We start from the raw sequence: 144,179 nt of genomic DNA, 5'->3' as shown, positions 1-144,179 counted from the left end.
GTGATGTAGGTCAGGTCATATTCATTGAACTTGATGGCATGACATAATTTAGCATTAGTCATTATTTGACAGACAACTCTTTCCCACTGTGCACATAAGGTGAACCATTTCTATAGGAAAATAGACTCCAATTTTGCAAGGCAATCAAGATCTATGAGATTTCTTGGTGTTGTTTCTACATAGCTACACTTGAAGGAGGTTATAAGGCATCTTATCATTAGGTCCAATTTTGAGGCCAGATGGGTCCTGGAAGATTTGGATTAATTTTGAATCACATTCTAGCAAGATAAAAACAGGAGAAGAAGGGCACCTTATTAGTTATATAGTTTTCTCTAATTTTTGTCCCTAATGAGCATTAAATGACAATGGTAAGTCTTTCTTCCCTTTCTTTTTAATAGCCTCATTCCCAAAGAATTCAAGTAAAGCCTTAATAATGACATAGCATTTCTCAAGAAATTTCATTATGACCTCTAGATACCCACCTTTTAAGTTTTGAATATATTTTAACTTTGGACATAACTTTTTCAATATTTTCACTTTTCTAGATTTTACATCTTTTATTGTTTTGTTTATTGGTTTCTCTTATTTGTTCTCTTTCTCCTCTCCACATTTCACTTTCATTGTGTTTGTCCATGCCATTAAAAGAAGCTTGAGATATCATTTCCATTTGATTGTTATGGGTTTTATAAATATTACTTTATTTATGTATTCATCTGCCCTATTAGAAGAGGCAAGTTATACCACCTTGATTGAAAGAAATAAGAATATTAACAAGATAATTAAAATATAAAGGTTATTATGATTAGAAATCATTTTTATTGTTGTAGACCCTTCTCTTTGTTTTCTTTCTTACTATTTATTTGTTGTTTTTATGTATTTACATACTCCATTAGAAGAGACATGCTCGAGGACCTGCTATGCCTATTGGATTGAAAGAAATAAGAAATTTGTGAAGGTAATTAGATTTTTAACTACTAGGAATCAATAACTCTTTTTCATTGTCACAAGGCTTTGGAAAAAGCATGAAATCTCTATATAGGTGTACGTATCTTGATGGGGGTAAAGGTCAATCTCATCACCCAAAAGCAATATCGATTGATAGAAATGGTTGAAAATGAAGAAAACCCTTATGGGCATTATTTTTTTACTTCAACCATCTTTTTACTTTGTACTATAGTAGCATTATCATTTTCTACTTCAAAATCTTTCAAGATTAATTCTCGAGGAGTTCACCATGGATAACTTATCGAATATGTAGGTGTAGAGAAGGGAAGTTTTTTTTAAAGTACATAAGTGTAGCATTAGGAGTAAGACCCTATTAATTCCCCCCTCCAACTATAAGTAAGGGGGGGGGGGGGGGGGGGGGGAATATGATGTAAGGGAAAGATAATTGATTTGTTGCACTTTCTAAATACTATCTTTGTGGTGTTCAAGGTATTGCACTATTGTGAGATACTACTTTCAGAGTGATTCAACAATATATAACCTTTAAGTGTAGTGCAATTCTTGTGTTAGAAATGTTCTAGTCTTTTTAAGCTTAATTAAAGGGAGAAATTGAATAGAATAAAAACTCTTTTATCTAAAAAATATGGTATGAAATATTTTTTCTGGAGTGAGTGTCTTAGAAAACTAGTATGCATTTAAAGAGGCTTCTTACTTTGCTGACATAGTCTTGCATGCTCTCCTACTCTTGCACTCAATATTCATTATACGAACTATGAGATTATAATTATAACTAGCTTCTATGAAGAGATTGATAAAGATGTCTTTGAGCAAGATGAATGAGGATTTCTTAGTGGCATCCAATCCCATGAAGTAGGTTGTCCATTCTCTCCAAGGCACAATCCAAAGGCTTATGCCTATTTTGTGTGGTCTGTGTGAGGTTATTTATCTCCCAAACTTAGACTATTCAAAAGAAGTTACAAGTATCACCCCCATATCAATACTTATCTAGGTATTTGTCCACCACTAATGAGATTTTAGCTTGGACTTCACTTCCAAGCATATTTCCCATTCTTCTCAATAGTGTTTGAGCGATATGCATGCTTACTTGCAACATATAAATGTAGTCAAATAGATGTGTTTGCATTAGATTTGATACAAAATATTGTGAGGATCCTAGAGCTCCAACATTCAACAATATTATTCAAAATCTATCCATTTCAACTTCTACAAGGTACAAGAAGACATCTGCTTTCAAAGCTTAGACCAAAAAGCTCATGATGGAGAACCATACAACACAAAGGAGAGGAATCTAGGTTCATCAAAAGTGCCCCTTGTGTGCAATGTGGTCAGGATGTTTATATCATGGGCCTTTTCAAATAGAAAAATCAATGTTTCTTACTTTTTTCAATAATCCAAATGGTAACACTTTGTTGCCCTCCAGTTTGAATCTATATGTGTGCTGGGTTGAAAATTTATTAAAGTACTTTTGGTCATCCTTTTTCTAGTTTCAATAGATGCATACCAAGAGAAGACAAGATCCCTTGATGTTGGAGACATTGAGATATACACATTAGGGAAAATATTATGGCTAATGAAGGAAGTTCAAAGATTATAAAGAAGGAGGCAATAGAAATCCCTATAAAGCCTTCAGATCTTGACATTGGGGAGGACATTTGTATGGGTGAAGAAGTCAATGTAGGAGATGAGTCTCCAGTAGAGATGTTGTTCTCCTTTCTTTAAAATGTTTGGCATACTAAACTCTTTGAGAATTCTACAATAATGTTCAATTCTCCATTAAACATAAAAGAGGTCAAAGTGTCCAACACATGTTTCTTTGAAGTTGAGTACAATACCTTCAAGGACTTGGTGGACTCAAATAAAATTATTGAAGATTCCAAGATCTTACTACACTGCTCATATAAGGGAAGGAAGTACAATTAGAAAAGAGTCATAAAGAAAAGGCTCCAACATCTTCTTGAAGCTTGCAAGAAAACATTGTTGTCCATTTCACAAAAAAAGCCTTCAACTATTTGAAATCTACTCTAGGTTTTGGATCTCCGTAGCTTCTCAGGAAGAGCCAATAGACATAACAAAGCTTTTCCTAACTTTTGCAACTTGTAAGAGAATAATGGATATTGAGTATATCAATATGGATACTAAGGATATCCTACCCGTTGAGAAAGAGGAGGCTATGTTAAAGAAAGTTGACATTGACAACTTGAAAATTAGTAATCTTCTTGAAGAGCATAAAAGACATACCAATATCCATTGAGTCCTTCATTGTGCCAAACATACCCTCTTCCTAGTTCTAGGAAAAGAGCTTATTTGTCTTAATGATATCCAAAATTTAAAGGGCCTTGGAGAGGACTTTTGTATTGGTGTCATTACAAAGAGTTTCTAGGATGAGAATATTGTGGAAGACATCAATGAGAAGTTCTCCAGCCTAGATACTAACACCACATACTTTGTGGAGGCCAATGAAGCTCTTAGTTACTACTTGAAAAAATCTTCAAATTAGTCAAAAGGCATTTCTCATTGAAGAGGAAACTCAAAGGAGAGTTGGTATCGAATATGGAAAAGGAGATCGAGAGGAAGGTTAATATTGAGGAAACTTAGCTAGATTCCATCGATCTATGGGTAAAAGATAGGATTGCAAAGGAACAGAATCATGAAAATGTAAGGTTTACTTTTGCTTCTCTCTTGCCATTTCTTTAATTAGTTGAATAGACCATTATTTAGTATTACTTTATGATGATGATGGTTTTTTTGCCTATTGTGGTGGCACAAGTACCACATTGGGGTGGGATTCTACCCTTGCACATTACCTACCCAAGATCAATCTAATCATTGCGAAGATTTACCATGCAAAGTATTTTGACATGTCAACACTACCATATTTATTCTTAATACTTTGTTTGTATGAGAAAGGGTGGGAGAATCCCCTAAGCCTCTACATGAGGGCTTTGTGCATAGATGTATGTGATGTGACAAACCTCAAAATGAGAGAGTGACTATGATGCATTAAAAAGGCAGATTATCTTTTTCAAGGATGTTAAAATTCATGCACAAAAGATATGTTTACCTCTTACTTGAAATTTGGGAAAGGGAGAATGCAATTTTTTTTGGAAGAAATGGCTACTCAGAATGCATATGCAGAAATGCATGCTACCACCTTTAGTTTATAGATAGAAGAAGTACATAAAAAGATTAATGCTATCCTGAAAGCTACATTATGGTCTCATGTGATGCAACTATCTTGGAAAATAAAAATTCCAAAAAATGAATTGACTCATGCATGAAGAAGCAAGTTTTAGAGGGGTGGTTTACTCCCTAGAAGAGAAATTGCAAAGATGTTGAGAGAGAGAGAGAGAGAGAGAGAGAGAGAGAGAGAGAGAGAGAGAGAGAGAGAGAGAGAGAGATAGATAGATAGATAGATAGAGAGAGAGAGAGAGAGAGAGAGAGAGAGAGAGAGAGAGAGAGAGAGAGATGTGAATGAATAAGAAAGAGACATGATTGATTGATTACATTGATATTTCTTTGATACAAATATATAGCCTTTGGCATGACTCTTCATATCTCATATAGCTGATGACTATATGCAACCCCTCCCCCCCAACACATGCCATGCTATTGAGTGCTGAAATGACCTATTTTTTTTGGTTGATTTTTGTTTTTTTTGTGGGCTAAATGGTTGATTTTACATGATAATTGATTGGTTTGGAAGCGTTTTGAAGTGTTTTTGATAGGGTGGAATGGTTTTGATAAGCTCATGATGTTTTTCAATGGAGATATGGGGTTTTATAATGTTTTGTTTATGATCAGTTGGTTGATGTCCTAATATTGTATGATTGGTTCTGATAGCTTCAATTTTTGTTTCTATTTGGTTCTGTTTTTCTTCCGTATGAAGGATGGAGTAATGATTGATGAATTTTGAGGTTTTTTGAAAGCTCATTGAATGGTTTTTTATGGTTTTAATTGGTTTTAATTAAACTGAATGCTATTTGTTGACCTTCTGTAACCCTCTATTGAGCTTCTGTAGAGCCTCTGTTCCAGTTCAATCCAGTTCTGTATGCCTTTATATGTGTTCTGTTGGATGAGGGTGTAGTATGGGAAAGCTTTCTAGTCTTCGAAAGAGATGAATATAAGTTCAAAATATCTCAAGAAAGTGGAAGAAGTAGCTATTGCTAAAGACTCAAGAGAAGACTGGAGTGAAGACAGTGATGAGCTATGAAGAGTCATTGTAGTGGCTCTGGTGACATTTCATATTAGACCTCTTGGGAGGGGTATTCATGACCAAATAAGGGTTATTCTGAGTGATTATTGAGTATTGTAGTGGGGATATGATGTACTATTGAGAGAGAGAGAGAGAGAGAGTCAAAGATAGTCAATTCTATGAAAGACAATGTATCTATCTATGAGAGATTGTGAGAGAAAGCTATGGAATCTTTGAAGATGAATCATATGTGATGTCTTTCCAATCAAAGTGGTGTACTATCTTGTGTTTTTCTGGTCTATCAAAGAATTCTATTAATAATATGAAGAGCATGATGTATTTTGTTAAAGTTAAAGTTGTGGAAGAATTGTTTCTATGAAGTTGCATGAAGATTTCTTGTTTGTGGTGTTCTTTTCTTTGTGAGATCATATCAAATATGAAAAATATGATTGTTGATGATATAAGATAGATTTTCTTGTAGTAGAATCCTTATTTTCTTGGTGTTCCTTTTGGGGCTCTATGTTTTTGGTGTGTAGTCGAGGAACACTGCCATCAACAAGCATCAGAAGGCTAAAAATGAAGGAAATGGCATTGCCAAGAGGAGAAGAATTCAATGGATTCTTACAAAGTTCCTTCTACCAAAAAAAATTTAGAGATTCTTATTGCCAAATCCATTTTCTACAAGAAGTTCATCCCACAATGGCAGAAACATATTACCATCATGAGGCAGGCTCTATGTGGTGGACTATTTTCTCTCCCTATGGAAGCAAGAGAGACATGCATCTTGCTAGCAAACTGTTTGGGAACAAATTGAAGTGTAGAAATAGAGAGAATGATCATCCATGGGAGATCTAGCATTCATTGAGAAGTCTCCAAACATCATCAAATGGAAGATAGTGAAGAAGCTTCTGGAGTCATGGTCAGTGGAGGTTCACGAAAAAAAAAACAAAAGAGTTGGAATTTGTTCATGGATGCTCAACAGCACAATACATGGAATGCATGATGCAATGAAAATCTCCCATTTGTCCAATTAGCAACCCATTGGAAGTTAGTAGACAAAGTGTTCTTCACAACATATACTATTGAAACCATTAGGAGAGCTGGCGTTACTATGATGATAATACCACAACGATCCTTAGAAGAATGAGTTTTGACACTTTCAGAACCAAAGATCTTTCCCTCTATAATAGTTTGAAAGCTAAATTTAGAGATGTAGAAAAGAAGAAAGTAGAAGAAATGTTGGCAAGAGAATCCTCCAAAGATTGAAGCCTCCTCTGATCTGTTGTGATTGAGTACATACCAACTGGGTGGAGCTAACTCCCTGATAAATGACACAATCAAGAGGCAAGCACTAGAACAACTCCAAAGGTACCTGAGAAGAGAGAAGGCAAAAATCAAAGCTGAGAATGAACTAGCATCAGAAGTCTCTTTTGACGCCTTAGCAACACGCTTTACTACAGAAGTCCCCATGGCAACTCAAGGTCCCCTTTCTAGTCAGATCCATCCTTAAGATGATATGCTAGCAAATGTAGTCTCATTACCCATCCTTAAGGGAGAGTACAATGAATACCCTGATCTTCATGTAGCAGAGTTTATGATACCATGTGTGGCTAACAATGCCAGAACCCCCAAGCATCAGTTGGCAATATTTCTTGCCACTTTCAAAGGCACATCGTTTTAGTAGTATGAGAGATAAGTAGCATGAAATTTTGGAACATGGAACGACCTAAAGTTGGTCTTCCTCACTAAATTCAAGCGTGAAGGTTTTGAAGAGCAGATGCAAGAGGAGTTCATGAATCTAAGTCAATCCTCTGGTGAATGAGTAGAAGCCTATGTCTTGTGAATGGAATCCATACTAAAGAGATAAAGCAACCATCATTTGGATGAAGGCATCCAGAAGAGAGTTTTCCTTAGAGACCTACAAGAAGAAGTTCATAAGTTTGTGTAATTGAGAAGACTAGTCAACCTACAAGATGTAGTGGAAGGTGCAAGATTGTATGATGAATTTGAAACAAGGCTATCAATGACCTTAGGAAGAAGAATCATACCTCCTCCCATGCTACAAATGGCATACCCACCAAATGGAGTCCTAGGGATAGTTCCATACCCTTACCCCCAAATGAAAATAGTTCCGTAGTACAATGCACAAAATCCACAATGGGGCCGCAGAGGACAGTGCATTGAATGATAGTTCAACCACAACAGTTGGCGACTCAACAACAGTGGAATCCTACCAACTAGAACCAAAAACCCCTAGTCTCAACATGAGCTTTGAATCAGAACTAGAACGAAGGACCCTTTGGATCAACTCAATCAGTGTATGCAGTGATCAAAGAGGGCTTCCAAAACCCTACTGCAAGTACTCCAAGAGGTGAAAATTTGAAGGACTGCATATCCAATTAAGTTGTAAGCATCAAGAAGAAGCTTATGGATGTGATTACAGAACAGCTACATGAAGGTGAATACTGTCAATATATCCACTCCTAGAGGAGGCAGAAGAGATGTGATACAGTCTAATACATGGTGTGGAAAGTGCCATCAATTAGGACATTTATTCACTCAATGTACCCAAAAATCAACCATTCCTAGAGCCTTCTATTCATACTATTTGAGGAAAAACCATACAGAGGATATTTGTTCTCTAAAGAAGATGCAAAAAAGAAGAAGGAAATATGAAGAAGCAAGATTCAACTTGCTAGAATCCAAAATGACAATGCAGGACATTGGACCAAAGCCTAGGGAATTTGGTCATAATTTCGGTCCAAGGAGGTTTCCCTCTCAGAGTTACTAAGAGGATGACAGTCTGACGCTAGCCAAAGATCAGAGGTGGAGTGTTCCATATGTGGAGAAAATGGTCATATCTCACCAAATTGTCCAAACCCTAGAAGGTCTCTGGATTACAAGCCCTTATGCAGTTGATGCAAAGGAGAAGACCACACTGCAAAAGACTGTCCAAGTCCAGCTCCTTTGAAAGCTACTCCTGATACCCAACAGAAGACCCAAGAACCTTTTTCCCAATTTGGTGGAATTGGAAGTTGCTACGATAACGCATGCAAAGAAAGAAGAACTTGGAATTATAAAGGAGAGCATTCCCTCTACCAAGACAGTGAAGTTCAGCCTTCCTACGGAGAAATAGAACAATGAAGCCTAGAACAATGTAGTACAGATCACCATAGAGCCACAGAGACAGTTGTGGAGACAAGACCAGATGTTCAGGAGATAGAGGATGCCGAAGTACCTCCCCAAGGAGAAGAAGCACAGATGTTGTTGCTCTTAGAAGAAAAAGGGAAGATAAAAGTGGGTATGGCCCCATTCCCTAGCCGATTGGAGAAGCTTGTGGATCCTATCAAAGAATATGACTTGGTCAAAGACTTAGACACTTTTAAACTGAACCTAACATTCCAACAGTTGTGCTGATGTTGTCTCGTAGCCGTCAAAAGAAATTAAAAATCATACTAATGAGAAGAAGAGACTTAAGGATTGCTTCTTCAACAGTAACCAAGTCTAGCAAAGCCCTAGAGCCTGTGAAAGAAGTGGATGTGGCTAACGCCTTCCTTGACTTCTGAAATCACCTCTGACAGTGAGATAAAGGCATGGATATATAGTTCTCCCTGTTACATGGCTATAACATAGCTAGAGACAGAGACAAAGACATATGCAGAGACAGAGATAGAGACGGACAAAGACATAGAAGAAGGAGAAGAAGACATAATAGAGAGTCTATTCTTCTCTTACAGAGTCCCCATAGAGGTAGAAACAGAATTTGAAGAAGACATAATAGAGAGTCTATTCTTCTCTTACAGAGTCCCCATAGAGGTAGAAATAGAATTTGAAGAGGACAAAGATGATAATGCAGAAGAAGACTATGAAAGTGAGCTAGAAGAGTCTATCCTCCTTGTAGAAGGCAGAGATGAGGAAGAAGTTCTAGAAGTTCCTGAAGCCTGAGAAGCAGAGGTTCCCTCGTTGTTTGACAATATGACTATGGTACCCTTTGGACTAATCAATGAGTCATGTCATAAGAAAAACCTCTATAAGAAATGGATTAAGAAGAATAAGCCTTCCTTCAATAGTGGTTCTTGTCACCCTAATCCACCCCTTTCACAAGAGGATGATGATGTTGCACCTGCCAACAACAACAATTTGGTAGTTCAAACAAAACCTCGAGGAATCCTGTTATATGTGACATTCTTGGATGCATCCTCAGAATACAAATCTTCGAGCCAAGAAGTAACTCATCCCCAAACCAAACCAAAAACTACAATGATGCCTTTTCAGCTTCCAATGGAGCAAGCTAAGCCTTCATTGAAAGAGGAAATTGGTTCCAATGGATCATCAAAAGAGGAGACTACTCCCTTGAAGGAGTTGGATCTATATTATTGAGATTTTTGAAATCACACCTACTTCAATCTCTTTGTGAGGAGTAGTGAGGGCTGAGGACTAGAATCCCATATGCATAGTAGGAGAAGTGCTACTATCCATTTTCCTATAAAGCATTGTACTTGCTCTCTTTTCTAATGAAATGTCATAGTACTTTTGTCCTTTAGTAAAGTCTCTGTGTCATTGTCAGTCAATACACAAGATTGTGTTTATGAGTCCAAGATTCCATCTTGGAACCTAGTTCACTTGTGTAATAGTCAGTCATGTCAGTGTCTTCATGAACTCACTCTTTCTCTTCCAACCTCCATAGCTTTTGCATATGCCATACTCTAGATCCTGCATCTTTGATATGGTATCAGAGCTCAATTGAGCATGGCCTTAGCTCAATCTAGCTCTTATCTCTCACGCTTTCTAAATTCTCTCGAATCTCAACTCTCCTGCCCAAGCTCTAGACTATACAGTATTATAGCATGTGTGTATCGTTTGTGTTGTACAATGAGTGTGCACTATACAGAATGATTTCTAAGGCACATGAAGTGTGCCATCTATTGTTTCACATCATTTCTTGTTTCATGCCAGCTTACCGCTCAAGCTACTACTATCAGTACGTAGCTGCTTCTACTGATGGCCTTGCATCATAGAAAGATACCTATAGGCTATAGGTTGCCAGCTGGAGAAGTGATGAGGACTCACGACGCATGAAGTCATAGGCCTAGACCTTGCAAGCCTCAAGCTGCCTGTCATGCTCACCACATCTGTGTGAAACGATGGCGAAAACTGGTGCAGAGATGGATATTTTTTCCTATAGCAGGGTACAAGGTATTGCAATCGACTACTCTCTCGGTGTCCTGTCCGTGCCGTCTTGATGTACACGCCCTATGTCAAGGGCTTCAAAGCTTTCAATGTAGGGGAGAAAGCTATAACACCCAACCAGTGGTTTGACTGCTACAGCCATTTAGTAGGCCCTCTCGACTAGAGGAAAAATCCCCCACCGTAGGAAAACCGCCAATCCCAAAGTCCAACAGCTTGTGCTAATGTCGCTCAAGCCAAGTTTGCATCAGCCGCTCCTCTAGAGACTAGCGTGCAATAAACTGGCTTGATGTCCATGTAGCAAAGTTCGAAGCTCCATTGTTGGACAGCCTGAAGCTCCATTGCCCTTTAAGTCTCAAGGTGGACATTCGAGTAATGGAAGCCCACAAAATGAATTGAAGAGTCAAGATGATAGTGCCATTGCCCACGGACCATAGTCTATGTCAGGTGCTCTTAAGTCCTCCGACCTTTGCATTAGAATAGAGATTTGTGATGACATCAAATCAAGGAGGGGAATACAACATTGAAGTTTTGGAAGACCTATTGAAGATTTTCCAAGCATCCGGTTCCACAAGTATCCCCCCTTGATACTAGTCACTTAATGCTTTTTGGGCACTTGTGCTTGTTAGCACACTCAAGATCATTTCTTCTACTACTAATATCTGAGAATTTTTGGAGCTTATTTCCTACTGTTCCTACAACTCTAACATGGGCAAGGACTCTCCAACAGTTGGCTTTAAGGGGGTCAAGTTTCACACATGGTAGGCCTACATCAGGCTTATCTTAATGAAGAAGGGTCTTTGGGGCATCACAAGTGGCAAAGAAAAGAAGCCTTGTGATGCGGACCTAGCAGTCACTTGGCAAAAGAATTGTGATAAGGCTTAGGCCATTATCAAATTGGAGCTAGATGATAGCTATATCCACCATGTGGATAACTATAACACTTCACAGGATACATGGAAGAGACTTGATACCTTGTTTGGTGCACAATCTAAGTCATCAAAGTATGGTCTCTTGATTGAATTTTTTAGGCTTGAAATGAAGTCTAGCACATTACTTGCCACAATCTAAATTATATGGAAGGACTTCTAACCTAGCTTGCAGGAATCAACATTAAAATGGAAGAAGATGTTTGCATTGGTGTTCTACTTAAAAGTTTTCCTCTTGAATATAATAATGTATCAACAACTCTAATCAATATGCCAAACCTTGAGCTTGTTGATATCCAAGCATCACTGTTAGAGGATGAAAATAAGCTAAAACTAAGGAAGAACCAAGCACCTCTAGAGATGAACAAGCAATATATGTTGGCAACGGGTACAAAGGCAAGAAGGATCAACTCTTCTATGACTTCTGCAAAAGGATGGGACACACTGAGAAGTTCTGTCACGCTAGAAAGAGGCACCAAAAGGCCTATCTAGTTGTTGTTAAAGAAGATGAAGAACATGGAGCAAAAGAAGAAAGAAGAAGAAGAAGACCACCAAGAGAAGAACAAACCTCATGAGTCCTTCTATTCGGATAGACTCTTTTAGTCATGTCAGTATCTTCATGAACACACTCTTTCTCTTCCAACCTCCATAGCTTCCGCATTTTCCATGCTCTAGATCCCACATCTTTGATATATATCCAGAAGCACTACATGGGACATTCATCTGAGAAGTGGAACGTGAAAAGTAACTAATGTTTGTGGATGCTGAAGGTGATGAATGTCACCTGAAGGTTTGTGGATGTTGAAGGTCATGAATGTCCCCTGAAGGTGGGTATCAATCTTCCAAAATGAGAACTACTGGTCATGCGAGACGAGAACTTGAAAATGTTTGCATGGTTGTACAAATATCTGAAGGGGATTGATCCCATAACATCACATCGACCTAGAGCCTGATGCCAAACCTTTGAGGCAAAGACAAAGGTGCATGAATCCAAATTACTTTGCCCTAGTGAAAGACAAATTACTGAAGCTCCTTTAAGCTGATTTAATCTATCCAATGGCCAATAGTCAATGGGTTTCACCCATTGTGGTAGTATCCAAGACGAATGGAAAGTTGCAAATATGTGTGGACTTTCAAAAGTTGAATTCTAAGACAAAGAAGGATCATTTCCCTATCCCTTTCACAGACCCATTATTAGACACAGTGGCAGGTCATGAGCTCTATTCCCTCTTGGATGGATTCAATAGATATAATAAAGTCCAGATCATAGAAGAAGATCAATCCAAAATGACCTTCATAATCGAATGGGAAACCTATGCTTACAAAGTGATATACCTAGAAAACTTTTGTGTCTATAGCTTAACCCATGAGCATTGGGGACACCTAGAGCAGTGCTTTGACAGATGTCGAGAGTATGGGATTTCCCTCAACCTTGACAAATGCGTCTTTGGATTCTGGTCAAGAGTTTTTTTGGGCCACATTGTCTCTGCACAAGGGATAGCAATAGATCATACCAAGATTGAGAAGATTGTGGCCTTAACAGCACCAACCAACCTTAAACAATTGAGGGGATTCCTTAGTCATGTGGGCTATTACAAAAGGTTCATTGCACACTTTGTGACAAAGGTAGCCCCTTTGCATAAAATCCTCAAAAAAGATGCAGAGTTTACATGGACAAATGATTGTGACGAGGCATTCAATGCCTTAAAACAATGCCTGATTGAAGCACCCATCTTGCAACCTCCTGATTGGACAAAGAAGTTCCATGTGCACATTCATGCATCAGTAAAAGGCCTAGATGTAGACTTATGCCAAAAGGGCCCCTTGAAGTTAGATCAACATATCTATTATGCAAGTCAGAAAGTAACCGGAAACTACACAGTGATGGAGTTTAAGAGCCTAGCAATAGTGTTTTCCTTGGAGAAGTTTCGACATTACCTAATGTCGATGCACTTCAAATTCTATGTGGACCATGAAGCCCTGTCCTTCTTGAATGAATAAGGCCGATGTGAAGGGAAGAATGATGAGATGGCTCCTTTTGTTTCAAGAGTTCGACTTTGAAGTGGTTACCAAACTCGGTCGCTACCATGTCTTGGATGATCATGTGCCATGAATCCCTTAGAGTGATGAAGAAGAGAAGGATGATCCAAACGTTCCTGATGCTTCCCTTTTCCTAATTGAAACTCTTATCCCATGGTACATTGTCGGAGCATTTAGGGTCGAAAGTCTACTGCAGGGGTTAAAGACAACAGGGTGAAGAGAGTAAGATAGAAGAGAGCTTGAAGTCAAGAGGTGGATGGGATTAGAGAAGAGTTTTAGGGTTTTGGGAATGGATTTAAGAATTCCAACTTCAAGAACTAAACTTTCAAACACTTGGAATGCATTACCATGGGCTTCCTTTTATCTACCCATTCATGTAAACAACTATTAATCCACTTTACATAAGCTAGAACAATATAGACAAGACTATATTCAAAGGCAATGTTTTTAGGGAAACAGGATTTGAAATGACTTCAAGTGGTATGATTTGAGATTGTAGCCCCAGGGAATCAAATACTACAGGCAATATTTAGAAGATAAAATAATTATTCTTATATGAAGGGAAATTAGCTAGATGAAGGGTACATGTAGTGCTCTATCACAAGAGCTCCTGAAAGATACAAATCTTATCAAGAGGGCTTGTATGATGCAAGAGAAATAGGAAGAATTGTGTACTATTAGTTTGGAACTGTTATGGTTGAGAATTATAGCCCTATATCAACCCAAAAATATCTTCAAGAAACACCTTTGTTAATAGCTCAAGCTCCCATAATATAAGACTACTTAGAGCACCTAGTTGCAAGTACAATGTTCCATGTCAAAGCCAATACAATAAAAGATAATCTTGTTGCCCACAAGGTGAATCTAAGGATTGCCTATACCAGTCCAAATAGTTCATATAAATCATCCAAGACAGCACTTTGGTCTTCCAATCAATTCAGCCCTCTCATAAAGTTCATGTATCAAGAAAAATAGAGCATGTAAAATGCTTGTAGAAGAAGAGAGATGGCTGGTAATCTTTCTTGCCTTTTCCTGCCTCTATAAGTGGCTACCTATTTCAGCTTAAGCATGAAGAAGGACAAGCAATTTAGCTTCTTAATCTTCTCTTCAGTATGTTAGTGCAATGTCAGCTTGCACTAGACATTCAATCCATCCAATGTCAAACGACCCAAATATGATGAGAAATGCTTCAAGAAAAAGAGATGGGAACATTTGCCCCAATAATCCCTACGGTAGTTTGCGTATCTAAGCCTCAAAAGAAGCACATGAATCATTTTAGAAGCTACACAAAGGCTCTATCCATCAAGAAAACATAATCATAGTGTATAGGAGTATGATCAAGTCCAAAATCCACCATAGGATGCTTACAATTGACAAAGAAAATGAGTGTGTGATTTATTGGCAATTAAACTCTAGTTTTGGACAGCCAAAACTAGTCTTCATGTATTCCATAAACAAGGCAACACGTATCTTTGATCAAAGTTTTTACAAGAATCTTGTGTCTAGCATGTAGGTAAATTCTCAATGCAAGATACCCCTTTGATGTGACAAAAGTAGATGAAAATACATAGGATGAGCTTTAGCCCATCAAATGATAGTTTTGGATAGCCAAGGTAATCCGCCTCTTTTCTTTGGATGCTTCCAAAGAAATCCATCCTTGAGAAAATAACCATAGGCTTTCCTTCTGATCTTCTTGAACTCTTCATCTGTCCATTCATCTCTTTTGCTTAGTGTACTAAGGTACTTGCCAATCTGCAACCAATCTCCAACATAAAGTTCTTCTATGAAAGCCACAATATCATAGACATGGCAAACATGATCAACCATAGTGGCTGAAATTTCTGCATCATCCTCTTCTGCAAGTAGAGTCTCCTCATCATCATATCTGGCTCTAGACAGCATATCTGCCATTGGATTATCCTTCCCTGCTATGTGTTTAAATTCCGGATTTAATGACTTGATGTATGCAATCCATCTCAGCATAGCTATATCCGGAGTAGAGCAACTCGTAATCATACCAATCAATGGCAAGCAATCTATCTCTACCACAACTGAAGCTCCAATAAAGTACTCCTTGTCACATTTGAGAGCCGTAACAATCCCCAGTAGCTCCCTCTTGATTTGCGGATATCTCCTCTGTCTCTCGTTTAGGACTTTCGCCCCAAACCGAATAGCATACCTGTTTCCATCTACATCATCTTGACCCATAGCCCAACCTATACCAATTGGACTAGTGTCAACTGTCAATACAATAGGCCTTCCGCAATTATAATCCGCTTTCTTGAGAGTAGGAGAATTCTGCAATAACTTCTTCAATTTCCGCATGGCTCTAGTGTGGCTCTCATCCCAATAGAATTTCTGCCCCTTTCAAAGCAGCTAATATAAACAATCTGCTATGTGTGCAAAATGAGGTATCCAAATCATATAAAACACACAAGCTCCAATGAATCTCCGTACCTCTGAAGTGGTAGAACAATACTCCGCAATCTTGCCTATAGCATTCACCTTATCAGGTGAGGGTTTCCTGCCATAATACCCACACATATGTCTAACAATGACAACCTCATTCACTCCAAAAACAGATTTTTGCCCTGAAAGTGTCAAGTTCACTTCTTCTAACCTGGCCAAAATCTTCTCACAAGCTGAAATATGATCAGCCACAAAGTATCTGCATCCCTGCTCATTTAGACTCTCATTTTTCTCTTCTTCTGCACACCCCTTAATGGGCACATCATCCAAGAAAGGCATAGTAAGCTGAGGTATGTAATCACGAAGGACCTTATGCATGGCATTCATCATATGTGCAACAGAATTAGTGGCACCTTGAGGCAAGGTACACATCCTGACAAGCCCAATAGGAGTTCTCATGGTGGTTATGTCCCTGCTTTCTAAAGCCAGCTGAAACTGATCATATCCTGAATACAAATCACCTAAAGAATAGATGGCACGTCCAGAAAATGCTTCTGCAAACTCATCCACAACTGGACCTATACCAACATTCTTGATAGTAACTTTGTTTATTGGCTGCATGTCCTGTATAAATCGGAGAGTACCATTCTTTTTTAGAACAGTAAACCACATGTTTGAGTATGGTGCAGATGAAGGCTCAAGAATTCCCATCCTGATTTTCTCATTCAATAAATCAATCAGCTTTGGCAGGTGTGCTTTAGGCACTGGAATAGGTGAGATTCCATGGAATATGAGGAATAGTAAAAATGACCATAGGAGCAACAATATTAGGATTCACACATCCAATCTCATGCTCTATGGACTGCATAGGAACAGCCCTAAACTCTAGATGCTGAAATATTTCAGCAGTAAACTCTGTTGGCTGAAAGTTTTCAGCCCTCTATGTCTTTGTAAGCTGATCATAATCAGTTGAAAACTCTGTTTGCTGAATTTCTTCAGCACTCAACACTTTTTGCTCAGCCACCTCAGCCTTTGACTCAATCTGTGACACAAAATCTGCAATTTCATGAAACATGTCCAGGGATTGCACTAATACATTACTGTGACAACTCTGCATATCAGTTTTCAGCATATCTTCCATCTCTTCCATCGTATCTGCACAAATTATACTGTCATACATCCCATCTATGTGCTCATCATCTTCTAAAATTCCTGCATTTTTCAAAATTTTCTTCTTCCGCATATGTACTGCTTGGCAGCTCTAGGCAACCTAGAAGTCTTTTGATAGCTCATCGAACTGTTTGCTGAAATCCCAACAAAACCGGGGGAGAAAACACTGATGCCAGGAGGCGAGAACTCCAATCTCCTCTGCTCTGTACGACCGTCGTCTCGCGAAACGGCGGTATCTAATGAAAACCCGAATCCCTCACAGTGGGCAAAGGCGTATCTCTGAGAGTATCCCTGTTTCTAACATGGTTCACACACAAAGTCATAAACTGAACTGCTCTCATGCCATCTTTACTGCGAATCCGTGCATAAGGAGAACCATCATCCATTACCTTTGTTTCCATGCACATCTCTGTGATAAATGGCTGTCTAAGAATTATGGGATAAGAGCATGAATCCTGCACAAAGAAATGGAAATCCTCCTCTACATCTCCAATAGAAACCCTGACACTGGGACAGGCAGCATACAAATCACCTGCAGTGTTATTGGCGGCTCTCATACGCCACCCATGCTCTACATCCATAGGCCATCTGTTACTCTCATAAACTCCACGAACTATGAGATTAATCTCTGAACCATGATCCACCAAAGCAACATAAGGCACCTGTTTCTCTCCAATTTTTACCATCGTCTCTGTAGTTGCCCTAGCCCAATGACTCTGCGAAAAGTGACTACGCGGTATCAAGATAGGCTCATCAGTTTCAGCATAATGCATAGGCTGAACCCTCTTCTCTACCTGTGGAAAAACAGAAGCATTCTCAACCATAACCTCATCCTCATCCTCATCCAACTCTCCAATCAAAACTCCCTGTATATCAGTAGTAGGCAATGCATGTCTTTTCCTCTTCAGGACCTCCTGAAACTGATCTTGAAACTCTCTTTTCGAGATGCCCAAAACCTCAGAAATAGTGAAAGTCACCTCACTGCCAAGTATCTTGTCATTAAATATTTTCTTCATGTCTGTAGATGTCTCAATATCGGACATCAATCTAAACCCTGGCTGCTTTCTCTCTCTAGGCTCTTGCCTCTTTTCTCTCTTTTGAGCATCTTCCATCTGTCGTTCTGGCCCTGGTCTCAAAGACGGTCCTGCAGTAGGTGGAGTAACAAACTCACCCCCTCTAGTCTTTTTAGCTGCACTTGGATTTTCTTCATCCCTCTTACGCTTCTCCTCAACAAGTACATCTGCTCCTTGAGACTTAGCCAAATAAGCATAAATAGAGTACCTGTCAACAGGCGAATCCAAACCTATCTCTGATTTAATGCTAGAGCCTGCACTAGTCAAAACAGTTTGCTGAATTTTTCCCTTGTTTGCAGCCTCCATAGCATAAGTCCATAATGCTGACTGATTCTCTGATCCCTTCTCAATCTGGACTCCATATGCAAAAGCATCTCCTCTAGCTGTCACATAAGAAGTACGCGCAGCCATGTCATCCACTAACTTCTTCATTCCGCCTTTCCCAAAGTTGGTAGCAAGCGGAGCTCCTGTTTCAGTCAACCAAATCTTACCATCCTGTCCCCAAAATACCAAATTCTTCCTCCTTGCATCCTGAAAAGATTCACAATCCCTACAATGCTGATGGTCCGTACTATCGTACCAAATATATATCCGATCTCTCTTAGGTGCACTAGGAGCACTCTTAGGTGCAGTAGGAGCACTAGAAGAAATAGTAGGCGCAGTCGAAGCAAACTGCTCTTTCAATTTTCCCACCAACTCTGCTTTAACTAACTCCAGTGTCAAATCCGTTATGCCTTTAATTATGTCATCAAGAGAGGTAGGCACCGATGGAGTAGATGGTTTTGGAGCAGAAGGTGTAGGCATCGGTCGTGGAGCAGGAGGAATAGGTGGAGTGGAAACAGTAGGCAGTGGCGTGGGCCAAGAAACTGGCTGAGGAGGAGAAGAAATAATAGGGATAGAAGCAGGCATAGGAGCAGATGATGGTGTCGGTGTCATAGAACCATTCTGTAGGCGGGTCTTCCATATCCTCCTCTTGGTCAAAGTTGAGACTGCATCTTGGGCATCCTGCCAATCCATTTTAAGTCCCATAGGCTTCGTGCGATCCTCAAGAAGCTCACCCAATTCTTCCTGAAGAGCAGGATCTGCAGCTTGCAAGAAAAGCTCAACTTTTTCAACATCCAATGCTCTTTGTTCAATGGCATCAAGCTGACTATACCTCTCTTCAAATTCTCGAATCAACTCTGAAGCAGCTATTAGCATGTAGACCCACTCTCTGAATGACCGCCATGTAGCCATCCCAAAGTCCTCAAGGAAATACTCTTCTTTCAGGGCCTTCTTAAAATCTTGCCAATGCGAATTTTGAATAAAAAGATCAGTCACTTTTGCCCTCAAGGCGGGTGTGACAAGACAAAGGAAGTACTTACTCATAAGTCCAGCTGGAACTCCAAAAAACCCCATCTTGATCTCATATGTCTTCAAATATGCTGAAACATTACGGCCATCAAATAGCTTCTTCTCATTCTCAACTGCTTCAATCGCCTTAGTCGCGCTGTTTGCATTCTCCTACTCCGAATATAGTTGCCTTTGCTAAGACAACTACTGTTGATGCAAACACAGTTACAGGTGATGAGGGAGTTTCATGAGAGTCCTTGGGTTGGTCATAGAGGAGTGTGGGCTACTTATGAGAAAATCAAGGAGAAATATTGGTGGAAAGGCATGTATAGAGATGTTTCTCAGTTTGTAGAAACATGCAGAGATTGTCAGATGTATTCGGTAGTGCGTCACCGAGATGAGCTTCATCCGACCTATCCGCTATGCATTCATTATAAGTGGGTAGTTGACTTGGTTACTATGCCTATGGGTCTATGGCAGATGATATATATTATTTTGGCTAGAGAGGATCTTACCAATCATGTTGAGGGCAGATCTTTGAGAATGAAGACCACTAGTGCAATGTGTAAGTTCTTATTGGAAGAAATTTTCTGCAAGTATGGATGTGTGGGTAAGATCACTGTGGATCGCAGTGAATTGGATGCAGATGAAGCTAGGGAGTTTTTCTCTCAGCTAGGAATCAAGTTGGCTCTAACCACAGCATACAATCTAGAGGGAAATGGGAAGAGTGAAAGAGGGCATTCACCGATAGTGAAAGCATTAGCCAAAGCATGCAGAGGATAGATTGGAGAATGGCTGAGACTTCTACCATTTTCTTTGTGGGTTGATCGTACGACTCACAGTGTTATCACAGGATATATTCCCGCAGAGTTGATGTATGGTCAGAAACCGGTTATGCCGACTGAGACTTGTGCTTTGACTTGGTCAGTTTTACCTTGGCAGGAGGATTTGACGAGAGAAGAGCTCTTAGCTCTTCGGATTCGGCAGTTGGAGAGAAGACCAGAGGATATTCAGCTAGCTATTGATAGGTTGAAGGTTGCTAAACTAAGAAATAAGGATAGGTTTAACAGTAGGCATCGCTTGCAGCCTAGAGCAATAGAAGAGGGAGACTGGGTATTAGTATTTGATAGCAGCCTTGAAAATCAACATACTGCACTTCAAAAGATGGTGAAAAGATGGTTTGGGCCGTACATAGTCAGACATGTCTTTGATAATGCAACATATGAGCTGACGAAATTGGATGGGACAGTGCTTAGAGTGCCTATTGCTGGAAAAAGAATCAAGATTTTCAAGAAAAGAGATGATGAAGATTATGCATTGGAAGAATTTGCAAGAGAAGAGCAACGAGAAGAAACTCCAATGGAAGAGACAGTTGATATGACAGATAATCTTGTTGATATACCGGAAATGCATAATGAAGAGATTGATCTGATTGTGGATCTTGATGATAACGATCATGGGTAGTTGGCCCATCCGGAGGATGCGTAGGATTAGAGGGGGTGGATGTCGTATTGCTGCGCATTCGAGGTGTGAAAACCACCCAAAAGTTGTGTGTGTGGGATGTGATACTTTGTACATATTTAGTTGTTGTGTTTATACTTTTGTTCTCCGTGGGTAATAAAGTGAAGAAGGGTTTGGAGTAAGAGGAACTTAACAATAATGCTCTAATTGGCATGCCTTGCCAAGTGGTCAATCAACCTAGACGAGGAGGTTTTGATCAACAGTTCACAGGAGTTTTGCATTATGCTCAATGGAGAATCAGGGTGATAAGTACGAGTATCAGTAGGAAGCCCCAATGGTGGAAATGTTGCACACGAGTTTGATAAAGGAACATGTACACACAATGTGTATACTGTGCAGGATTTTCCATCACTGAGGAAGTTGCATGTGCTTTGCAATGTTCATGGACATAATCATGTATCTAGAAGAAAGTGATTCCATAGGCCGGGATACATAGGGTAACTTGTGGTATGCCGACAATGAGGCTATCCCTATCTGGGCCGGAGTGATCTATGAAAGGATTATGGCAGAAATATTTTTGGCGGGTTGATGTAAAACAAAGCACACGAGCCCACAGGCCATAGTCTTGGGAGATTGGCAGGAGTATGTTGCGGACAGAATCCCTAATTTGTCGGTGTCAATCCTGGTGCTAGGGAAGGGAAAAGAGAAATTGTTCCCTAATTCTGGGAATGACCGTAATGTGTCTATGAACAAAAGGCAAATCAGGGGCAATCATAATGAGAGAGGAAACATAGACAGCAGTGGTAAAAAGAACACTATTTTCAGATATTGTGTTCGTAGGAATAGAGGGGGAAATCAAATTTGGGGGCTAGAGGAAGAAAAAGCGTCGTTCATTGGTTTTTGAGGGAGGAAGGAAAGGCTTTGGCTTGCAAATTCTGAAAAAAAACCTTCATTATGGAGTATGTTGGAGAGATGCTAGAGATAATTACATATAAAGCTGGCAAAGTGAGTATGCTCACAGGGGACAGAAACATTTATATTTCAAGATGTTGAATAGCACTGAGGTGATTAATGCTTGTTACAAAGGAAACCTAGGATGCTTCTCTTTGATCGTGGAATTTGTTGCATCCCGCAGTGTGAAATTGGCACTGAACGTTTGTGTAGTCGAATGATTGAACTAGCACATGACATAGATGTTTCAGTTGCTAACATGAAGTCCGTCAGTATGAAAAAGCGATAGATGTCGTTGGGACGGAACCTTGCGGTACTCAGCTAATGCTGAACGGAGGGATGAGCCAGGGAATCAGAAGTGCAGGTAAAAAGAATGGGACATATTGTCTACCAAAAGCTCGAGGACAACAGGATTGAATGTTGGGGAGAAAGAAACAGAGACGATCACATCTGATGTTTTTCCTGCTCTTGCCATAAAAAAATCGCTGAGTGTGCTGTTTCGAGGCCTTAAATGCATCGTTGAAGTCAGTGAAACACTAATAGACGCAGATTATGTGATTGAACTCTTCAATGGGATCAAGGCATTAGAGGACTGTTGATTTCTCTCTGTTCAGTCTCCTTGGATTTGATCTCAGAATATCCCGCAACAGAGAGGAGAAGCAATAGAATGAGGTATTATTGACACCCTGCATCTATACATGGAAGGGAAAGAGGGGCATATTCACTGATCTAGGTTTGAAGGAGCTGAGGCCTGAAGATCATTCTGCTGTGTATTCATCTATGGCTGAAACACTTGCAGGATTATTGATACTCCATTCTATGTGATGGAATATGTGTAAAGGAGCAGATGTATGAATAGCTGTTAATGAAATCGGTGAATTGGCCATCAGAAGCGCCATCTACACCACCATCAGGAAGAAATCGAATGTCCTGTAGCATGAACCTGTGACATATAACCTTCTGTTTTGATTTGCGTGGACAATCTTTGGAATTTTGTACAAAACATCCCATCTGGCACAAGCTTGAACTCTTCACCAATAGTAAACTCATGTGCTTTTTCACTAGCCTCAATCCATGATTTTCCAGTCTTCTTATAAGAACTAAAATTTATCTTCAGTTCATCTGTTCTCAAAGAAATATGTTGGAGTATACATTGAATCCAGTTGCAAAACTTCATCAAAGTTTTGCCTTGCAAGCTCCATATTCCTATGAAATTTACAACCGACAAGCAGAGAGCTAAGACTATCAGATTCTACATTATGTTCTGTAAACCCTGTGTCAATATAACTGGTTCAGATGACATTGAATCAGTTCAAAGCAATATCATCGTGGCAATGAAAATGCTTGTTACACAAATTTGATCTTATCACAGTTTTACTTGGTGAAGAGAAATGTATTTTGGAAGACCTGTGGTGACAGATTTTTAACCGTGTAAGAGCTGTGTATATTAATACAAATTTGCACTTGATCTGGTTGGCTATTACAAAATTTTCTATCTATGCAAGAGAGCTGCTGTTTATATGATATGAGTTTTTGTCAAGATATCTATTGGATATGCTCCCATTCAGGTGTAGCTGATTGTATGTCACATATTATCTGAAATTGAGCTTTCAAATTGAATCTGATTTAGCTAGATTGACCTTCTATCCTGAAATTATTCAAAGTCCTCTGTGGTCGTGACTTTGCTTTTGAAAACACTTCGACACCGTCGAGCTTGGCGGATGAGAATGGGTAGTTATTGCCCATTCTCGGAGGATGTGTAGGTTTGGAGGGGGTGGATGTCGTGACACTGCACGTCTACCACTGCAAACTTAAGGGTGAAATTTTCTGCCAAGATTTTGGACTCTTAAGTCAGCATCATTAGGGATTTATTTTCCATTGTGTGTATCTTGTGTGTTTGCATCTACATGACGCACCAACACATATAGATAGGCTAGGGCCAAATTCTTCAATGCATTCATATATTTTTTTTTGTGGAGCATCGCTCGATTGATTGCATAGCATGGATTTTAATTTGCAATCTACACGAGTGATTGAGCACGAAATTCTCTTCCAAAGCGTATTCTTGATAGGGCACCATTAATGAAGAAGACTCGAGGACTTGATGAAATTCAGATGATGACATTGCAAATGAAATGTCTCTTTATAACCAAATTGGATCAACATGTAGCAGCCTATGGAAGCTTAAAGTTATCCACACATATTGAGGACATTCAAGTGGAGAATCAATACATTAATCACTCTCATTCTTTGTGAAAATGGTGGAGACTTGCTATGATGTGACCACTATTTCTCTACCTATTACATATTCCATTTACAGTTACAAGAAATCGTGAAAAGAGACTAGTTTTGGCTCAAGTGACAATATGAACATTGGTAACATGAAATCTACTTGTTGCATTGTATAAAGATATATTTAGTTTTTGACAAAACCTATTGGGTTTGGTCAAAGGCCTCAATTTGGGAGAGATGGGCAGAGAATTGAAATTACAAAATATCAATGATTGCTATTATGGCTATCATAACATTTGTAAAGTTTTAAGGTACATGAAAAGCATAACGCTCAAACATTTAGGCATAATGACATAAATCTATGATGCCAATTAAAAGAATGAATTTTTTGGTGCCTTAAACAAAGAAAGTTGAACGAAAATTTTGATCAAAGTTTTTTAGTTTTTTCGTAAGGCATTGAATAGTTATAAAAGCAATGAGGTATGGAAGGGAAAAGAAGGGAAGTGACAACGACATGCAAAAGGTGAAGAAGGAGGCTGCAGTGAGGGGGACGACGACTATCAAAAGGCAAGACAATGAAGAAGAAGTAACAGATGAGGAAGAGGATGAGGACAGTGCTGCGACAGAGGTGAGGGAGGGACTTTGACGGGCAAGGAGAAGAAACGAAGATGATGCAGTAGAAGTTGAGGTCGGAGCTCTGAAGTCGAAGACAGGCGAAAAGACGAAGTTGATGAAGAAGGAGGTTGCTAACGAAGCCCCACAAAGGCTACTTAAGGTGTCGAGTCGAAAGGAAGAGAAGACGATAGCACGAGGATGGAAGCAAAAGACCGAAAAGCCTATTGTCATGCATATAAAGAATGGATAAAGCATACCACGTGCTGAGAAAAAGCATCAAACACTATAGTCAATCGTGGACGAAGGGGACGCATTATGTTGCAAAGGAGCTAGAGTCAATGACAAAGAATCTACAAGAATCGGAGGATGCTGCGGCAATAGATGAGACGAGACTTTGCACAAGGAACTTTCAATCGATCCCCATATAGGAAAAAAAGAGAATTCCCCATGGAATTCCCTAGTTGAAAATATATATAAGTGGGGAAAGTAAAAACTTGGGAAAATGGGACATTTCCTAGTGAGAATAAGTAGGGAATCACATAAGACCTTTCCTAGGAAACATTTCCTACATAGGAAAATACAAAATTTTCTATGTAGGGAATAATTCCTATATAGGAAATATTTCATGTATAGGAAAAAATTTCTAGAGGTGATTCCCTAGGTACTCTCACTAGGAAATCTCTCATTTTTCCTATTTTTTACATTCCCTACTTATATGTACTTTCAACTAGGGAATTCCGTGGGAATTCTCTTTTTTCCTTATCACTTTATCTACTTTGCCCTTCCTCTTAGACATGCTAATGTCAAACAAGAAATTGCACAGTAAATTTTTAACTAGAAAATTATATAGAGAATATCATCATTTCTAAGTAAGGATCAATAACATACATCTAATGATCAAAATAGATTAAACAAATTAAGACATCAACATCTACTTCTAGCAACCAAAAGAAAAATAAAAATACTTTTAAAGGAGCATAGAACTAAAAACTAATCAAGCAACATGTGTGTCTTGATTGTTTTATCCCTTAAATCTCCAATATGTTGCAAAGTAATAAATGTTTCAGTAATCCCTCAAATCTTCAGTATGTTGAAAAGCAATAAATTCTTAACTCAAAGTAGAAGTTATGCTAAAACTTCCACATCATCTAGACTAAGCACATTGCTATTTTTATTTAATACAACTTTGCCATTTCCTAGTAGCCAATAAAAAATCTCCTTAATCATATCATCACTCGTTGGCTTCTTTGTATCCTTAATCAAGACTCAAAAGTTAGCTTTAGTCTTTTTGAGATTCATGTATGTACTCTTTAAAGAAAAGTACATATCATGAATTGTAGGCACACCAAGATACTTCAAAAGTATGGTTTCCATGTTCTCTTTTGTCATATTAACTTGCATTGAATAACAAAAAGAGAATAAGTAACTTATTATACTATGTATAGATAATTAAATGACACGAATTATAATATGAAAAGCCATAATTTTAACTACATGACTATTATATATATATATATATATATATATATATATATATATATATATATATATATATATATATATATATATATATATATATATATATAAACTATAAAGCTACCCTTTAAGCATCATTTGAAATGTTAATCTCAAAGCTACAAATTGAACTACATGACTACAATTATATATATCTAATTAAAATATAAATTAACAATAAAGTTACCCTTTGAGTATCAGTTGAAATGTTAATCTCAATGCCTTGGTTTTGGAGATATTTAAATTCCTAATTCAAATAAAATAAAAAATTTAGATTATGCTTTTCATGTATGACATAAACAAAAATATAAACATTTACCTCTAGCACCTTTGGTTCTTTTTCGTTGATATTGGTACCTCGTTTCATGCTCCTTTGTTGCAAAAGATCCTTCATCTTCTCACTTGGCTAGTCAACACGTAAAATAAATAGTTATGTAATAAATCATATTTTTAGTTATTCACTAAACTATGACGCTATTGTTCTCTCACAGACATATATCAAATACCTTCCTCTTTCTTTGACTTTTTCGAGATGTTTCATTAATGTCATCATCCGAATTAGCCTACATTCAAAACTAAAATTAGTAATCACATTAAAAACATTTATATAGAAAAAAAAGTTACATACATTTTCATTGCTTGAACTATGGATACTTTGTTCCAGAGTTTCTTGACGTTTAGTTGAGTACATTATTTTGTCTAAACCATGTGACAATAACTTTGAAAAGTTGGCACAATTTTCCATATCAAGTGTCTTATCTTCATTTTCAACATCCTACATTTTAAGCATGTAAAGGATAAGATACTGTTAAGAACATGAATCATATGGTTAATCTTAAATTTAATACAAAGCAAAGAACCTCATCGGATGTATAACATTGAAATTCTTCAAAGCTCTTTTCTTCCTCCACGAACATATTCATCTATGGGAAATGAAAGTTAATGTATAAGTATCTGTATAAGAGACGTTCTCAAAGAAAGTTATTAGATATGAGCTTAAAAGCATTACTTGCAATGATAAATCTATTTGCTTGTATTTTTGTCCTTCAAAGGAGCTACTTTCTTCAAGAGGCTACATCAACAAAATAAGATCATGTGTATACATCAAATATCTCCAAAATATATGGAATCAAGTACAAAAATGATAAACATATAAAATTATAAGACACCTTTTCCAAACCTTGTTCATTCGAAATATCATCCATGCTAGGAATGTATACATCAAGTTGATTAGAATCAATAGTATCAACATATGGTTCACTCTGCCATCAATAGACACCCCTAAATGAGTATGGGAGAAAAAGAACCAATCCTACACTTATGATATCAAACTTATAAATCATATCATCTTGCCATTGATGATGTTATGTCATTTGATACATTTTGAAGCTTATCTATATCATCCACTCCAAGAGATGCGGATAATTCTCTCTATATGTCATAAGATTAATAGTTCAATAACTAAGAATCTAGACCTCAAATATTAGGAAAGCCAATAAAAAAAAGTAACAATCAACTTACCTTCTTTAAAAGATATTTTTTCTTCAAATACTTTCTTTCATCTTGCTTTGTACCCTTCCACCAGTCATATATGTCATTCTCTCTCCATATGTACTCACATCTAGTAAACTTCAATGGTAAAATCTCATGGTGATTCTTTGATATGATTTTCATGATATACTCTTTATCCGCATTTTTATAACGTAGATCATCTGGGTTTAAGGATTCAAACCACCTACGTACTCGATGATAATTTTCGAGCATGACAGTGTGTTGACTTTTAAAGTATTCAACCAAGAGTTTTTTTCCATAAAGTCTACCCTCTTCTCTAAATTTCAACATGGGTGGCCGATAGATATCATCATATGATGGTATGCATATCACTCCTATTGATACTCAAGTGATCAAATATCATTAGTTAGTATAACCATTTCAAAAAATGACTCATTATCAACATAAGAAAGCTAGTAATACCTGATTTTTGGCTTGAAGAAGTGTTAAGGCAAGGAATCTCAATGTCTTCCTTTCTTGCATTGTCTCTTGTGTCATCTTTAGTAACTTGTTTACCTATATATACATAGAGTTAACCAAAGATATAAGGTTATGAAAAAATTCAATAACACAAAAGAAAGTAATTAGATATTTTGTATCAATTTGGGTCACCAAATTTGTACAAGTTTTTGATCCTTAAAGTTGGTACCTGCATCTTGACTTGAAGAAACATTATTGCAAGTAACCTCCTGATCTCCCTTTCTTACATTACCTCTTTTCCCACCTTTTGTTGTTCTTTTTAATCTATATTTATATATATACACACAATTACTCAAAGTTTAAAAATATGAATAACTATGAACGTTTTAAATTAGACAAAGAGACTAATTAAAGCTAGTTAATCTCAAAATGAATCACCTAATAAAGCAAGATGTAAAATATGTACAAATTTTTATTTTCACAGTTTAGTAGAAATAAAGACATATACCTATATCGTGATTTGAAGAGACATTAAGGCCAATGACCTCCTTAGCTTTCATTGTTCCATTATCTCTTGTACCATCATTTGTGATTTTGTTACCTTTATGTACACATAATAAACCAAAGTTTAGAAACATAAGAGACATTTGTAAAACATCAAAACACGCATTTGTAAAACATCAAAACATCAAAACACGCATACCTTTTTTGCCTTGTTCTTTACACCATCTGATAGTAAATTGAGCAGGTGAAAACAACGAATTCATTGTTCATACTTTTATGGACTCACCAACTTCTCCTTTTGGTTTGAAGCATCTTACAGACTTCCCACTAGCAAGATTGAGCATGTTCAGCTTCTTATCCTAAAACCATACAAGACAAATAACTTAGCATATTAGCCAATCATGTTTCAATATAAAACTTGTGGTAACCTTCCATGGAAAGAACTTCCAACCTATCCAACAGTTACTTCTATCTTGTTGTATGGATCAATATCCATATTATAAACTATGCCACGAGAAGCCATTTCTTGATGATAATGTGTACTCTTGATGCCCATTGTTGTTGCCTCTATGTTGAAAAACACCATTGATCTACATGTAAGTGGTTTTACAATTGAGCCAAAACAAAATAGACTTGAGAATCTAAAAATTCAAAGTAAAAACCATGACTTTAGGAGGAAGCCATACTTGTCCCCACTAGCACTCAGCAAATTGAAACGACCACAAGCAAATTTTGCTGCACTGATCGAAGCTGAGTGATCATCTCATGTCTCGATGCATCAAAGTTTCTAAATTCAAAAATCAAGCGTGATCAAAGAAGTACTCTATAAGACAAACTCTTCAATAGCATAAGACAAAAAATATATCTACCTCCAAAACATGAACTTTGAAAGTGAATTAAATGACCACCATGTTGACAAAGGAATGATAGACTATGAATGTACAAGTCACAATAGCTGCATAAATCCACAATGTCCAAGACATGCAAAAGCATGACTGAAGTTACAATGATCTTCATTTAATATTGGCCACTGGCACACCTTGAGCATGAAGATTGTAGCAGAGTTTCTAAAAAGATACAACCAACCTGTGCTGCCTTTGAATAATCTATTGTCAACAGGCTTATGGATGTATGGTACGTTCCAAACTCTGGATGAGGTTGCACAGCTTAGCAATCTGGAGGCGACAATCTGGAGGCAATCAACATATACAGCAGGAGCTGCATCCTTCTTGCTCTGCAGCTTCGCACCATCTGGTTGCACATAAGAAGGTGAATGACCTTGCTTACATATCTTTTGCACAATTTTCGGTGTGAATCAATGTCCCCTCTTCTACGCTTATTAGAGACCTCCAATGCCTCCAGGCATTATTTCATTCAAGGCAATTGGTAATTCTACAAAATACATGAGAAATTCTCTTCTCTAAAATTGTCGTGATGCACTACAAGGATCACAAATGCATTAGGCGTGCACCAAAGAAGATTACAAGGATTTTAGGATATCCCCAAATGTGAGCAGTTGCTGGTTCTAGAAAAATGCATGAGAGGGGCTCTTCAAAATTTTCATAATGCACTACAAGGATCATAAAATGCAACAATAGTGCATCGAAGAAGCTTACAAGTATTTCAGGATATCCCCAAATGTGAGTTGACCACATGTGGTGCATATCCTTCTATTAGGGAGCTCCATAAAACCACCTCTTTGACTAGAAGTTGGTCAAAAATGTATTATGCTACTTCAAGTGAAGCACATTTCACATACCTATCAACTAATGCAATGCCATCAATAGTATCCTTTTCTTAGCGCCACAAGCTTTCAAGGCACAAGCAAAGGTGCAGAGATCCTCAAGTTGCATCTATTCATAATATGTCAAGGCCCATTGTCCACACGCATATTGTATATATCGTGCAATTCAAGCATTTCATGATGCCATAAGCCAAATCTCTTTTGTGTTTGCAAGTGAAATATATTTAGCACACATATTCTTAAGTTGTTTCCTATGTAAATGTTTCTTTCCTAGCAAAACCAATATGAGAATGTCAACAAGAAATTTGCTACCCCTGTGAGGATCTCTTTTCTTAGCATAAGACATTAGTATGGCCATGTACTTATATGCCCTTCTCAATTGCTGATATGCTACCACAAGCTCCAAAATAGTTGGGAAAGGCCCTACCAACATGTAGCCAACAAACCATACTTTACACAACATAAAAGTTTTCTCAAACCACTTCATAAACCATATCAAGTTTACCACCTAGTATTGAGAGAGGAAAGATATGCTCTAAATTTTCAAACACAATTCAATGCATGATTGGAGCAAACATACTCACTAAAAAAATTTGAGTAGACCACGCTTAAGCAGGAAAGTACCTGGCAATCCCAACGTGGTTACAATTTGTCTTTATTTGCAATTGTAAGCTGAATGTCTTCTCTCTTCCTTCAAGTAATTGTTGTGGCTTGCCTTCATAAATTGAGCCAAGGATCTCTTTCTTTACCTCTTTGAAGTAACCAACAAAACCACCACTTTTGATGCATGTAGACATTTGACTACAAAACTTGTCCTTCCAAGAATCAACTCAATTTTGCATTTTAAATTTGATCCACTACTAAAAAAACCATGTTGAAGAAAAGGACAATAACAATTCTTAAAACTCTCACCTAAGCATTTGTGGTTACTTCCTTTGTGTCATGATCCGAGCATTTCATATTTGATCATCTTAAGGTAGCATCCCACAAACATCTTGCAAGATGGAAACCTAAATTGACCGATAATTAGTACATGTGCTTAAACATTACTTCTAATCCAACAATTTATCAAAGGCTTAGAAGGTAGCCATAGATCCACAAGAAGATAATGGGAACCAACCAGAAGTAAAACCAAAGCTATCAAGGAAAGAGCAAGTATGTGTCTAGAGCAAGTATGTGTCTAGCCTAATTAAGAAACACATACACATTTCTACCTTCCCCATAGCCTATTTCTGGTCAAGCAAGAAACTAATTGTAAATATTTGGGCCTCTTATCTTGCTCCTCTTGCTCTCATGTGTCTTTCAAATACTAGTACCTTAAGAGCAAGAGAAATTTCTGCAAAGTGCATCAACAGAAATTTCATTGCCCCAAGCCCATGATCTTAAATACAATTGAATAAGGTAGCTACTCATAGTGGCATACATGGTACCTCGACAATATACTATCGGTATTTTAGTCTAAGTAAGAGAAGGAGCATACCTGAACCTGCAAATCAACTCCACTATGCTTGTACTCCACATACAAGTTTCAAGATAATTTCTCAATGCACCTGCATAGTCAGACATTAGATGATATGCAAAGACAATGCATCTTATGGGCATCCCCTTTTCCATACCTACCTGCTCATCACCAACTTTCTCTTGATGCACACAAAGGCAGTATACTGCATAGAGAGGATGTGATGCCCGTATTGACACAATTCTAGTCCCGATGTTCACAATGGCACTGCACTTGCGATTGAGCATGCTTGGAAGCATAGTCAGCACGTATGAGGTCGTAGTCAGATTTGCATCGATCGCAACCTCATGGAAGAAGTGGGCGTATGGATAACATTGTCCTACGTTATTGCAAATCAAGATCCCCACATCAAGGCCAACGATGGCGTCCTTCACCCTAGATCCAAAAGATCCAGCACCACAAACTGCACCTACACTTATCTGTACTTCGTCTTTAGGTGTGAGACGCTAGGGTTTCGAGGTTCTCCTACGAGTGACCAATGAGAAAAATGTTTAGGCGGCAGCGAGCTGGAAGCAGAAGCCATAGTCAATGCGATCCATGTAGCCTCATGATGATGACAGCCCAGGAGCCATAGCGAGAGAGATGACGTTGTTAATGGAGTTGCTTGTTTGTTCAAATTGTCCGATAGCTTCCTTGGCTACTAGTGAAATGCTTTAATGCTATGTATTGTTGTCCTTCTTCTTGCAGGCAATGTGGCCACCGTATCATGGAGAGGACTTGAGCCAATGTAAGTTAGTTAGTATTTGAGAAAGTTGATTCAAGATTTAGCATTGAGGATCCTCTCATTTGAGTAATTCTCCCATATTAAGCCCTTAACATGGAGATAGGTTTAACTTTTTAATGAGGTACATGAGATGTTTAGAAAATGTGCTAAGACTTTGAGACTATGGATCACATGCAAGATTTATCTTAAATGGGTAATTTGGCATGGAGTAAATACACACATGTTGCAGGCCCACATTTTGGCGCATACTGAAGAAGCGTTCTACTAAGAGCTTCTCGGCAGACCCTTATACCATTGGCCTTCTCAATGTTGCATCATGGCTTTATTATGGACTTATGGCTCCTCACCTATTACCAATAGTCATAGTTTGTGGCATATCTACCATTTTCCAAATGGTATATGTAGGCATCTATTTATTCTTTGCTTCCCACAAACAAAGGGTAAGTCCAACACTTCATCATGTTTTTATCTTTCAAAGCGCCACCATATGCATGCATAGCATTATAGAAACACACTCTCTCACATATATCAATGTATAAACATCCATACACAAAGTAATTCATAGCATGCCTTGAAATCTTCAATAAGGACAAACTTATTCAATGATCATGCAGATGTTACTAAAAAGGAAAGTTTCTCTACTGCAGGTGATAGTAGCCCAACATCTTGTTCTAAGCCTCCTACTTTTTGGTTGTACCTTGATCATTACTCTTCATTTGTGCCATGGAACTATAAGGATCAAAGTTGTGGGTTTAATTTGTTCTATGTTGGCAATTATATCCTATGCATCTCCTCTTACCATAATGGTAATGCTGATCTATTCATTAGAGTTTCTAGACTTTTCCAAATATTTTAAACATCAAGGAACATGAATATGTAAACTCTCTTTCGTTTTTTAATGTTAAGGTGAAGACTTAAAAGCTCTCAATATTTTGATATGCTTATAATTTCACAAGTGAATTTGACACAAACAAGAAGTTCTAACATGAAAGCCCTCATAGAACAATAAATATTAATTAGTCTTCTCCATATTTGATATTCTTTACACATGAATTGAGCAAGATTCTTTAGGCTATTGATGGAACCTAGAAACAACGCGGGTCAAGGTCCTAATGAAAGCAATTGATGTGCATCCAGGATTTTTGAGACCTTTACATATTTCCATGATTTATGCATATTGTGGATGCTAAGTGCTCAAACAATTATGAAATCAGTATTGTGCACATGTGCAAAACATCCTTTCAATGGTTTTCAACTACCGTTCTTATGCGGCGTTGCACGAACCTAGCACCGAGGAAACCCTCGTGCTACTAGGCCCTTATTTTATAATTATTCACCAACCTATATGGCATGCAAACAAAAACAAAAATCTTTTTATCATTACTCCGCATTTAGACACATTTTGACAACTCTACCCTCCCATCGATCAAATGTTGCATTGTTGTATAGATTTATAGGGCATTTTGCCATCATTTTATGTGTAAAAAGCGAAAAAAGACGCACTAGAACAAGAAGGTGGGGATGAACTGAGGAAAATCCTCATGCTTCAGTCCCCACAAACATTCACAAACATGGTTCTTAATTTTCATTAATTTTCCACACCCAAAATGCATTTTTTCCCTATTTTTAGTGATTTTTCTCTATTTTCCTTGTATTTTCCCTTATTTTTTGCATTATTTTATTATTGAAAATTCGAAATAGATTATGGGCTATGGCCCTTAGTTCCTTCTTGCAGCAAAAATGAAAATTTAGTTGGTATTCCTATTCATTTTTCCATTGTTATGCCCAAAAATATCATTTTCCCTTGATTTTCCATATTTTATGTGTTTTAGTGTATTATTTTGAGCCACAAGATGCATATTTTTCTAATTTTCTGATTATGATCAACAAGTACTCATGGAAAACAGCAACATAAACAATTTTTAGCCGACATGAACAACATTTTATCAATCGAAAGCCATGAAATCACAAATTTCCTTTGAAAAAATTGAATTACCGCTTATTTGCGTGTTTCGGGTTTCATGTCCATGGCTGCAAATCTGAAAATCAGTAGCACTTCATGCTCAGCACGATCACAAATCACCATTTCTAGCCCGTGGAGCAATCCGATCCATGCCGGACAAGCCTCCATCATTCTTTCTTCTTCCTTCTTCTTCCCACATGAACTCCCTCTTAGAGAAGAGAGAGGGAGGAGAGAGAAATACTGATTTTCTCTCTCCCTCTACAGGCTGCCATTGACTGCGTGGACCAGGGTGATGTGGAGCGTAGGAAGGATGTAGTGGCCTACAGTGCTTGATTTTTCTGGCTCGCTTTGTAGCCAACGACTCGATTTGTGGGGGGGGGGGGGGGGGGGGGGGGGAGGGCGGCGCTGAACAGCCGCCGCCCCCCCTCCATCACGATTTTTTAGAAGGGGGGGTGCCCCTTCACAAAGGCACCCCCTCATTTCTCAAAATTTTTTGGACGCCTCCCAATTCTTGACCGCCGTTTGGCCTTTTCCCCGCCTCTCGCGCATACGGTGTCCAAATCGCAGTCTGAAAATTTCTGTGAGCTCGTCTCGGCATCCCACACTGATTGATAGCTCCACTGACTACCACAGGCACATGGAAAATTTACTAAAAATCCGCAAGTGTTACTCGGGCGTCCTTAGAGCACTTTGACGCTTAAAATCATCCTAGGTCGAGCCGCCGCCTTTGACATTGAATATTTTTCCCTTGATATTCATATTTTTTAGCTATTTTTAAGCAATTTCTGGCACCAAAATTTTGCTCTCATTGGCGACCATGGGATAGGGCGACTCAGCCCGTCGAATCCACGAACATATCTGCACATAAACAACCAAAGAAGCATGAAACTGGTACAAAACAAATATAATAAAACTCAGCACAATGCTCCCCCTACCCCGGGACAGAACCAAGGCATGACATCCACAAGGAGTAGGCCTAGCATCATCTAATAGAAGATCCGAAGCGAGTCACTAACCAACTGCTCCAACACAGCCAAACTGAAAAACCTATCAAAGAGGTTGCCCTAAATGGTAGTCTGAACTACTTACCAGCTAAAGACAACACAACTAGGAGCTCCTACAAGGCAAGGACTCCTATAGCCTGATCAAGGAGTATTTTCTTCTAGTACATTCCTTCTTTTAGGGTGTTTATTTTATCACCATACTTGGGCATGTAAAAAGGAGGGAGTTGAGCGTAGTGACCCAAGGAGAATAGGGCATCGGTCTCAGGACCTGTCTCGACACCCAAGAACCTACCAAGCCCTCGCAAGGCGACACTTAATCCTTTTCTAATGCTCACTTTTATTTTCGCTCCAACCTTCCTTGTTTTATCAGTTTTTTTCAGCAAGAAGCCACCCCTAGGAAGACAAGGCATCGGCCCCGGGTCTGACTCGTCCCCAGGAACCTACCAGGCCTTCGCAAGGCAATGATCAACTGCTTATATATTTTCATTTCTTTTCTTTGCTTTGATAGGGGTTAGAACCCCTTTTTACACACCTTCGTATTTATATTCATCTTTTAGGATGTCCAGGGTTTCTTGGCATCATCATTATTATCTTCTGGCAAGCTTCTCTAACTGCCTCACTACTAATAAGAACTCCTAGAACGGCTGCTTAGCAGGCTAGCAGAACAGGGCCATTAGGACTTCTCAAATAGGTCTTTCGATGCCTGGCAATGTCTTTACAGGAGGCAATGACTACTCCGACCTCCCTCAAACATACTTAGCCTAAACTTGGGACTTCATGCCTTGGTTGCCGGTCCCCAACAAAAATGTATCCCCTCGACAAGTACAAAGACACATATAACAGGAAAGAAAGGTACTCGTAAAGGAGAGATATCACTTGGATTGGCCACAAGAAGCTTCCATCGCAGCAAAGGCTCCTCCACGCTCCACCAAATTCCACGAATCACAAAACCTGTCTAGCACAACACTTAAACCAAAAACCCAATTAAACGCACCCGCACTAGACAGGGAAATGGCCCTCTTGGCCTAATGAAATAAAACACTTCACTACAAAACTGAATCGGCCCTCTTGGCCTAATGAAATCAAACATGACTTTGCATAACATCCTCCTAGAAACAACTATGATAGACATCAAAGCATACCATTCCCAGGGGAACAGAGGCTCGAAGCCCTAAACTAGGTGCATTAGATTATGACCCATCCCTCCTGCGTATATCGCAAGAGGTGTTTGCATCACCTGTCGTCTAATCAGTCTGTGGGTCCAAGATAATAAAGGCAAATGAGTCTCGCCTACCCTCTACATCACCCAGATCAACCATCGTCTGCCAAAGAGGGCATGTTCAGAAAGCATACCCCACAAACGACCAGGTCCTGTCTCACCATTAATAGATATATCGGGACAAGGGCCACAATTAAAGAAGAGGTCTTCTTCATACGCAAAATTAGCCAATGAATCGGCAAACTGATTCCAATTCCGTGGAATCAGCTGAAAAGACACTCTATCAAATTCGTCTAGCAGGGCTATGGTAGTATGATGGTACATGCAAAGGATGGGGTTTTGTACCATGTACGTCCCAGTGAGTTGATTTAAAACCAACTAAGAGTCCCCTTTCACCAATAACTGGCGGATACCACCCTGCTTTGCAATATTTAAACCCATAATTAGGGCTTTGTATTCGGCCATGTTATTGGTAAAATTCACCCCGAGATAAGCAACTAACTTCTTGACAATGCGTCGTAGGGGGTCTCGGATGACAACACCTACACTTCCTTTTTTGCATGCACCCCTGGACGCCCCATCAAAGTACAAGGTGTACGTCCATAAAGGGTTTACATATCCTACTATCCTGAACTCTACTCGTAATTATGGTAATCGAAATTCAGCATATTCAACGGGTGGACTGTAGGCTCCATCCCTCCATCATCATTGAATTCAACAGGGATGCTTGTCAAAATTTGTAGGCAGTGATGGTAGAAGACCTTGATCTCCCAAATAAATGTCCTGCCTTCTTGCTCAATCACCTTATATCCTTTGCTCCACCAAATGAGCTTTCCCTGATGATACCTCTGTTCCAAATATGGGTGTTCTAAATAAGGGATCAGACGACCCATCAACCTTTATCACAATGTTCTTGCAAATATTTGATCGATCTCGCCTAGACCTGCAAGGCAGTCATAGTATTAGGGCAATCAGAAATAATAAGGTTTAATATTATTAAGATTAACTTTATTTTTAAATTCTACCCCCTCAAGGTCAGCTAACAAGACTGTGAACTTATTCTTTCCTATTCGAACGATCCTATAGGGCCCGTCCCATTTGGGCTCTAGCTTGCTTGGAAATAATTCACGTCGTGCGTCATAATACAGAACAAGCTGTCCTTTCTTGAAGGTGTATTTCTTGGCTTTAAGGTCGTGTAGCTGCTTCATTCGGCGCTTCGCCACTTCTTGGTGCAATAAGCTCTATAGCTTAAGCTCATCTAAATGTGCCAGTGTCGTCAAGCGCTCAAAAAGTGCGTCTTCATCACTCAAAGAATGATTGATGGCAAATCGAATAGTCGGCAGCTCAATCTCTAAAGGCAAGACACACTCCTCCCCATATACTAACTTGAACGGGGTATGGCCAGTGGCTCATTTGAAGGTCGTATTATAGGCCCACATTGCTACATATAAATTTTTATCCCAATCCCGTTTCTTTTCCAACACAATTTTGGACAGGATGCCCACAAGCTGCTTGTTGGTACTTTTAACTTGCCCATTGGCTTGCGGGTTATATGGGGTTGTCTTGTTATGCTTGATTTGCCAAATTTCTGTCAAACCTTTGATCACCTTATTCAAGAAATGGGTTTCACAGTCCGACACTATATCTTTCGGCGGACCAAAATGGCATATTATCTGCTCTAAAAGGAAACTAGCAGTTTCTTTAGCATCATCTTTCCTTGTCGCACGTGCTTCTGACCACTTTGTGAAGTAGTCAGTTGCTACAATGATGTACCTCTTTTGCGCAGTCGACGACGGAGTAATAGGACCCACAAAGTCTATTCCCCACTTCTCAAATGGAAGTATCGCCATAATAGGGTTGAGTGGTCGTTTCCTATTCTCTCGATTATCATGTCGTTGGCAAATATCACATCTCTTAACATACGCAAATGCATCCTGGAAGATGGCAGGCCACCAATAACGTGCTCTTAAAGCCTTTTGTGCTGTAAGCCGTCCAACAAAATGGCCGCCACAACTAGAATCATGGCACTCTTCCAAAATGAATGGCACCTCGTCAGGCATCACACATCGGCAATAGATGTCATCAACCCCTTACCGATATAATGTACTTGTGATCAAGGAAAACTTTAACGCTTGCTGCTTAATTTTCCGTTTCTCAGCTTTAGATAATTCGGATCCCTCCTCTCTCGTCGATAAATAATGTGTTATTGCAGCGTACTAGGAGGGAATATATGCCATATCCATTTTAAATAACAACTCCATGTCACTACCTTCAGCCATAGATTCTTTCGGCTCCCCAAAGTCCACAAGACATTCCACGATGCCTTGTAACCTTGGTGGCTTACTATGGATTTCATAATCAAACTCCTGCAAAGTGATTAACCGCTTCACTAGACGATCAGGCGGCTGTAGCTTATTCATCAATAATCGAAGTCCCTCTGCCTTCGTATAAAGCATGACTTTCTCATAGAGAATATAATGCCTAAATTTCTTGGTCCCAAAGACCATCGCTAGACACAACTTCTCCATGTAGGTATAATTGATTTCGGATACCCCCAAATTCCGGCTAGCAAAAGCAATCGGGTGGTACCACTTCTCTTCCCAAATTTGGGCTAAACAGTAGCTGATACTATACATGGTACCTGTTGAGAATATATAGAACACCTCACCTCTTTTAGGTGATTTTAAAACGGGAGCTCTTGCTAGCTCTTGTTTCACATCCTCGAATGCTACCTTACAAGGGTCACCCCATTCGAACAAACAGCTAAAGGACAATAACAACTTTGACCTTCTCGGGGTTTGTCGCAATTTCTACCGAATTGACCACATGACCCAGCAATAGCCCATAAGGTACTCCAAAAACACACTTTCGTGGGTTTAGAGCGATGCAGAATTGTCTACAGCGCTCAAAGTATTTTTTTAAAATGATCAACTGCCTTTCTCTCATGGTGGCGGCCCCTAAGTCATCAATAAACACCTTCAACTCTTCAGGGGATACGTCACCGAATGTCTTATCTGCGGTTCGTTGCCACGAACCAGGCGCATTGCATAAACCAAAGGCCATCACATGGTACGAAAAAGTACCAAATACAGTAATAAAAGTAGTTTTCAACTTGTCCTCTTCTGCAATTGCCATCTGGTTATATCGTGCAAAGCAATCCATAAACGAATATATTTCCCTACCCGCTAATTGATCCAAAATCTGGTCAATAAATGGCAACGGGTAGTAGTCCTTAACTGTCTGCTTATTCAGCTCCCTAAAGTCTACACATAATCGGATTTGATTATTCTTCTTTTTCCTGATCACGACTGGTGAACACCATTCCGTGTGTTGCACAGGAAAAATCAAACCTGCTTTTCGAAGCTTCTGTAACTCTTCAAACAACCCGTCCCTCAGTTCAAAAGGCATACGCCTTACTTTCTGTCGTACAGGACGACTACCCTCTTTCAACGGAATTGTATGGACAGCAAGACTAGGAGGAATGCCTCTCAACTCATCATAACTCTAGGCAAAGATATCACGGAATTCCTGGATCAGGGCCACATAGTCCTCCCTTTCTGTTGTGCTGAGCATAGAACCTAATTTGATTGGCCGCGAATCATCAGGCGTACCAAGGTCTAGCTCGATAACATCTGCATCTCTTATACGATCTTGGCCCTCTATCGGCTCGCTCAAAGTAATTTGATAGATGTCTTCCGTGGTGGATCCCTCTTTGGACTCATCACTCGATGATGTCTCACTGGCAGATAAATCTTCTAATGTCTCCAATTCTGTAGAAAATAGAGGAGCTCTCTCACTCTGCAGGGACTCAAGATAAGCATCAACCACCACATGTTGGGCACCTCTACCGAATATCAGTCGACCGGCGGGTATATCCACTTGGCAGTTTGCTTGCAAGATCCAAGGTCGTCCGAGTAATACTTGGTAACTGGGACAGCCTGCAAAACGAATCACCCTAAAGTCCAACAGGCATTCTACATTTGCAACAGTGACATGGACCTTAGTAATGTAGCCTTCCGGCTGTCTCAAACTATCATCTGCCATTCTGAGAATTGTGGAGGTATCTTTCTGGATCGCAAGACCCAACCTTTCCATCAGTTCAGAACTCATAATGTTAACAGATGATCCCGTGTCGACAATGGCATAATCTACTAATATCCCATCGACATAGGCTGCAACCCCTGGGCAATGCTTCTCAGCATGCTCGAACCAATCATCACTAACTCACGCAATACCCAAAGGTTCTACAATATACCCGGTACGTAGGATCTTTCTAAATTCCTTGCGTACTCCTCGGGAAAGCTTAATAAGCTGTAAGAGGTTCATGTCCGGCTTGACTTCACAAAGAGAGCTTGCCAGATCGAATTCATGATAGTTTGATAGAGCTCGCTTTTCACGCCAAACCATCTGCTCTTTAGGTCGCTGAACCGGCTTTATTGCCTCTTTCTTAACTTTCACCTTCTTCTTTGGTGGTTCCTTATCGGCTTTACTTTCCACGGGCTTCAAAGGTCCCCCTTCCATGGCAGGATCCAAAACTTGTGTTTCTTTGTCACCTTGTTTAGGGTTTCCGTCAACAGGCTTATCCTTGTCGGCTTCTCTACCCTTTTGACCTCTTGTAAGAACAGCTCGCAGATGAGAGGTTTTAGCGTCATTAACGCGTACAGCCTCAATCAAATTAACCCCACTACCACTGTGTAGCTCCTCCACTGTAGTCTTTGCTCGTTGAAGTATTTGTTTAGGCCCATCTTCTCGCTGGGAATCATTTCCTTGCGCACGATGATTAACAGGCCCTGGTTGCCGACTAGCTCGCTGGAGGGAACTGATCTTACTCTAGTAAGTAGCTGCTAAATGGCCGGATTTTCCACAGATGTCGCACTTAACATTTGGGCAATTTCTTGGATAGTGCTGCCCACCACACCATTTGCAACTAAACCTTGATGGTGCAACCTCATCTAGGTATCTACTTCCTATCAAATTTTGTTGTTTTTTAAGGAAGTTGACATCAGGGCTATTTGTCGATACTGCTCCGTAATCATGTCGGTATAATGCTTCATCATGTCCTTAACCTCGCCAAGAACATTGGAAGCGCTCGACTCATAGCCTTGGTCATTACCATGTCGCTCCATCAGCCTAACAATTTGATTAGGCACTAGTTGTTGAGCCACAGGCACGGTATTAGAATTGACCGCCTGGCCTCCACCATTTGGAGCCATTTGACTGCCCGTAGGCATCGACATGCTAGGGGGAGCTGGTAATAAAGGCACATTCTGTATCATGTTCCCTCTCCCATTAGGGTTAGCCATTGCTATCCCTTGGCCACTACTGCCATTGGCCATTGCCACATTGTTTCCCAATACTAAACCCATATTCGAATTGCCTCGAGAAGCATAGGCTGCTTGTAGTCGGGATTCCACCTCTTGTGCTCGTGTAATGGCAGTATCTATATCCCCCAAGGGGACACTACTCAACTACAATTGGATATTAAAGTCCAAACCATGTAGGAAATATTGCAATTGGGCAGCTGTGGGGATACGAAAAGAGGTGTCCAACTTACGGAAAACCTCTTTTATCTTCTTCGCATAAGCACGAATATCCTCGTGTGGTTCTTGGCGGGTCACATTAAGTACACGCAACCAATATTACCCACCCCTTTCAGGGGCAAACTCCCTTTGAAAAGCTCCATACAATGAATCAATATTCAATATGGTTCCGGCTTGTAAACCATGATACCATATAGCAGCTCTTCCTTTGAGAGTCATATTGAAGAATATCATTAAATGTCCTTCTTCTTGAATGCAACAGTTAAACATCAGCTTTTGAGACTCCCTAATGTGGAGTTCCGCATCTTCCTCAACTAGCCCATTAAAAATGGGTAGCGGGTAACCTAGATCCGGCAAATTCGTCGTTCCTGCTGGAATTGCAATAGGCTGCACCATGACGAGGATTGGATATGCACTAGGAATAAGGGACGGTGGGGTTACACCTCCCGCACTTGATATAGACTAACTTATGGCAGAAAGGGGAGCACTAGAGCTTCCACCTTCTCCTAACTTATTGCTTGTGGCACCAAGACCACTAGATCCACTCCCTCGTAAGGGTTCAGCACCGCTACGCTTACGGGAATATCTCCTAAAAATTTCAGCACGTCGCCTAGCTCTTTCGTCTCTCTCTTGCATTTGGATTTCTGCTAGACGATGCTTATCAATAAATAACGGATCAATCACAGTGTCTTTTGGCATAAACTACTAGTTGGTCCCTAGACAACCAGGATTCGAGGACTGCCACTTTTAAGCGGCTCTCAGCAGACGCACCACTGATGGAACCTAGAACGGCTCATGCACTAGCCGGACCTCTATCTCACGCGCTCAACAACCCCACGGCCTCGCGGCCAGGAGCGTTGATGACACATACATTGCCTTCCTAGACATCTTGCGTTTGTATTACGTCGTTTGTAGTCCACTCTTCTCTCACCCACTACTCCTCAGAGAGAGTCCCTTACACATTGCCTAATGGCATGAAGCACAGACATAGGGGGTCCTCCAACGACTGAATGCCACCACCCCTCTGCGACTCTCCTATACCTTGGGGATTAGCCCCTCGATGCGTCGCTCAACATATAAACATGTCACAAAAAATCCACTCAAGATACCATTTAATCGTATACAGGAATGTACCATTGTCCTTACTTCTCTTTTCCCTAGACCCCACGACTAGCCTATGGCTTATGGTGTCCTGTCTCTCACTCAACGTGGGTCAAGGTCTTAATGAAAGCAATTGCTGTGCATCTAGGATTTCTGAGACCTTTACATATTTCCATGATTTATGCATATTGTGGATGCTAAGTGCTCAAACAATTATGAAATCAGTATTGTGCACATGTGCAAAACATCCTTTCAATGGTTTTCAACTACCGTTCTTATGCGGCGTAGCACAAACCTAGCACCGAGGAAACCCTCGTGCTACTAGGCCCTTATTTTATAATTATTCACCGACCTATATGGCATGCAAACAAAGACATCAATCTTTTCATCCTTACTCCGCATTTAGACACATTTTGACTACTCTACCCTCCCATCGATCAAATGTTGCATTGTTGTATAGATTTATAGGGCATTTTGCCATCATTTTATGTGTAAAAAGCGAAAAAAGACGCACTAGAACAAGAAGGTGGGGATGAACTGAGGAAAATCCTCATGCTTCAGTCCCCACAAACATTCACAAACATGGTTCTTAATTTTCATTAATTTTCCGCACCCAAAATGCATTTTCCCCCTATTTTTAGTGATTTTTCTCTATTTTCCTTGTATTTTCCCTTATTTTTTGCATTATTTTATTATTGAAAATTCAAAATAGGTTATGGGCTATGGCCCTTAGTTCCTTCTTGCGGCAAAAATGAAAATTTAGTTGGTGTTCCTATTCATTTTTTCATTGTTATGCCCAAAAATATCATTTTCCCTTGATTTTCCATATTTTATGTGTTTTAGTGTATTATTTTGAGCCACAAGATCCATATTTTTCTGATTTTCTGATTATGATCAACAAGTACTCATGGAAAACAGCAACATAAACAATTTTTAGCCCACATGAACAACATTTTATCAATCGAAAGCCATGAAATCACAAATTTCCTTTGAAAATTTTGAATTATCGCTTATTTGCGTGTTTTGGGTTTCATGTCCATGGCTGCAAATCTGAGAATCAGCAGCACTTCATGCTCAACACGATCACAAATCACCATTTCCAGCCCGTGGAGCAATCCGATCCATGCCGGACAAGCCTCCACCATTCTTGCTTCTTCCTTCTTCTTCCCACATGAACTCCCTCTTAGAGGAGAGAGAGGGAGGAGAGAGAAATACTAATTTTCTCTCTCCCTCTACAGGCTGCCATTGACTGCGTGGACCAGGGTGATGTGGAGCGTAGGAAGGACGTAGTGGCCTACAGTGCTTGATTTTTCTGGCTTGCTTTGTAGCCAACTACTCGATTTGGGGGGGGGGGGGTGGGGGGGGGTGGGGGGGGGTTTCGGCAGCGCTGAACAGCCGCCGCCCCCCCTCCATCACGATTTTTTAGAAGGGGGGGTGCCCCTTCACAAAGGCACCCCCTCATTTCTCAAAATTTTTTGGGCACCTCCCAATTCTTGACCGTCGTTTGGTCTTTTCCCCGCCTCTCGCGCATACGGTGTCCAAATCGCAGTCTGAAAATTTCTGTGAGCTCGTCTCGGCATCCCCCACTAACTGATAGCTCCACTGACTGCCACAGGCACATGGAAAATTTACTAAAAATCCGCAAGTGTTGCTCGGGCGTCCTTAGAGCACTTTGACGCTTAAAATCGTCCTAGGTCAAGCCGCCGCCTTTGACATTGGATATTTTTCCCTTGCTATTCATATTTTTAAGCTATTTTTAAGTAGTTGCCGGCACCAAAATTCCGCTCTCAGCTATTAAGAATAGTAATCAATAATTTAGAAAAGGGACAATTGCAATATGAATCTAAAAAATATAAGCATCCCAAACTCACAAAACAATATATATTGACCACACTGATAGCATCTCAATATGCACAAATCATGCCATAAACATTCTCTCCATCTCTTGAAGCCCCCAGCAATTCACACGCCTATGTCTATGAATTTGCAAATCTCACCACATTCAGCCATGATGACTACAATTTCTATGCTTCGCTTTGGATTTTCATTGCTATGCACTGACATGAATTATGATTCCCTACAAAAAAAAAATAAAAAAAAATAAAAAAAAATCCAAATCATTCTATAACTATATACATGAGACTTCATTCTCCTTCCATGATTGTGAATTCATGTAGAAGGGCAAAGAAACATAGAAGCATATTTCATAAACAAGCATCTACCACAAATGAGCATATACCAAAACACTACACTTTCTACACATATCTTTTTGACTATAGTATAGATGTTTTTATGACTCTTTTTATACACATGTATATATTGTAGACTTTCCACATCTACATATGCATATATAGTCATGGCTTGCAAGAATAAATTTCTCAAGAAAAAAAACATGGAGAGAAAACCCTAAACCCTAAACAAAGAGACCAAAAAATATGGAAATCTCAAAGTATGAAAACAAAGCAAAGAAGCCATTATGTGCAAGTAGAGGGGAGGTTTCTCTTGGGCACCATGTGACGTGTGTCCCTAGAAAAACTTATATAGTACACATCCATTTTGACTTTCTTTTGCAGTGCTTAATCACTAGTCTTGAATGTCCATTAACAATGTCCTACACATATAGTTATTAGATATTAGATTCATGTGTGCATACATGAGTGTGTAAACATACAATATGTTTGCATGCATGGCCATATATCATTGTATACATAAATATACTTCTTTGTTTGCACTCATACATGAATATATGAAATGTCTTTGTGTGTGTGCATGGTTGGGGAAATTTATAAACAAATCCATTTAAATATATCTACATCTATACATTACACACAAAAAGCCACTAGTATATTCAAGACATTCCTAGTTAGACATATCTTCACTAGTCACATGTGATCGCATACACAAATATCTAACTCATCGAGTATTTACTAAGCTCTATATTCTCAATCAAATTCATGATTAGTAATATACCATAGGAGACTAAAATTGAAGGGCCTTAATTAGCATTGATCAACTTCTACAACAATGCCTTCCAATAGTAGTTGAGAAATTTTGTGTTTTGCTATCCCATTTTGAAAGTTTACTTCAAATTTGAAGGTATAACTTGATACACAAAATGCACAATATGTCTTTAAATAAGTCATTTGGATTCATTCCACTTCGAGATTTCTTGCTTCCTTATGGTACTCCATCAAACTTACAACACTTCATGTAGGCAAGGCTCGAGGCAAGGTGGTGTGATTATGACCCCTCTTCCTAATGATGACTCTATCAAACTTACAACTTCATGTAGATAGATAGTGTGATTATGACCCCTTTTTTTTCAAACTAATAGGCAGGTTTTTCTTAATAGAATAACTTTTAAAAAAAAGGATACAGGAACACTCCTTTCAATTACCTTTCTTTTCTTGACTTACCTAGGTATTGCGTGTGGTTGCCTCAAGGGGTATAAGGGTAGGGGCCTTGGTGTATGGGTAGGGTAACACAATAAGATAATTAGTAAACATGACACATAAAAGAAGATGTGTTTTCATCCTAACTATGATCACTCATTAACTTGCCTTACTTTCACTTCTAACCTCCTTTAGTTCTCTTGTCATCTCATGTTCATGTTCAATTGAAGGCATTGCTTTAACATCACCTAATAGTGTAATAAGAAGAAGATAATTGACAAGGAGATAGTTGTGTATTTTGGGGCGTTCAAACTTAAGACACTTAACATCTTATGAACCCTTATAATGGGAAAATAGATGTTTGCCATATTAGTAGGGAGAAGAGTTACATTAATTCCACCTATTAGAAATGTTAGATTATTGCACATTCGCATTTATCACATCCTTTGTTGTTGGCTAACTCACAGATGGCATCTTGGGTGTCAAATTTCACAAGCACTGCTTAAACTCGAAAGCGCATCCTTATACGAGACTCTGCACCATAGATTGGACATGCGAACACTAATTAACCAATTTTAGTTAATGTCAATCATTATGAAAAAGTGACTTTTAATGTAAAATGAATTGCAAGAAAAGAAAACCAACAATTTTCAAAGAAGAAGGTTCAATATCTTGAACTTTACAAGATTTTTAGTTATAAAAATGACAAAACATATAATTTGTTCAAAAATTTCTTGAAAACGTGGAATTAAAGGTTTTTGTTTGTGCTACCAATAACACACTTTTAAAGAGGTGGTTAATGTTGAATCAACAAGATGTGAAACACACACAAGCGAATAAAATACATCATATAATGAATGCTCACTCAATGGGTCCCTTTGTACTCTAGAAATAGTATTGGATGGGTCATATGTCTCCTTGGTGGAAGTATAGATAATATAATCATGGAATCATTAGCATTTATTTCTTATAATATATCCTATAAAATAAGAGGTATAGCACTAAAGAATAACATGAACTCTAAGCATGTACTTCCTCCTACAAATCTAACAATGAAAATCTGTAGGCTGCATTTGAACTTCGAGGAATTACTGGCAAGAGACCTCAAAGTATAGTACATTAACAAAAGCCATTTACACAACAATAAATATATAAAAAAATCATACATAACATGTTTTGATACCCTTTCATACATCGCATTTTTTCAAGGCCAATGATGCTTACATGCACAACTTCAAAGCACCCAAGTGACCCCATTCTTCCCAATTCTCCTCACCTACTGCAACCTCCAAACATAGGGGAATGGCCACCTCTATATCATCTGCAAGAGCCTTCTCTTGTCTAGTAGCCTTCTTTGATTATGGAGCCCCCTTCTACAAGTCAATCTATTGTACCTGCTTGAAACTAGCCCTTCTCACAACATCTAGCCACTAAATCTGAGCTCTTTGCTGTAATCCCTCACCAAAGCAACTGACTTTCTCCACAATCAAAGTAAAAGATCTTATTCCAGATGAAAAGAAAAACATAACAAGTGTACAATGCAAATTTGAAGTAGCCCTGTAAGACAAACACCCTTGGTTCCTAAACCTAGCCATGGAAATAATGTTCTTTTTAACAATTTTTTTGAGGGGCTAAGAAGGATATGTCTTTTCTGCAAAGGTATGTTATGCTTTTGAGGGGCTTTCTAGATCTCATAGATCAATATCATCCTCCAACTTTGCCTCTTCTATGCCATGAAGAAAGTAAGGTGACATAGTATTTTAAAAAAAGCAACATCTGGGGCTTTATACATCTCTTAGATTACATGTCTCCCCTTACTACTAAATGGCCATATATTTGCAACATTGATGATAATTCCAATGTTGTAGCAACTGAAAGCTCAAATATTTAGACAGTTGGGTGCTTCCATTGGGTTGGGATTCAACATATCTCAAAAATATTTGAGTGGCCCAATAAATAAGACATGTAAAGATTAGGAAGAGGACTAATCTCAAGCTTGGTCTTACTAGTCAAATCTTTAGACAGTTGGGTGCTCCCATTGGGTTGAGAGTCAACATTTTGTCTCAAAAATATTTGAGTGGTGGCTAATACATAAGACATGTTAAGATTAGGAAGAGGATCGGAGCTTGGTCTTACTAGTCAAATTATAGACTCGAAGATGTTTCTTACCCCCCTAATGATATTCAATGCTACTATCTTCCCCTTTCTATATGGACATGTTGGAAGAAGTTAGAGTCTCTTTTCAACTCTTACTGTTGGTGGAAGGGAGTGATTTGCAACATCATAGGATATTCTTATTACTCCTAGGAATTGTAGTGGTGTGTGTCTTGAACCCCTATGTTACAAAGTTGTGAAACTCTTATTTAGCCTACTCTAAAGATTGAATGAAAACCAAGGCTACTCAAGAGACATGTAATCTTCAATTTCCAATTCCATATAATCCAATTTGAAAGTCTGTGTCCATTCTATCCATTTCAATGCTTATATTCTTAATATTCTTAGCATTGAACTCCATTGAAATATGATATCAAGCTCCCAACTAGTTACACTCACATTTTTAAGAGCTCCACACTAGTTTAAGGCAACCTATTTGCACTAGGCAATACATGTGCACCTCATATAGGTCCATTTTGCTAGTTATACATGGTTTTAGGTACACTTTAGGTCATGATGGCTTATAAGCTACCGTCTCACACACACAGAAAATAATGCACTATAGGAATATTCTTGTCATTGGATTGGAACCTTGCAAGCATGAAAATCTAGTGACAATTGACAAAGATAGGGACAACTAACAAAACTTGCAGTGTAAAGGTAGCTTCTTGTCACCACTAGGAGTTAACCTTGCAAGTAAGAAAAGAGAGTGATAATTGACAATAGGTTCACCGCACCTAGATCAGGCCATTGGTGCATTGAGACCATAGAAATTAGGGTTTCCACCATTGGCTACCAAGCATTGCCGCACAAGGAAACAAGTGCCCAAAGAACCCTAGACTCAAACTTTGTACTAAGACTACTAGAGTGGGAAAGAGGTGACTCTTTGCCAACTTTGAAATTGAGGCAAGCACCATAAGACAAAAAGGAGTTACAAGAAAAATACAAGGACATACATAGATGGACTCATATTAAGGTTGGTCAACTCGAGACCTTGAAGGGTCTCTAGTTGCACTTGTAACCTTAAAAATCTTGTGTGTCATTTCAACTCAAGGCTAGGTCACCAAAAGTATTAACTACACATGAATTAGGTATCGATTACACCAAGTAATTAGTGCACACACACACACACACCCCTCACCAAGAGCATTTTATAGCTATAATCACTCTCCTTTAGAAAGTAAAGAAGCCTAGGACATCATCATAACACCATTGAACATGAAAGTCCCATATTGAGACATTTTGTCCCTTATTAAGAAACTAGGTGTAGCACAATAGATCCACGTTCTCATAAGTTCTAAACATTTTCTTTAAGTCCCATGTGGGATTGAGACAAGCTCTTATTTCACCTAAGGAGTCTTAGGACTTGCCTACCTAGAGGATAGAAATCACAATCAGTTTGTGGATCCTTGTGAGTTGTCTCATGTAATAAACCTACATAAGTCCTCTAATGTTCAACAAAAATTTATGTCCATGCACATCACTGCTCAATTTTCCCTCAAGAAACCTCAAACTTAGTTGAGCATGAGAATCTCAATTCTACTTCATAGGTAGGTCACCCCTAATAGCAACATAATGCTTGCCTGAGAAATATTACTTTGTAATCAATCATAGGTGAGAGTAGAGAAAATATTGCACTTGGTTCAAAGAGAGTGAGAAGTGGAAGAGAATAAAATGTTGATCCCCTTGCCGATAAGGCATAATCTCACATTAGCCCCCAAAAATGAAGTTGAGCCTCATATATATCCTACTGAATTTGGAGGATCATTTATTAATAACTCCATCTAATGTTTAGAAAAGCTACCCAAATTATTAGGTCCATCTAGTCATAGATGATTGGTCATTAGGATTGAGGTATTCTCACGTTCCTTGATGGGATTTATTTTACTTATCTAATTAGCAAAGGTACCATACTATTACAACATAAAAAAGCAGCTTCCTTTTATTATCATGTTACATAGGGTCCATTAACACAACATCTAGCACATGACAAACACTTTGGAAAACAACATTCTATTGCACAAAAGATAATATATAAAAACACCATTCCATGAAGTAGTATAAAATCCATCTCCCTACAAAGAAAACAATTTTCTAGCCTAGGATATGAGCTTCCAACCCCATAAGATTGGGTTGTATGTGATTACACTACTTATGTCAACAACACACAGCAGGGAACTTATTAACTTAGAGCCATGATAAGCTTCCCTCAGCATTAAAGGTATCCTATATAATAGGGTCACTTGGCCTTTTGCCTTCTCAAGCACTCATGTAATCAAAAACACCTATCTCCTAAAAGATCATGGGATCCCAACCCACTAGTGAGTATTTTGGCATCTTATAGGATGCTAAGGCATATTGGGATGGAAGTGCCAATGGCTTGAACTACAATGATAAACATTTTGTCAGATTGTTCCATGAAAAACAATAATTTTAGAGAATAATTTCAAAATATTTTTTATAATTAGAAAAAATGATAATTTCATAGAGTAATTTTAAAATATTCGTAATAATGTTTTTTGGGGCCATAAATATAGTCGTTGGGATATGATCTTCACAAGTATATATGAATGGTCTTGCTAAAAATTCATGTGTCTATTATTTCTAAGGGTAGAGAAGGGATATGATAGTGCTCATGAATTTTCTTGAGTTGTTCCAAGATTTTTGGGAGCTTTGAATTACTTCTAAGGCTTGACTTATAGGAATAAGGGCTAGAGCAAGTTAGAAGGGATTAGAGGGTAGCATAAATAGACTTTTCATGGATGTTACACTTGATGTTTGTTATGACCACAAGATGATACTAGCCAAATAGGTGCCTATAGGAGAAGTTTCTACACAAGATTGCACACATCATAATTTTTGAATTGCCAAATGCATAGCATGATTGAAATCCTCACGGAGAGTACATTAAGATCCTCTAGGGGTTCAGCCTCTCTTGTAGAGATTCAAACCTATGGTCTTTTACCCAACATGGAAGGTTTAAGATGTATAGGAGAGAATAGCCCAACATGCTTTCCTCCCCTCCTTGCTTTTTATAGTACTCTATTTTAATATTGGCCTTGTTGAGCATGTTCTTAGCACAAAAAGCATGCCTTTCTTTTAGCTCTCTTATTTTTTCTCAAAAGATAAATTCAAAAATTTTCCAAGCTTAATTTGTTCTTCTTTTCCTCTTGTGTTTTCCTTTTATTATGATGCACTTTCAATGTTCCATTGAGAATTTGCAAGAGTTTCTACATTGTTTCAATTATTTCACCTACCTTTGAGATTGGTGAGAATTTGATATGCTCCCATCAATGCTTTTCTATGGAATTTCTCAACTTCAAACCCTAATAAAATGAGAATATCCAATGAGGATTTCTTTGTTTTGGAGCACTAGTTCTTTGTAAAGGTAATATACTTCCACCCTTGTAAGGCTATTTAGGTGTAGCCTTCTTGTTATTCAAGTCACCTCATAGTGAACCTTAAAGTAGCTTCCCATCTATCATGTTGCAAGCTTCCACATAGAGCTAGCTACAATAGTTGGCAATCACTAGAATCCTTGGTACTTATATTTTTGTGTTAAGACATGAAGTTTATAAGTTTAGTGCTAGTTTGAAAGGTGATAATATTTCATCATACAACTAGCAATGTAGTTTGCTTTATTTTCTATAGCCACATGTTTTGGGCAATGCAATTTAGCTTTTTCTCAATATGGCTATGCGCTTTGCCTTGGTGGTTCTTTTTTTCCATGTGCACTTCCATGACCAATATGGTCATGCACTTGGTAATGTGCTTTCCTTTTTAATATGGCTATCTAATTTTCATGATGGGGTATATATGATTGTGTGGTTTTCTTGCCATGCACTTTGAATGTTTGCTCTTGTTGCTCATTTGGACAGTAGGGAATATGATGTTAGTTTGTGGAGTTTCTATTTAATCCATTGGTGCAATATGCTTTTTTCTCACTAATATAATCATGAGATTTGCAATAAGATGGATGTCATGGCCATGATATATGCTTGGTCAATGTGGCCATGTACTTTGCTCAACATTGTAAGTGTTATTGTTGCTAAATGCAATGACTCTGTTGTTGGGGCCACACAGTTTGTGTTATTCATGCGTACTAAACATCTTTCTTTTAATTTTCTTTTTTGTTATTGTGATTACCTTTCAACAACTGTGGTCTTGCTTTTGTGTCAATGTGAAAAGCTTAGCTGTGAGTAAGTATTATACAAATGTAAATGTCTAATCAATGAATATTTATTTGCTAATTATACCTAGAAAAATCATGAGTTCCAAGTTAACTTGATAGAATATCTATAATTCCCTAGTTAGAGGATAGTACTTGCTAGTTATGACTAGTAAAAAGTAAAATTTTCTAATTAGGTTGATATTATTACTAGTTATACAATAACTTGCTAGATAATGTTGCTAGATAGGGCTTCAATTTTCTAGATACTATCTAGGAAAAGGATGTTACTAGTTAGAAGAGACTAGTGATGGCAAAATTATATAGTTATAACTAGAAAATTCTACATTCTTCCTAGTTTGGTTAGTAATCTTCCTAGTTATAATGTGAACTTTCTATATAGTATGTGGTTTAGAGTTTCTTGTGACCTTTCACATGGAGTAGGACATACATTTACAACTGAAACTTTGCAAAAGTTGAAAATTTGTGATATAAGCTTTCTTTTGCCTGTAGAAAGAGTTTGTTTCTTGCAGATATTGGCAAGGCATGGGAAATCCTTTGCATTTCAGCTAGATGATATTGGATGTGTTGATCGGACCATAATTGCACTTATGGTGATCTTTATAATACCTCATGTGCCATGGAATTTAAAGACTATTGCAATACCTTGAGCATATTTGCCTAAGCTGTTGGAGCTTTTAAACGAGGAGATTAGGATGCAAATTTTGGAGCCCTCTTCAGGTCCATATACAAATCAATGTTTCACTATTCCAAAGAAAAATGGTTCTTTGAGGTTTATATAGGATTTACAACTAGTTAATTAGGTCACCATAAGGAATGTTGGATCAAGCCCGAGAGTGGATGAATTTGTAGAAGCATTTGCAAGCAAGGCAATTTACTCTATGGGAGATTTATATTCATGATATGATCAATTCCATCTTGCATGAGAAAACCAGGATATTACTACCATGAAGACACCACTTTGATTGGTTAGGATGTGTATGCTTCCATGATGAATGCTATGCATAAATTTTTGAGGGAGCATATTCCTCAATTGACCTTACCCTTTCTTGATGATGTGTCGATCAAAGGATATGATATCTATGAGAAGAATGAAGAGCTAAATAAGTAGGGTTGTAGAAGATTTGTGGCTAACCATATTGTTGATTGTGACAGGATTTTGAGTTGTCTTGAAGAAGTGCATTTGACTATGTCAGGAGGAAAGTCGGTTTTTTGAGTGGAGAAAGTAATAGTTGTTGGGCACATGTGTGGACCACATGGAAGAAATCCCTAACTAGTAAATATTGATGCCATAAGCACGATGTGGGAGACATGTTTGAATGTATCCGAGGTGATAAGATTTTTGGGTGCATGTGTCTTTTACTTTATATGGATTCCACATTTTGCTCATGTGGATGAAAGTTTATATTAGCTTTTGAGAAAAGGGAAAAAGTTTTGGTGGGGAAAACAATATACAAAGGCAATTCATAAGTTAAAGAGCTTATTGATTTTAGCCCCAATACTAAAGAGAGAAAATTATGAGAATGGACAGCCTATTATTCTCACCGTGGATACAAGCCCAATTGGCATTGGTTGGGTAGTGGGTCAAAATGATGTTGATGGGAATAGATATGCCATTTGGTTTGGAGCAAAGGTCCTCAATGAACAACAATGGTGGTATTCTCAAGTCAAAAGAGAGCTTTGGGGTGTACTGATAACCCTTAAGTGTAATAGGGAGTATTTCATGGGCACTCATGTAGTGGTAGAGACTGATTGACTACCTCTATTGGGCATGACAGTGAATTGCTCAACCCTTGATATTGCCATGATTAAGTGGATTGCATATGTAAAGTCACTTAATCCTAATTTTTAGCATATTGTAGGTAGAGAAAACCCTATGGCTGACATGCTTTAATGAGCAAGGTTTGAAGACGAAGAGGGGCTAATGGAAAATGAAGAGGATGATGTGATAGGTGTTGAAAATGACTTTATGACAACAAGGAATGAGTATGCAGCTGTTGTTACTACAGGTAAAACTGTTGTAACAGGGATTTTAGCAGTAAGAAAAGAGTTTACAGTCATGGAGTAGAGATGCGTAGTAGAGAGAAAGCATCATTAGTGTTATGCTTCAGTTAGAACACAATTTTTGGAAGAATTGTATGAGGATGATTGGTTGAAAATAGGCCAATATCTTAGCCTCATCACAAAGAAGGCTCAGTGTTTTGAAGCTCAATTCAAAAGGATTAAAAGAAAATCTTATGGGTTTTTCTTAAAAGACATATATTTATGGAAGCATGAAAAGAAAAAGAGAGGACCTCTAGTACGTGTATTGGCAGATAGGGCTTCTCAACAACAAGTGATGCAGGAGTTTCATGAAAGCTTGTGGGCTAGACATAGAGGAGTTTGGGGCACATTTTCCAAGGTCGAAGAGAAGTATTGGTGGCAAAACATGTATATAGATGTGGAGTATTATGTAGAATCATGCGGTGTTTATCAGATGTATTCCATAGTAAAGCATAGAGATGGGTTGCAGGCGACCTATCCATTGTCTATGCATTACAAATGGGTAGTTGATTTGGTTACCATGCCTACAAGTTTATGAAATATGAGATATCTTGTACTTGCATGAGAAGACTTGACAAATCAAGTGGAATGACAAGCTCTTAGTACAAGGACTACACAAGCACTTTGCAAGTTCTTATTGGAAGAAGTTTTTTGCAGGTATGGTTGCGTTGAAAAGTGGTTGCAAATAGAGGAGAATTGGATGTGGATGAGGCTCATCACTTCCTTTCACTTTTGGTTATCAAGCTAGCTTTAACTTCAGCATCCTACAATCCTGAAGAAAATGAAAAAAGCAAGAGAGGGCATCATCCTATTCTCAAAGCTTTGGCAAAGTCTTATAGAGGGAAGATCAAAGAATGGCCTAGAATGCTTCCATTTGCATTGTGGGCTCACACCACCACTCATAGTGCAGTGACATGATATATGCCAGCTGAACTAATGTATGGGCAACAACCAATCATGCCAATTGAAGAGGCTATTGCCCCATGGAGTATCTTGCCTTGGGATGAGGGCATAAGCAAAGAAGAGTTGCTGGTTTTGCAAATAAGGCTTGAAAGAATGCCTGAAGATGTCAAGACGACCATTAAAAGGTTAAAGGAAACAAGGTTAAAGAACAAGAAAAGATTTGATAAGCATCATCAACTTTGTCCAAGAGCTATCCAAGAAAATGACTGGGTGCTAGTCTATAACAAAAACCTAGACAATCAATATAGTGCTCATAGAAAGATGGTAAAGCGATGGTTTGGCCCATATGTGGTGAAGGTAGTACATGAAAATGCTACTTACACATTGCATGAATTGGATGGAACAAGTATGAAGATACCAATATCTGGGAAGAGGATCAAGCTCTTCAAAAAAACAGAAGCTTCTATATATGAGCTATAAGACTTGGAAATAGGACATGAACTTGAAGACATGGAAGAAGGAGAAACTAAGAACTTGAGGAAGAAAACATGACAAAAGAGGACTCTCCTAAAGCTATAAACCCATGAAGTGGCACATGCCAGAGGATGTGCAGGTTAGGAGGGGGTGAATATCATGAAATTATTGTCCATGATAAGAAAACATCTATTTATTTGTTTTAATGTTACTGTCAAAACCCCTACCAAAAAGTTGATATAGGACATTTTCCTTAATTGAAAAAGTCTAAGTCACAGAATTCTAGTGTATGTACCATGATGTGTTCATGATAGGAACCTCAATGACTTGCCAGATGTTGCTTCATGATCATCTTTTATCCCCTTTATATGCTTGTTATATGCCTATACTCTCCAAAGTTGTGTAAAATGACTATGTCTATTTCCTTGAAGTCACATAAGTCAGGAGCATAAGACATGATGTTTTCTTGAGAAGAAGCCTCTCTAACTTGTAAAAATCCTTTATCTTTACTAAATGATGGTTGGAACATGATCTTAACCCTTAAACTCCATGTGTAACATCATGAAATAAAACAAAGTTTTTAAGTCCTTAAACATAGGACATGATATGTAACTTCTACATGACTTATGAGGTCTAGGTCTTTGCTATGAGTAAAAAGGAGGATCATCGCAGTTCATGCCAAATTTTTTAGGCAAGAAGAGGGAAAATCAGGGTGCAACATGATGGCAAAGGATGGAGCTCATAGGCTACCACACACATGGTCATGAAGGCATGCAACCTCATGAATAAGATGAAGATCGTCACTACCTTCCACCACTTGGCAAGTAAGTGACCCTTATGCCCATGCATTGGCTGTGAATGAAACTTCATGTGGCTATCCAAATAAGGGCAGATCTATGTATTTAAGGGTAGCAACCCATTCTTGAAGGATCTCTAATGTTGCTCATGAGAAAAAAAGTCCATTTTGGCTTGTATTTTCATCTAGATGTTATGATTGATCTCATGTATCATGAGAACCATTAAAAGTAACTTCTTGGTTGCGTTTTGAGTTGTATATAGGCTGATATGGGCTGCCTAAACCTTTAAATTGGTGGGCTGAAGCTCTTCTTTTGGACTTCCCCTCCATTATTGCTACTTGAAGGATTACTCTTGGCTTTGCTGCATATACAATTGTGTCTGCTGATTTTGAAGCTACACATACATGGACATATTCTGCAAAATCTACTTTAGATCATCTGTTGAAGTACTTGACGTAGTAGTCATTGAAGGAGCTGAGGTAGAAGACGCAGCTGGAATTGTAGAAGAGGCTGAAATAGATGCTGAAGTATCTCCCATCCTGAAATTTCTGCGACGCTTTCACGTCGGGTTCAGCAAATATGTCGAAGTGTTTTCGAAAGCAAAGTCGCGACCACAAAGGACTTTGAATAATTTCAGGATAGAAGGTCAATCTAGCTAAATCAGATTCAATTTGAAAGCTCAATTTCAGATAATATGTGACATACAATCAGCTACACTTGAATGGGAGAATCTCCAATAAATATCTTGACAAAAACTCATGTCATATAAACAGCAGCTCTCTTGCATAGATAGAAAATTTTGTAATAGCCAACCAGATCAGGTCCAAATTTGTATTAATATACACAGCTCTTACACGGTTAAAAATCTGCCACCACAGGGCTTCCAAAATACATTTCTCTTCACCAAGTAAAACTGTGATAAGATCAAATTTGTTTAACAAGCATTTTCATTGCCATGATGATATTGCTTTGAACTGATTCAAAGTCATCTGAACCAGTTATATTGACACTAGGTTTACAAAACATAATGTAGAATCTGATAGTCTTAGGTCTCTGCTTGCAGGTTGTAAATTTCATAGGAATATGGAGCTTGCAAGGCAAAGCTTTGATGAAGTTTTGCAACTGGATTCAATGTATACTCCAGCATATTTCTTTGAGAACAGATCAATTGAAGATAAATTTTAGTTCTTATAAGAAGGCTGGAAAATCATGGATTGAGGCTAGTGAAAAAGTACACGAGTTTATTGTTGGTGAAGAGTTCAAGCTTGTGCCAAATGGGATGTTTTGTACAAAATTCCAAAGATTGTCCACGCAAATCAAAATAGAAGGTTATATGTCACAGGTTCATGCTACAGGACATTCGATTTCTTCCTGATGGTGGTGTAGATGGCCCTTCTGATGGGCAATTCGCCGATTTCATTAACAGCTATTCATACATCTGCTCCTTTTCACATATTCCATCACATAGAATGGAGTATCAATAATCCTGCAAGTGTTTCAGCTATAGATGAATACACAGCAGAATGATCTTCAGGCCTCAGCTCCTTCAAACCTGGATCAGTGAATATGCCCCTCTTTCACTTCCACGTATAGATGTAGGGTGTCAATAATACCTCATTCTATTGCTTCTCCTCTCTGTTGCGGGATATTCTAAGATCAAATCCAAGGAGACTGAACAGAGAGAAATCAACAGTCCTCTAATGCCTTGATCCCATTGAAGAGTTCAATCAGATAATCTGCGTCTATTAGTGTTTCACTGACTTCAACGATGCATTTAAGGCCTCGAAACAACACATTCAGCGATTTTTTTATGGCAAGAGTAGGAAAAACATCAGATGTGACCGTCTCTGTTTCTTTCTCCCCAACATTCAATCCTGTTGTCCTCGAGCTTTTGGTAGACAATATGTCCCATTCTTTTTACCTGCACTTCTGATTCCCTGGCTCATCCCTCCGTTCAGCATTAGCTCAGTACTGCAAGGTTCTGTCCCAACGACATCTATCGCTTTTTCATACTGACGGACTTCATGTTAGCAACTGAAACATCTATGTCATGTGCTAGTTCAATCATTCGACTACAAAAACGTTCAGTGCCAATTTCACATTGCGGGATGCAACAAATTCCGATCAGAGAGAAGCATCCCAGGTTTCCTTTGTAACAAGCATCAATCACCTCAGTGCTATTCAACATCTTGAAATAGAAATGTTTCTGTCCCCTCTGAGCATACTCACTTTGCCGGCTTCATATGTAATTATCTCTAGCATCTCTCCAACATACTCCATAATGAAGGTTTTTTTTCAGAATTTGCAAGCCAAAGCCTTTTCTTCCTCCCTCGAACGACGCTTTTTCTTCCTCTAGCCCCCAAATTCGATTTCCCCCTCTATTCCTACGAACACAATATCTGAAAATAGTGTTCTTTTTACCATTGCTGTCTATGTTTCCTCTCTCATTATGATTGCCCCTGATTTGCCTTTTGTTTATAGACACATTATGGTCATTCCCAGAATTAGGGAACAATTTCTCTTTTCCCTTCCCTATCACCAGGATTGACACCGACAAATTAGCGATTCTGTCCGCAACATACTCCTACCAATCTCCCAAGACTATGGCCTATGGGATCGTGTGCTTTGTTTTACATCAACCCGCCAAAAATATTTTTGCCATAATCCTTTCATAGATCACTCCGGCCCAGATAGGGATAGCCTCATTGTCGGCATACCACAAGTTACCCTATGTATCCCGGCCTATGGAATCACTTTCTTCTAGATACATGATTCTGTCCGTGAACATTGCAAAGCACATGCAACTTCCTCAGTGATGGAAAATCCTGCACAGTATACACATTGTGTGTACATCTTCCTTTATCAAACTCATGTGCAACATTTCCACCATTGGGGCTTCCCACTAATACTCATACTTATCACCCTGATTCTCCATTGAGCATAATGCGAAACTCCTGTGAACTGTTGATCAAAACCTCCTCGTCTAGGTTGACTGACCACTTGGCAAGGCATGCCAATTAGAGCATTATTGTTAAGTTTATCTTGCTCCAAACCCTTCTTCACTTTATTACCCACGCAGAAAAAAGTATAAACACAACAACTAAATATGTACAAAGTATCAAATCCCACACACACAACTTTTGGGTGGTTTTCACACCTCGAATGCGCAGCAATACGACAATGGTCAATGTAATCTCACCATCTTCTGTAAAAGCATCTTCAATGTCCACATCTTCATCTTTAGCATCTCTTGGCTCAAGTCTATCATAAATTGCATTATCCAACTCCTCAAATGCATAGGCCACATCATCTGTTCTCTTGAATAGTTTAATTATCTTCCCTGCAATCAGAATCCGCAAGGCCGTACTGTCAAGATCTGCTAAACAATATGTAGCATTGTCATGGACATGCTGCACTAAGTAGGGCCCAAACCATTGTCTGGAAACCTTGCGGATAGCACTATATTGATTGTCTAGACTGTTGTCATAGATCAACACCCAATCTCCTTCTTTAATCTCTTTAGGTCTCAATTTGTGTCTACTATCAAAGTGGTCTTTGTTGTGAGTTCTGGACTCTTTGAGCTTTTGAATTGCTTTCTCAATAGCTTCAAGTCTTCTTTCCAACTAATGAATATGAAGAGCCAAAAGATCTTCCCTAGTCATCTATTCTTGTTGCCATGGTAAAGAACTCCAAGTAAGTGTGCAAGTCTCTGTAGATGCATGACTGGTTTCTGTCTATACATTAACTCAACTCGCATATAACTTGTAGTCACACTGTGAGTAGTGCGATCAGCCCATAAGGCATAAGGCAACAACTTAGGCCACTCTCGAACTCGTCCACCGCATGCTTTGGCCAAGGCTTTCATAATTGGCGAATGGCCTCTTTCGCTCTTCCCGTTGCCTTCTGGATTATATGCCAAAGTCAAAGCAAGTTTAATGCCAAGGCGGGAGAAAAACTCTCTAGCCTCATCAACATCCAACTCACCTCTGTCTGCAGTAACTTTCCCAATACATCCATACCTGCAAAAAATATCTTCCAATAGGAACATACAAACTACTGAAGTAGACTTTGTTCACAATGCTCTTCCTTCCACTTGATTTGTGTGATCTTCTCGTGCCAAAACAATATAACGCATTTGCCATAAACCAACAAGCATAGTAATCAAATCAAGAACCCACTTGTAATGAATACATAGTGGGTAGGTAGGATGAAGCTCATCTCTATGCCTCACTGAAGAGAACAATTGAAAATCAGGGCATGTCTCAACAAACTATGAGATATCTTTATACGTTCCTTTCCACCAATAACGCTCTTTGATCTTCTCATAGGTCGCCCAAATAGCTCGATGCCCAGCCCAAAGACTTTCATGGAATTCTTTCATGATACGCACCTGTAAAGCTCTATCACAAACAACTCTCAATGACTGTCCTCCTCGCTTTCATGGATGCTTCCAAAGTAGCCCACTTCACAAGAAGAAACCACCACAAGCTTTTCTTCGAAATTTCTTGAAATCCACATCAGTCCATCCATCCTGTTTAGACATTGTGCTCAAATAACGACCAATTTGCAAATACTCTCCTGTATACAAAGACTCGTCAAAGTTTTCCAAAGCAGACACATGACAAGTATGATTAGCATGCATGGCTAAAAGATCAGCCATATCATCCTCATCATCAATGCAAGAAAAATCCATATCTTCATACCTTGCTCGTGAAAGCATATTAGCTACTGGGTTGTCTTTACCTGCTATGTTCTTGAACTCAAGATTCATGGATTTTATGTACCCAATCCACTAAAGCATGGCAATATCTAGAGTAGAATAACTCATGATCATACCTAGAAGAGGCAAACAATCAGTCTCAACCACTAGAGTAGCTCCAATGAAATACTCTCTGTCATTCTTGAGAACCGTGACAAATCCCAAGAGCTCCCTCTTAAATTGTGGATACCTTCATTGTCGCTCATTTAGGACTTTCGCCCCAAACCAAATAGCATACCTATTCCCATCTGTATAATCTTGGCCAACATCCCATCCAATGCCAATAGGACTAGTATCAACAGTAAGCACAATAGGTCTTCTATACTCATAATCTGCCTTTCGAAGAGTCAGAGCGGCTCTCAATAATTTCTTCAATTTCTGCATGGCTTTAGTATGTTTCATCTCCCAAGAAAAAAGTTTCCCTTTTCTCAAGAGATGATAAAGATCATCTGCAATATGAGCAAAGTGAGGAATCCAAATAAGATAAAACACACGAGCTCCAAGAAACCTGTGAACCTCTGAAGTAGAGGAACAAGTTTCCACAATCTTTTCTATGGCATCAACCTTTGCAGGAGAAGGCTTCTTGCCATAATATCCACACATATGACCAACAATCAAAACTTCTCTAGCACCAAAAATAGACTTCAACCCTGACAATGTCAAATTCACTTCTTCCAGTCTGCAAACAATCTTCTCAAAATCTCTAATATGTGAACTCACAAAGAATCTGCATCCATGATCATCTAAAGAGTCATCTCTACCTTCTTCTAAACAGCCCTTGATAGGTAAGTCATCAATGAAAGGCATAGTAAGCTCAGGGATAAAATCTCGTAGAACCTTGTTAATCCCATTCATCATATGAGCAACCAAATTACTAGCTCCTTGTGGAAGCATACACATTCAGACAAGGCCTAGAGGTGTCTTCATCGTAGTCAAATCTCTACTTTCAAGGGAAAACTCAAACCAATCATATCCCGAATAAAGATCACCAAGAGAATGGATAGCATGTCTAGCAAAAACCTTAGCAAACTCATCCACAATAGATCCAGCACCAACATTTCGAATAGTAACCTTGTTTACTGGCCGTAGGTCTTGAATGAATCTGAGTGTCCCATTCTTTTTAGGAACTGTGAACCACTGTTGGAATATGGAGCTAAAGATGGCTCTAGAATTCCCATCCTGATCCGCTTATTCAAGAGCTCTACCAGTTTGGGCAAATGAGCCTTCGGCACAGGAATAGGCCACAGATTCCAAGGGACATGCGGAATGGTAAAAATAACCATAGGCATCACAACCCTAGGATCAACTCATCCAATCTCATGTGGAAAGAAAGCAAAAGCTTTTTCATGTCTGCATAGAATCTCTTCAAACACATCTTACCTCTTCAGGAAGTAGGAAATCTTTGGTCCCAATCTTCATCTCTTTCAATGTCTCAACTAAAAACTTATGTCCAATACCTGTAGGATCTCGCAATGGAGGTTGCTTAGCAGCTCTTCTAATCATCTCATCACTGTCCAAAGGTAGCGGTCCTACAACTGGTTGAACCTTCTTATCAACTATCTTATGTTTTTTTTGAACTCTAGCTTCATTGCTACAACCTGCAGATTTCACCTCATGATGAGAAGACCCTAAAAAGCACAAATTTTATTGTGTACAAACAGCTACACCCAAATCTTTTTACTAAAATATGTCAGCAAGGAATACTTTTTGCTGAGAATCCTCAGCACCCAAATTCTTTTGAAACATGAAATCAACAATCTCACAATACATTCCCAGAGAATGAACCTATAAGACATATGACATCTCTTGATTGTTAGCATTTAGCAAAACCAAAAGTTCTTCCATGGTATCTGAGCATGAAAGGCCATCATAGAGACCATCTATCTAGTCTTCTTCCTGCAAAACACCTGCAATCATTAATTCTTGTTATTTTCTTTTTACATATTGTGTGGCAGCTCTAGGAATATCAGAAATATGCTGAAAACACAAAGTACTTTCAGTGGATACACCATAAACACATGAGGAAAAACTATCGATGCCAGGAGGCAAGAGCTTTCCCTGACTCGTACCACCATTGTCTCGCAAGACAGTGGTACCTAGCAAAAATTGGGCTCTCTTACTGGAAGAGGGGAATCCCTCAAGGAATCTTTATTCCGCTGATAATTAATACAAACAGTCATGAATTGAACAGCTCTCTTCCCAACCTTGCTTCGAATCTATGCATAGGCAGATCCATCATCCAGAACCTTAGTCTCTATTCGAGACTCAACAATAAATGGCTACCGCAAAATAATAGGATAAGAACAAGAGTTTTGTACAAAGAAATGATAGGACTCACCCACATCTCCAATGGAAATTTTTAGATTTGGGCAAGCAGCATATAAATCCCCTATAGTGTTGTTGGCCACACGCATGCGCCAACCATGATCAACATCAACTGGTGATCTATCAGTCTCATATAAACCTCACACAATTACATTAATCTTGAAACCATGATCCAAAAGTGCAACGCAAGAAGTTTCATTCTCACCAAGCTTGATGATAGTTTTCATAGTCGCATGAGCCCAATGACTTCAAGAAAAATGGCTACGAGGCACCAATCTAGGTGCATCTTTGCTTTCATCATACTGCACGGGCTAAAGTAAAGGATGAAGAGACTTCTTGGACTACATACATAGAGATCCTTTTGTAGAATCCTCATTGATCTCTTCTTTAGAATCAACCTCCTCAATCTATAATCCATAGAGAATAGCCTCTACAAACAACTAAAACCTCTCAATGGATCATATCTTGCGATGGTTCTTCAATAATTTGGCGCTTTCTTTTTATGATGTCTATAATAACATCATGGAACTCTCTCTTGGCAATCCCCAAAACTTCTCCAAGTGTAAATTAAATCTTGCAATTAAGAATTTGATCTTCAAGTACCTTTTTCAAATTTGTGGAAGACTTGATGTCAGATAGTAGTTTGAATCCAGGTTGCTTCTTCGGCTTCGAATCCTTTAACTTTGGGGCCCTTTCATCTTCTAGCATCTTTGGCTTTTGTACATCAACCATGCTCTACTCCGGTCCTGAAGAAGAACGCTAAAGAACTGGCTCACTCTTCCTAGTTGCTTTCTTTGATCCTTCATATTGATCATTATCTCTTTTGTGCTTTTCTTCAACAAGTGCTTCAAATCCTTGAGATTTTGCAATATAAGCATAAATAGAGAAGACATCTACATGATCATTCCATCTAGTTTCCTTTCTAATTGCATCTCCTATGAATGAAAGTTTAGATGAAGAAGCTTTACCTTTCTTTTTCGCATGTAGTGCATAGGATTATAAAGGATACTTATCTTTCGGTAACTGCTCTAATTGAAGTCCATAGGCAACGGCTTCTCTTGCCACCTCTTGCTTTACATAAGAGGAATGTAAAAGAGTTTCTTCCAATAATTTCTTCATAACTGCTTTGCCGAATTTTGTTTTGAGTGGTTGCTCTAAGTCTTTGAAACATATCATCCTCTCCTTCCATACCACCAACTTCAATCTTTTCGTCTCTTTGAAGTCTTGATAGTCCTTACGGTCATGGTCTGGACTATCGCACCATATGCAATGATGAACACGCTCATTTCTGGAAGAGTTCATAGGAGTAGAAGTGGGAACAAAAATTGGAGCTTGGATAAGTGGTTGTTGATCTCTTCTGACCATCTTTATCTGAAGATCCTTTAGGTTCTTTGAAATTTCTTCCACCATGTCTTCGATAGTTGGTTTGACAAATGGCCTAAAAACTTCCGCAGGAATAGGCATAGGCATACGAATAGAAGTAGGCATAGATATGGGATGGGAGGTAGAAGAAGTGGAAGGAGCAATAGGAGAAGTGGGAGAAGAAGCCATGGATTCTTCAAGCTAAACCATCTCTGACCCTGAGAGCTCATGCCCCACAAGTCCTTCAGCCTGTGAATGATTTCTTTTGCCCGGATGAAGATATTGAACTCAGCATGCATGGAAGCTTTGTGGGTAGCCATGAAAGATTCACTTGAATCTTCCCATTACTAAAGCTCAAGGGACAAGCGCAGGAGACTTATTCATAAGCAAGAGCACTCGAAGGCTGAAGCACTCTTCCACGGATGCCCAACCAACAACCGGAATTCATCAATGGAGCAAGTAGCATCATGACGATTCAGGCTTCAACTGTCATCACAAGCATTAAAGAGGTATGCCACTCTGATCTTAATCTCTCAATTTAGCCACTTGCTAAGCTTAATCCATAGTTGGAGAGATTCAAGATTGCATATAAGCATCATACCTCTTCCCGAGATTTCATTGTAATGGCTGACATTAACCCCTACCTTATCTTATGACCTTGGAAGAATATTAGCTATTGTAAAGTGGGTAAGTAGTAGCCAATGAATCACTAGACTACCAAGGTAACCCCTACCCCAACCCTCATCATTCCTTGCATCTCATGAAAAGGCCCAATGTCTCCTCTCCAATGCATCTCATGCTGATTGCTAATTAAAAATGTCTGCCATGTATATTCTGGCTGAGGAAAAAGGCCAATGCCAGGTGAGGTGGTAAGACAAAAGAGAGGTGACCCTCCCTTACCACTTAAGACCCTGAAGGGGTGCACAACCCGACCCGGGGGGAACTTTGCCCACCTCCCGGTGATCCGGAGCCCAATACATGTTTGCAGGTGCAGGTACTCCCATAACCCACACTTCCGTACCCCAATGATCCCTCTTGAATACCGCGCAATGATATTGGCACCCATGTATGCCATGTCAGAGAGAACCAGGGAAAGAGGAGGAGAGAGAAGACTGCAGAAGAGAGAGAAAGACTGCAAGAAGAGAGAGAAGAAGAGTAACGAGGAGAGAGAAAGACTAGATTTAGAGAGAGAAAGACAAGAAAGAAGGGGAAGCCATAGAAGTTGTGAGCAAGAAGGGAGAGAAAGTTTGTAATTGTATTAATGTGTCAAAAAGATATGTAAAATTACATCTTCTCTCCTTTTATACCAATGTCAATGTGACATGGCATAATATCAATATTATTAACATTTATTTGTTATTTCCAGCTTCTTACAATCCATCCCCTCCCAAAAGTTTTTGTCCTAAAAAACAAACCTAGAAACAACTAGAAAGAAGATGGATAGAACAGAGTACTACTCTGTTTTTCAGCTTTACAAATGGGAAATGAATGAAAAATGACCACTACAAGAGCTGAATTTGAAGAACGGAAGTAAGCCCCAACTATATACATGATTTGAAATACTTCAGAAGCAAATGGAGCCATAAAGTCTTCAACAAATAGTCCCAAAACAAAGTAGACAGCTTGCTGAATAAACAGTCCCTGTTGGACCAAATTTACCATAACTTTTGATAGAAGTGTCCAAATGAGATGTACCATATATCAAAACGAAGCTCTTGAAGAGTAATTTAAGCCCATATAGATAACTTAATTCTGAAAATTAGGTACGATAAAAACTATTCTAAAATAGCGTGCTGTCCTGAACTAGTCTGCATCATTACTAGCTCCATAAGCAATAGGCTTCAGCCACCAATGTCTCCCTCAAGTATGGATACTCATCCAATATAGAATCAAGTCTCCAAGAAGCCTCTTCAGATGGTAAAACTCTCCATTTGATCAAATATTCCACAATAGAACGTGATCGAAGCTTATTTTTACGCTGACCTATAACAGCCTTTGGGATGTACTAAACAAGACCATCTTCATCAATAGGTGGCAGATCATCAACTATATCCACTGGATCACCATAATAGGGCTTGAGCTGACTAACATGGAAGATGTTATGAATCTTTGTAGAAGAGGGAAGCTCTAGTTTGTATGCCAAATCTCCAATTCGCTTAAGGATCCTGTAAGGGCCATAAAACTTGTGGGCAAGCTTATTACTGGATCCATCTTTTAATGTAGAGTACTTGGATTTGGGCACCTTCAACAAAACCAGCTCTCCTTCTTGGAACTCTAAAGGCCTCCTCTTCTCATCACCATACATCTTCATTTGATCTTGAGCCTTCCTTAGATTCACCTTGCATTGCTGAAGAAGGGTCTACATTCTTTCCAACTCCTCCTTCCCATGAGGATTGATCTTTTCATTAAAGATGACTGTGGGTAAGGGCACCTTGTAACCATACAAAGCCTCAAAGGGTGAAACTCCTATGCTCGCATGAGTGGAATTGTTGTAAGCAAACTCAGCCAGGTGTAACCAAGAATCCCATGAGGTTTGGACATCATAGCAAAAATGACGAAGATAAGTCTCCAACCATTTATTAACTCTCTCTATCTGTTCATCAGTTTGGGGATGATAAGCCGTTGATGGAGCCAATTTAGTGCCCATAGATGTAAATATTGCCTGCCAAAAGTTACTCATAAACTTTGAGTCCCTATCATGGACAATCACCTGCAGTAATCCATGTAGTCTAAAAATATGCTCCATAAACTGGTTGGCCACTTGAGAAGCAGTAAACTGATTTTTTGTTGGGATAAAATGAGATGCTTTGGTGAGTCTGTCAACCACCACATAAATACTATTCCACCCCTTCTTAGTAGTAGGTAAGCCAATAATGAAATCCATAGTAATATGAGTCCATTTACCCGTAGGAATAGGCAATGGTTGTAACAAACCTCCTGGCTTATGGGTGCTATCTTTATTTTGCTGACAAGGCATACACTTCATAACAAAGTCCTTGGCATCTTTCCATAGTCCTTTCCAGTAAAAGCTTTTGCTGATCCTGTCATAAGTTTTGAAAACTCCCAAGTTTCAAGCTAAAGGCGAAGAATGTAACTCCTCCATAATTTTCCGCTTAAAAGAAAAAGTAGAGGGAATAACAATCTTGCCTTTCCACCAAATAAGACCGTTTTTAAGCTGGTAATGCGAGTTTTCTTCCATAAGACCTTGCTGTAATTTCTGAAAGATTTGGCTGAATTCCTCATCCAAAAGATAGGCCTCTTGTAGTTCTTCAATCCAATCATTATGTAATTCTGTCATGGCTGACACTTTGCAGGCCCACATACGAGAAAGAGAATCAGCCACTATGTTATCTTTGCCCCTTGTATGAGTGATGTCAAAGTCATAATTCTATAATGTAGCTACCCAGGACGTTGCTTTGGAGTGAGATTCGACTGAGTAAGGAAATACTTGAGTACACAGTGATCACTATGTACTCTGAATCAGTTGCCATATAAGTAATGGTGCCACTTCTTGATTGCATGCAGGATAGCCAACATCTCCTGGTCATAAACATTCATAGCCATCTCCTTATCTGTAAGCTTACGGCTCTCAAATGCAATTACTCCATGGTCGTGAAGCAAAAGAGCCCCAATGACATGGCCACTAGCATCACACTGTATAGTAAACTCTTTGGAGAAATCCAGGCATACTAAGATAGGAGCAGAAGTAAGGAGTTCCTTTAACTGGTTGAAGTTGCTATCTGCAAGAGCATCCCAAAAGAAAGCCTCCTTCTTCAACCTGTCAGTCAAAGGAGCTGCAATTGCCGCATAATGCTTTATAAATCGGCGATAGAATGAAGATAGACCAAGGAATCCTCTAAGAGAGGTAGTAGTAGTAGGCATTGGCCAATCTCTTATGCATTGCACCTTCTTGAGATCAGCCTGTATTCCTTTTTCACTGATTATATGCCCCAAGTATTCCACTTCAGTCTGCATGAAAGAGCGCTTCTTCTCCTTAGCAAAAATCCTATGATGTCTCAACACATCAAAAACCCTCCTCATATGTGCGAAGTGATCTTGTAAAGTCTTGCTATAGATCAAAATGTCATCAAAGAACACCAAGACAAACTGAAAGAGGAAAGGTTGCAAGATCTTATTCATCAGGCTTTGAAAGGTAGCTGGAGCGTTTGTAAGCCCAAATGGCATCACCAAGAAATGATAGAGCCCACGATCAGTCCTAAAAGCAGTCTTGACTTCATCACCCTCTCGCATGCGAATCTGATGATACCCTGATCTCAAATCAATCTTCGTGAAGAATCGAGTCCCCTTAATCTCATCAAGCAAATCATCAATCCTGGGTATAGGATATCTGTTCTTCACTGTTATCTTATTGAGATCCCTGTAGTCAATGCACATTCTGAAAGATCCATCTTTCTTTTTTACTAACAGGACTGGAGATGCATAAGGTGAAGAACTTGGTTCAATGAATACCATTTCAAGAAGTTCTTTGATTTGCTTGGCTACTTCCTCTTGTTCACACTTTGATAATCTGTAAGGTGGCTTATTGATTGTCTTTGAGTTGGGCTCCAAATCAATGGGGTGATCCACCACTCTCTTAGGAGGCAATGAAGTAGGTACCTCAAACAAATCTCTATACTCCTCGAGAAGAGCTGTCAAGGCTGGATGGTTTGGTGAATTATTGGGATGATCCTGTGTTTCTTTGTTCAAATGCAAAACAAATATTTGTGAGCGCTTCTTGTACTCTTTTTTGAGTTGTTGAATGGTGATAAGTTGAAAATCAGATCTACTAGGAATTCCTTGTAAATGGATAAGCTGTCCATTGGAGATAAACTCCATATATAACTGTGAGAAATCCATAGTGATCCTGCCTAATGTCATCAACCAATCACAACCAAGTACAATATCTATGGGCCCCATTTCCAGAGTGATCAGGTTTACTTTGACTTCAAAATTTTCAGCCAACTGCAAAGAAACTTGTGGGCAAATTTGTGTGCTGATTTCTTCTTCACCATTGGCCACTTGTACTCTAATGGGCTCCTGTAAGTCTGTGGGAACACAATTTAACTTATCCATGATGGACTTATTGACAAAATTGTGAGTACTGCCACTATCTATCAGGATGAACACTGGCTTTCCACATATGCTTCCCTTCATACGAAGTGTATTAGGGCTCTTAGATCCCGTCCAAGCATCCATAGAGATAGAACAATTAGTGGCAGCAAGCGACTCATCACAAGATCCACTAGGGTCAAACAAAACATTTCCACCTGGATCAAAAGGAAAAGAGTCGGCTGGATCATAAAAATACTCCTGTCCAACTTCCTCCTCAAGATCTTCATTTTCAGCATTGATTGCCACTGCATTAGCTTCATCTATGTCATCTTCAAAGTCCTCAAAAACTAGTATACTTTGAAGCTCTGGCTTGACATTTTTGTATACACACTTTGAAACATGATCAGGTGTATACTTTTCTCCACACTTGAAGCATAAGCCCTTGTCCTTCCTTTCCTTGTAAAGATCCTTGGGAATAGATTTGGGATCTGTATTAGCTGAAATGGACTTAGGCTTGTTGTCCCCCTGTTTGAATTCAACCTTTGGAATGTTTGCTGTCCTGAAATTACTTTGAGGCCTAGAAGCATTAAATGGAGGATAAGTTGGTATCTGTAAGCTCCCATTAGGCACATGATTGCTGCCATAAATGTTACCAACTTGTCCATGCTTTAAAACAGTCCTTGGGTGTCCATAACTAGGCTGAAATGAAGATTTTTTCCTATACTTTCTTCCATAGCACTCCGCAAGCTCAATAGCCTTGAAAAGTGAAGTAGGATTTTGTGCCATAACATCAACTGACAAAGATGGCTCCAAACCATACAAACTTGTGAAGCTTAGCCTCAATGCTTTCCACATACATGGTCAAGTTGAGGAATTGGTTTGTATACTCTCTTACACTTAGGCCCCTTTGTTCCAAACCATACCATCTCCATGCTAACTTCTCTTTCTCAAGAGGCAAAACAAAGACTTCAGCCCCATAAGTGCCTTGAAAGCCCAATTCTCTATAAGTATATTCTCTTTCTTGATAAACCTCCACCAAGTATGGGAAAATCCTTCTAGATGCAAGGAAGCAAAGTGAATCTTCATATAATCAGTTTTAGGATATATATCAAAGTAGGACTCCATCTTAGAGGTCCATTCCTCTAAGTCTGATGGTGAAGATGACTGGCCATTGAATTTGGCTAAAACAATTTTGTCCTTAAACTCCCTTTCATGAAAGGGTTGCTGTCCCAAAATTGGTTGATCAGGATTACCAAGTACAGAACCTCCAAATTGAGACTGAAATCTTCCAACAGGTGGCTGAGAATTACTATGTAATCTTTATGTTGGTAAAGTACCCATGGAATTTTAAGTATGCAGTCCAAAAGCTTGAGTATTGGCCCCATTCAAACTGCCCAAATAGTCATCATGCCTTTGTGAAGCTTCTCCTACTTCATACTTACTATTTGGAATGCCTATTCTTCCAATAATCCCATTTTCATGACCATTTTGGTTAGATGGCTGAAGTGGGACTGGAAGGCCACTGTTTGAACAAGCCTTCTCATTAGCTTCTCTTGATCCCATTTGCAACTGCATGAATTGAGAAAATTGTGCCATAAGTTGAGCATTAGATTCCACCAACTTATCAATGGAAGCCTTGGTTTGAGTAGTTGAATCCACCAACTTATCAATGGAAGACTTCGTTTGATCAGTAGAAAAAACCATCTGCTCCATTCTTGACAAAATGGCCTCATGTCGTTCCCTATGTCTTTGTGCATGGGCACACAAAGTATCATTGAGTATACTGACTTCTCCTTGTTGTTGAAGCTCTTCAAGGTTCTCTTGAAGTGTGCTATCCATCATGGAATCCCTGATTTGCTGAGCATAATCCTCCTGGACCTTATTTTTGCCTTTATGTCCTGCCATATTAGTGTAGTCTTGCAGTACCCCCTGTCAGAAAAATGGCTATAACTTTGGCTAGGAAACTCCGATTTCAAAACTTTTTTGTGCGAATCAAAGCTAAGAATTCCCTCTTCGAGATGAGCTATAGCACGCTATAACAAGTTTAGGATAGAAAATTCTGTAGCTAGATTTCAGAGTCTGAACTGTCCAGTCCTACACCCTGTCTCGACTTATAAGTGCCATGTTTTGACCCTGTAATGCAAGATAGTAACCCCAAATGGCTACCAAACCCTGAAAAAGGGTATATAGGACCTGTGGGTGCCCTGTAGTACCTGCACCTGTGCTTCATCAATGAATGGTGTACCTGTAACCACCTGTAAATACCCTGTAAGCGACCTGTAAATTTCCTGTTTTACCTTGTTTTGGTCCTATAGGTACTTGAGTCCTTGAAAAGTCTTCAATTTTCAATCTTCACTCGTTGTACCTGTGTGAGGGATAAAACAGCATGACAGGCTCCCTACACGGGCTCCGAATCATCGGGAGGTGGGCAAAGTTCCCCCCGGGTCGGTTGGTTACACCCCTTTGGGATCTTCGATAATGAGGGAGAGTCACCTCTCTTTTGTCCCACTATCTCCCCCGGCATCCACCTTTTTCCTTGGTGGGAATATCAACATGGCAGAGGCTAGTGTTCTAAGCAATCAACATGATATGCATTTCTGAAATATTCATTCAGCCTTTCATGAAATGCAATTGAATGAGATTTGGAAAAATTGGGATAGAAGAAGAGTCTTACCGATGCAATTCAGTGACTCACTGATTGCTAGTACTTACCCTTTTACAATATTTCAGCTTGGGTAAGAGAAATTCAACAAAACAAATCAAGGTTATGCATCAAGCTGACCAAATGATACCTATGATGCAGTAATGGTTTGAATCAAAATGAAATTCAATGAAATAGGCTGAAACCAAGGAGAATTAACACTAATCTCTGATCTATTGATCAATCCAGTGAATTAATTGATCAATAATCTCCCATCAACAAGTGGAAAAGCCATTAGCAATTGGATTATCGAGAGATTTCAGAGATTAGTAAAAGGGAAATACCTCCATTAAGCTTGAAGAATATGATGGATGTCAGCTTCAACCCCGTTGATGCAAAAGTTCTTCATAATCCATCATAAATCTGTCATAAAGCTTGAAATATCCATAGAATCAGTCCATACAAGCTTCAATATGATGAAATCCTTGAAGAATCAATGCTCCAGCCTTGCTTGAACACTTGAACATCAAAGATTCAAGCTCCTTGATGAAAAGCCCCAAAATAATCCTTCCATTTGAGCTCCAATGTCATGTACGGGCTGAAATCTCTTCAATGTCTTCAATCTTGGAGTCTATCTAGCTTGTACTTAGCTTTAGAGAAGCTTTGGAGGTCGGGGAAGTCCAAAATTTTGAGAAATTTGAGCTTCCAGGTTTGTGGCTATGGCTGCCCTGCTGTGTATTAGGGTTTGAGCAATAGAATGACTGATCAGGATGCTTCAAAGGTTGAAGATTATTGTCAACAAGTGCTTGATGAAGTCTTCAAGAGCTGTGATCAATGGACTGAAGATCTGGAGCAAGCTGAGAAGGGAGGAGGAGCAGGGAGTTTCGGCGCAAACTTCGGTGCATTTTTTGGGTTGTTCCTGGCTGATAATCAGCAGCACACATCAACCATGGTACTCCTCCTGAAGCTCATGCAACAAAGATCCTTTGCCCCATGCTTTGATAGTGAGAACTATTCAGCAGAGAGAAGTATTTGGGGATTTCTTAACAGCCACCATGAAAGCTTCAGCCAAAAGCTTGAAGGAGAGAGAAGAGAAGCTCTCTTTTGAAAAGTGACTGTAGTTTAGCCTCTAACTAAGCCCGGTTAACCATCCTTTACCCTAGTTACCTCCATTTTTGCATAAAATTTGATAACGTCCAGCCATTTAAGCCTTTATCCGCCATATCTGACCTTGGACTAACTGTAGATGTCCTACAGCACTCCACTAGTCACTGTCTTGTACCATTTTTGTCTAAAATTGATTTTGAAATAGGAAAATGGGACTGAAAATGGAAGAAAATAATAGATCAAAGACTCAAGCTCTGATACCACTTGTCAGAGAGAGAACCAGGGAGAGAGAAGGAGGAGAGAGAAGACTGTAGAAGAGAGAGAAAGACTGTAGGAAGAGAGAGAAGAGTGACGAGGAGAGAGAAATACTAGATTTAGAGAGAGAAAGACAGGAAAGAAGGGGAAGCCATAGAAGCTGTGAGCAAGAAGGGAGAGAAAGTATGTAATTGTATTAATGTTTCAAAAAGATATGTAAAATTACATCTTCTCTCCTTTTATACCAATGTCAGTGTGACATGGCATAATATTAATTTTATTAATACTTATTTGTTATTCCCAGCTTCTTACATGCTGAGGGCTGAAATGATGAACGGGTTGCCTCTTACCCATCCAATCTCCAATCCTCACTAAGAGAACTAAAGAGGGGCACCACCTAGCCAAAGGGAGGATGGGCTAGGACATCCCTTTTCTCAAAGAGAATCAAGAGAACCAAGACACAAATTTACAAGAGAGAATATATGTACTAGACACCATATTGGAATATAAGAGAGAGAGATGAGAGGAGAGGGAGACAAGAGGAGAAGAGGTAGAAGAAGCTTGCCATTATGCTACATGGAATGAGAAGATGAGAAGAGAGGGAGATAATAGGAGAAGAGGTAGAGGAAGCTTGCCATTATACTACATAATAAAAGAACTTACTCATAGCTTACCTCAAAGAGATGAGGGTATTCTAGAATGCTCTCATGGACTTGTCATTGTCCTCTCTCCCCTTCTTCATTCTCCATGGGCTCTTTATATAGCCTCCGTGAGGGATTAGATTAAGCTAATCTTCTTGATTAACATAATCCTAGATGATATATGGCATCTTTGAAAATATGGAGAATAGTGGATGGGACAAGTCCCCACCTTGGTCATCATGCAAGAAGCCAAGGGTGGTGGTAGACAAAATAGAGAAATGGAGCTAAACTACAAGAGGTGGGTGCCCAAAGCACATTATTATAATATATTTACAAGAAGGATAGAGTGGAAAGTTGGTGTGGTGAAAAAGAGAAGAAAATTGCATGTAGCCAGCAGTCTCCGCCTTCGTAACTTCAAATCCGTGAGGAATTTGAAAAAAGCTTCTTCTGCAACTTTGTAGACTAGGTCGAAACCGATCGGGCATCATGGGAATTTTCTTGAAATTTGATTTTTCTTGGGAGTTATTGAGATTATAAAAAATGGCTTTCAAAAGCTGCTTTGACTTTAGTCTCCCATATGTATATAAATACATATAAGCATGTGACAAAAGGGGTCCATGCTTGTAAGCTTTTGTGCAAGATCCAAATGACACCATGATGTGGATATTGACTTGTGTGCTAGGGTGAGGTGTCCTCTAATGATGGTGATAGATTCCAAATCTTAGTGATGCAGACGGAGCCCATGTGTAGTTGGAGGCTAGTCCTTTGAAAAATCTATGCATTCACTCAACTCCTAGGTGTAATCCATTTCCATCTTCACTAAGATAACCATCCCTTTGACCCTTTACATTGACATGCCTTCTAAGAACTTGTTCCCCCCATTTGCTAGAGTTATCATAATCAAGAAGAAATGTAGCATACCTAGTGCTTGAAGAGTAAACCCAAAGTGATATGGTAAGCTCTTGATAGGGGCTTTGGCCAAAATTTTGTGGTAATAATCCAGGTTGTAAAAAACCCGGATCAATGCCACTTGAGGTACATGCAGTCTATGGAGATGTATGGCAGCGAATGTACTTATGCATGAATGGCGATGTTGATGGGTATGTAATGATGCTCAGGATTATGATCAGTATGCTCAAGATGTTATTGAGGTGTCAGATCAGGCCCCTTGATCTATGCCCTATCCGTGTCAGGCATTGGCACTAAGGGATAGACAGTGTTTTTTGGTCACAGTCCTTCAAAACTATCACAAAGATCCAATTGCCAAAAATTCTATGCTGAATCTGGGGGTAAATCATACAACTCATTGCAAAGAGGGTTTTGTCCCCTCCGGTTTGAATAAAAAATCTCCCCAATCGGAGTTACGATGTGAAAGTTATGCCCATTTTTGTGCACTATGGTCACTGTGGACAGATTGCAGACCGCTCCAGGACAGCCACTGTAAAACCCCTACAGAAAATTCTGATCATTTTCTATAATAAAGGTTAATAGATCATCTCAAATAGGCCATCGTCCCCTCCAATTTAAGCCCAAAATCTCAGCAATCGGAGTTTCCTACTAAGAGTTATGCCCTTTTTACTGACAGCAGGTTCTGTGGACTGCATCCAGATGGCTGGCCAGAAAGGCAAAAGCAAGGCCCAAGAGGAACTCCAAAGGGAGATTAGAGACTTCCGGACCTCCATGAATGAGGAACCAAGCTCAACACAAGATTACCATGGTGATATATAGGAGGACATGCCTGCAACGGACCCGTATATCCTTCTTAATCACACCCTCTATTAACATGAGCTTCGTCATATGGAACACCACAACGATGTCGAAGGGTTTGTGAAAGCTATGTCGCAACCACAGAGGTTATTGGTCCAAGATAGAAGATCAATCAAACAAGATCAAGATTCAATTTGTGAATGCAATGTCAGAAAATGACCCTATAATCAATTTGTTCAAGCCTTTCTTCTAATCAACAAGCGCAGGACAGGTCATTGGATTTGTAGATCTTGCAATAGGAACTTCAATTTTTGATATCGAGCACAGGTTTTATCATACATGTCTCCTTTGTTCTGAACGCAGAATTTGACATAGTGGTTCGTCCTCCATTTCATTGTCGCTTCTAAGTCCCTTATCACCTCCATCTTCTTTGTCAATCTTGGACTTCTACTGTTGATGCATCGTCGTTGCAGCCACTCGTTCTCATCAGATTTATGAAGAGGAATTGAAATCAAAGTAAATTCCGCTGCTCTTGACGGTCAATAGTCTAATCCTGGAAGTGCAGGGCAGGAAGTAGTTGGAGATCGGGAAATTGATCGGCTGCAAGATTGTCAAGTAGCATTTGCATGTTCATGCCTGTAGTAAGCTTCGGATTTCGATGATGAAGGACGGATTCAATGAAGGAAGAGCGGGAGCAGAGAAATGGAGTAGTATAGAAGCTGTCCCTTTTTAAAAACCCTTGCAGCTTATAACAAGATGTGCAAGCTCTGGCAGTTCTGTTAATGCTGCTTGTAAATCTGTGCATAGCTTGTTGAACTCAGAAGATTTTTCCGAAAAAAAAAAGGCCTTCTCCAGAAGCAAGCATGCTCTCATAAATGATATATTGGATGCTGAAAGATCTAATTCAGTAAGAGGTAACTCTCGCAGAATTGGAAGCAGAGCCCTATGGGGTTATCACTGAGATTGAGATGATGTAAATTATGCATACATTTTAGGCAGGGTAGGATATCCTCGATATCATCAAGGCCCAGTTTGTTGGACCTCAAGTCAAGAACCCTCAATAGAACACAATGTTTCTGGTACTCAAAATTTTTGGAGCAGAGAGAGAGCGGATTGAGAAACAGGCGTAGCAGCCATGGGAGTTATTTTTCCAAGACCCGAAGTACCCCGTCATCGAGAAGGATCCTTCTGCCTCTATGATCTTCACCAACTTTAACTTGACTGATTACCTGCGCATCACGACTTTCATCTCAGGATCTCTGGTCTATGGCTACAGGTTGATGGGCCATTATCCCAACCATGAAGACCTTCCCAAGTACAGAAAGTCGAACGAACAGAAGGCACTCCAGTGATGCAGGATCCAATGCTAATGAAGGCTGGCCGTCCAAAGCCTCGAAGGGCGTTGTCTCACAGGTCATAGGTTGCGTCGTGCGTTGCTTCCCGAATCACGGCCCCTGCCTCGCGTAGCACCCTGCTCGCCACTCAGAAGAACTTGTCCATGACCTGTTGTCACTGTTCTCTACCCACGCCAACCCATTCATTCATTCATTCCTTCATTCTCCCAGACCAGACGTATCCATCTCCCCTTTTTAAACGCTGGCTCGAGAACTATCTTTGCCTTAGTGATGATTCCGAATTGGCCCAGTACAATGCACTCTGCGAAGCATTCAAATTGGATCCTTCCAAAATCACTGCCACTTTGAAAGCATCTCTTCTTTTTTCATATCTGCCATGATCTTCCTCTCCGAATTCTGCTCCAAGTATTCCCTCTTTTTCCTTTCGAATACTCTGTTTCTCCCCTCCTTCCCCCAGATTGCAGAGAGCTCCTTCGATTCCCATTCGTCGTCGTAATCCTTCCGTTCTTTTTCTCCAAATTAGGCTCCTCTTTTTCCCAAATTCTGCGCGCCCGAATCGTCCTCCTTACTTCCCCTCTCAGATTAGCGTAATCCCCCAGCTTTTTCGTCCTTTTTCCCCTCTTTTTAGCGCAGAGTATCGTCTTCCCAATCCAATATCACCAAATCGAATTGCATACTGGCAACTATCACAATATAGACGTTACTAATTCGCATGTACAGAAATGAGCAGCCACCAATCTGTCGTACAGGACAAGTTCCAAGATCTTTGGTCTGCATAATGTGCATCCTGAAGGCGTCCACCATCATCTCGTGGGATGAGCTTTTATTTGTGCTTCCTTTTCAAGTCCTATCTTATCATTCAGACCAAGTTTCCAGTTCGGCATTCCCGATAAGAAACATTTCATAAGAATTTTTCCTCAAAACTGTTCCTTTTGAAGACATTAGAAGGTTTACACTCTCAACTATATCAAGAAAGACCTTATTTTTCTTGTAAACCAAGCCTTCTCTGCGCCATCCCACTGCTCCTGTTACTTGAAGAGTTGCATTTGCTGGAGGTCTTGAGTCTTGTGGCTTTGAAGAGAAAGGAGAGCAAACACCCTACTGTGTGATGTAAAACTTTAAAATCTCAGGAGATAGATTCTGGGGATAACCAAAATCCATAATTTCTTCTAGCAATTCATAGATAAGGACAAAGTTATTTCGAATCGTATCTTCATCAAAAGCACCACTAAAATATGACTTGAAAAGTGTTACTGCCTCTTTCCCAAGTAAAGGTCATAGATACATTTCCAGAGATGCCATCTCCTTTTGGCAAAGCCCACAACTCCTCCATCTATCTCAGCATAAATCGTGCTGTTAATGAACCAAGGCGGTCTCTCCAAAATTCCTTATTCTTCTCCGTCTTCAGCATAGAATGAAAGAGCAAACATAACAACTCAGTATGTACAAAGTATCAAATCACACACATGACTTTTGGGTGGTTTACACACCTCGGATGCGTAGCAGTACGACATCCAGCCCTCTGCTCTATGGACTGCATAGGAACAGCCCCAAACTCTGAATGCTGAAATATTTCAGCAGTAAACTCTGTTGGCTGAAAATTTTCAGCCCTCTGTCTCTCTGAAAGCTGATCATAACCAGCTGCAAACTCTGTTTGCTGAATTTCTTCAGCACTCAATACTCTTTGCTGAGTTACCTCAGTCTCTGACTCAATCTGTGACACAAAATCTGCAATTTCATGAAACATATCCAGGGATTGCACTAATACATTACCATGACAATTCAGCATATCAGTTTTCAGCATATCTCCCATCTCTATCATCGTATCTGCACAAATCACACTGTCATACATACCATCTATGTGCTCATCATCCTCCAAAATTCCTGCATTTTTCAAAATTTTCTCCTTCCTGCATATATACTGCCTGGCAGCTCTAGACAATCTAGAAGTCTTCTGATAGCTCATTGAACTGTTTGCTGAAATCCCAACATAACCGGAGGAGAAAACACCACTGCCAGGAGGCGAGAACTCCAATCTCCTCTCCTTTGTACCACCGTCGTCTCGCGAAACGGCGGTACCTAATGAAAACCCGAATCCCTCACAGTGGGCAAGGGTGCATCTCTGAGAGTATCTCTGTTTCTAACATGATTCACACATACAGTCATAAACTGAACTGCTCTCATACCATCTTTACTGCGAATCCGTGCATAAGCAGATCCATCATCCATGACCTTTGTTTCCATACGCATCTCTGTAATGAATGGCTGTCCAAGAATTATGGGATACGAGCATGAATCCTGCACAAAGAAATGAAAATCCTCCTCTACATCACCAATAGAAACCCTGACACTAGGGCAAGCAGCATATAAATCACCTGCAATGTTATTGGCAGCTCTCATATGCCACCCATGCTCTACATCCATAGGCCATCTGTTACTCTCATAAACTCCACGAACAATGAGATTAATCTCTGAACCATGATCAACCAATGCAACATAAGGCACCTGTTTCTCTCCAATCTTAACCATCGTCTCTGTAGTTGCCCTAGCCCAATGGCTCCGTGAAAAGTGACTACGCGGTATCAAAACAGGCTCATCAATTTCAGCATAATGCATAGGCTGAACCCTCTTCTCTACCTGCGGCAAAACAGAAGCATTATCAACCATAACCTTATCATCATCATCATCCAACTCTCCAATCAAAACTCCCTGTGTATCAGTGGTAGCCAATGCATGTCTTTTCCTCTTCAGGACCTCTTGAAACTGATCCTGAAACTCTCTTTTTGAGATGCCCAAAATCTCAGAAATAGTAAAAGTCACCTCACTGCCAAGTATCTTATCATTAAAGATTTTCTTCATATCTGTAGATGTCTCAATATCGGACATCAATCTGAATCCTGGCTGCTTTCTCTCTCTAGGCTCTTGCCTCTTTTCCCTCTTTTGAGCATCCTCCATCTGTCGATCTGGTCCTGATCGTGAAGACGGTCCTGCAGTAGGTGGAGTAACAAACTCACCCCCTCTAGTCTTCTTAGCTGTACTTGGATTTTCTTCATCCCTCTTACGCTTCTCCTCAACAAATACATCTGCACCATGAGATTTAGCCAAATAAGCATAAATAGACTACCTGTCAACAGGCGAGTCCCATCCTGTCTCTGATCTAATGCTAGAGCCTGCGCTAGTCAAAACAGTTTGCTGAATTTTCCCCTTGTTTGCGGTCTCCATAGCATAAGTCCATAGTGCGGACTGAGTCTCCGATCCCTTCTCAATCTGTACTCCATATGCAGAAGCATCACCTCTAGCTGTCACATAAGAAGTACGCGCAGCCATGTCCTCCACTAACTTCTTCATTCCACCTTTACCAAAGTTGGTAGCAAGTGGAGCTCCTGTCTCTGTCAACCAAATCTTACCATCTTGCCCCCAATATACCAAATTCTGCCTCCTTGCATCCTGGAAAGAGTCACAATCCCTACAATGCTGATGCTCCGTACTATCACACCAAATACATCTCCAATCTCTCCTAGGAGCACTAGGAGCACTCCTAGGTGCAGTAGGAACACTGGAAGAAGTAGTAGGCACAGTCGAAGCAAACTGCTCCTTCAACTTACCCACCAACTCCGCTTTGACTGACTCAAGTGTCAAATCTGTGATACCTTTTATTATGTCATCAATAGAAGTAGGCACTGATGGAGCGGATGGTTTTGGAGCAGAAGGTGTAGGCATCGGTCGTGGAACAGGAGGAATAGGTGGAGTAGAAACAGTAGGCACTGGCATAGGCCAAGAAACTGGCTGAGGAGGAGAAGAAATAACAGGGATAGAAGTAGGCATAGGAGCAGATGATGGTGTAGGTGTCATGGAACCATTCTGTAGGCGAGTCTTCCATATCCTCCTCTTAGTCAATGTCGAGACTGCATCCTGAGCATCCTGCCAATCAGTTTTAAGACCCATAGGCTTCGTACGATCTTCAAGAAGCTCACCCAATTCTTCTTGAAGAGCAGGATCTGCAGCTTGCAAGAAAAGTTCAACTTTTTCAACATCCAATGCTCTTTGTTCAATAGCATCAAGCTGACTATACCTTTCTTCGAATTCTCGAATCAACTCCGAAGCAGCAAGACCCTTGTTTGGCATGTAGACCCACTCTCGGAATGACCGCCGAGTAGCCATACCAAAGTCCTCAAGGAAGTATTCTTCTTTTAGTGCCTTCTTAAAATCTTGCCAATGTGTATTTTGAATAAATAAATCAATTACCTTTGTCCTCAAAGCAGGTGTGACAAGACGAAGGAAGTACTTACTCATAAGTCCAGCAGGAACTCCAAAAAATCCCATCTTGATCTCATATGTCTTCAAATATGCTGAAACATTACGCCCGTCAAATAGCTTCTTCTCACTCTCAACTGCTTCAATAGCCTTAGTTGCGCTGTTTGCATTCTCCTGCTCCGAATAGAGTTGCCTTTGCTGAGACAACTGTTGTTGATGCAATTGTTGTTGCTGCTGCATATACATTTGTGTTTGCTGATTTTGGAGCTGCATATACATGGACATATTCTGCAAAATCTGTTTTAGATCCTCCGTTGAAGTACTTGACGCAGCAGTCATAGATGGAGCTGAAGTAGACGCAGCTGGAGTTGAAGAAGAAGCTGAAATAGAGGCTGAAGTGTCTCCCATCCTGAAATTTCTGCGACGCTTTCACGTCGGGTTCACCAAAGATGTCGAAGGGTTTTTGAAAGCAGTCGTGTCTACAGAAGACCTTGATAAATTTCAAGATGGAAGATCAATCAAGTGACTAAATACAAATCTTCTGTGATGTTGATCAGTTGGAAAGATTCAACTCTTAGAAACCACCTATTCTGTGACAAGTACTAAAGAGTAGTATAATAACTATGAGCCCGATTCCATAGATAGTTTAAAGGTTACCCAATGTTGTGTGTATGGTTCAGCATGAGCTTGGCTGTTCCACATCTTAACTGTTTGCTTCTATAAGCATGTTCCTTGCCAACATATGTAAGAGGAGCATAAAGTCAACAATGTATTTACACACACTGATCTTGTTTGCACCTCCTGTATTGTTAGTGAAGGAGTCTCTTCATGAAACTCTTAGTCCAGGAAACATTGAGAATAAATATGCAGAAGCATAGAGATATCACAAGTTTACATTACCTGCACTTCATTTTCAATGTGAACCATACCCATAAATCCTTGAGAATTGAGGTACTCTTCTAAAAAGTTTCTGAGAAAGTTCCATTTCCAGATTTCGAGTCTACAACATGTATCCTCTGTGCATATTCCCTCCATCCAACGAGAATCACCCATGCTCTGGCGGAACTGCATTAATTCTTGGAGGGATATATCCCTGCTGTGTAGATCCCATTTTCACCAGTACATCATATTGAAAATCAAATTTATTTGATTCTTTTGGACGGTTTGCATCTTTCAAATTTGCGTAACCCTTGCTTAAGCGAGGCTCAAACAATTGCTCTAGGGAAATTGAAACCATAGCAGATGTGAAGACGATTGGCGGAGATGGAGAGGCCGAACAACAAGCTACGTTGGAACGTCTGTTGACAAGGCTTGCCCTCACAGATGACAGTAAACTTGAGTTTATGCTCGCCAAGCTTCTGCTATATACTATATCTTGCCTTAGCTCCTCCAGGCAATCCACCAATTCTTCCCTCTTCTTCGTTCGTTGTCTCTTCCCGTCAGTCGACTACATCGTCCTCAATCTCCTGAGCATCATTGTCTGCTTTCAGGATCATTGTCATAGCATCGTCTTCCACCCTTCGTACTACAGCGTCTTTTGTCCTCGCAATCCACTAGACATGTTTGTTCTAGCACCTCCTTCCTCTTCTGCTATATTCGTCCTTTCCCTGGCATAATGCTCATCTGATCAGCATCCTCGTCTTCGTTTTTGCTCCCCTCAACAACGAAGATCTGCCTTCCTTCCAGAGGAATCAAAGCAGGTCCCCCTTCATGTAGGCTAGAAGCACAGGTCGTAAGCTCTCCATTTGACTGAGAAATTTAGTCTCCTTCAGCTCCACATCTGAAATATGTAGGATCTTATTATTAAAGAAAATCCTTTGCGATTCGTATGCTTTCCGCTTGCAATTCGTATGCTTTCTGCTTGCGATTCATATGCTTTCTGATTCGATCGCATGAGGCGATGGCCCTACTTGGATCTCATTAAAAGCTTCAGCGGGTCATGGCAACATGAATCATGTTGAAGAATCGGAGTCGGAGACGTGCAGCATGGAAGCGACATTGATGCTCCTTCAGCCTGTGCTCCCTTCTCTCTACGGCATGGATCGTCATCGTTCTTCTCCGTCTGATTTTCATTCACATTGTCGGATTTCCAGGTGTGCATTCCCCCACACAGCGACATCTTCTGCCGGTGTCTCCTTCCGAGCAGCCCCCGTCGTCTATTTTTCTCCTTTCTCCCAAAATAGGCTCCTCCCTGTGCTATTCTTCACGTCCAAATTGCCACCCCAGCGCTCCGTCGTTATTCTCCCCTCAAAGCACGGCTCTTCTTCCCACTTTTTCTCTTCAACTAACTTCCGAAAATTCCCAAAAACACCAGCATACCTGAGTCTATGCTCACCTGCAGCCTTTGGCAGAGATAGTAGAGATGGAAGCTCAGAAGCAGTAGCTTTAGTAACTACCTAACAAGTTGAACATTCTGATCAGATGGCTGCCCAGGAAGGCATTGGGCTGAAACTGAGTTTCCTGAACCAGCTTCCAAATCTTATTTGCTTTCTCAATAACAATGCTCTCTTTCTCTCTCAGCATATAGGGACTAGACATGTGATGCATTTGACTGGAATGGCTAAATACCTCCAAAACTGCTTTCAAAGTCCACAATATGCCCAGTATAACAACCCCATCAACAGCAAAAGTCACCAGTTCTGAGGAGATTATAGGTGGCACCAGATTCCTTGCAACCTTTGCTGTTCGCTTAGATATGCCTCTTATACAACTGGTTACAACTTGCCAAACAAAATCAAGCTTATACTCTTCCTCATCTTCTTCATTTGTCTCTTCATAAAAAGTGCATTTAACTCTCTGTTGGCCAGACCTTGTCCCTGCATCTTGAGGTTAGTCGGAGAAGAACATGCCAACTTAACGGCGTGGCCAAAGCCCAATTGATGGTATGCATGAGAAGCGCCTGCCAAGCTTGCAGCTGCCCATGGCTGCTGGGGATGGTGCACCCTCCATGTCATCTTCTCTCCTTGACCCAGTTCAACATAGATTGAATACGCAGAGCATAAATGTAATCATAAAAACTAAGTGTGCATAAAGTATGAAATCGCACACACTACTTTCGGGTGGTTTTCACATCTCGAATGCGCAGCAATACGACAACGATATGGTTACCAACCACCGCAAGATGCTGTCTAAGTTTGATGAAGCGATTGAGAACATGGCCATTTCAAACTCAAAGACCCAACAGACCTTGGAATAGCTTATTGCTCTTGTTGCTCAGTTAGCAACCGCTTCATCCCAAGAGAAGACCAATGACTCTAGACATGAGTCTAGACGCCCTCCACATCAGGAACCGTCGCATGGACCACAGGGTATACTTGGCGCTAAGGGAATTTCCCCTTCTACTTATGAGATTGGGGAACCCTCTCACTTGCATGATGAGCCCCTATTGAATTCCCTTGTCCACCATGCCGGCAACATTCACTTGAGGCCTTCCCCTACCTTTGGTCGAATTTCACCCGCTCTACCTAGAAGCCCCCATGCACCACATATGAATCAGTCCCATCAAGGACAATATGGTACAAATGGCCAGCCTGGAAATCATGGACAGCATGGCTATAATGGACAACATGGGCTAAATGCACCACAAGGGATGTATGGACAGCAAGGCATGTATGGCCACCATGGGATGCATGGACAACAAGGATTTCATGGGCAGCATGGCCTCTATGATTTGCATGACAAGGTAATTATCACAAAGTATAATGGCCAATCTCCCTCACCATCTGACCTGGAAGAATGGACGTCCAAGTTGGAGTCCTACTTCAACATCTACCCCCGCACTGATGAGCAGAAAATAATTTTTGCTTCGCTCCACTTGGAAGGTTTTGCCCACACGTGGTGGTGCTATATCAATCGGGAGAATCAGCAATTCATTGATTGGGAAGATTTCAAAATGCATATGGTCCAAGTTTTTCTGTCCCCTATGGAAAAAGAACGGTTAGCAAGAAGACGGTACACTCTTGACCAACGTAACCTCACTGTATGTGACTACACCAATCAATTCATGAACTTGACCATGTATGTGGAAAGCATCAATGATGATGCTAAATTGCACAATTACATATATGGGTTGAAACTGAGTCTATCAGCTGATGTCATGGCCCAAAAACCCACTACACTATTTGATGCAATGGAACTGGCTGAGAGATATGCAAGAAAGTACCATAAGAATGAGCATTTTCAGCAAGGTATTGGACCTCCCCACATCCCTTCATGATCGGCCCCATACGGAGGTGGTTTTCAAGGCTCTTCTATGCCTAATAACAGCCCCAAAGTACCCACTTACCCCATCTTCCATGCTGAAAGAAAAATGGGCACTTTTGGGATAGCGTCAGGCTCTATGGCTGAAAATTGGTATGTTGAAAATAAACAATCCACTACATCACCTTTCCATGGATCCAATAGTCAACGGTTCATCTCCTCAGATGTTGTCAAGGAACGGAAAGAAAAGGGCCTATGCTTTAAATGTGGAGATAAGCACACTGTTGATCATGCCTCCAAATGCCCATACAAGACAGCTAAGGTCAAAGTTCATAGCATGTATGTCATGGAAGATTGGCACAATGAGAAGGATGACCTGGCCGTTGATCAGACTGTGAGCCCACGGAGGAGGTTGATCATGAGCAGTTCTATGACTTGGAGGATGGGTTTCCCTTTCACCCGGGCAGTGCGCCCTCACAGATACTTGATTTAACTTCCCACCCACCTCCCACTTCCCTTTGCTCGATCTCCTTGGATGCTTGGATAGGTTTGCATAGCCCTAGTACCCTTTGCATTCAAGATAGTATCAATGGGAAGCATGTTTTTATCCTTGTGGATAGCACCTACAAATGTGGTGAGCTTACCTCCATGCTCAATTGAGTTGCCTCCTCCCTCAAACACTCTGGTAGCTCCACGTGACTAAGAAAGGGTGGAGCAGTATCTATGTGGTAGTTGATCGCTTCACCAAAGCTTCCCACTTTATCCCCACTAAGGTCCAATATACTGCCTCTCAAGTGGCCACTCAGTTCATGGAAAATGTCTTCAAGTTGCATGGGCTACCACAAGTCATAGTACATGATCAAGATGCAAAGTTTATGAGTACCTTCTGGCAGACAGTTTTCACCTCCATGGGGACCAAGCTTGCCCCATCCATTGCATACCACCCTCAGACTGACGGCCAAACTAAGAGAGTGAACAAATGGCTTCTTTCACTACATATTTATTTGTTTTTATATTACCTTGAAAACCCCTACGAAAGAGTTGATATGGGCATTTTCCTTACTTGAACAAGTCTAAGTCACACAAGTCTAGTGTATGTACCATGATGTGTGCATGATAGGAGCCTCAATGACTTGCCAAATCTTGCTTCATGATCATCTCTTACCCCCCTTTATATGCTTGTTATATGCCTATACTCTCCAAGGTTGTGTAGAATGACTACGTCTATTTCCTTGAAGTCACATAAGTCAAGAGCATAATACATGATGTTTTTTTGAGAAGAAGTCTCTCTGACTTGTAAAAATCCTTTATCTTTATTTATAGCGATGGTTGGAACATGATCTTAACCCTTAAACTCCATGTGTAACATCATGAAAATAAAAAAACTCTTTTAAGTCCTTAAACATAGGACATGGCATGTAAGTTCTACATGACTTATGAGGTCTAAGTCTTTGCTATGAGTAAAAAGGAGGATCAGTGTAGTTCACACCAAAATTTTTAGGCAAGAAGAGGGTAGATCAGGGTGCAACATGATGGCAAGGGATGGAGCTCATAGGCTACCACACACATGGTCATGAAGGCATGAAACCTCCAGAAGAAGATGCCATAGGCTTCCTTATATCTTAACAACCATTCATGTCAAAGCCAATAGAATAAAAGATAATCTTGCTACCCACAAGTGTTAACCCCAACACGAAGAAAGCAAAAGGAAGTGGAAAAGGCGCAGGGCAAAGGCGGAAAAAAGGTAGCCCGACTGAAGAAAGAAAAGGAGAAAAGGCCAAAAGCGCAAGGGCAACCTTAAAAGTCCAAGGCAAAGGCAAAAGGGGAAAGGCACATTTTAAAATAAAAAGGCGCACCCTGAAATCTTGTAAAAGAGCCCCGGGCTCTCACCCGTACAATTTGTAAATGTAGACGGGCGGTGGAAAGGAAGCTAGGAAGATAGAAGGATGATGGGAAAAAGGGCCTAGGCTATGGCCGGCTATGTAAAAAGGGAAAAAGGGGATGACCGCCCAAAAGGGATTTAGGGTTTTGTATATAAAGTTGAAAAGTGAATGAGAAGCTCATTCTTGTGTGTGGCCAAAAGTAGCTCTCCTCTTCTTCTTCTTCTTCTTCTTCTTGCTTGCTTGAGCTTGTGCTTGAGAGAGGGAGTGTGAGAGTGTGAGGGAGTGAGTGTGTGAGGGTGAGGGACCAAGTAGGAGAAGCTCTCCATCTTCTCCTCTCTTCTTCTCTTCTCTTCTCTTCTCTTGTCTTGCTCGCGGCAATGGAGCTTGGAGCTTGGAGCGAGAGGATCAACTTGCACTTGGATCGTGGAGCTACCGGAGTGCGCGGGAGAGGAGGTAACTCGAACGGCATCAAGGTAAGCTCACTACACCCGTAGATATGGATGGCGCGTCGGCTATGTGAGAGGTAGCCATTAGTGCTCGGCTTGGAACGCTTGAAACAATAAGCGATCCGAGGGTCTTGGCAGTTGAGCGGAAGCTCCCACATTTTGGTTCCATTGCCGGGACCAACGGATTCAAGCCTTGAGCGCTTGCACGCTTCGAATCGAGCATCAAAGTAAGGGGTTTCCCCTAAACCGGTGTGTGAGGTAGATAGGTAGGAAGCGAGGGGGTTGAAGATGGTATTCGATCTCCTTGGCAAGTAGGTTTGTTGCTTTCAGAGATTTATATTGTGGAATGGAGTAGTGTAGTATTTATTTTGTGATTTGGATGCATTTAGGGTAGGAAAAAACAAAGAAAAAGAAGAAAAAAATAGACAAACAGTGGGTTTTTTTGTTGCTGTATAACAAGCTAAAACAGGGAAACAGGGGACCAGATTCAAGTTTCTGGGTAAGATAGGGACAAGGAACTAGTTGTGAGGTTCTGCAGGGCTCGGAAAGGACCTTAAGAGGCCTGGGAGGCCAGGACAGACCTCATTTCCTTGGTTTGCCTTGTGTGTGTGTGTGTGAGAGAGAGAGAGAGAGAGAGAACTTTTGGTTCACAGGACGAGGAAGCACTGCCCCAATTCCTAGACATCGGTGATTCGTGCTGCTCCAGGTGAGTCTGATGTTTTCCAACAAGTGCCCTGATCAGATTTAAAAAGTTTGTGGTGATTGTGTGCACCAGACAGTGAGGAGGGGTCAAACGCACTGGAATCGCGCCTGCCGTCGACGCACTCGGACCAACTCGCTGTGGTCCAATTCCCAGAATCGGATCACCCGAGTTCGGGTCCGATTCCCAGAATCGGATCACCCGAGTTCGGGTCCGATTCCCAGAATCGGACCGGCCCGATCAGACGTGCCACGTGGCACTCGGACCAACCCGTCCAATTTTGAGAATCGGAGGCTCGGACCAATCCGTCCGACTCGGACACTCAAACGAGTCCATAATCGGACCAAGCCGTCCGAGTCCCAGACTCGGACTAGCCAGAATCGGACCCAGCCTAGAATCGAACCAGCTCAGAATCGGACCACCCTGTCTGATCCGATTCCCAGAATCGGACCACTTTGAAAATCGGACCACTTTTTGATCCGACTCCTGGAATCGGACGTGAGCAAAATCGGGCCACTGGGCCGATCGGACCCACCCAAAATCGGACGCACGATTCTGATAATCGGACTCCTGAAAATTGGACATCTGAGAATCGGACAAAAAACTGTCAGAATCGGACACGTGCCTAGAACACAAATTCTGACACATCTAAACCCCGAAATTGACCCCAAAGGATACGTAGAGCTAAAGGCACATCACAGATCCATAACCGGGCTCAAATTTAGAGCACGTAGTTCAAAATTTGGCTATAAATGGTCCTCCAAATTGCATATGGCGTCTACCGTAACGGCCCTGCGGGCCGGGGGGACTGCCCCCCCGGACCCCCGCAGAGGTGGCTCTGCCTCCTCCACACCTCCCCCGAGTAGGTTGGAGAGAAAACACACGCCGTGACAGGCCTCCCAAATTGGACCCTAGTGAAGTAATGGCTCTACACGAGCATGGATTCTCGCGTGCAAAAGAGCAGCCAAAGGCCCATACTCGAACAGAGACAAACAGAGACCCTAGAACCTCAACGGGCCAATCTAGCCATCAAGGGAAAAAAGGCCACATCACTAGAACACAAAGACATTGTGTTCATACCATGTCTAGTCAGAGCGAAATGCAACATCAGCAAACTACAAAGGCCAAGATGACTAGACAGGACACTCTTGACGAGAGATGTACCTTGAATAGCACTGCATTGATGATCCAAGACAGCAGTGGAGAATCCACATCTGGTCGTGCAGTCGAGAACTCAAGGGCATCTATTAGAAGGCTTAAATTTACAAGCCAAGACCCGGAAGATGAAGACATAGTACCACCTTCTTATCTTAGGGTCAAACTCACCGCGAAAAGAGAGTATACTATCGATGCTCTAATTGATGAAGGAGCAGATTTTAATATCTTGACCTATGAATCATGGACCCTACTAGGCCAACCAGAGCTGACACTGACTAGTGCAACGCTTAGCCCTTATGGGGGACACCCACAAGCACTCATAGGGAAGTGCAAAATCCTTGCGACAATTGAAATGGAAAGCTTGCCTATCCTATTTCATGTTCCTCCAAATAGTGCTAGCTGCGGGAAAGAAACCCTCCTAGGAAGACCCTTCAAAAGGGCAACCAAGTGTGAGGCTGACTATGTAGCACAGAGGATACACCTGACACTAACGGGTGTGAGGATAGTCACCACCTTTAGCAAGGGTGACCTCATCGAACCTCAGGGGAAAGGCAAGGAAGGTGATGACATAATAGTCAAGCCTACAAACGAGGGCAAGGACTTGTTGGAAGAGTTAATACAAGTATAGGTCAAACAACAAGAGCCAGTGTTGAGTGAGGCCAAGCCTGAAAAAAGAAGGTCAAGAGACAATGCCAAGGACGGGCTTTGGACTTACAAATATCGTAGAAGACCCCAAAATAGGCCCAAGCCTTATAGACGGAGGCGTCGATGGAGAGTCAGCACAACACCGCGATGGATATCCAAGGCGTTGCTTCGAGCTCAAGGGTATTATGCAGGCAATCATTGGATTTGGGTGCCAAAATCCCCTGCTAAATCGCCTCCATCAGCTGAAGGCCAGAGTGCCTCAAAAGCATGGCACATGAGGAAATCTAAGAGAACCTCTAGGTCTCAAGGCAAGAAACCAGACATGAGTGTTCGAAAGGAAGAGCCTCAACCTAGCATGCTTAATAAGCAGATGTCATGTGTAACCATTGAGCATGCACAAAAGCCATTAGTGCCCAATGAGCCTTTGATTTCCCAAGGGGAGAACAAACATCATGGGCACAACATTGCTCATGGCAAGGTTAATCGCTCAACAAAGCAAATGGCACAATCATCTAATAGCCTTGAGAAAATCATTCAGCTAGTGCCACATCCACCTAGGAGTCCTAGATCTCCTATGCCCTCTTCTCCCAAACAGACACAGGAAGCACCACAGCAGTTGTCAAGCGTGACTGCTCAATTCCAATCTCTATCTCCATCTAAGCTTCCAATCGTCAAAGAGGTGGGACGTGATGCCATCTATAGCTCTCAACCGAAGGAAATTCCTGAGCCACCTAATGCGGCTAGATCAGCTCATGTTCGATCTACACAAATGAGTGCTCAAAGGCCAACGAAGGACACAACCACTTCTGATCGCCCTAGGGACTTGACTCCGCAATCCACCAAGGGTAGCCAGCCCACTAAACTAGCTGCTACTACTTCCAACCAGGGACCACAGTAATCACAGCCCTTGGCTGTAACAATACCCTATGTGGAACGTGTCCTTAGAAGTTCACCTGTGGAGGAGGTGTCACAACCAAATCCCTCGACAACTCTAGGACTTTCAAAGTGCCTAAAGCCTAGGACGGAGGAGTCAAACGCAAGGGAGTTGGCTGAAAAGCTAGACTCTCCGAAAAGGGTGGCAGTTGTGCCCTCACAACCGGGCAAGGCTATTCAGCAAACCACGGCTATGTCCCATAAGGACACACTAGAGAAGGGAAATGCTGAAGCCCGACCAAGCACATCAATAGTCAATATAGCCCAGGGTCCTGAGTTGCTGAGAGAGGCACCTTCATTGATCAAGAAAAAGAGGAGAAAGCAGAGAAAACAACAACAGATGCAGGTGGGTGTGGACCCCAAGAACATTGAGACGAAGGGCACTAGAGAGCTGATGAATAAAGCATCGAGTCCACCCACCAATGAACCCACTGATGCCTCTCCTAATAGCGGTGAAACCCCAAACACATCCGTGTGTTCTGAGAAACCAAAGCAACCGTTGCCATCAACAGTTGCTTGCAACACTCTATCCACTGACAATAGAACTCACATTGATCAATCAAGAGTGGATACAACGTTGTCACAACAGGGTGACAAATCTATACCAGTCACATCCGAGAAGAACCATGATGAAATAACAACAAAACCTCAGGAGAAACGTGAGAACCCCAAGAGCACAAGGAATCCTAGCGTTGACCAATCTTGCTCATCTAGGCCTGAGCCCCCAGCCATGCTAAAGCCTAAGGAAACTCTTAGAACTTTGCATGAGATAGCAACCGAGCAAGCCCTCATTGAACATAGAAGTGTCGCAGAATGCTTAACTGAGTTGGAGGCTAAGCTCAAAGTGGTCGCACGTGTCTACGTCCTTGCGGACGTGGGCACGATCCCCAAGGAGCAGCTTGGAGAGTACTTGACCTTTCCTCTATCATGGGAAGAACAAGAACATCTTAATGGGCATTACGACAGGCTCCTGCATGAACAGATGCGACTCATCCCTGACGAGGAGGCTGACGAACTACGCTTAACCGTCACGTTCAATGAAGTGCTTTGTCGACCGAATCTCGTAGACATAGAGCTACTAAAGCGACTGTCAGCAGGCCAGAGTCAATTTGAGTGGCGTTGGTGCGAAAGACGCATCGTAATGGCCAAACTAGGGGCTCAGATCATGACGGTCTCAAAAGAGCGATTGGCCAAATGGTGGTCTCAAAGAGACCCAACCTACGTGGCACCAACTTCCCTTCGAGTGCTCACTGACATTCGGGGTGCGGACTTGGCTGGGACTAGGCTACAGGGCCCTTTGATTGATAAGGTTCTCACCAAAGAGGAGTTACATATTGCCAGTAGACTCGGTCAAGGTTCCATGCTACTCGACGTGGCAAAATATCTATCAATATTAAGTCAGCTGCCACGAATACTAGATGCGTGTGCCATGCTCTGGTACAACCCCGAGTTCTACACTTGGTTCTTATCCTCGTGATGTGACATGGATTCATAGATATGTATATAAATAAACGCTGATTTTTGTGTCACCATGTATAAACAATATCAACACACACAAGCAATGATAGTCAAGCGCAGGGAGAAGAGTCGGGTTTGACAGGCTAAGCTCCTCAGGTCCTCCTCACATCACACTTTTAAAAGTCGGGTGATCAGCCCCACCTCCAGGTGAAGGACATGCAACCCATATTGCCGCCATAGGAGGCCTTGACCAACAAATGGTGTAGACAAGGTGGAGTCTCTTCCTATACACCTTCTTCCCTTTTTGGTCTATCATTTTGAGCATGTGCCCTATCCCACTCCATGACAACCAGTCCACGCGACTTAGCATAAACTAATGTCCACTAATGACTGGAGGCAACGCGAACATTAGCATGGGGACCATTCCCCTACAACAAACACCGCATGCCTCACCCCTCCCTTTTTTGTCATATGCGCTTCATAAACCGCACTAAAACCCCTTCTGTGAAAACAATTGTATCTTGTATCAAGGCCTAAACCCTTGGATGGCGTCTTGCAGGTCTCCTTTTGCAGCGGAACGCATGGAAAATCATGGGGATCTAGCATGCAAAGACGCTCTTCGCAGAAGGCGAGAGCATGTGGCACGTGCCCCTCCGCTGGAGCGCTATGTGCCCACCATCAAGAGGTATGCCAAGAAGCGAGGCCCTAAGCGACATTGCCCAGGGTGAAGGCCGAAGAATCCTCGAGTCAGGAGAGTCGAGACTCGAAACGCGCAACAGGTGGCAACACTAGTGGTGCGCACTCCCAGCTCCTGCTCGAGTCCCAGACGCTCAAAAGCAGAAAGGGCAGCTCGGGAAAAAGAAGAATTTAATGAATTATTTAAATAAAATCTAGAGACGGTAGCGAGCCAGGATTACACCATTCATATCCCGGTCGACATGTTCCCTGCTCACCCCCACGGGAGTCCCACACCAACAGAGCCCCAATCACCCGGCCATCTAGACTCGCCCCGCCTCGTACAAATAGAGTAGCCCATAATGCATAAGGGGCTTATCAATTGATAACTGGTCAGGACTTTTTTTTTTAAATGGTTGAGTGTTCCTGACTTGTTAAGTGTTGACATGTTCCTGACTTGTATAAACTTATCATATCTGCATTTAATATATGCTACGCCTTTAGCAAAAGAAAAAGCTAATCAAGTGCAGGTGAGAAATATCTAGTCAACACCATAGAATTCAAATAAGTGATGTCTCCTTGCAATGCACAGCGAGCCGCGGCAAAGCCACGCTGCCGAAAGAACCCTTGCCAATCGCCCACATTGCATGGCCCACAAAACATTCCTAGGTCACGCCCCCTTTCTGGGTCAGGCTCTATAGTTGGCTCACGGCAGTCGTTACCGCAATTGTACCAACATCGCATGTGCCACAAGGAGGGTTGCAATATCTCAAGTGTATCTCCCCCTTTCGCCAACCGCTTTTCTAACAGCGAGGCTAGGGCACCATCATCATTGTACTATTCATTTTCTGAGCCCTCGAAGCTTGACATTTTCCAACCCATTGAAAGGCTCATAGCCTCAACATACTATAATGATTGTACTCAGGAAAAAAAAAACAAAAAAAACGAAAAGAAAAAAAAGACAGAGAAAGAAAAAGAAAATGAAAAAGAAATAGAAATGAAAAGAAAGGAAAAGAAAAGCAAAAGAAATGAATGGAAAAATAAGAAGCACCCACGATCACGGCACAGCACCTAGGGGTCCTCAAATTAGGTACGTCTGGTGACCTTGGTCGACCGGCTTTGTCCCTAGTCCCCTAGCCCCTTAAACTCACCCACAATTGTTCAGGGCACATCAAGGGAAGGACATACCGAGAGAGCTTGGCTCGCCTAGGGTACCTGTCACCCTGACCCACTTGCACAATTTTCTTTTGCACTCTGCCTTAGTACCATTGCAATCAGTGGTGATAAGCACCGCACGATTAGCCACGAAAAGTACACCGTACTCATCAAGCAAGTCCAATAGTTTCCAGCTACTGAAAGTGCGGTGTCCTTGTAATCAATTATGCTACATCGTGCAGTCACAATGCAAAGGATGTCTCATATACCTTCACGTGTACTCCTTCTCCACATGGACAACTTTGCTTCATCCACGCATTGTTATGAGAAGCTAGCCCACGGTCTTCTAACTATGTAATATCTAAGTATGCACGAGCACTCACATAATATCTGCACCAAAGTATATCCACAGTCTGGGTCCTCAAGTGCAGGACAATACTCTAGGCTTGCTTAGTGTTCGACCTGTCTCCCAAACTAATCAAATATGTCTTGTGCACGATAAGAAGACTAGCACTACCCCTTAGGGAGAGATCACACGAGAGGTTTTCAAAATTGCAGGTATCGAAGCCTCCAACGAAATTCCAATCGCTCCTTATCAACACTCAACTTTGATACTTGTCCCTTACCATCCAACAAAGCCCGCAAGGAATCGTCATGCGCAGAATCCCCAACAAACCAACACTTGTGCTGGCCATCCATGCAATCCCCAACACAGCATGCCCTACCACCAACTCCAACAACCTTCCACCAGCCATCTTGGCCACCAACAAGCCCCCAGGACCTTTTGCCACACCACCACCAGCACTCCTCCACAGAAACTAGAGGCATCCTTGTCACCCACATCTTCGGTGCATGCTACAGCTTGCTACCTACGACGGTAAGTGCCATGGGATTGGCACTCGTCTAGGAGGGGGGTAATGTTAACCCCAACACGAAGAAAGCAAAAGGAAGTGGAAAAGGCACAGGGCAAAGGCGGAAAAAAGGTAGCCCGACTGAAGAAAGAAAAGGAGAAAAGGCCAAAAGCGCAAGGGCAACCTTAAAAGTCCAAGGCAAAGGCAAAAGGGAAAAGGCGCATTTTAAAATAAAAAGGTGCACCCTGAAATCTTGTAAAAGAGCCCCGGGCTCTCACCCGTGCAATTTGTAAATGTAGACGGGCGGTGGAAAGGAAGCTAGGAAGATAGAAGGATGATGGGAAAAAGGGCCTAGGCTATGGCCGTCCATGTAAAAAGGGAAAAAGGGGATGACCGCCCAAAAGGGATTTAGGGTTTTGTATATAAAGTTAAAAAGTGAATGAGAAGCTCATTCTTGTGTGTGGCCAAAAGTAGCTCTCCTCTTCTTCTTCTTCTTCTTCTTCTTGCTTGCTTGAGCTTGTGCTTGAGAGAGGGAGTGTGAGAGTGTGAGGGAGTGAGTGTGTGAGGGTGAGGGACCGAGGAGGAGAAGCTCTCCATCTTCTCCTCTCTTCTTCTCTTCTCTTCTCTTCTCTTGTCTTGCTCGCGGCAATGGAGCTTGGAGCTTGGAGCGGGAGGATCAGCTTGCACTTGGATCGGTGGAGCTACCGAAGTGCGCGGGAGAGGAGGTAACTCGAACGGCATCAAGGTAAGCTCACTACACCCGTAGATATGGATGGCGCGTCGGCTATGTGAGAGGTAGCCATTAGTGCTCCGCTTGGAATGCTTGAAACAATAAGCGGTCCGAGGGTCTTGGCGGTTGAGCGAAAGCTCCCACAACAAGAGTCACTTACTTGCCAAGTGATTGAAGATTTACATATTCTTGATTAGTGCTTGAAGTTGTAATTCTTCAATCCATTCTCGAAACCTTAAAAATCTTCTCGAATCCCATGCACCTCTTCTGATTCCAAGCACTCTTCTATCTTACTCTCTTCACCCTGATGTCTCTTACCCCCGCGGTAGACTTTTCACCCCAAATGCTCCGAGAGTGGTGAAACCAATGTGAAAGTTGGCAGCAACAGGTGTGTAAAGATGGGGGACTCTACAAGTTCAAGTGGTGGTGATGCTTTACAATAGATGATTATGTTTCCCACCCCTTTATATGCTTGTTATATGCCTATACTCACCAAACTTGTGTAGAATGACTATGTCTTTTCCCTTGAAGCCACATAAGTCAGAAGCATAAGACATTATGTTTTCTTGAGAAGAAGCTTCTATGACTTGTAAAAATCCTTTCTCTTTACTTAGTGATGATTGGAACATGATCTTAACCCTTAAACTCCATGTGTAACATCATGAAAATAAAACAAGTCTTTTAAGTCCTTAAACATAGGACATGGTATGTAAGTTCTACAACATGACTTATGAGGTCTAGGTCTTTGCTATGAGTAAAAAGGAGGATCACCATAGTTCATGCTGAAATTTTCAAGCAAGAAGAAGGCAGATCATGGCGCAATAGGATGGCAAAGGATGGAGCTCATAAACTACCACACACATGGTCAGGAAGGCATCCAACCTCAAGAAGAAGATGAAGATCGTGACTACCTTCCACCACTTGGCAAGTAAGTGACTCTTGTGCCCATGCATTGGTTGTGAATGAAGCTTCAATTATGGCTATCCAGACACATGCAAATATTTGTATTTAAGGGCAGCAGCCCATTCTTGAAGGATCTCTGTTGTTGCTCATGAGAAAAAGAGTCCATTTTGGCTTGTATTTTCATATAGATGCTATGATTGATCTCATCTATCAAGAGAACCATTAAAAGTAACTTCTTGGTTGCATTTTGAGTTGTATGTGGGCTACTATTGGCTACCCAAACCTATAAATTGGTGGGCTGAAGCTCTTCTTTTGGACTTCCCCTCCATTCTTGCTACTTGAAGGACTACTCTTGGCTAGATTCTTCAACTACATGTTGGACCTTGTATCCCTTGCCTAGAGCGGCATCAAAAGTACTTTCATGGTAGAGTTATGAGATGATTTTGGACTGCTATTGGCTATCCAAAACTGTCATTTGACAGGCTGAAGTTCATCCTACTATATTTTCATCTAGTTTTGTCACATCAAAGGGGTATCTTGGCTTGAGAATTTATCTATATGCTAGACACAAGATTCTTGTAAAGATTTTGATCAAAGATACTTCTTGTCTTGTTTATGGAATACATGAAGACTGGTTTTGGCTGTCTAAAACTAGAATTTTCTTGCCATAAATCACACACTCATTTGCTCTATCAATTTTAAGCATCCTATGGTGGATTTTGGACTTGATCATACTCCTATGCTCTATGATTATGTCTTCTTGATGGATAGAGCCTTTGTGCAGCTTCTCAAATGATTTATATGCTTCTTTTGAGGATCAAATAAGCAGCCTATTGCACAGTTTATTGGGGAAACTGTTCCCATCTCTTTTTTTCGAAGCATTTCTCATCATATTTGAGTCTTTTCTCACATTGGATGGATTGAATGTCTAGTGCCAGTTGGCATAGCATACTGAAGAGAAGATTGAGAAGCTATCTTGCTTGTCCTTCTTCATGTTTAGGCTGAAATAGGGAGCCACTTATAGAGGCAAGAAAGGGAAATAAACATTGCCAACCATCTACCTTCTACAAGCATTTTATATGCTCTATTTTTCTCAATACATGAATTTTATGACAGGGTTGAATTGATTGGAAGACAAAAGTGCTATCTTGGATTATTTATGTGAACTATTTGAACTTATATAGGTAGTTGTCAGAGTAATTTTCTCGGTAGCAAGATTATCTTTTATTCTATTGGCTTTGACTTGGAACATTATACTTGCAACTAGGTGGTCTAAGCAGTCTTATGTTACGGGAGCTTGAGCTATTAACAAAGGTGTTTCTTGAAAATATTTTTGGGCTGATATAGGGTTGTATTTCTCAGTCATAACAATTCCGAACTAATAGCTACTTACACATTGGCTAAATTGGATGGAACAAGTATGAAGATACCAATAGCTGGGAAGTAGATCAAACTCTTCAAAAGAAGAGAAGGTTCTACATATGTTTCTACATATGAGCTACAAGATTGGGAAAGAGGACATGAACTTGAAGACATGGAAGAAGAAGAAGAAGACTTAGAAGATGAGGAAGAAAACATGACAAAAGAGGACCTTCCTAAAGCTATAAATCCATGAAGAGGCACATGCCAGAGGATGTGTAGGCTAGGAGGGGGTGAATGTCAAAGGATTCTTTGTCCATGATAAGAAAACATCTATTTATTTGTTTTTATGTTATCTTGAAAACCCCTACCAAAGAGCTGATATAGGACATTTTCATTACTTGAACAAGTCTAATTCACACAAGTCTAGTGTATGTACCATGATATGTGCATGATAGAGCCTCAATGACTTGCCAAATATTGGTTCATGATCATCTCTTATCCCCTTTATATGCTTGTTATATGCCTATACTCTCCAAATTTGTGTAGAAGGACTATGTCTATTTCCTTGAAGTCACATAAGTTAGGAGAATAAGACATGATGTTTTCTTGAGAAGAATCCTCCCTGACTTGTAAAAATCCTTTATCTTTACTTAGGGATGGTCGGAACATGATCTTAACCCTTAAGCTCCATGTGTAACATCATGAAAATAAAACAAGTCTTTTAAGTCCTTAAACATAGGACATGGTATGTAAGTTTTACATGACGTATGAGGTCTAGGTCTTTGGAATGAATAAAAAGGAGGATCATCAAAGTTCACACAAACATTTTTCTCATAGACTACCACACACATGGTCTTGAAGGCATGGAACCTTAAGAGACACAGGAGCTTGAGCTATTAACAAAGGTGTTTATTGAAGATCTTTTTGGGCTGATAAAGGGGTGTAATTCTTAGCCATAATAGTTCCAAACTAATAGCAGCCAGTTCTTCCTATTTCTCTTGCATCATACAAGCCCTCTTGATAAGATTTGTATCCTCTAGGAGCTCTTGTGATGCAGCACTACATGTACCCTTCATCTAGCTAATTTCTCTTGATATAAGAAGATTTTTTAAATATTCTAAATCATGGCTATAATATTGATTCCCCACCACTTGAAGTCATTTCAAATCTTGTTGCCCTAAAACATTGCATTTGAACATAGTCTTGTCTAATCTTTGATCCAAGCATATTGTGTCCGAGTTATGCAAAGTGGATTAACTATTGTTTATATGAATGGGTGTTAAGATACAAGGAAGCCTATGGCAATGCATTCCAAGTGATTGAAGGTTTACATGTTCTTGATCAGTGCTGTTGGAATTCTTCAATCCATTCTCAAAACCCTAAAACACTTCTCCAATCCCATCCACCTCCTGATTCCAAGCTCTCTTCCATCTTACTCGCTTCACCTTGCTGTGACTTACCCCCACGGTAGAATTTTGACCCCCATTGCTCCAGAAAAGGTGAACCCCATGTGAAAGTTAGCAGCAGCAGGTGTGTAAACATGGGGGATTCTACAAGTTCAAGTGGTGGTGATCCCTTTAATGTTGAAGCAAAGGGAAAAAGCGAGAGATGGCATCAACATATTCTCAAAGCTTTGGCAAGGTCTTGTAGAGGGAGGAGAATGCTCTAGAATGCTTCCATTTGCATTGGGGGCTGACAGGACCACTCACAGTGCAATGACATGATATATGCCAACTCAACTAATGTATGGGTAGGAACCAATCATGCCGATTGAAGAGTCTATTGTCACACATGGAGTATCTTACCTTGGGATGAGGGCATGAATAGAGAAGAGTTGCTGGTTTTGCGAATAAGGCAGCTTGAAAGAAGGCCTGAAGATGTCAAGACGACCATTGAAAGGTTAAAGGTAGCAAGGTTAAAGAACAATCAAAGATTTGACAAGCATCATCGACTTTGTCCAAGAGCTATCTCAGAAGATGACTGGGTACTAGTCTATGATAAGAGCCTAGAAAATTAGTATAGTGCTTATAGAAAGATGGTAAAGTGATGGTTTGGCCCATATGTGGTGAAGGTAGTATATGACAATGCTACTTACACATTGGTTGAATTGGATGGAACAAGTGTGAAGATACCAATAGCTGGGAAGCGGATCAAGCTCTTCAAATGAAGAGAAGCTTCTACATATGAGCTACAAGACTGGGAAACAGGACATGAACTTGAAGACATGGAAGAAGGAGAAGACTTAGAAGTTGAGGAAGAAAACATGACAAAATAGGACCCTCCTATAGCTATAAATCCATGGAGTGACACATGCGAGAGGATGTGTAGGTTAGGAGGGGGTGAATGTCAAGGGATTATTTGTCCATGATAAGAAAACATCTATTTATTTGTTTTTATGTTATCTTGAAAACCCCTTCCAAAGGGTTGATATAGGGCATTTTCCTTACTTGAACAAGTCTAAGTCATAGAAGTCTAGTGTATGTACCATGATGTGTGCATGATAGGAGCCTCAATGACTTTCCAAATGTTGCTTCATGATCATCTCTTATCTCCTTTATATGCTTGTTATATGCCTATACTCTCCAAAGTTGTGTAGAAGGACTATGTCTATTTCCTTGAGGTCACATAAGTCAAGAGAGTAAGACATTATGTTTTCTTGAGAAGAAGCCCATTTGACTTGTAAAAATCCTTTATCTTCACTTAGGGATGGTTAGAACATGATCTTAACCCTTAAGCTCCATGTGTAACATCATGAAAATAAAACAAGTCTTTTAAGTCCTTAAACATAGGACTCGTATGTAAGTTCTACATGACCTATGAGGTCTAGGTCATTGCTATGATTGAAAAGGAGGATTAGCATGGTTCATCCTGTAATTTTAAGGTAAGAAGAGGGAATATTAGGTTGCAACATGATGGCAAAGGATGGAGCTCATAGGCTACCACACACATTGTCTTGAAGGTGTGCAACCTCAAGAAGAAGATGAAGATCGTGACTACCTTCCACCACTTGGCAAGTAAGTGACTCTTGTGCCCATGCATTGGCTATGAATGAAGCTTCATGTGGCTATCCAAATAGGTGTAGATCTATGTATTTAAGGGTAGTAGCCCATTCTTGAAGGATCTCTGTTGTTGCTTATGAGAAAAAGAGTCCATTTTGGCTTGTATTTTCATCTAGATGCTATGATTGATCTCATCTATCAAGAGAACCATTAAAAGAAACTTCTTGGTTTCATTTTTAGTTGTATGTGGGCTGCTATTGACTACCCAATCCTATAAATTGGTGGGCTGAAGCTCTTCTTTTGGACTTTCCCTCCATTCTTGCTACTTGAAGGACCTCTCTTGGCTCGATTCTTCAACTACATGTTGGACGTTGTATACCTTGCCTAGAGAGGCATCAAAAGAACTTTCATGGTGGAGTTATGAAATGATTTCAAACTACTATTGGCTATCCAAAATTTTCATTTCATGGGATCAAGTGCGTCCTATTATATTTTCATCTACTTTTGTCACATCAAAGGGGTATATTGCCTTGAGAATTTACCTACATGCTAGACACAAGATTCTTGTAAAGTGTTTGATGAAAGATACTTCTTGCCTTGTTTATGGAATACATGAAGACTCGATTTTGCTATCCTAAACTAGAGTTTACTTACCAATAAATCACACACTCATTTGTTCTATCAATTGTAAGCATACTATGGTGGATTTTGGAGTTGATCATGCTCCTAGACTCTATGATTATGTCTTCTTGATGGATAGATACTTTTTCCAGTGTCTCGGATGATTTATGTGCTTCTTTTGAGGCTCAAATAAGTAGCCTATTGCATGGATTATTGGGGCAGCTGTTCCGATCTCTTTTTCTTGAAGCATTTCTCATCATATTTGAGTGTTTTGTGACATTGGATGGATTGAATGTCTAGTGCAAGGTGACATTGCACTAGCATACTAAAGAGAAGATTAAGAAGCTATCTTGCTTGTCCTTTGTTAACCTCAATTCGAGATTGGGAAAATATGAAGGAAAGAGTAAAAAAAAGGAAAAAAAAAGAGAAAAATGACCAAAGGCGGCCCTAAAGCTAAGCTGAGGAAAAAAGTGCAATTTTAAATGGAAGGCGCCTCAAAAAACTCTAAAAGCTCTTGTAAAAGAGCACCAGGCTCCCTCTTATGCCATTTGTAAAAGAATAGATGGGTGAAGGCTTAAGGCATGAGACAAGAAGAGGGAAATAGGAAAAGGGACCTTGCAACAATGGCCGGTCATGTAAAAAGGGATGGGTGCCCATGGGATTTTAGGCTTGTATATAAAGTTCAAAAAGTGAATGGAAGCTCATTCTTTGGTGTGTGGCTTACAAGAGTCCTCTCTTTGTCTCTCCTTCTCTTCACCTTGCTTGTGTGTGTACTCTTGAGAGAGGGAGTGTGAGAGAGTGAGTGTGTGGGGGTGAGGGATCAAGAGGATGAAGCTCTTTACCTTCTCCTCTTCTCTTCTGCTCTTCTCTTCTCTTCCCTTTTTTCGTGCACATGCATCTATGGTGGATGGAGCTCGATGGAGGAGGCTTGAGGATACTTGAGCTAGCATCTAGGATCATGGAGGTACCGGTGTGTGCAAGGGAGGAGGAAACTCACTTGGGCATCGAGGTAAGCTCACTACACTCGTAGGTTCCTCGAAGGTGCATCGGCTAGGTGAGAGATAGCTATTAGAGCTCACTTGAAATGCTTGAAGCAATAAGAGGTCGGTGGGTTTTGGTGGTTAAGCATGAGCTCCCTCTACATTTTGGTTCTCTTGCTGGGACCAATGGATTCAAGATTGAGCACTTGCGCACCTCATATCGAGCATCGAAGTAAGGGATTCATCCCAGAAACTGGGCTTGAGATAGGTAGGAAGTTTGGGGTTTTTTGATCTTTGATATAAGTAAGTATTTTGGTTATTTTAGTCATTTGATGATTGGAAAAGAATGAAAAATTAATTCAATTATTTGCTTTCGATTCTTGTTGCATTTAATGTAGGTTAGGATTGAGAAATCAGATTAGAAAAGTGTAGGGTTTACTACTGTAAAATAGGGCAAAATGAGGCACAAATCATGGTAAATGGGGAACAAAAGAGTGTTGGAAATGATTAATGTCGGCAAGTGAGTGATTGGGGATAGCAAGTCCTTGCCCAGGAAGGGGTTTAAGGGCCAGGATATCATATAAGAGCTCATTTTTCACCTGAGCATTGAGAGAGAGAGGGAGAGAGCTTCAATTACTGATTCGAATTGATCTTGCCATCGGGGAATTCTTTGCATGCGTTGTCAAGTGTTTTTCTGAAAACTGAAAAGCCCTAGTCAAATTGTAGTTAGGTTTGATTTTTGCTAGCTTAGTTGTTTGTGTAACTGTTTGTTTTGTTGTTTTGTAATTCAATTTATTGTATTTTTCTAGCTTAGGATTTGTTTCTGTCATTTTGTTTAATTTGTTGAGTGTGAAACTTAATAGCCTTGGTCGAGTTTGGTATTTTTTTTAACAGGATAAAGTTGGAGTTTGCTATTAGTCCGAACATTGAGGAGCTAGGTATGTATTCTTGTTGAGACTCATGCACATCACAAGGATTAAGGGTTCACGAGCACTTCACATTGCACTTGTTGATGCATTGCACTCAGGGGTCGTTTCCTGTTTTTATCAAATACTTCCATGCCATGGGTTGGGATTATGCACATTTTGAACCATCATTGAGCACTAGCACGGCATGAGGTCCGCTGCAACTATATGCAGTAAATCTTAGATGTACGCGCACATGAGAGAGCACCTGTCTCATTGAGCACGCATAATTCTTGCACACACCATTTGGGATGTTCATCACAAAGTTAGGAACTTCTGGTTGAGAGTGTAAGGTGGTTGGGAGAGTTCGAGGGTCGTGAAGGACGCCATCAATTGTGAGAAGGGTTGTTCATATTTGGTCAACATCTTGAGGACCATTATTTTCTAGAGTGTTCGTGAGATTTTGGATGGGTCGAGCGGAGTATATCATATCTTTTCTATGAGAGATGAGAGGTGAGAATAAGGAATTTTAAATTAATAAGAAATTTTGTTGCATTTTGCATGACGCATGATCACATCTAGATAGGCTAGGCACAACTTCTTCAGTGCATTCATAGTTTTGGTATGTAGCATCAATTGATTGGTTGCATATCATGGATCCAACATTGCATATTTTTCTAAATCATGAATGGTTGGGCACGGAGTTCATTTCAAAAAAGCATATTCCTACTAGGGCACACTGCATAAAAAACAGGTTCATATCCAAAGAATATTCATTTTGAAGACTTAAGGATCAAAGGAAAAAGGTCGTACGTTTTACATCGTCAGCGAGTATTGCTTGAAGAAAAAGAGGACATGTGTGCTGAAAGTGTATGCAATCACAAGAACAATAGGCCAACGAAGGGAATAAGTCGTCCAAGTTAAAAGATGGAGAAAAATGATGCAATTTACGAATATCAAAATTTTTGCTTGATTTTGATGGATTTTTGTAATTTTGCCCATGCCAAGCTGTCGACCAGATGCGTTCCGATAGTTTTAAGTACCCGAACAACTATATTCGGATCTCAAATGACGAAGTTATGATCCAAACAAGTTGCAAACAGGCATAAAGCAGAAAATACGAAAATAGTGAAAAGTAGTAGAAAACCAAAAGCCAAAAGCTGAAAGCAAAAAGCCTAAATTTGTGTGTGAGTGTGGATAGAAAACTATATAAGGAGATGAGAATGGAGAGTTAAGGGCCTTCCCCCTTGATTTCAATTGTATTATGTGAGAGAGGAGAGTGGAGGGTCGCATGCTAGAGTGAGCTCTTATCATGCTAATTTGAAAGTTGGAGCTTTTGGATGTCGAATGCCCAGTATCAACTTAAGGTTGTTAAGGTACGAGAATATATTCCTCTTGGTTTATTTTCAAATTATTGGTATTTCCATTGTGTGGTTGTGTGATGCTCTACCCACATACAAGTTTTAAATTTTTGAGCTATAAGAGGCTTTGTTTTGTTTTTGTGTGGCTTGTGGTATATGATCGAATAATTGATTTTTTAAAGTTGTGTTGTGCATCCAACAAAGTCAATTACCCCAACCGACACTCCTTAACATCTCGTTATCGGGTTGTGAGTGAGGCTTGCTCTCGATCACCGCTTGTGTAACAGCGCCAGGTAGATCAAAACCTTCCCCATATATCCTTGTTGTGATCTACCATCGTCCGTGTGACTTGGCCCTTTTAAGTGGCTTGGTTCTAGGCCGAGTCCCTGAATTGGCCCTCGACCCTCTTGCATTTGGCCAATTCAGCCCATCCAAATGGACAACTCACCCAATACCTTAAAATTCGGCCCTCGGCCCCCATCCAAGCATACCATTCCGCTCTGTTTGGATTTGGCCCTCGGCCAACTTGATTCAGCCCAAACCCCAGATCCAATCGATTGTCCAAGATGCTAATTCGACCACTGTTCCTATTTGGTCGTCCGAATCCACCACTTGGCCTCTACAATTTGGACAAGTTGGGTCGAGTTAGATTTTCACAAATGGCATGAGACTCAACCAGATCTCAACCGCACAAACCTTTGTGAGCTAGTCCAATGCCCAGAACTTGATTCTAGCGCAAGGAATAGGCAAATTTGCAAGACGAAGCCACTTAGCAACTTGAGTAGTTGTTGGTCAGGGCCTTAACGACAGCCAATAGAGTCAAAGACTCCAAAACGAACTTGAAACGAGTAACATGATGAAATAAGAAACCCTAAAGCCTATCAAGATGACCAGAAATTGATCAAACAAGCCTATCAGGCCTAAGACGAAACGAGAGTGTGTAAGCCACTTAGACACTTGTGCTTCGCACTCACCTGGATTTTCAGTACTTGAAGTACACCTAAGAATAGTTGAAATCCTAATTGAGCATAAGTGCACGGAAAACAACATACACATGCACACACACTGAGTAGAGGTAATTTGAGGATTGTATGCAATAATTAAGGAACTCACTCAAATAAAAGAACTTGAAGAAACCCACAAATAGGAGAAGATCCCAAGACATAAACGGGCAATCAAAGCCCAGTGTAGAACCAAGCACACAGTGAAAGAGATGTGGATCTACCCAACCTACTTAACCTTATCGATAGCTTGGTGGAGCATGAGAACGCAACCATGTCAGAAGAGAGCTCAGACCGTAGCAAAAATGAGAAACTTGACCTAGGAGTTTTTCCAGAAGCGATCTAGTAGTTGATGAATAGCTATGATGCTCACACTTGGTATGAGAACCGTAGTAGAAAGACATAAGCCATCATATCTAACCTAGATCATGAAAGGAAGGTATCCCACAAAGCACTGCAAGGCATAGTGGAATACAACCAAGACCGACAGACTAGGAGCCTGAGGTAGAACACAAATATGTGAGAGGTACAGCGAGTGCAACCTAGCAAGCAGGAATCAAACTGACCATGAGAGAGCGTTGGAAGGAGACTTGATGCTGAGTGAGCTTCTCATGAAGCGATTGCTAGAAAACATAGCAACAGAGTAGAGCACCGCAGCGTTAGCAACGTCACTACCAGCAGGGTTAGGGGTAAACCAAGCCTCCAAGAGCTAGCTTAAGATACCGGTTGTTCCTAAGCAGCTTGATAAATACCAGTCCCACGACAATCCATAAAGCTTCATAGAGCAGTTCAAGCAGGTTTGCGAGGCCAACGATTTCACTGACTTGACTCACTACTCTCAAGCATTCGAGCTTTGTTTAGGCACTTGGTACATGAGTCTAGATGCCACAGAGCGAAAAAACTTCAATGGCCTCAAAAACCTTTTTATTAAGAGATTTTTTGAGCCCAGACACTCTGACAATTTGCTAGTATAACTTATGAATGTGTTGAGAGTGAAAAACGACTGAATTTTTGACTGATTTTTGTTGTTTTTGAGGTCTGAATGATTGTTTTTTGATGGATTTAGAGTGATGTATGATTGTTAATGGAATTATTTGAGAGTGTTTTGGATGATATTGATTATGTTTTGGAAGTTCTTGATGATTCTTAGTGGAGATATGAAGCTCTGTGATGTTCTGATAGGTTCTGATTGGTTCTGTATACCTTCTATATAGCTTCTATTTTGTTCTAATTGTCTTCTGTATGAAGCATGGATTGATGATTGATGAAGATTGAGATCTTTTGAAAGCTTATTGAATATTTTTTGATAGTTTGGAATGGTTTGAGTATGAGTTATGAGGTTCTGATGACCTTTTGTAACCTTCTGTAGACCCTCTGTAGAGCCTCTGTCTCTACTCTATCTCTGTACTGTAACTGTTCTGTAGACCTTCTGTAAGTGTTCTGTAGAATGTATGTGTGACTTTGGAAAAGAAAAACGATTGAAATTTTGACTGATTTTTGTTGTTTTTGAGGTCTGAATGATTTTTTTTAATGGATTTAGAGTGATGAATGATTGTTAATGGAAGTATTTGAGAGTGTTTTGGATGATATTGATTATGTTTTGGAATTTCATGATGATTCTCAGTGGAGATATGAAGCTCTGTGATGTTCTGATAGATTCTGATTGGTTATGTATACCTTCTGTATAGCTTCTGTTTTGTTCTAATTGTCTTCTGTATGAAGCATAGATTGATGATTGATGAAGATTGAGATATTTTGGAAGCTTATTGAATAGTTTTTGATATTTTGGAATGGTTTTAGTATGATTTATGAGGTTCTAATGAGCTTCTGTAACCTTTTGTAGATCCTTTGTAGAGCCTTTGTCTTTGCTTTGTCTCTGTACTGTAACTGTATTGTAGCTGTTCTCGTACTGTACTGTAACTTTTGTAGACCTTCTGTAAGTATTCTATAGAATGTATGTGTGACTTTGGAAAATTTTTCTAACCTTTGGAAAGGATGAATTTAAGTTCAAAAGAGCTAAAACAAGTGGAAGAAGCAGCTGCTGAAGACTAAAGAGAAGACTAAGTGACAGTGACAATAGTGAGCTGTGAAAAGACACTGTAATGACTCTGGTGACTCTTCATATCAAAAATACCTCTTGGGAGATGCATCCACGACCTAAGAAGGATTATTGAGGTTTATGATGAGAGCATTGTAGTGAGGAGATGATGTACTATTGATGGAGAGAGAGAGAGAGAGAGAGAGAGAGAGAGAGAGAGAAAGAGATAGTCAATTCTATCAAAACAGTGGAACGGTATATGAGAGATTGAGAGAGAGAACTATGAAGACATTGAATATGAATAATATGTGATTTATTTCCATTCAAATATCGTGTATTTCTTTGTGTTCTTTGTTATATTGATGGATTCTATGAAGATGTTGAAGATTATGGTTGATTCTATCAAATCCGTGGGAGAAATCCACTATGATGCTGCGTGAAGAATTGCTGTTTTCTTTGTTTTGATGATCAAAAGAATGAAATAAAAGCTTGTTGATGTTACAAGATATATTTTCTTGCAAGAGAATTCCCTTTTACTTGGTGTTCCTCTTGGAGCTCCAAAATGTCAATCAGAAATAAAAAGAGGGTATCCGCGACTATGTGACCCATGTGAGGAGTCTCTTCAAGGGAATCTCAATGGGCGAATGACCGCCAAAAGAGCAGTGTCAATGGTATTCATTAGTGGAATACAAAATGAGGCGCTTTACAAAGCCTTGGCAAGCAACTCAAGCTTGCAACGAGACGTGCTAGCTAGGGTGTTCAAAGAAGCCATTCGAGTAGATGACCAACTCAAGGAGAGGAGCTTCAAGAACTCAAACCAAGAAGAGACCAACTTTAGAAGTTTGGAGAGAGCTTGAGCAATCACACACAAGTAACCAAGATAAGGAAAAGGCCACAGACACCAACCAGGAATTGGCTAACATGAAAATGGAAATAGCCAAGATGCAAGAGATGCTAAGATGACCAACGCACCCACACGTCCAATGCATGTACTATGGCAGAAACCACCTGCTAGCTGAGCGTCAAGACCCTAGGTCACAACCTTGTGCTAATTGTGGTATCTTTGGTCACGACGTTGCACATTGTAGATTGCCTAGAAGACTCTCGTACTCACAACCATACGGTCAACCTTACCTAACGAATAGGCCACAACAATTCTTCGAAGAAGGGGAGCCCCACTAGTCCTTCTCACATCGAACGACATTAAGCTGACTATTCCTAGAATGAACATAAATCCTCCTAGAATACCTAGACCGCCTGGTCCCTATGTGACCCATCCACAGAGCAATGCTCCACTCTACTACGTGGAAGAGCCAAATGAGGAAGAGACTGATGTGTACCCTTACAATTTGCATGACGATGAGGGCAACGCAGTCCTTATGGACTATCCACCAGTACCGATGATGGCATTAGGTAGGCGATGAGGTAGAGGCCAATCATGTGTCGGACTTATGGTCAACTAGGATACGTCTCATCACATTGTCCTGAGAGGGAGCAATAAAATAAAGACAAGGTTGACCTAAGGTGCCTTGAGTGTTGAATCACTAATCTCGTTGACTGTCCAAAGTAAAAACCATCCTCAAGTTTGGCTAAAGTGCCATCTGTCCCATTGGGGCTGTTTGATGTTGAGCATCATGATGGGGAGGCTATACCTATCCCATTGCATGTCATGACCCATGCACAAATAAAGCAAGCCGGCATATCACTACTAGGTCCTGGCAATCTTTATGCAGCCTCGATAGAAAAGAAGAGCCATAGGTGAAGGAAGAAGAGACCCAACGCTAAAGTCACACTCAAAACTGAGAATCCCACAAAGCTACCTACTGGAAAGAAAGTCATTGACAGAGAGGCAAAGACATCAACCCTAAAGATGACTGAAAAGGGAAGTGCTAAGGTTGGGGAGTACCCCAACCCAAAGCACCAACTAGAGGCAATCGAGAAGGTGAAGGAGTGGGTAAAGGAGGTCCAAGAACACCTAAAATATGCTGAGCCCATCTTAGAGGAGGAGATCAAGGATCTGTCTAGCATGAGCATGCCAGTCTCACCCCCTCGACCAAAATTGAAAGATGCGACTCCGCCACAAGCAATATCACTTAGGCAAAATCTTAACACTATGGGCTAGCAAATCAATCACACGGCCATTGGCCATGACAATCCACAATAGGAGAAAGACGAGTAGCCAATGACCTCGTTACCACTCTAGTGACCACCCTTGTGATGTTAAGCCTGGGAGATGTGCTTAGGCAGCATTCGACCCTATGGCAAGACTTGAAGTAGTGGGTTGAAGCATCACAAGAGCAAGCTACTGTAGACCTACAAGGACATGATGCAGAGACACAAATACCGAGTTTGACATTGTATTGTGTGCCTAAGTCCTTGCATGTTAATACCTTTTGGGAAGGCACCAAGATGCGTGTGGTCTTACTGGTCTTAGCCCTAGGTGACACAATAAGGAAAGGGATTGTAGACATAGGGTGGGAGTTAGTGTACTGAGCCATGCAGTGCTCCAGAATTGGGGTAACCCACCTATCAAGACATCTAGCTTCAATGTCACATTAGCTAATGGAATGAAAGTGAAGCCATTTGGGGTGCTAAAAAATTGGCCAATGAAAATCGCAGGAGTCCAATTCTTAATTGACTTTATAGTCACGAAGGGAGTGGACTACCACATCCTATTGGACTGACCCTAGATGCGCAATGCCAGAGTGATCGAAGATTGGGTGAATGGTCTCATCTTCCTAGGCAATAGAACAAAAGCCCTAAGGGTAAAAATGGACTCCTGGAAGACTACACCATTGACCTTGATGCCATTTCCGCAATGCCTAAGGGTGATGCCTAGATCAAGAAATCCTACGGGGCCCTAACTAAGTATATCCCATGTCTTGAAGACAAGCGAGATTGGATGCATGTCCTTGCTACCATTGACCTACCGTTCTCGCACAATGAGGAGTACAAAAAAATCATAAAAATGATCGGAAAGCCCAAGGGTATGCCCTCGGTACTCTTAGATGAACCTAAGTGGTAATGGACCTACTCCAAGTCACTCCAAGATCTCTTAGATGAACCTAAGTGGTAATGGACCAGGGTGCATGACCTAAACCTTGTGTACAATGGCCCTAGTCCCTTGATCAAAGACACAAGGCATACCAAGACCTAGGAGACGACAAGTGGTCAGATAAAGATGCTTCTAATGACAAATACAAGTTGTTGCTCCTTTAGTGGATGAGAGTGAGGGTGAGACGATGAGCGGTCAGACAAAGATGCTTCCAATGACAAATATGAATTGTTGCTCCTTCAGTGGACGAGAGTGAGGGTGAGATAGATACCATAGAATATGACACTGAAGGACGAGAGATAGAATAGATACAAGCAGACTCCAAGCAACAGAGAAAGAACACCTTCACGATAGAGCGAGGGGTCATGCATGTCGATTGTGACCGCGCTTGCTTAGAACATATAGGAGCCATAGACTTTGAACAAGTAGGCCTAACCCAACCAGGTACAATGCCAATGCTTAGAACAGAGTCTCCCTTTGAGCTACAACCACCAAGAGAGACTACCTCGTGTAGTGAGGATGGGGAGTTTGATTCTGAGTCAGAAGTGAGTTCAAAGAGTGACCAAGAAATACCTAAGCCTCTCAAGACTGGACGTACCAAGGGGGACCTACCCATCCATCTGAGGTGTAGATGGTTAAAGGAAGAAAGGAAAAAACAACCTAAGGATGCACGAGCAGACAAACAACAAAAACCAGAGGACCTCCTTAGGATATTTATGAAGTTCAAGAAGGGTGATAGGGTAGTGATCCTATTGGGTGCCAAACGTCAAGGGTAAGCAAGTGAACCCATCGAGGAAGTTAGCAATTCCCTACAATTTACCGCTTCCTCGAACAACTATATAGTAATTTTGTAATATGATTTTGCTATTTAGTAAAAATATTTAAATAGATTTTATTTCAACCATATATAACTCCATCTACTTAGTGAAATTCTCTCTTCAAGTTCATGGAAATAATTAATCACCATATAAATGATCCTAGCTTAAATGTAATAATACAATCAATTGTATATGGTATGACTATTAAAGAATCAATGAATAGGAATGAAGCAAACAAGTTTGTTGATCATAAAGTAAAGTTTTCATAAGAGGTTCTAATGTAAATTTTTCACTCCAATAGGAGTATATAATCAAGACTTAGTGCATTGCTTGCACTTCTCATGACCACAAATTTTTTGGTATAAAAAAGCCAATCCAGAACAAGATTTTTAATTACAAAAGGATTTTGCTATCTACGATCTCCTTCAAAGGTGGCATCTCTCTTTATGATGTTGAAATATGTTTTCAATGACAAAAAAGTTCATAAGTATGGTCTCTTGATCTTCATCATCGTATGTCTCCACCTACATAAGTTGAAGAAACAAAATCTTATATTATCATGTATAATCTATAATTGATTAATTTGTTGATGCAAGAATCCACCTTATACTATAAAACTATTATTTATAAATGAGAAATAATTTCAAAATGTTATCCATGCAATGATAAAGTAAATATAAAAGCAAACATTTATAACATATTGAAGTAGTCCATAAGATGAGACAATTGAGCTCTTTTATGTTGTGACAAAGAATGAGATCTTTCAGAATCTTTGATAGAACCAAGACTTGCATAATGATCAATGCATATATCAATATAAAGTCTAATCTCAATCAAAAGAATAATCATGTTTTATAAGATCATATACATTTTTCTTTTTTTTTCTTTTTTTTCTCATGACTTATCTTTAGTGTGCGAGAAGCAACTAGATTAGTACTAGTCTAACAATGACCCATATAGCTTCATAGAGCATTTTTAGCTAGTGTGCGAGGCCAACGGCCTCACTGATCTTACTTTGCGGTCACAAGCTTTTGGTTTGTGCTTAGGAGATAAGAATAGGACTTAGTAAACAAGTCTAGACACTACCTGAGAGCGGACTTTAGGTGCCAGGAAGTGCTTAAAATTAGCTAAAAAATATGAATATCAAGGGAAAAATATCCAATGTCAAAGGCGGCGGCTCGACCTAGGACCGATTTTAAGCGCCAAAGTGCTTTAAAGGTGCCCGAGTGACGCTTGTTGATTTTTCATAATTTTTCAGACTGTCTTGTGGATTGGCAAGAGCTACTAGCCAATGCGGGATGTCAAGCCAGACGCCCAGGATTTTTCAGAGCTCAATTCGGAGTCCGGACGGGGAAATGGCCACAAAATGGTCAAGACATGAAAAGGTGGACACTTGGGAGGCCAAATTTGAGCATGCCTTTTGAGTTTGGACCCCCCCCCCCCAAAAAAAAAAATTTATGCACCTTATGAAGCAAAAAACATGGAGAGAGAATGAAGAGGGATGAAAAAACGTGGAGGAAGATGGCGCCCGAAAAATGCGCCATGGAGGATGGAGAGGCAACTTGTCTGCTGCAAACAACCCCCCCAATGGATTATGGGGCTTCATTCCCTCCTGAATGCTGACTCTATCGCCACCCTTCGCTCAAACTTGCGGTTTTTAATTCCCGGTTTTGATTTACCAATGCGGAGGATCCCATTTCACGCGTGCGGTCCACATTACACTGCCAATAATTTCAATGCAAGAGATAATCCTTTGCACAAGGTTTACGTCGTGTGCGGGACGTCAATATTTACGGTACGGAGTTGCAGAAATATTACATTCTCTCCCCCTTAGAAGAATCGAGGTGTCCTCATCTCGAGAAAAACTGGGGATATTGAAGACTAAAAGAGCTTTCATCCATCCAGGTAGCATCCTCTTCGGAATAATCTTTCCACTGGACGAGGCATTCTTTCAAGGTTCTAGATCTCAACTGTCTCTCCCTGACATCTAAAATCTTTTCCGGTCTTAGTTCAAGGACTCCTTGACTAGGCATTACAATTTGTTGGTCATCAAGTACATGATTTGGGTTGGGTACATACTTTTTTAAGAGACTAATATGGAATACATTGTGAACCTTTAGGTTATCAGGAAGTTGCAATTTATAAGCATTGGGTCCTAGGCATTTGAGGATTTTATATGGTCCACAATACCTTGGACTTAGCTTCTTGCATTTACCTAGAGATAAAGAACTCTTTTTCGGCCGTACACGAATGAAGACCATGTCTCCTTCTCCGAAGACCCTCTCTTGGCACTTCAAATCCGCATATGCCTTTTGTCTATCTTTGGCTGCTTGTATGTCTTGTCTTATCAACCTTATTTGGTCATCCATGTCCTCCAACATTTGTCTTGAAGCTTCCACTCTCAGGGTAGGATCTGAAAAATTTAGAGGACTTCGGCAATCATGACCATACAATGCCTGAAAGGGAGTCATTTGAATGCTCTACTGGTAAGAAGCATTGTAAGCAAATTCTACTAACGGCAAATATTGAATCCATCTCTTTGGCTCTCGACAGCAGTAAGCCCTAAGAATATCCTCAATGATTTGATTTACTCGCTCTGTTTGTCCATCTGTTTGGGGATGGTAGGCAGTGCTAAAACAGAGTTGGGTTCCAATAGCTTCAAAGATAGCTCTCCAGAAGTGAGAAGTGAAAAGAGAATCTCGATCGCTAATGATCCTTCTAGGTAAACCATGTAGCTTGAATATTTCTTTGATAAACACTCTTGCGATATCGGAGGCTTTATAGTTTGTCTTTACTGGAATCAGGTGTGCAACCTTAGTAAGCATGTCAACTACAACCATAATGGAGTTGTACCCTCCTTGGACTTGGGGTAAGCCCACCACAAAATCCATACTGATGAATTCCCATTTCATTTGGGGAATGTCAAGTGGTTGCAATTTTCCTGGCATCATGACATGTTCAGCCTTGATACGTTGGCAAGACAAACATTCGGTGACATATTTGAGGACGTCACCTTTGAGCCTCTCCCAATGATAGCTCTTCCTGACTGCATTGAGAGTTTTTGCATAGCCAGGATGTCCTGCGAAAGGGGAGTCATGAGCTTCCCACAATATCTTCTGCTTAAGTGACTGGCTTGCTGGTATACATAGCCTTGTTCTATAGTAAATAAGTCCATTGTCAACAGAAAATTCATGATACTTGGCCTGTAACTTCGGATTCTGGTCCTTGGCAGATATTTCTTTTATCATTGCTTGGTAAGCTAAGTCATGGCATGATTCCTCTCTAGCTAATTCGAGTATAGGGTTGCTTGGCATGGATACCTTTGTAGCCAGAGATCTGGCCGTTGATGGATTCTGTAAGATTAGGGAGTTTAGGAATGCCTTGCGACTGAGTGCATCGGCAACTACATTCTCTTTCCCTGGTCGATACTTGATTTCAAAATCATATTCCTCCAATACTTCAATCCATCGACGTTGCCTCATGTTGAGCTCGTTCTGGGTAAAAATCCATTTGAGACTCTTATGATCGGTTACTAGAGTGAACTTATTTCCCAACAGGTAGTGTCTCCAAATCTTTAGAGCATGGATGACAGCTAATAACTCCAGATCATGAGTGGCATAATTCCTCTCGTGACTCTTCAATTTCCTTGAAGAATATGCTACTGGATGACCTTCCTGCATAAGAACACACCCCAATGCAAGAATACTAGCATCAGTTACTACCTCGAACTCCTTATTGAGATCAGGAAGTCTCAGAATAGGTGCTGATACCAAACATTGCTTCAATTGATCGAAGCTATTTTGCTCGGGAGTTGACCATGTAATAGAAGTCTGCTTCTTTAATAAGTCGATAAGAGGTGCTGCAATCAAAGCATAGTTTTTGATAAAGACCCTATACCATCCTGTCAAGCCAAGAAAACTGCGTATCTCTTTGACGGATAATGGTATTGGCCATTCAAGCACATCTCTGACTTTGGCTGGATCTACTGATATTCCTTCTGATGATACTATGAATCCTAGATATTCAATCTGACGTTTGAAGAATGCACACTTCTTCATTTTTGCATACAGCTTATGAGACCTCATTGTCTCCAAAACAATCCGTAGTTGAGGTTCATGATCTTCTTCCCGTTTAGAATAGACTAAAATGTCGTCGAAGAAGACAAGCACGAAATCATCAAGATATGGCCTAAAAATATCCTGCATTAATCTATTGAAAGTGGCAGGTGCATTTGTAAGTCCGAATGACATAACCAAGAATTCAAAGTGCCCATATCTTGTATTGAAGGCCGTTTTTGGAATATCCTCATCCTTGATCCTGATTTGATAGTAGCCTGATCTGAGATCAATTTTGGAGAAGATCTTTGCACCTTGAAGGCGATCAAGAAGCTCATCTATTCTAGGAATAGGGTACTTGTTCTTGACTGTTGATTGATTCAACCCGCGGTAATCAATACATAGTCGAAGTGTCCCATCTTTCTTTTTCTGGAATAGGACTGGAGCTCCCCATGGTGAATTGCTAGGCCGGATGTAGCCCTGATCTAATAGTTGCTTGAGTTGTTCCTTCAACTCAATAGCTTCCAGAATAGACATTCTATAAGGTCTCTTTGCAATTGGCGCAGCTCCAGGTATTAGCCTTATTTCATGATCAACTTCTCTTGGAGGTGGAAGTTCAGTTAATTCCTCAGGGAATACGTCATCATATTCTTTTAGCCAAGAGGGTCCCTCATGAGACTCTTGCTTTTGATCTAACTTGTTGAGTTTGATCAAGTAAACAGGTAATCCCTTCCTAACCCCTTTTATGATCCGCGATACCTTGGCTAGCTGGATTCTCGGTACTCCTGCCTCACCTTGAGTTGTAACAAACTCTCAGTCAAAGTTTTGAAAGGAAACTTGACCCTTTCCACAGTGGATGTGGGCGTCATTGGGCTTAAGCCAATCCATCCCGAGTAGACACTCATGGATGCCTAAGTTCATGACTCTGAATCTGACTGAGGTTTTCTTTCCTCCCAGATAGAACTCCTCCTTAGCAGTTTGCCTAGCACAAGTTACCTCACGACCGTTTGCCAATTCCACAAGCAGGGTAGGTGCTTCTACTGTGGCTATTCCTAATCTCTTAGCACATGCTGGTGAGATAAAGGAATGTGTACTGCCACAATCAATCAAGGTTTTGAAACCTTTACCTTGATAGTCCGACGGTGTTTGAATTACCGAGAACTGGCGATTCGGCCCCTTCTTGTGTAGAGCGGCATGGACCGTCGCTCTTTCGAAATCCGCTTCCATAGTCGGATCTTCCTCTTCCTCTGCTTCACATCTTTGCCTATTGGTAATGCAGGCAGCTCTTCCCCTTCCACGGGCGGCGGCTCCTTGACCGCGGCCAATACCTTGACGGTGTCCCTTGCTGAGCTTGGGGCATTGCTTTTTGAAGTGACCAAGTTCATTGCAGTGGAAGCATCGGATGTTTCGGCCATTACCGTGAGTAGGAACAAAGTTGTTGACGTTATTTGTCCTTGCCTTCTTTCTTTGTCCCTGATTGTGGCCTTGAACTCTCTTAACCTGGGGTCTGAATGCTCCTCTGCTTGGGTCGCTATAAGACCAATTCTTAATACTCCTTGGTTTAGCTTGTACTTCCTGAATTATAGGTGCCGCTCGAATGAGTGCATCCTGAAGATCTGAGGGACGCATAGATTCGAGACGGGTATTTACAGGTGGATTTAAGCCTGCGCAAAACTTGGACACCTGCTGTGTCGTGTCCATTTGTGGCGCATACTTTAACAGTGAGACAAACTTAGAGTAGTATGCGTCAAGAGTGAGTCCTAACTATTTTAGCTCATAGAACTCATTCATTTTCTGAGTACGATATGCGGGTGGCAAATATCTCCCTTGCACGGCTTGCTTTAACTTCTCCCAGGTTACGGATCCCCCTGAAATCCCTTGATCCCTGCACCATTGTTTCCACCATAGTCTGGCTTCACCGGTGAGTTTTAATTTGGCGAGCATGGCCTGATTAGCAGGTGCAGTGCCAGCGGCTTCGAAGTAGTCCTCCATAGATTCAATCCAAATCTCAGCGTCCGACTGGATGAATCTGCCTCTCCCGTCAAACTCGGGTGGCTTTATCTGTTTGAGGAGGAACTTCTTCTCCTGGATCACAGTCGTACTTGCTGTAGGGGGTGAATTTGGAACTTGTACCTGGGGTTGCGCCTGGGTAGAAAGTTCTTAACGTTATTATATGATAACTGACATTAGCTTATCCTTAGTTCAACTATTTCGTAACTCATGAAGCTATTTAACTTTTTGCAACAACCTTGATGCACAATCGGATAGTGATAAAAAGGAGTCCTTATTTATATTTATATGGCGTAGCCTCATACAACATCTCCAGTCATTACACTAAGTTTGGGGAGAACAACATAGTATTGGATTTGTCTACAGGAACTGTGTAATAGTAGGGTTTTGGGTCATGTATCTTTAGGAATCGATAATTCATCGGAAGTTCGGGATATCCTTTCCGCTGGAAACCATACTTCCCATGGCGGCCCAATACCTTAATTCTATCAGCTGGAATTACACGGGTTACTTCCTCATAAACATATGAGTTTAATTCAACTCTACGACCTCGAATATGCAAAGTTGAATTCACGTGAGCTTCCACAAAAATGAACAGCTTCACGACTTTCAAATCTTCCAACCACTTGATCCTCTTCAGGTTGGTCTGTAGATAAGCGAACCGGTGGGCAGCTATGTAGTAGATTCCTGAAGACCCAGTCCATCTTCGTTCTATATATAGAGGTGATGGGTTATAAATCTGCTCCAAGATGTTCATCATTTCAATTCTCTGCCTATAATGCGGAGAATGCATCGCAGTCATGAACATGATCCGGAACACCAAAAACTTGTTCCACGCCTTGTAATTCTGCAAGACAGTATCGAAGATGAGAAAATGTTTGGACAGGAATAATTTCTTTACCTCACTTCTAATGAAATCTTATGAAAACAATTCCATTGTAAGTCGGCTCTGATACCAACTGTAACGTGTCCACTAGAATCCTCTAGGACACGTCTTAGCAGTCCATCGGAAAGGTTGTCTAGAAAACTCCACCCGGCACTCCCACTGAATGTTGCGGGTTTTGCAATCTAGGACTTTCCGCGTCTGCCACGTAACGGAAGCGTCCTGGCCGTTCCCACTAGGATCGACTGGAATTGTTTGGTCATTGTACTAACAGCGACTAGCGTCAGACCTGATCGAACTACTTTACGCAGAAATGCCAGGTCTGAAGCGGATTCATGCTGCACTTGGTTCAAGGAGAATGGGAAACGAGAGGGATGCAAGGCTCAACCTCTCTGCCAAAAGGCATAGTCCCATTCCGTTCCCCTAAAACAGCTTGAATCGGGTAATCGGTAATTCCGAGTCATCGTTCTCATTACTTGTTTCGGTGATGTCGATCGCCCTTCTGTTCGTCGAATGCTTTGAGAAAAGTTCCCGGCTAACCGGGACCACCCATCCATAGGATGGACCCATGGTCCATCCTCCGCACTTTCCTCGGCTTGTTTTAGTTATGTAATTACCTACCACATTAGTTTGACATATACAAACAGCTTCTTTGAATTAACCCTGTTATGCACTGGTTCCTTCACGTAATCTTATCACAGGACATAAAGAAAACAATGCCAAACAACTTCTTTATTATCATTTTATCCTTTTATCTTTGAAATACAAGGAGTTCCCGCCTGTAGGCGTATTCATAATCCGCCCGAAGGCTATCCAGTAATCCACCAGGATCACTAATCCAAGTTTCCGCCTGTAGACTAGTATGCGGGCCTCGAGATCCAATCCCGAGTCACGTTAGCCTCTTGTGCAGGGCCCGGAAGGCGAGGGATTTACGGCCAGAGCCCCCTCTGGCACCCAAGCGTCCTCTTGCTCCAAGTAGAACTCAACAGAGAGACCTCTCGCGGCGGGTTCGGTCCACGTTCCCGGCGCGGCTAACAACCCCCTTGGTTAGGGTCAGGTAGGCAGTCGGGGGTAACTGAAGCTGCCTCTCCCTTCAGGCTTCAACCTGAAGTATTTAGATATATTTTCGTCCTTTAGTTCATTGAGCAAACAATGCAAACAGTGCTTTCCAAACTGTTACAAGCACAATCAATTTCCAATGGTCGTTCAGCTGGCAAACTGTTAAGGAGTGACTCCTTTCCTCCGAATGCAACCCGCATTCGATCCGGAATCAATTGCAACTTGGCAAGATTCCTATCATTCTTGGGTTAGGGTCATACCCTACCAATACTTTAGGTTTTGTTGTGGTAGGTTCCAGCGACCATGTTGCTTTAATTTATTGTCGGGTCATTTGCTTCAAGGCGAACACCTAACCTTTCCTTTTCCTTGGCAGTTATTCCCCAAGAAAAGTGAGTAACAGGATGATTACTCATCCTTTTGTAAGTTAAATTCTTTCAATAACTTGCCAACCTCGTTTCGAGAGATGACAAAAACTCTCTTGTGGGCAAATCTCAAGTTTATACAAAGTTGCAGCTTTTTGCACATGTATTGCATCCATTCCACGGGATTATTCTACCCATTGTTTAGCGTTTTCCGGTCACGGAATTTACCTCCAGCCGAGTAACAGGGTTTTAGGGTATCCTCCAAACCATTCCTAGTTATGTTGGCCCATGGTCCTGGAAATAGGCAACTCCGTCGGAGTTTCATCTTTTTGAATGATCCTTGGGGTAAAACCTTAGATCATTTCATGCATGATCATCCAATTGCTTCGACATTTCGTGAGCGTGTGTAGGATCTTTAGATTCACGGTTTTTGTCTAAAGATAGGTCGAATTATTATTGCACTAAATCCTAGTTAGCACTTGGAATACCTATCATACCGACGGAGCCATACCCATATGAGTCCCTTTTAGGTTACTTAGTCACTTCAATTATACCTATCTTGCGACAAGGATGATCCTTCTCAAGGGTAATAATCTAAATCTAACGGGTAACAATACTTACACGCGTAAACATGCGATTTATTGCCTTTACGCATCACATGGCCCATGATAACTTTATCTTTCTTTGGTGCACGATAATCTGGCTACTAACTTTGTCTAGGACCTACTAGATCTTACATCAATAGTCGTACCTACAACCTTGTTGTCTACACTTTGGCATCTTATGCTTTGACTCCTAATTGCGGCTCTTAATGAATGACATTTTTCACATGACGACTACGCAATACACAACATTCTCCTAGCTACGAAGTAGTCAATGAAACTCATACAAAACTAGTGTTAATTTATTCCATCGTACATGCTATTTGCAAGACCATACGTTCATTTTAGTATTCTATTATTTCTTTCCAAATAATACCTTATGGTGCTAACCTTTTCCTATGAAATCATTGCGAGAAGTATGTTGCCTAATGTGCGGCACACACTTATTCCTACCATGTCTATGACGAAAGAGAATGCATTTATAAATTCCATTTCTTTGCCTAATTTTAGACTCATTACTTTGATAATGCACCAAAAAACTACATGCCACTAGCCTTCTAAGGTGGATAACTCGTTCAAATTCATGATATTTTTCAATCTTGCCTAATGTTCAAGAGATGCTTTATCACATGTATTTCTTTCCAATTTCCGTATGCATTAAAATTAAACGTAAAAATGCAATTTCCTCTATGAGCTAAGCGCGTCTAATCATGCGAGAATAACTCGAAAGAACCTGGACTTGTGGGCTCGGGGAGATGTCCACTTGTACATTCGGAGATGAGCCTTCCGCGGTCGCACCTTGTGATCTTTTTGGGGCCATCGTAGTCGTAAATTCGACTTCCAATTTGCCTTTGTGGTCTACGGAGTGACGGCCCTCGGAATGCGGCCTTCTGACCTCTGCTTTATCCTTGTATGCGGGAGATTTCCTTTTCGGGATGGTGCTTGCGGCAAAGGCTTTAGGAGTCTTTCAAGAAAACTCAAATCGGCACAGAATTTAATCTCGGATGGCTTGCGGCTTTAAAATCTTCTTGCGAAAGCCTTTTCGATGGGTCTTGCGGGGGTCTTTATGGCTTCACCGTCCCCTCTTCAAAGTCCCGGGAAGGGTATGAAGAGGTCTTCTTAGTAATGTGGTGGGAAGGGGCCATAAACACGTGGGGGGGTGATCCAACGTGGCGGGGCAGCCTGAGATGGCCGGGCGGACCACAGCGGCAGCGTGGTGGCGGACTGGGCGGCAGCGTGGCGGCGAACTCCTCTCCATGGCGACCTCACTCTCTCCTCACGGGCCGTCCTCCAACCAGCTCCTCCCACAGTTCCTTTCTCTCTCCTCACGGGCCGTCCTCCTTACCCCTCACACAGCCTTGGGGGGGGTTTTTATAGGCATTGGGGGGTGGGGAAGGGGGCATCCACCACGGGGCCCCCTTGCATGGGTTCCCCCCCCCATGCAAGCCACGTCTGCCATATCCCCATCCTCCCCACACTCCCCCTTCTCCAGCCATGCATCGGCTGGAGAAAAAGGGGAAAAAAAAAATTGCCTTGAATTCCTCAAAATGCCCCTCCCAAGAGGGTGTTTTTGTGAAACTTGCGGTTTTTAATTCCCGGTTTTGATTTACCAATGCGGAGGATCCCATTTCACGCGTGCGGTCCACATTACACTGCCAATAATTTCAATGCAAGAGATAATCCTTTGCACAAGGTTTACGTCGTGTGCGGGACGTCAATATTTACGGTACGCAGTTGCGGAAATATTACAGACAGGACACCCTAAGCCATAGGCTAGTCGGGGGGGTCTGAGGGAAAGAGAAGTAAGGACAATGGTACATTCCTGTATACGATTAAATGGTACCTTGAGTGGATTTTGTGTGAAATGTCTATATGTTGAGCGACGCATCGAGGGACCAATCCCCAAGGTGTAGGAGAGTCGTAGAGGGGTGGCGGCACTCAGCCATTGGAGGACCCCCTATGTTTGTGCTTCGTGCCATTAGGCAATGTGTAAGAGACTCCCTCTGAGGAGTAGTGGGTGAGAGAAGAGTGGACTACAAGCAATGTAATACAAACGCAAGATGTTTAGGGAGGCAATGTATGTGTCATCTACGCTCTTGGCCGCGAGGCCATGGGGTTGTTGAGCACGTGTGATAGAGGTCTGGCTAGTGCACGAGCCAGTGCCGGCCCATTCTAGGTTCCATCAGTGGTGCATCTTCCGGGAGCCGCTTAAAAGTGGCGGTCCTCGAATCCTGGTTGTCTAGGGACCAACTAGCAATTTATGCCAAAAGTTACTGAGATTGATCCGGTCTTTAGTGATAAGCATCATCTAGCAGAAATCCAAAAGCAAGAGAGAGACGAAAGAGCTAGGCGACGTGCTAAAATTTTTAGGAGATATTCCCCTAAGCGTAGCGGTGTTGAACCCTTACGAGGGAGTGGATCTAGTGGTCTTGGGGCCACAAGCAGTAAGTTAGGAGAAGGTGGAAGCTCTAGTGCTCCCCTTTCTTCCATAAGTCAGTCTACATCAAGTGCGGGAGGTGTAACCCCACCGTCCCTTATTCCTAGTGCAAATCCAATCCTCGTCATGGCACAGCCTATTGCAGTTCCAGCAAGAACGACGGATTTTCTAGCTCTAGGTTACCCGCTACCCATTTTTAATGGGTTAGTTGAGGAAGATGCGGAACTCCACATTAGGGAGTTTCAAAAGCTGATGTTTAACTGTCGCATTCAAGAAGAAGAACATTTAATGATGTTCTTCAATATGACTCTCAAAGGAAGAGCCGCTATATGGATATTCGTGCTTAAGCGAAGAAAATAAAAGAGGTTTTCCGTAAGTTGGACACCTCTATTCCTATCCCCGCAGCCGCCCAATTGCAATATTTCCTACATGGTTTGGACTTTAACATCCAATTGCAGTTGAGTAGTGTCCCCTTGGGAGATATAGATACTGCCATTACACGAGTACAAGAGGTGGAATCCCGACTACAAGCAGCCTATGAGTCTCGAGGCAATTCGAATATGGGTTTAGTATTGGGAAACAATATGGCGACGGCCAATGGCAGTAGTGGCCAAGGGATAGCGATGGCTAATCCTAATTGGAGAGGGAACATGATGTAGAATGTGCCTTTATTACCAGCTCCCCCTAGCATGTCGATACGTACGGGCAGTCAAATGGCTCCAAATGGTGGAGGCCAGGTAGTCAATTCTAATACCATGCTTGTGGCTCAACAACCAGTGCCTAATCGAATTGTTAGGCTGATGGAACAACATGATAATGATCAAGGCTATGAGTCGAGCGCTTCCAATGTTCTTGGCGAGGTTAAGGACATGATGAAGCATTATACCGACATGATTACGGAGCAATATCAGCAAATAGCCATTGATGTCAACTTCCTTAAAAAACAACAAAATTTGATAGGAAGTAGATACCCAGATGAGGATGCACCATCGAGGTTTACTTGCAAATGGTGTGGTGGGCAGTACTATCCAAGAAATTGCCCAAATGTTAAGTGCAACATCTGTGGAAAATCTGGCCATTTAGGAGCTACTTGCTGGAGTAAGATCAGTTCCCTCCAGCGAGGAAGTCGGCAACCAGGGCCTGTTAATCATCGTGCGTAAGGAAATGATTCCCAGCGAGAAGATGGGCCTAAACAAATACTCCAACGACCAAAGACTACAGTGGAGGAGCTACCTAGTGGTACTGGGGTTAGTTTGATTGAGGCTGTACGCGTTAACGATGTTGAAACCTCTAATCTGCGAGTTGTTCTTACAAGAGGTCAAAAGGGTAGAGAAGCCGACAAGGATAAGCCTGCTGTCGACGGAAACCCTAAACAAGGCGACAAAGGAATGCAAGTTTTGGATCCTGCCATGGAAGGGGGACCTTTGAAGCACGTGGAAAGTAAAGCCGATAAGGAACCACCAAAGAAGAAGGTGAAAGTAAAGAAAGAGGCAATAAAGCCGGTTCAGCGACCTAAAGAGCAGATGGTTTGGCATAAAAAGTGAACTCTATCGAACTATCATGAATTCGATTTGGCGAGCTCTCTTTGCGAAGTCAAGCCAGATGTGAATCTTTTACAGCTTATTAAGCTTTCCCCAGGAGTACGCAAGGAATTTAGAAAGATCCTACGTACCGGGAATATAGTAGAACCTTTGGGTATTGCGCGAGTTGGTGATGACTAGTTCGAGCATGCTGAGAAGCATTGCCCAAGGGTTGCAGCCTATGTCGATGGGATATTAGTAGATTATGCCATTGTCGACACGGGATCATCTGTTAACATTATGAGTTCTGAACTGATGGAAAGGTTGGGTCTTGCGATCCAGAAAGATACCTCCACAATTCTCAGAATGGCAGATGATAGTTTGAGACAGCCGAAAGGCTGCATTACTAAGGTCCATGTCACTGTTGCAAATGTAGAATGCCTGTTGGACTTTAGGGTGATTCGTTTTGCAGGCTGTCCAAGTTACCAAGTATTACTCAGACGACCTTGGATCTTGCAAGTGGACTACCAAGTAGATATACCCGCCGGTCGACTAATATTTGGTAGAGGTGCCCAACGTGTGGTGGTTGATGCTTATCCTGAGTCCCCGCAGAGTGAGAGAGCTCCTCTATCTTCTACAGAATTGGAGACATTAGAGGATTTATCTGCCAGTGAGACATCATCGAGTGATGAGTCCAAAGAGGGATCCACCATGGAAGACATCTATCAGATTACTTTGAACGAGCCGATAGAGGGTCAAGTTTGTATAAGAGATGCGGATGTTATCGAGCTAAACCTTGGTACGCCTGATGATTCGTAGCCAATCAAATTAGGTTCTATGCTCAGCATAGCAGAAAGGGAGGACTATGCAGCCCTAATCCAGGAATTCCGTGATATCTTTGCCTGGAGTTATGATGAGTTGAGAGGCATTCCTCCTAGTCTTGCTATTCATACAATTCCGTTGAAAGAGGGCAGTCGTCCTGTACGGCAGAGAGTAAGGCGTATGCCTTTCGAACTGAGGGACGGGCTGTTTGAAGAGTTACAGAAGCTTCGAAAAGCGGGTTTGATTTTTCCTGTGCAACACAAGGAATGGTGTTCACCAATTGTGATCAGAAAGAAGAAGAATAATCAAATTCGATTATGTGTAGACTTTAGGGAGCTGAATAAGCAGACAGTTAAGGACTACTACCCATTGCCATTTATTGACCAGATTTTGGATCAATTAGTGGGTAGGGAAATATATTCGTTCATGGATTGCTTTGTAGGATATAACCAGATGGCAATTGCAGAAGAGGACAAGTTGAAAACAACTTTTATTACTGTATTTGGTACTTTTGCATACCATGTGATGGCATTTGGTTTATGCAATGCGCCTGGCTCGTGGCAACGAACAGCAGATAAGACATTCGGTGACATATCCCCTGAAGAGTTGAAGGTGTTTATTGATGACTTAGGGGCCGCCACCGTGAGAGGAAGGCAGTTGATCATTTTAAGAAAATGCTTTGAGCACTGTAGACAATTTTGCATCGCCCTAAACCCACGGAAGTGTGTTTTGGGAGTACCTTATGGACTATTGCTGGGTCATGTGGTCAGTTCGGTAGGAATTGCGACAAACCCTGAGAAGGTCAAAGTTATAGTTGCCATGGGTCCACAACGCACTCTGAAGGAAGTTCATAGCTTTCTGTCTTCGGTTGGTTATTACCGTAGATTCATAAATGCCTTGGCAGAAAGAACATTTCCACTTACAAATTTATTGTCCTTTAGCTGTTCATTTGTATGGGGTGACCCTTGTAAGATAGCATTCGAGGATGTGAAACAGGAGCTAGCAAGAGCGCCCGTTTTAAAAGCACCTAAAAGAGGTGAGGTGTTCTATATATTCTCAGCAGCCACCATGTATAGTATCAGCTGCTGTTTAGCTCAAATTTGGGAAGAGAAGTGATACCACCCGATTGCTTTTGCTAGCCGGAAGCTAGGGGTATCCGAAATCAATTATACCTACATGGAGAAATTGTGCTTTATACGAAGGCGGAGGGACTTTGATTATTGATGAATAAGCTACAGCTGCCTGATCGTCTAGCGAAGTGGTTAATCACTTTGCAAGAATTTGATTATAAAATCAAGAGTAAGCCACCAAGGTTGCAAGGCATCGTGGAATGTCTAGTGGACTTTGGGGTGCCGAAGGAATCTGTGGTTGAAGGTAGTGACATGGAGTTGTTATTTAAAATAGATACGGCATCTATTCCCTCCTAGTATGCTGCAATAACGCATTATTTATCGACCGGAGAGGCGGGATTCGAATTATCTAAAGCTGAGAGAAGGAAAATTAAGCAGCAAGCGTTAAAGTTTGCTTTGATCGCAGGTACATTATATCGGCAAGGGGTTGATGACATCTACTGCCGATTTGTGATGCCTGACAAGGTGCCATTCATTTTGGAAGAGTGCCATGATTCCGCTTGTGGCGGCCATTTTGCTAGATGGCTTACAGCACAAAAGGCTTTAAGAGCAGGTTACTGGTGGCCTGCCATCTTCCAGGATGCGTTTGCGTATGTTAAGAGATGCGATATTTGTCAACGACATGATAGTCGAGAGAATAGAAAACGACCACTCACCCCTATTATGGCAATACTTCCATTCGAGAAGTGGGGAATAGACTTTGTGGGTCCTATTACTCCATCGTCGACTGCACAAAAGAGGTATATCATTGTAGCAACTGACTACTTCACAAAGTGGTCAGAAGCACGTGCAACAAGGAAAGATGATGCTAAAGAAACTGCTAGTTTCCTTTTAGAGCAGATAATATGCCATTTTGGTCCGTCGAAAGAATTAGTGTCGGACCGCGGAACCCATTTCCTGAATAAGGTGATCAAAGGTTTGATAGAAACTTGGCAAATCAAGCATAACAAGACAACCCCATATAACCCGCAAGCCAATGGGCAAGTTGAAAGCACCAACAAGCAGCTTGTGGGCATCCTGTCCAAAGTTGTGTCGAAAAAGAAACGGGATTGGGATAAAAAGTTATACGTGGCAGTGTGGTCCTATAATACGACCTTCAAACGAGCCACTAGCCATACCCCGTTCAAGTTAGTATATGGGGAGGAGTGTGTCTTGCCTTTAGAGATTGAGCTGCCGACTATTCGGTTTGCCATCAATCATTCTTTGAGTGATGAAGACGCACTTTTTGAGCGCTTGACGACACTAGCACATTTAGATGAGCTTAAGCTGCAGAGCTTATTGCACAAAGAAGTGGCGAAGCGCTGAATGAAGCAGCTACACGACCTCAAAGCCAAGAAATACACCTTTAAGAAAGGACAGTTTGTTCTATATTATGACGCACGATGTGAATTATTTCGAGGCAAGCTAGAGCCCAAATGGGATGGGCTCTATAGGATCGTTAGAATAGGAAAGAATAAGTCCACAGTCTTGTTAGCTGACCTTGAGGGGATAGAATTTAAAAATAAGGTTAATCTTAATAAGATTAAACCTTATTATTTCTGATTGCACTAATGCTATGACTACCTTGCAGGTCTAGGAGCGATCGATCAAATATCTGCAAGGAAATCGTGATAGAGGTTGATGGGTCGTCTGATCCCTTATTTAGAACACCCATATTTAGAACAGAGGTATCATCAGGGAAAGCTCATTTGGTGGAGCAAAGGATACAAGGTGACTAAGCAAGAAGGCGGGACATTTATTTGGGAAATCAAGGTCTTCTGCCATCACTGCCTACAAATTTTGACGAGTATCCCTGTTGAATTCAATGAGGATGGAGGGGTGAAGCCTACAGTCCACCCATTGAATATGCTGAATTTCGATTACCATAATTACGAGTAGAGTTCCGGATGGGGGGATATGTAAACCCTTTATGGACGTACACCTTGTACTTTGATGGGGCGTCCAGGGGTGCATGCATAAAAGGAAGTGTAGGAGTTGTCATCCGAGACCCCCGACGACGCATTGTCATGAAGTTAGCTGCTTATCTCGGGGTGAATTTTACCAATAATATGGCAGAATACAAAGCCGTGATTATGGGTTTGAATATTGAAAAGAAGGGTGATATCCGCCAGTTATTGGTGAAAGGGGACTCTCAGTTGGTTTTAAATCAACTCAATGGGACGTACATGGTATGAAACCCCATCCTTTGCATGTACCATCATACTGCCATAGCCCTGCTAGACGAATTTGATAGAGTGTCTTTTCAACTGATTCCATGAAATTGAAATCAGTTTGCCGATTCATTGGCTAATTTTGCATATGAAGAAGACCTCTTCTTTAATTGTGGCCCTTGTCCCGATATATCTATTGATGGTGAGACAGGACCTAGTCGTTTGTGGGGTATGCTTTCTGAACATGCCCTCTTTGGCAGACGATGGTTGATCTGGGTGATGCAGAGGGTAGGCGAGACTCATCTACCTTTATTATCTTGGACTCACATACTGATTAGACAGCATGTGATGTGAACACCTCTTGCGATATACGCAGGAGGGATGGGTCATAATTTAATGCACCTAGTTTAGGGCTACGAGCCTCTGTTTCCCTGGGAATACTATGCTTTGCTGTCTATCATAGTTGTTTCCAGGAGGATGTTATGCATAGTCATATTTTGTTTCATTAGGCCAAGAGGGCCGATTCAGTTTGGTAGCAAAGTCATGTTTGATTTCATTAGGCCAAGAGGGCCATTCCCCTGTCTCATGTGGGTGCGTTTAATCGGGTTTATGTTTTAAGTGTTGTGCTGGACAGGTTTCGTGTTTCGTGGAATTTGGTGGATCCTGGAGGAGCCTTTGCTGCGATGGAAGCTTCTTGTGGCCAATCCAGGTGATATCTCTCCTTTATGAGTACCTTTCTTTCCTGTTATATGTGTATCTGTACTTGTCGAGGGGATACATTTTTGTTGGGGACCAGTAACTCAAATATGAAGTCCCAAGTTTAGGCTAAGTATGTTTGAGGGAGGTCGGAGTAGTCATTGCCTCTTGTAAAGACATTGTCAGGCATCAAAAGTCCTGTTTTAGAAGGGAGTCCTAGTGGCCTTGTTCTACTAGCCTGCTAGGCAGCCATTCTAGGAGTTCTTGTTAGTAGTGAGGCAGTTAGAGAAGCCTGCCAGAAGTTAATAATGATGATGCCAAGAAACCCTGAACATCCTGTAAGATGAATATAAATACGAAGGTGTGTAAAAAGGGGTTCTAACCCCTATCAAAGAAAAGAAAAGGAATGAAAATATATAAGCAGTTGATCATTGCCTTGCGAAGGCCTGGTAGGTTCCTGTGGACGAGTTAGACTCGGGGCCGATACCTTATCTTCCTAGGGGTGGCTTCTTGCTGAAGAATGAATGACAAAACAAGGAAGGTTGGAGCGAAAATAAAAGTGAGCGTTAGAAAAGGATTAAGTGTTGCCTTGCGAGGGCTTGGTAGGTTCTTGGGTGCCGAGACAGGTCCTGAGACCGATGCCCTGTTCTCCTTGGGTCACTACGCTCTGCTCCCTTCTTTTTACATGCCCAAGTATGTCAATAAAATAAAAACCCTAAAAGAAGAAATGTACTGAAAGCAAATACTCCTTGATCAAGCTATAGGAGTCCTCGCCTTGTAGGAGCTCCTAGTTGTGTTGTCTTTAGTTGGTAAGTAGTTCAGACTACCACTTAGGGCAACCTCTTTGGTAGGTTTTTTTAGTTTGGCTGTGTTGGAGCAGTTGGTTAGCAACTCACTTCGGATCTTCTATTAGATGATGCTAGGCCTACTCCTTGTGGATGTCATGCCTTGGTTCTGTCCAGGGGTAGGGGGAGCATTGTGCTGAGTTTTATCGTATATTTGTTTTGTATCAGCTTGATGCTTCTTTGGTTGTTTATGTGCAGATATGTTCGTGGATTCGACGAGCTGAGTCGCCCTATCCGGTGGTCGCCAATGAGAGCAGAATTTAGGTGCCGGGATGTGCTTCAAAATAGCTAAAAAATATGAATATCAAGGGAAAAATATCCAATGTCAAAGGCGGCGGCTCGACCTAGGACGATTTTAAGCGCCAAAGTGCTTTAAAGGTGCCCGAGCGACGCTTGTTGATTTTTCATAATTTTTCAGACTATCCTGTGGGTTGGCAAGAGCTACTAGCCAATACGGGATGCCAAGCCAGATGCCCAAGATTTTTCAGAGCTCAATTCGGAGTCCGCACGCGGGGAAATGGCCACAAAATGGTCAAGATATGAAAAGGTGGACACTTGGGAGGCCAAATTTGAGCATGCCTTTTGAGTTTAGACCCCCCCCCCAAAAAATTTTATGCACCTTATGAAGCAAAAAACGTGGAGAGAGAATGAAGAGGGATGAAAAAACGTGGAGGAAGATGGCGCCCGAAAAATGCGCCATGGAGGATGGAGAGGCAACTTGCCTGCCTGCAAACAACCCCCCCAATGGATTATGGGGCTTTATTCCCTCCTTAATGTTGACTCTATCGCCGCCCTTCGCCCGTCAATTGATGGCCTGAATGCTGAGATGGAAATCTAGTCTTTCTCTCTCCTCCCCCTCTCTCTTCTAAAGGCAAGTTCATGTGGGAAGAGGAAGGAAGAAGAAAGAATGATGGAGGCTTGTCCAGCATTGATCGGATTGCTCCACGGGCTGGGAATGGTGACTTGTGATCGTCATGAGCATGAAATGCTACTAATTTTCAGATTTGTAGCCATGGACATGAAACCCGAAACACGCAAATAAGAGGTAATTTAATTTTTTCCAAGGAAATTTGAGATTTCGTGGCCTTTGATTGATAAAATGTTGTTCATGTGGGCTAAAAATTGTTTATGTTGCTGTTTTCCATGAGTACTTGTTGATCATAATTAGAAAATCAGAAAAATATGCATCTTGGGGCTTAAAATAATACACTAAAATACGTAAAATATGGAAAATCAAGAGAAATTTATGTTTTTGGGTATAAAAATGGAAGAATGAATAGGAACATCAACTAAATTTTCATTTTTGCTGTAAGAAGGAACTAAGGGCCACAGCCCAAAACCTATTTTGAATTTTTAGTAATAAAATAATGCAAAAAATAAGGAAAAATACAAGGAAAATAGAGAAAAATCACTAAAACTAGGAGAAAAATGCATTTTGGGTGCAAAAAATTTCTCACTTTTTACACATAAAATGATGGCAAAATGCCCTATAAATCTATACAACAATACAACATTTGATCGATGGGAGGGTAGAGTGGTCAAAATATGTCTAAATGTGGAGTCAAATGATGAAAAGATTGATGGCTTTTGTTTGCATGCCATATAGGTTGGTGAATAATTATAAAATAAGAGTCTAGTAGCACGAGGGTTTCCTCGGTGCTAGGTTCGTGCAACGCCGCATAAGAACGGTAGTTGAAAATCATTGAAAGGATGTTTTCCACATGTGCACAATATTGATTTTATAATTATTTGAGCACTTGGCATCCACAATATGCATAAATCATAGAAATATTTAAAGGTATTAGAAATCCTGGATGCATAGCAATTATTTTCATTAGGACCTTGACCCACGTTGAGTGAGAGAGAGGACACCCTAAGCCATAGGCTAGTCGAGGGGGTCTGAGGGAAAGAGAAGTAAGGATAATGGTACATTCCTGTATACGATTAAATGGTACCTTGAGTGGATTTTGTGTGAAATGTCTATATGTTGAGCGACGCATCGAGGGGCCAGTCCCCAAGGCGTAGGAGAGTCGTAGAGGGGTGGCGACACTCAGCCGTTGGAGGACCCCCTATGTTTGTGCTTCGTACCATTAGGCAATGTTTAAGGGACTCCCTCTGAGGAGTAGTAGGTGAGAGAAGAGTGGACTACAAATGACGTAATACAAACGCAAGATGTTTAGGGAGGCAATGTATGTGTCATCTACGCTCCTGGACGCGAGGCCATGGGGTTGTTGAGCGTGTGTGATAGAGGTCCGGCTAGTGCACGAGCCAGTGCCGGCCCGTTCTAGGTTCCATCACTACCAAGTGAACTGACTTTAACAAACGCAAGAGTCTCTTCATTAAGAGATTCTCTGAGCCTGGATACTTTGACAACCTACTAGTGCAGCTGATGAAAATGTCAAACATAGGGATAATGAGGATATCTAGGATTATGTGACTCATGTGAGGAGTCTCTTCAAGAGATCCCTACTAGAGAGTGAGCAATTGAGAGAGAAGTGTCCACAGTATTCATTTATGGAATATGAAGCAAAGAGCTCTAAAAGGCCTTGGCCAACAACTCGAGCTTGTAGCAAGACACACTAATGAGGGTCTTTGAAGAGGCCATTAGAGTGGATGACCAACTCAAGGAGAGAAATTCCAATAGCTCGAATCAAGAAGAGACTACCTTTAGGAACTTTGAGAGAGCTTTGATGACAAGCAAAAGAGAAAGCCCAAATGCTCAGGATAAAGGCAAGAGCATTGACTCAAGCCAGGAGGTAGCTGAGATGAAGCTCGAGAGAGCTAGATTACTAGTATTAATGAGATGACCGACACACCCCCACGTCCAATGCGTGTATTGCAATGAAAACCACTTGCCAACTGAGTGTCAAGACCCTAGGTCCCGACCTTGCGTGAATTACAGTACGTTTAGGCATGATGCCATGCATTGTAGATTGCTGAGGAGATTTCTGTACTCGCAAATGTATAATTAGCCTTACATAGTGAATAGGCCACCAAAATTCTTCAAAAGGGAAGCCCCATTGGCTCTCCCGGCACCTAATGGTGCCAAGTAAGCCATTCCTAGGACGGAGATAAACCCTAGAGGTGTACTTAAACCACTTGGACCCTACATGACCCACCCACCAAGTGACACTCCAATCCACTACGTGGAATAGCAGAACGAGGAAGAGCCTTGCATACACCCTTACGTCTCGTATGACGAAGAGGGTAATGAAAACCTTATGGACTACTGACCAGTATCAGTGATGGCATTAGGTAAAGGGAGAGGTAGAGGCTTAGGAGGGCAAACCCAAGAACCAATCATATGGGCTTCTAGTCACCCAGGACATATCTCTTCACACTGCCCTGAATGGGAGCAAGAAAATCCAGACATGGCCAATCAAAGATGTGCTAAATGTGGAATCACACACCTCTTTGTTGATTGCCCCAAATGAAAGCCATCCTCTAACTAAATAAACGAGTCCTTGGCCTCATTAGGGTTATTCCGTGTTGAGACACTTGGTGGGGAGGCCATGCCTATCCCGTTGCATGTCATGACTGGCGCACAGATGAAGTAGGGTGGTATATCATTCGTAGGGCCTAGCAACTTAGATGTGGCCTCAATCAAAAAGAGGAGCCGTAGGAGGAGGAAGAAACTGGACGCAAAGGTCATGCTAAAAATAGAAAGTGCCACAATGCTGCCTACGGGAAATAAAGTGACATATGCAGAAGTAGAAACGTCAACCCCAAGGATGGTTGCAAAAGGAGGTGTGAGGATCAGGGACCCAAAGTGCCAACTCAAAGCCATCAAAAAGGTGAAGGAGTGGGTGAAAGAAGCCCATGACTACCTAAGAGACACCGAGCCCATATTGGAGGACGAGATCGATGATCTCTCTAGCATAAGCATGCTGACGTCATTGCTACGACCAAAATTGAAGGATGTGATGGCACCACAAATAGTGCTGTGAAAATAAGGCCTAAACACTACAGATCAGCAAACCAACCAAGGCCATTGGCCAAGAATCGCAAAGACAGGAGTGTGGCAAGCAACTAGCAATCTCCTCACCTCACTGGTAACCACCCCTATGATGCTAAGCCTAGGAGATCTGCTTAGGCAACATCGACTCATTGTGGTAGGAGCTGAAACAATGGGTTGAAGGACCAATAGGGCAAGGTGCCTCTGACTTGAATGAACATGATGTAGACATGCAGCTACCGAGTCTGATGCTGCACTCAGTGCCAAAATCCTTATACGCCAATGCTTTCTAGGAGGGTACTAAAATGCACACTGTCTTGCTAGTCTTAGCTCTAGGCAACACCACAAGGAAAGGAATCATGGACACGGGAACAGGAGTCAGTGTGTTGAGCCATGCAATGCTCCAAACTTGGGGTAACCCACCAGTTGAGATAGCCAAGTTTAACGTCACTCTGGCTAATGAAACAAAAGTGAAGCCATTCGGTGTGTTAAAGAATTGGCCAATAAAAATTGTAGGAGTCCAAGTCCCAATTGATTTTATAGTCATGAAGGGAGTGGACTATGATATCTTGCTAGGCCGACCCTGGATGATGCACAATGTGAGAGTCATAAAAGAATTGGGCAACATGTTAATCTTCTTAAGCAATCAAATGGAAGTTGTAAGAGTAGAGATGGACACCTAGAAGACCATGAAAGTCAACCTAGACACCATCTCCTCTATGCTAAAGGGTGATGACCAGGCTAGGACGTCTTACGGGCCACTAACTAAGTACATCCCTTGCCTTGAGGATGAGTGAGAGTGGATGCACGTCCTTGCTACAATCGACATGTCGGACGATAAGGAATATGATCAAGTTGTTAAAGTAGTTGGTAAGACCTGAGAAGAGCCCTCAGTGGGGCAATCCGCATGATGGCTAGGAACACGCAAAGAGGACCCAACCCAGTCTCATTCCACGTACCGAATAACAGACGAGAGCTCCATGTGATCTTAGAGCACTTGATCGACTAGTTAGCTAGTAACTCATCAGCAAATCTTAAACCACTTGAAGATCTCTTAAACGAACCTAAGTGGTGATGGACCAAAGTTCCCAACTTAAACTTGATGTACAATTGGGCCTTAGTCACTGATGAGAAGAAGCATGAGTATCAAGACTTAGAAGGCGATGGTCAATTAGATGAGGATAATTCTAACGACGAGTATAAGGACGACTGCTCCTTCAGTGGTGACGAGAGTGAAGGGGAGAATGATGCAATAGAATACGACATTGAGGGATGCATAATCGAGAAAATACAAGTAGACTCTAGACCGCGCAAGAGAAATACCTTTAGAGTTGAGAAAGGAGTCATGTGCATGGATTGCGATCACACTTGGTTAGAACACATAGGCACAATGGACTATGAGCAAGTAAGACTAGTCCAACCAAGTGCTACACCCATATATAGAATGGATTCACCTTCGGAGCTGTGCCTCCAGGGGAAACTCCCTCTTCTAGCGAAGACAGAGAGTTCGATTTTGAGTCGGAAGTGATTTTAGACAGTGATCCCAAGATTCCTCAACCTGCTAAGACTAGACGTACCAAAGGGGACCTACCTATTCACTTGAGGCACCAAAGGTTAAAGGAGGAAACATCCTATGGACACGTAGGCAGAAGAGCAAAGAAAACCACAAGACCTACCAAAGAGGTTCACTAAGTTCTAGAAAGGCAATAGCATAGTGATGTTGCAGGGAGCCAAATGGCAAGGAGCAAGCAAGCAAACCAATAGAAGGACCTGCCAAGGTCAAGGAGGTCAATTTGGCCAGGGTATGGGGGACACCTTGACCTATCTTTTAGGCCATGACTTGACCAAGGAAGAGGAAGCAAGTCTCATTTCTCTCTTGCAAGAGCATGTAGACATCTTTGTTTGGTCTCTAGAAGAACTCAAAGGGGTAGATCAAAGTGTAGTGACTCACAATATACCCATGATACCCGATGCAACGTTGGTCAAAGCAACGACCATATCCCATGGATCCAAAATATGCTCACACTGTCAAGGAGAAAATTGATAAGCTAATGAGAGGAGGATTCATCTACAAGATTGAGCACACTGACTAGGTTTGGCCCATAGTCATCATATTGAAAAAGAGTGGAAAAATCAAAGTGTGCGTCAATGTAAACGCTCCCATGAAGAGACAATTTTTCATTGCTATATACCAAATACATGCTCAAAAGAGTAGCTAGTAAAGAGGCCTACATATTCTTGGATGGTTTCTCAGGGTACAACTAGGTGCAAGTGCACCCTAATGATAGGCAAAAGAGGCACAAGACTGCCTTTTCCCCAATAAGTGGGGAAACTTTTCCTACATAGTCATGCCCTTTAGGTTGACTAGCACCAGCTACCTTCTAGAGGCTCATGTGTAATATATTCAAGGACATGCTTAGGAAAGAATTGGAGGTTTTCGTCTCGATGATTTGTGTGTTCACTCCAAGCTTCGAGCTGTCTTCAAACGGTGTTGATTATATCGTCGAACCTCGTAAAGTGTCAATTCTGGGTGAAGCACAGATGTATCCTAGGGCATGTGGTGTCAAATAATGTCATCGCCACTAACTTCTCAAAAGTCAGGGTCATCGTCGACCACCAACTGATTATAGGGGAGTTTAGTGTTTCTTGGGCCATATAAGGTATTATTGGTGGTTTGTGTTGATTTATGCATTGATTGCTAGACCTCTATACAAGCTGTTGATCGTATTCGAATGGACCGAGGAACGTCAGCATGCATATGAGCAACTGAAAAAGACTCTCACCACTGCGTCGATCCTGTAGGCCCCAGATTGGACAATCACCATTCATATTTGTCAAGAATCATGTGGTGGAGGGACTTGCTTGAGCTGCTACGCCAAACACACATTGTATACACAAGAGGAAGCTTACTCAAGAACAGAAGAAGAGAGATGGAGGCCAAAACGTTTTCTTGCTGATTTCTTCTTTTTCTTCCACACTATACAATGTACATAAAGTATAGATAAGATACAACATAAAGGAAAGAGGCCTACTAAGTCAAACAATGCATAAAAAACTACACTAATCAACTGGTGTTGTATATTTGCTAGTTGTAGGTAGGTGTAACAAACTAAATATAATAAGTGATAAGTCAGTGGCCATGTGAGTATCATAATAACCACCAACATGCTAAGTGTAGACGTGCAGACCCATCTAGCTAGGTAGTCCATCATCAAAGTCCACATGTGTTGAGCTTGCCATCTCAACACTCCCCCTCAAGCTCAACTCTATCTCTGTAGCTCCAAGTAAGCTTCAAAACTTTCGAAGCTTCTCTCCACCCAATGCCTTTGTGAAAATGTCAGCTATCTAATCCTGTGTGCTGGTATATACTAAGTCAATCTCTCCTGCAAGTACCTTCTCTCTCACAAAGTGGTAGTGCACCTCAATATGTTTTGTCCTAGCATGGAACAATGGATTCCTAGTTAACTGTATGCTACTCATGTTGTCAGAATCAATGACAATTGGACCATCTCCCTGCGCATCCAAATCACCTAATAACTTTTGCAGCCATATCACCTCATATGTTGCCATAGAAGCAGCACATCTATACTCAACCTCCATACTCGATAAAGCAATTGTGGATTGCTTTTTGTTGCTCCATGTAACTATTGCACTACCAAGGGAAAACATGAATCCATTAGTAGATCTTCTGTCTCACATGCTACTAGCCCAATCTGCATTTGTGTATCCAAGAACCTGTACCTCCTTACCTGCCTCATAAAAAAGTCCATAATGTAAAGTGGACTTCACATATCTCAATATACATCTAACTGCATCCAAATGGACTTTCTAGGCATCTACATAAACTGACTGATAAGGCCAACAACATAGCTCAAGTCTGGCCTTGTGATAATCATGTAAATCAAAGTCCCTACCATCCTCCTAAACATGGTAAGGTCTTCTATCTCATCCCCAATGTCAGCACCCAACTTCACATTTTGCTCCAATGGTACTGAAAGAGGCTTACATGTTGTCATACCATACTTGGATAACATATCCAAGCCATACTGACTTTGTGATAGCCATAATCACGTCTGATCACTTCAATACCAAGAAAGTATCTTAGCTCACCCAAATCCTTCATCTCAAACTTTTTCTTCAAGAAGTCCTTAACTTCAACAATCCCGTTGTCACTCTCACCTATATTAATCAAGCCATCCACATAGATGACTATGATGACCAAACCTACATCTCCCTTTCTCACATAAAGTGAGTGACTAGCATTAGAAATAAAAAAAACAATATTTACAAGATACTCTCCAATCTTGGTGGCAGACCATACTCTAGGTGCTTACTTCAGCCCAAAAAGCGTCTTCTTTAACCTGGACACATATGTGGGATGCTCTAAATCCTCATAACATGTTGGTTGCTCCATATACACTTCTTCTTGCAATTTACCATGCAAGAAGGCATTCTTAACATCTATTTTCTACAAACTCCAACCTTTGGTTTCTTCCAAGGCAATCACACACTTGACAGTTACCATCCTAGCAACTGGACTAAATGTCTCTTCATAGTCTATGCCATATGTTTAAGCATAGCCTTTTGCAACCATCCTAGCCTTATACATGCTAATGGAATCATCCCATTATGCTTGACTTTGTAAACCCACTTACAGCCAATAGCTTTCTTAACCCTAGGCAAGGGTACCGAATCTCAAGTCTTATCGGCTTCTAATGCAGCCATCTTCTCATCCATTGCTACATCCCAATGAGCATGACCAACAACATCCTCAAAATAAGTGGGATCAACATCCTCAACTAGTTTTTCTATATAAGCATAATGGTGAGCTACATAACCTTCAAAGCCAAATCTTTTAATAAGATATTTGACCCTACTAGACCTGTGTACCACTGGATCACTCAATGGATCCTTTACATTACTATGAGATCTATGTACACTGTTAGATATGATCAATGCCCCACCCTCATTAGGTGCTACCAATGATCCATGGTGCTCAAAGTTGTAAGGCCCCCATTATGAGGAGAAGCCAAATGTGAGCCCGGACATTGGTTGAGTCCTGACTTGTATATCAGATGAGGTCTATGTGACCGGATGGCAAAAAGGTAACTGTTGTGGGTCTAATCTTTGGGTTAGACGGAATGGTTAAGCTGGTAGTAACTCGAGGCGCATTGCATCGAGTTGCGGTGTAAGGGAGTTAAATGGGGCCCCTATTGTGGGGTCTGGGGGCCGCCGAAGCGGCCCCTGGCTGGGGGGTCCTAGGGGGGCTAGCGGCCCCCCTGGCGGGGGTCTGAGGGTAGCGCCCCCGGCCCGATGGTAAAGGGAATATCCCCGGGAATATTCCTTGGCCGACTAGTGGAGGCTCATATGGTAGGTCGCCGACCTAACGACCTTCGCGGGCTATAAAAGCTAAACCCCTTCGCAGCCATCTTTTACTCATCTTTCACCCAGTCAGAGTTGTTATTCCAGCTAGCCTTAAGCTCTTCACCTATCTTCTGTCTAGATCGCCATCTAAGCTTCACACAGTGGAAGCACACAGGTGGACAGAGCCATCTTTGTATCAGTTGTTTGGAGTTAAAGAATTTACTGATTCTCCTCTTATCTATTGTGTACTCTCTATCTCTTTCTCAGATTCTGTTCGTTGCGCCGTGTAATATTTTACATGGTATCAGAGCCCAGGGGGCTCTAGAGATCGGAGAGCGTGCAAGAGACAAAGGCTTCAACAGCAAAGAGAAAATATGTCGACTCCGGGAAGCGGTTTTGGCGCATCAGGAAGCGATACAGGAGGTGATGCTGCTGTACCGGCTATTCAAACACTGAGGATTCGTCCACCAACCTGCAGCGAAGGCAAGTTAGATGGTACAAACTACACCTTGTGGAAGTTCAAAATTACAACTATCCTTGATTCTTATGAGCTTCTGGAGACTGTGCTCGGGACTGACGCAGAACCACAGCCTACCCCTGACCCATCAAATCCTAGTGTGATGATTTCTCCGAATGCAGATCTTCTACGAGCTTGGAAACGAAGGAATGCAGATGTATTGTGTGCCTTAGTTACAAGCTGTTCTGATAGTGTTTTGACTTTGATTCAGCATACAACCAAAGCGTCAAAGGCTTGGAATGTACTAAGGAGTCAGTATGAAACACGAAACTAAACAAGGATTCAAAACTTGGAGAATCAACTAGCAGTGGAGAAGTTTGCTGAAGGAGAGACGGTTGAAGCATTCATCACTCGGATTAAGAATCTGCACGACCAAATGGCTGGTGCTGGGATACAAAAGACTAGCGAAGAGCTAGCTCGGAGGTGTCTTCGGATTTGTCGACAAAAGTTTGATGGACTAGTAACTGCCCTTAATACTCAGGCAAGACCTCGCTTTGACTTTTGAGGAGTTTTGTGCATTATTAATGGAGGAGGAGTTGAGGCTGAAAGCCCGAGAAGGAAGCAACAATGGAGATGCTGCATTCTCTGCCAATGCAAAAGGCAAAGGTGTTTCCTCCACCAAAAATGATGGTGACAAAAAGAAGAAGGATGGCAAGAAGAAGTTTCAAGGAGAGTGCTTTTATTGTAAGAAGAAAGGACATGCAATTGCAGATTGTCGTGTCAAGAAGGCAGATGAAAAGAATGGTACCCTTAAAAGTAAAGGGAAAGAGACAGTCAATACGGCTGAAGTAGAGTTGGAATTATTCATGGCGACCATTGAGGAAGTGTGCTCCTCGGCGCAAGAAGAATCTACCACTAACTCTTGGGTGTTGGATAGTGGGGCCTCCCGTCACATGACCAACAAGAAATGTCTATATAGTTCTATGCAGCCTCTACAAGAATCCATCACTGTGACGATTGGAAATGATGCTAAATGCCCTGCTGCGGGCACAGGTACTATTTCTTTTGTTGCTACAAATGGTGAAGTCAAAAAGCTTTCAAATGTGTTGTATGTTCCCGAAATCAGGAGAAATCTCTTATCAGTTGTTGCTGCCATAACTGATCTTGGTCATGAAGTGAGGTTCAAGAAGACAGGTGCAGAAATTATTGATAGTGCTGGCACAATTGTTGGCAAAGGAGAAAGAAGGAACAACCTGTATGAGCTAAGTGTTCTTACAGCCACCGCTGGAGTGGGCACAAGTAAGCTTTGGCATGAAAGGTTTGGACACATCGGATTTGCAGTATTGAAGAAGATGCAAAAGCAAGGTATGGTTGCTCACCTACCTACAATAACTGAATTAAAGGAACCATGTGAAGCTTGTATGATGGGCAAGCAACAGAGAAAGGCATTTCCACAAGAAAGCAAGAATAGAGTACACGCTCCTCTAGAGTTGGTGCATGCTGACTTGTGTGGTAAGATGCCTACACAGGCCTTGGGGGGATCTTCTTATTTTATGTTGATTGTCGACGACTACAGTAGGAAGATGTGGGTGTACTTCCTTTGTGATAAGGCTCAAGCTTTTGGTAAGTTTAAAGAATGGCTAATACTTATTGAGAATGAAACAGGGAAAAGTGTGAAGAAATTTAGAACAGATGGTGGTGGTGAGTTCAACTCAAAGGAGTTTGAAGGCTTTTGCAAGAGCAAAGGGATCAAGCATCAATTGATGACGCCTTACACACCTCAGCAGAATGGTGTTGTGGAATGCAGGAATCGCACCATTGTGGAGATGGCAAGATGCATGCTAAAGGGCAAGGGATTGCCTAACCATTTTTGGGCTGAAGCTGTTAATACTGCAGTCTACATTCTAAATCGGAGCTATACAAAGGCTCTCAAGGGAAAAACACCTCATGAGGCTTACACTGGTAAGAAACCATCTGTCTCACATTTCAGAATTTTTGGATGTGAATGTTATGCACATGTTCCAGATGAGAAGAGAAACAAGTTACAACCAAAAAGCAGGAAATGTATCTTCTTGGGTTATAGTGATGAGCAGAAGGCTTACAAATTATATGACCAAGAGGCAAAGAAGATCATCGCGAGCCGTGATGTGGTATTCAAGGAGGAGCCACATACAGTGGAGGAGA

Source organism: Lygodium microphyllum, chromosome 10 (genome assembly GCF_053477565.2).
Source record: "Lygodium microphyllum isolate KBCC chromosome 10, Lygodium_microphyllum_v1.1.10, whole genome shotgun sequence".
Lineage (NCBI taxonomy): Eukaryota > Viridiplantae > Streptophyta > Polypodiopsida > Schizaeales > Lygodiaceae > Lygodium > Lygodium microphyllum.
The sequence above is the reverse complement of the archived record's forward strand: the minus strand, read 5'-3'. Positions refer to the sequence as shown.